The sequence below is a fragment of the Scyliorhinus torazame genome, chromosome 7, assembly GCF_047496885.1.
Source record: "Scyliorhinus torazame isolate Kashiwa2021f chromosome 7, sScyTor2.1, whole genome shotgun sequence".
In the NCBI taxonomy this organism is placed as follows: domain Eukaryota; kingdom Metazoa; phylum Chordata; class Chondrichthyes; order Carcharhiniformes; family Scyliorhinidae; genus Scyliorhinus; species Scyliorhinus torazame.
The window spans coordinates 68667371-68811549 of record NC_092713.1 but is presented as its reverse complement, the minus strand read 5'-3'; the positions used below and the strand labels follow the sequence as shown (position 1 = coordinate 68811549).

The 144179-nt window shown below is 49.6% G+C and overlaps 1 protein-coding gene across 1 annotated transcript; it reads right to left on the bottom strand.

The window, feature by feature from the left end:
- Positions 1 to 39532: 39532 nt before the first annotated feature.
- On the bottom strand, positions 39533 to 84768 carry ebna1bp2 (EBNA1 binding protein 2). The gene is made up of 9 exons (XM_072510852.1): positions 84606 to 84768; positions 71501 to 71584; positions 54644 to 54816; positions 52998 to 53121; positions 51818 to 51907; positions 42884 to 42959; positions 42594 to 42699; positions 41831 to 41999; positions 39533 to 39979 (listed from the first exon to the last, which is right to left on the bottom strand). Exons 1-9 carry the CDS (start codon positions 84663 to 84665, stop codon positions 39929 to 39931), a joined length of 933 nt encoding a protein of 310 aa, XP_072366953.1. The 5' UTR covers positions 84666 to 84768; the 3' UTR covers positions 39533 to 39928.
- Between the last annotated feature and the right edge of the window lie 59411 nt (positions 84769 to 144179).

Sequence of the window (144179 nt, the reverse complement as noted above, 5' to 3'; positions counted from 1 at the left end):
TCCTGAAGCGGAACAAGGATCCCCTGCAGTGTGGGTTTTACAGGCCGATTTCGTTGTTAAATGTAGATGCCAAGGTGCTGGCGAAGGTCTTAGCCTTGAGGATTGGGTGCCGCAGGTCATCCACGAAGACCAGACGGGGGTTGTGAGGGGGAGGCAATTGAACGCAAATGTGCGGAGGCTCCTGAACGTTATTATGATGCCGGCGAGGGAGGGGGAGGCGGAGATAGTGGTGCCAATGGACGCTGAGAAAGCCTTCGATAGGGTAGAGTGGGGGTACTTGTGGGAGGTGCTGAAGAGGTTCGGGTTTGGGGAGGGGTTCGTCAGCTGGGTTAGGCTGTTGTACGAGGTCCCGATGGCGAGTGTGGCCACGAACAAGAGGAGGTCTGAGTACTTTCGGTTGCTTCGAGGGACGAGGCAGGGGTGTCCCCTGTCCCCCCTGCTCTTCGCACTGGCGATTGAACCCCTGGCTATGGCACCGAGGGAGTTGAGGAACTGGAGGGAGCTGGTGTGGGGTGGGGAGGAGCATAGGGTGTCGTTCTATGCGGACGACTTACTACTACATGTGGCGGACCCGGTGGGAGGAATGCCGGAGGTAATGAGGATCCTCAGGGAGTTCAGGGATTTCTCAGGGGAAGCTCAACATGGGGAAGAGCGAGTTGTTTGTGGTTCACCCAGGGGACCAGAAGAGGGGGATTGGCGAGCTCCCACTAAAAAGGGCGGAGAGGAGCTTCAGAGATTTGGGGGTCCAGGTGGCCAGGAGCTGGGGGGCCCTGCATAGACTTAATTTCACAAGGCTGGTGGAGCAAATGGAGGAGAAGTTTAAGAGGTGGGACGCGTTGCCGCTGTCCCTGGCGGATAGGGTGCAGTCAGTCAAGATGACGGTGCTCTCAAGGTTTTTGTTCCTGTTCCAATGCCTCCCCATTCTTATCCCGAAGGCCTTCTTTAGGCGGGTCAAGAGGAGCATAACGGGGTTTGCGTGGACGCGAGGGACTCAGAGGGTGAGAAGGGTGTTCCTGGAGCGGAGTAGGGATAGGGGGGTGCTGGTGCTGCCCAACCTCTGTGGGTACTACTGGGCCGCCAATGCGGCGATGGTGCGCAAGTGGGTGATGGAGGGGGAGAGGGCAGCATGGAAGAGGCTGGAGATGGCGTCTTGTGAGGGTACAAGTCTGGAGGCACTGGCAAGGGCGCCGCTGCTGCTCCCTCCAATGAGGTATACCACGAGCCCGGTGGTGGCGGCTACCCTCAAAATTTGGGGGCAATGGAGGCGGCACAGGGGGGAAGTGGGGGCCTCGGTGTGGACCCCGATACTGGGGAACCACCGGTGTGTCCCAGGGAGAATAGATGGAGGGTTTTCAGGGGATCTGTTTGAGAATGGGAAGTTCACGAGCCTGGGTGAGCTGGAGGAGAAGTACGGGCTCCCCCCGGGAAACACCTTTAGGTATCTACAGGTAAGGGCGTTTGCAGGCGGCAAGTGGTGGAATTCCCGCTGCTGCCGCCACGTACGGTACAGGACAGGGTGCTCTCGGGGGTGTGGGTTGGAGAGGGGAAGGTCTCGGCAACATACCAGGTGATGCAGGAGGAGGAGGAGGCCTCGGTGGAGGAGCTGAATGGTAAGTGGGAGGAGGAGTTTGGGGAGGAGATCGAGGAGGGGTCGTGGGCAGATGCCCTTGGGAGGGTGAACTCTTCCTCTTCGTGCGCGAGGCTCAGCCTCATACAGTTTAACAAATCGTTATTCCTGCAGCTCACTTTGAGATATTAAATGCTAAAATGACTGATTATATATTTTGCAGTTGGTTCAGGCTAGCAACGAATCACATACTTTCTGACTTCTCATAGGAACAGGAGTTGGCCATTCAGGTCCTTCAGCCTGTCACACCATTAAATTAGGTCATGGCCGATTTATCTTAACTCCTTCCCCTACTTTGGCTCCACACCCATTTATACCCTTCTCTGTCGCCTTAGACATTTTCGCCAGGGTACTGTTCAATGTCTAATACTGTCCTCCACTCACCACCCATTCCGATTGTAATAATTCCAGGAGGGTCAGGCTAAAAGGCAAAGCAGGTTTATTCTTCAACATAAATAAAGCTGCAGCCACGGTTACAAAACAAATGACCCAACCCCAGATTATCAGGAATTGCTGGTCCGGGTCTGGGAGTCGATTTTTAGGGATCCGCTGGCAAGCCCCAATTGAGCTGGCCTCTGCCTGCCCAACACGGGAACTCATTCTACAAAGCTCAAGGGGAGATCAATCAGAGATCCCCCATGGTCTTCATGAGGGTTGTAGCCACCTAAAATGGCTGATTCCCTATTAATTTGGCCAAAACCCGATTTAAAATGGCTCACCGAAAAGGCTGATGGGAAAAGCAGCCAACAGGACACAAACGGACAGCTGCAGACAGAATAGCGTATTCGGCTCTGGGGAAGTTGGCCCAGATCGATACTCAAGACTATTAGCAGCACATCAACCCAGACATCTGCAGTTTAATCGGCTATCCCCGGAAACAATTGCAACATATTAGCAATTGAATGCCGGACCAGACCTGTCGGCGCCTGCAGTGGCCGAAACAAAGACAAGTGAACGACCACCCCCTGATCGAGGAATCGCCCCGTTATTGGACATATCGAACCCAGTGATTGGGAACAAGTCCAATCACTTGGGACTCAGGGTCAAGGGCCGCCCCGAGAGGCGGGAAGCCCCTGGGCCCTATAAAGTGAGGGGCCAAGTTCAGATCTCTCTCTCTCTCCCTTCTTCACCTACTCGCAGCCTTCGCAAGAACCTTCAGCAAAGAACCGTAAGTTTGACTCCAGCGATCGCTACTCGATAGAGATTCCGAGCCATCGACCCGTATCAGCCTTTTGAATCCCGCGGGCCAGATCCGATTCAATAAGCCATTCATTTCCCTGACCTGGTGGGCCCTTCCTAAAGTTAAGTATTGGCCAGTAGTGATAGGTTTCTATATAGATAGTAGGATTATTGGGTAAGCATTAATTGTTGTATATAATAAATGACCGTTGATTTCAATCTTACTAAGCAGTGTGCTGACTTATTAATCATAACTCGAGCTTGAACCACGTGGCGGTATCAGAAAGATACCTGGCGACTCGTGAGCAAAGGTGACATAATCAGAGGTAATAAAACTAAGGCTAAAAAGAGCAACATAATTAGCGACTCCGCCGGGACCCGACATAGAAGTGGAAAACAACTCCAGGAGAACCCCAACAATTTGAATTAGAAGTCCAATAGAAAACAAAAACAAAACAAAAACCACAAGTGTTCAAGCGGTTCTGGTTAATAATTCACAATTCGGAAGTGTGTGTATGCATGCGTAACTAACAGAGTTATAAGGTAAAACTGATAGATTTTTGTTGCGTCAAAACTGTCGGAAGTCTGTATTTTCGGAAATTAGCGCAAGCCGTACCCGCATCTACGACACCACCTTAGCTCCCTGTTCCAAATTTGAACGTAGCGAGCAGATAAGAGAGATGGCCATGCAGGCAATGCAACGCGTCATGAACCCCGAAGAATTTGCGGTCGCAGCGATCAGCAGCATTAAAGTGGGACAGTGTCCCATTTGGGAAGTGGAAATTCGCAAATTTCTGCAGGGCAAAGGATGGCCCGTGTGGAGCGGTTTCTGTAATAATGACGACTCAGGTCCCGGAAGTATAGGGCATACTTGGTGGGAGAACATGAGTGAAATCCATAAGAAAAGCTTAGCGAAAGCGCGCAAGCCGATGGCAATCGTGTCCTGCATGGCACAATTGCGAGGCACAGAGGAGGTCGTCAGGACGCTCCGAAAAGAAATAGAAGGCATACATCGTATGAGTAAAATCGATGTACGCGAGGTGGAAAAAGAGAACCTGGAATTGAAAAGGCAGTTAGAAGCCAAGGACGAAGAGGTGGCTGACGCCAAACGGGGTCACCAGTCTTGTCTGGCGCATTTAAGCAGTTTTCAATCCCAGTATGAGAAGGCTTATCAGGACACGCAGCGTGCCGTCCTGGTTAAGAAAGAGACAGAGAAGCAGGTGGAGACGCTACAGAAACAGTGTAGTGATCTCAAGGCAGCCTTGAGAACGCTCCACGCTGCAACCACAGAACAAAGGCAGAGTACCTCAGACCACGCGAAGTGCTGAAAGCAAATTGCAGACCTGCAAGCAATGCTTTCTGTCCAAAAGGGATTCCAAGACACCTTTGGGGAAAGTTTAGAACAGGAAGACGGCCCTGATTGGGAAGAACTGCAAGAGACAGCGCAGAGATATGTTCAGGGAACATTTGCGCAGGGAAAGCCCCAAAAGGAGGAGAGCACCCCCATCCCCCACACAGCAGGTAATACAGGCTCCCATGAACCCTGTAACCACCCACCGCACCGCCAAAGCAGACGAGGCGGAAGTCTTATATTCCACCCCCCTCACAGTGACCCAATTACGGGACGTGTGTGCTAAAATCACACCATTCCTCCCCGCTTCAGACCCACACCATTTCTTTGCCACCGTCAAACACCAGGCGACCATGTACGGCCTGGATGAGAAAGAGCAGGTAAAGCTCACGGTCCTCAGCTTAGACCCATTGGTTGCAGCAGCCCTTCCCGACCCACAGAATGTAGGAGGAGGCACCCTTGCAGAAATGCATACCATGATCCTGGATGCGATCGGGTATAACCGGGGTGACCCCGTAGACGGTCTAAATAAGTGCAGACAGAAAAAGTCTGAACACCCCACAGCGTTCGCAGGACGCTTGTGGATTCACTTTGAAGCCGTTTTCGGAAATGTAGACCATGCCCATTTGTCCGCAGACAATATGGCCAAATGGACCCGCACCCTTATCTCCCATGCCACGGAAGCAGGACAGAATGCCTGTAGTAATTATGACCCCTCGGAGGAGGCTCATAATGAGAAGTGGGTGGTCAAAATATTGTCCCGCGTTTGGGAACAAGCGGCTCACAGTAAACCTGCAGCTAGAACCCCTGAGGAAAAGCAAGCCGCCGCAGACGTGCAGGCAGTAAGAACCACTCTTCACAACCCCGCCTGGGTAAACGAGGGAAAGAGCAGCCCCCCAGCAAAACCGCAAGAATGCTACAATTGCGGACAATTGGGACATTTTGCCAAAGAATGCAATGGCCCCAAAAAGCCACAGAGAGCCCAACAGACAGGCACTCCCAATAAGAAAAAAACAGAACCCATACATAGCGTTAGCGCCCAGTCCGATCAGACAGACTTGACCGGAACGGACTGACGGTGTATAGGCTCCCCCAGCTGGGTCTGCGATACCCTGTGGGATAGGTCAGGACGACCCGTAGTCGCAGCAAAGGTTAGGGGACAGCCGATCGAGCTTCTCTGGGACACAGGACTGTCCCGCACAACCTTAAATTCCTCCACCCTTAGTAAGGACACGTGGCCCACCACAGCCACTATCACCCTCAGCGGTTTCACAGGCCACTCACAACAGGGACATATCACAACCCCTGTACCCATCCAAATCGGCACCATTAATACAAAACACCCCGTAGTGTTAGTCGACCTGCCCCCAACAGCAGAGCACATTTTGGGGATCGACTTCATGAATTCTCACCACCTCTCTTTCGATCCAGTCAACCAGTATGTCTGGAAGATGGCGAAATCTGCTAGAGCCCCCGCAACGCTCAATATAGGGGAGTATATGAACAAAATTAGCGCAGTAGGCGAGTTTTGGTTCAACCCCACCACACTCAGCACGGACCGACAGGTTAGGGCAGTCCTGCAAAAGAACAGGGCAGCATTCGCAACCCACAAACACGACTGTGGACGGATGACCGGTTCCGTACAAATAACAGAACCGGACCCTAGACCCCAAAAGCAGTAAGGATTCCCCCTAGAAGCAGAGGGAGAAATCCTAAAGGTTATAGAAAGTTTATTAGAGCAGGGCGTCCTAAGATTGGTAGCCTCAACTAATACTGCCCCGATTTGGCCAGTAAGGAAGCCCGACGGATCATGGCGCTTGACCATTGATTAACGGGAGCTCAATAAAGTCACCCCCGTCGCAGCCCCCACCATTGCAACAAGTCCCGAGACCATGCTCAAACAGGGACTCCATGCCCGATATTTCACGGTTTTGGACGTCAGTAATGGGTTCTGGTCCATTCCATTGGCAAAGGCGTGCCAGTATAAATTTGCCTTCACTTTCAGAGCGCAGCAGTACATTTTCCACCGACAGCTGGCAAATGGACTAGCAAAATTTCCTCGCCCCGAATGTCTGGTACAGTATGTAGATGATCTACTACTGCAGACAGACACGAAGGAAGAGCACATTGAGCTTCTGTCCGAACTCCTGGAATTACTACATTCCATTGGCTGTAAAGTAAACCCCAAAAAGGCCCAGATATTGGAAGAGAAAGTGGTATATTTGGGTACTATTATCACACACGGCAAATGCGAGATCGGGCACAAAAGAATTGACTCGATCGCTAAATTGCCCCTTCCCCAACACGTTACAGCCCTCCGGTCGTTTTTAGGACTGGTTGGCTACTGCCGAAATCACATTGACGGTTTCGCTAGCAAGGCAGCGCCCCTCTCAGACCTCCTAAAGAAAGGCGCCCCCTGGGAATGGCTTCCGCAGCATACGGATGCTGTGGAATCATTAAAACAGGCACTCCTAGCAGCCCCCGCACTACAAGTTCCAGACCCACTTTCCCCTTACGCAATAGAGGTAGCGACCACAGACCGCACCCTTTCAGCCGTGCTCCTGCAGGAACGGCATGACCAGCTAAGACCCGTAGCTTATGCCTCCCGAATTTTAGATGCTGTGGAGCAGGGATTCTCAGCCTGTGAGAGGCACCTCCTCGCAGTTTTCTGGGCAGTCCAGTACTTTTCATACATTACCGGACTGAACCCCATCACCATTTTGACCGAGCACACCCCCACCCAACTTTTACTAGACGGACGACTTAAAGACGGTACCGTCAGCCAAATCCGCGCTGCTAGGTGGACCCTTCTCTTACAAGGACGGGACATCACAGTCAAATGGACCAAAACACACACATACTTAGCGGACAATCTACAGTACTCCGGAACCCCCCATGAGTGTGAAATCATCTCGCCCCACCATAATACAGGCCTCTTTATAGCCAAAACACCCCCCAGAAAACTAGCCACTCCATCTCAGAACCCCCTTCACCCGGACACGTGTGATCCCATTAGGATCTATGTGGATGGATCTTCCACAGTCCTGGATGGGCAACGCATAACAGGTTGTGGGATTTATGTGGAGGACGCGCAGGGACGCGCCCTCGAGGAAATCGCATTAAAATTACCCGGAGACTTAGGCGCACAGGCAGCAGAGCTTGCGGCCATCGCTTACATTGTAGAGCACCCAGATTCCTTCCCCAGCCCAGCAGACATATATTCAGACAGTCTATACGTGTGCAACAGCCTCACTGAATTTCTGCTCCTCTGGGAAATGAGAAGATTTGTTTCCGCGGATGGGAAACCCCTCCCCTCAGCCCCATTACTCAGCCATATTTTGGAAAAAGCCAATTTGGCATTATAAAAGTCCGCAGCCACCATCGTTCCTCCCCCCTGGAAATGTAAAAGCCGACGCACTGGCTAAGGCAGGATCCAGGCATGGGTACTTTTGGAAGCCCCCCCCAAAGCGCCGCAGTGAGTGCAGTTCAGGTCACGCAGACTAGGATCGAAGATCTAGTAGAGGCCCAGAAGCAGGATAGCACTCTCATTGAAATCGTGAAAGGGAAGTTTCCAGCCTCATACGAGAGGTACAGAAATACAACAACCACACATGACGGTGTGGTGCTAAAGGACACCCTTTATGTAGTTCCTGAGCAGGATAGGAACCAAATAATCTGTTTATTCCATGATGGTCATGGACACCAGGGAATCGAACCCACCGCAGCCCACCTCAAACAGCTTTGTTGGTGGCCTAATCTCAAAGAGGATGTATCCCATTACATTGAGAATTGCCTCATCTGCGCTCAGAACAACTCAGATAGATATGCCAAAAAGGCACATCTCAGCCACACCTGACCCGTTAACGGCCCCTGGACTAACCTCCAGATTGATTTTATAGGTCCATTGCCCCCTTGCAGGAATGGCTATAAATATGTTCTGGTGGTCATAGACACTTTCACAAAGTGGGTGGAAGCATTTCCAGCCCGCACCAACACCGCGAAAACCACAGCTAAAATCCTAACCCACCACATTTTTACAAGATGGGGACTCCCCCGCAGTATTGAATCGGACCAAGGTTCTCACTTTACGGGAGGGGTCATGCAGAACGTCCTCACGATATTTGGCATAACCCAAAAATTTCACATTGCGTACCACCCTGAATCGAGTGGTATAGTGGAGCGCATGAATCGGACCCTAAAAACCACCCTTAGAAAAATGGTTCAGCAGAACAACACCACTTGGGATTCGGTCCTCCCCTTTGCGCTGATGTTTTTGCGTAACACTGTTTCCACCTCCACAGGTTACACCCCACACATGACAGGACGCCCCATGAAAGGGACAGAGTACTTGTTGGGTTTAGACCTGACCAGCCCTGAAGTTACGGCCCTCACCCACGAGAAAGCCGTTGAACAATTACTTATAAATGTAGTGTTGGGTGTTCTGATGTACAGATGAACCAACATGGTTATATTTGGTACAACGCTGTTTTATTTCAGCTTGTTATTTACAGTTCTGTCTTGATACTCTGCACGTGGTGACTCCCTGTGTGTGATGTTAATCAGGTCCTGTCCTTGTCCTGGTCTCCAGATCTACTGGCCACCAGGTGTCGTGTTTCTTCTCTTATACTGTCTCTGTCCTTGTCTATGATTGGTTGTCGTGTTGTGTGTGCTGATTTGTCTGTTGGTGTGTCTATCATGATGTGTGTGTTTGAATATCATGACAATAAATGTAAAAACGGCTCAGTTAGCAGCCGCTGTTAAACTGGGTACTAAAAGAAAACAGCAAGGACTGTTTTGATAAGGCAGTACATGCAACGGAGTATAATATAGGACAACGAGTGATGTTGTCTGTGTATAACCCCAGCACATTTCTGGCTCCGAAATACTCGGGTCCGTACTCCATTACGGATAAAGTAAGCCCATCGGTCTATAAAATCAAATACCAAAATGGTAAGACTGCGTGGTTTCACATAAACCAGCTAAAGACTTATGGAGCACAGTCAAACCATGCCCACCACGTCATGCTTGACGCAGCAGACCAAACCACGCCCACAGCCAACGTGACCACACCAACCCCCTCCACATCCAGCCCAGACACGGACTCGCCCCCGACTCCACCCACAAACTTTACACTCCGCCCCGGAACGCCCACAGACTGCAGCAGCACAGACAGCGACTGTGACTCTGACGACAGCCACAGCACGCCTCCCTACTATCCTGGTCCCACACCCAGCGACTCCGAGTTCGACTCCAGTGACCCCTTCCTCATCACTTTCTTAAACAAACCACACCACCGACCACCGAACCACACGGACGACCCCGACTTTATCCCCACTCAACTTTTTAAAAAATATATATTTTATTCACATTTTTCGGCCAAACAAAACAATACAAAGGTTTTTCCCTTTTTACAACAATAAAACAATATAAATAACAGTGACCGTTTTTAACAAATAAATAAATAATATATAAACTAACCCAGATAATAAAATCAAACAATCCAATATACATAACCAAGTACAAATATCTATACAAAAACACCCCTGAGGACCCCCCCGAGCCCCCCCCCCCCCCCCCCCTCCCCCCTGGGTTGCTGCTGTTACCTTCCCATTTCCTTTATCGTTCCGCGAGGTAGTTAATGAACGGTTGCCACCGCCTGGTGAACCCTTGAGCCGAACCCCTTAGTGCGAACTTTATCCGTTCTAGTTTTATAAACCCTGCCATGTCGTTTATCCAGGTCTCCACGCCCGGGGGTTTGGCTTCCTTCCACATAAGCAATATCCTTCGCCGGGCTACTAGGGACGCAAAGGCCAAAACATCAGCCTCTCTCGACTCCTGCACTCCCGGCTCTTCTGCAACCCCAAATATAGCCAACCCCCAGCTTGGCTCGACCCGGACCCCCACCACCTTCGAAAGCACATTTGCCACCCCCACCCAGAACCCCTGCAGTGCCGGGCATGACCAAAACATGTGGGTGTGGTTTGCTGGGCTTCTCGAGCATCTCCCACACCTATCCTCTACCCCGAAAAATTTACTGAGCCTTGCTCCGGTCATATGCGCCCTGTGCAAAACCTTGAATTGTATCAGGCTAAGCCTGGCGCATGAGGACGAAGAGTTCACCCTAGGTAGGGCATCTGCCCACAGCCCCTCTTCAATCTCTTATCCGAGCTCTTCTTCCCATTTTCCCTTCAGCTCATTCACCATGATCTCCCCCTCATCCCTCATTTCCCTGTATATATCCGACACCCTACCATCCCCCACCCATGTCCCTGAGATCACTCTATCCTGAATCTCCTGCGTCGGGAGCTGCGGGAATTCCCTCACCTGTTGCCTCGCAAAAGCCCTCAGTTGCATGTACCGAAATGCATTCCCTTGGGGCAACCCATATTTTTCCGTCAGCGCTCCCAGACTCGCAAACGTCCCATCTACAAACAGATCTCTCAGTTGCACAATCCCAGCTCTCTGCCATGCTCCAAATCCCCCATCTATTCTCCCCGGGACAAACCTATGATTATTTCTTATCGGGGACCGCACCGAGGCTCCCGTCCTTCCCCTATGCCGTCTCCACTGCCCCCAGATTTTCAGTGTTGCCACCACCACTGGACTTGTGGTGTATTTCTTCGGGGAGAACGGCAACGGCGCCGTCGCCAGTGCTTGTAGGCTGGTTCCTTTGCAGGACGCCATCTCCAATCTCTTCCACGCCGCTCCCTCCCCTTCTCCCATCCACTTACACACCATTGAGATATTGGCGGCCCCGTAGTACTCACTTAAGCTCGGTAGTGCCAGTCCCCCGCCTATCCCTGCTACTCTGCAAAAAACCCCTCCTCACTCTCGGGGTCTTCCCAGCCCACACAAAACTCATGACACTTTTCTCGATTTTCTTGAAAAAAGCCTTCGTGACCATCACCGGGAGGCACTGAAACATAAAAAGGAATCTCGGGAGGACTACCCTTTTGACCGCCTGCACCCTACCCACCAGTGACAGGGGCACCATGTCCCATCTCTTAAAATCCTCCTCCATCTGTTCCACCAATCGTGTTAGATTAAGCCTATGTAAGGTTCCCCAACTCCTGGCTATCTGAATCCCCAAGTACCGGAAATCTCTTGTTACCTTCCTCAGCGGTAAATCATCTATTCCCCTGCTCTGCTCCCCCGGATGCACCACAAACAACTCACTCTTCCCCATATTCAATTTGTACCCCGAGAATTCCCCAAACTCCCTGAGTGTCTGCATTATCTTAGGCATCCCCTCCACTGGGTCCGCAACATACAGCAATAAATCATCTGCATACAATGATACCCGGTGTTCTTCTCCTCCCCTGAGTACTCCCCTCCACTTCCTGGAGCCCCTCAGTGCTATGGCAAGGGGCTCAATTGCCAATGCAAACAGTAACGGAGACAGGGGACACCCCTGCCTCGTCCCTCTATAAAGACGGAAGTAGTCAGACCTCTGCCTGTTCGTGACCACACTTGCCACCGGGGCCCTATATAGCAGCTGTACCCATCCAATAAACCCTTCTCCAAAACCAAATCTCCTCAACACTTCCCACAGATATTCCCACTCCACTCTGTCGAATGCTTTCTCGGCGTCCATCGCCACCATTATCTCCGCCTCCCCCTCTGGTGGGGGCATCATCATCACCCCTAGCAGCCTCCGTATGTTCGTGTTCAGCTGTCTCCCCTTAACAAACCGAGTTTGATCCTCGTGGACCACCCCCGGGACACAGTCCTCTATCCTCGTCGCCATCACCTTGGCCAGGAGCTTAGCATCTACGTTTAAAAGGGAAATGGGCCTGTAGGACCCACACTGCAGCGGGTCTTTTTCCTTCTTCAAAAGTAGCGATATCGTCGCCTCCGACATAGTCGGGGGCAACTTCCCCCTTTCCCTGGCCTCATTAAAGGTTCTCGTCAAAAGCGGGGCCAGTAGGTCCATATATTTCCTTTAAAATTCCACCGGGAATCCGTCCGGTCCCGGGGCCTTCCCCGCCTGCATGCTCCCAATCCCTTTTACCACCTCCTGCATCTCAATCTGTGCTCCCAGTCCCGCCCTCTCCTGCTCCTCCACCTTCGGGAATTCCAGCTGATCCAGGAAACACATCATTCCCTCCTTCCCTTCCGAGGGCTGAGCCTTATATAACCTCTCATAGAATGCCTTGAACACCCCGTTCACTCTCTCCGCTCCCCGTTCCATCTCTCCCTCCTCATCTCTCACCCCACCTATCTCCCTCGCCGCTCCCCTCGTCCTCAATTGGTGGGCCAGTAGCCGACTCGCCTTCTCTCCATACTCATACTGTACACCCTGTGCCCTCCTCCACTGTGCCTCTGCCTTACCCGTGGTCAGCAGGTCAAATTCCACATGTAACCTTTGTCTTTCCCTGTACAGTCCCTCCTCCGGTGCCTCTGCATATTGCCTGTCCACCCTCAGAAGTTCTCTCAACAATCGCTCCCTTTCTTTCCCCTCTTGCTTCCCTTTATGTGCCCTTATGGATATCAGTTCCCCTCTAACCACTGCCTTCAACGCCTCCCAGACCACTCCCACCTGAACCTCTCCATTGTCATTAAGCTCCAAGTACCTTTCGATACACCCCCTCACCCTTAGACATACCCCCTCATCCGCCAATAAGCCCATATCCATTCTCCAGGGTGGGTGCTGTTCTTTTTCCTCTCCTACCTCCAGGTCTACCCAGTGTGGAGCGTGGTCCGAAATGGCTATGGCCGTATACTCCGTCCCTGTCACCTTCGGAATCAGTGCCCTTCCCAAGACAAAAAAGTCTATCCGTGAGTATACTTTGTGAACATGGGAGAAAAATGAGAACTCCTTACTCCTAGGCCTACTAAATCTCCAGGGGTCTACCCCTCCCACCTGCTCCATGAAGTCCTTGAGCACCCTGGCCGCTGCCGGCCTCCTCCCGGTCCTGGACCTCGACCGGTCCAGCCCTGGATCAAGCACCGTATTGAAGTCTCCCCCCATTACCAACTTTCCCGCCTCCAGGTCCGGGATACGCCCCAAAATACGCCTCATAAAATTTGCATCATCCCAGTTCGGGGCGTATACGTTCACCAGAACCACCTTGCAATCTGCCACTCACCATCACATATCTACCCCCACTATCCGCCACTATGGTCTTTGCCTCAAACAGTACCCGTTTCCCCACTAAGATAGCCACCCCCCTGTTCTTCGCATCTAAACCCGAATGAAACACCTGCCCCACCCATCCTTCACGTAGTCTGACCTGGTCTATCAGTTTCAGGTGCGTCTCCTGCAACATAACCACATCTGCCTTTAATTTCTTTAGGTGTGCGAGTACCCGTGCCCTTTTAATCGGCCCGTTCAGCCCTCTCACGTTCCACGTGATCAGCCGGGTTGGGGGGCTCTTTACCCCCCCCCCCCCCGCTTGTCGACTAGCCATCCCCTTTTTTAACCCAGCTCCTCACCCGGTTCCCATGTACCTGTATATCCCACCAATGGTGCCCCCCCCCCCGTCTCGACCACCCCATCCCATAACAGCTCCCCCTTCTCCTTAGCAGCACCAACCCAGTTAACCCCCCCCCCCCCCCTCCGCTAGATCCCCCTCTAGCGTAGTTGCACCCCCCATGTTGCTCCCAGAAGTCAGCGAGCTCTGGCTGACCTCGACTTCCCCCCTTGCCCTCAGCCCCCACTGTGCGAGGCCCCCTCCTTCCTGCGTCCCTGTTCCCGCCACAATTACCATAGCGCGGGAGCAAAGCCCGCGTTTCCCACTCGGCCCCGCCCCTAATGGCGCATTTCCCTTCTCCTTCCCCTTTCCTTCCCACCGGCGCCCACAGTTCCTCATACTTCCCCCCCCCCCCCCAACATGGGGAAGAGAGAAAAGTTACAGGATCACAGAATTAACAAATTGTAAAATCATCCCCCCCCCTTCCCCTTCCTCGCCCCACATAGTCACCCCACCACTTTGTCCCAGAAGCTCTTTCTCTCGCCAGACTATTCCAGCTTCTCGTCCACAATGAATGTCCAAGCCTCTTCTGCCGTCTCAAAGTAGTGGTGCTTCCCTTGGTGTGTGACCCACAGTCTCGCCGGTTGCAACATTCCAAATTGAACCTTCTTTTTGTGAAGCACCGCCTTAGCCCGATTGAAACTTGCCCTCCTTCTCGCCACCTCCGCACTCCAATCCTGGTATACGCGGATCACCGCGTTCTCCCACCTACAGCTCCGAGTTTTCTTCGCCCATCTGAGTACCGTCTCTCTGTCATTGTAGCGGAGAAACCTCACCACTATAGCTCGAGGTATTTCTCCAGCCTTTGGTCTTCGCGCCAGAACTCGATAGGCTCCCTCCACCTCCAAAGGGCCCGTCGGGGCCTCCGATCCCATTAGCGAGTGAAGCATCGTGCTCACATATGTCCTGACGTCCGCCCCTTCTGCGCCTTCGGGAAGACCCAGGACTCTTAAATTCTCCCTCCTCGAATTATTCTCCAGTGCTTCCAACCTCTCCACATACCTTTTGTGCTGTGCCTCGTGAGTCTCTGCCTTCACCACCAGGCTCTGTATTTCATCTTCATTTGCAGCAGTCTTTGCCTTCACGACCCGAAGCTCCAGCTCCTGGGTCGTCTGCTCCTCCTTTAGCCCTTCAATCGCCTGTAATATCGGGGCCAACACTTCTTTCTTCAACTCCTTCTTCAGCTCTTCCACACAGCGCCGCAGGAACTCTTGTTGCTCCGGGCCCCATAACAAACGGCCACCTTCCGACGCCATCTTGCTTCGAGCTTCCCTTCCTTGCCGCTGCTCCAGAGGATCTTCTGCAATCCGGCCGCTATCCTCTCCTTTTTCCATGTGTGTCGGGGGGGATTCCCTTCTGGTTTACCGCACAGTGTTTTTGGCCATTTAAATTGCCGTTGGGGCTCCTATTAAGAGCCCAAAAGTCCGTTCCAACGGGAGGTGCCGAAACGTGCGACTCAGCTGGTCATTGTCGCACCCGGAAGTCATTCCCACTCAACTTGACGAACGCCATTGGCACCGCGACAACTCCTACAGACTCGTCCGTAACGACGAGAGCAACCCCAATTCATACCACGCAGCCCTCTCAACATTAATTCACTCCAGAATTTGGCACCCGGGAGAAGGGGACGACCCCGAGTCAGACCCCCAATCCGCCAACCCCTTTGCGACCCTGTTCGCAACAGAGAACTGAGGTGTCCACATGATGATTTAAAGGAGACACTTGGGGAAAAGTGTTGTCCTTCCTGATGGAACCTACAGGATGTTTTACGTTGTTTGTATGTTTGTTTAAATGTTGTTCGTCCAACGGGAGAATTTTCTCACCGCCACACACCCATTCACCTGAACTTTTTAGCTCTTTCCAACGGACACCCACCGCGGCCAGACGCGTGTTCAGTGGTACCAACTTATCTGCAGATACCTGGTCAACAGACCAGACGCTTGTTCAGAGGAACTAACTTTTCAGCTGAAAGTTGTTCAGGTATCAGACGCCCGATCGTAACTGCTCTTCTGATTTGACGGGAGAATCACAGCAGCAACCCCACCATGATGACTACATTTTTGCCCGTTCTTGTCGGTTGCTCAGGCAGTGGAGAAACGGCGTGAGACCCGCCCTGCCTGGGGACTCTTCCCCCCCCCCCCCGTTGGTCAAAAACGTTCGGGTAGGGGAGATACGGTATTGGTGGCCGTCCTACCCGGGGACTCCATCCAAATCTTACCCGTCGCGGCCCATACGCACCTCATTCGACCTTTTCCTTTCAAAAACAGTTTTATTTATTTAGGCAACCTTTGGGTTGCTGCCACATGCTATTTACATCCTAGAACATTTGGATGATAAATCAGCACTGGTCCACCATTGGGAAGTGTGCCGTGTCCTAACATTTGTTTTGAAAAAAAAAATGAGGGAGTCACATATAGTGACCAATTATAAGGGAATAATTGGCCCCGCAGGACAGACACTCACATACCGGATATTATACCAAGGTAGTTACAGATACTATGCTTGTTTTACAGAACTCCAGAAGCTCCAGGACCGGAGAAAACAGAGAACACAAAGAAAGAAAAAGAAAGAGGACAGCCATGAGGACGTCTTTCATCGTGATCAAGATTTTATACTGGACATTTGGTTGCGCGGGAACGCGGACCCCATTACTCCAAACCCCCCTGCCGTTAATGTTTCACTGCCCTGCAGTACCGAGGGCCCAGTCACCAGCCACGCTGCATTATCCTGGTGTGCCAAGTTCATAACTTGGTACTCCCTGTCGTACGTTATCGAAGCACTATTAGCGTTGGCCATGCTCTGCTGTGCAGTGCAGACTATGCGCCTCCGCAAGTGGAGAAGGAGAGCGTGCCACGCTCGAACCCCGGTATATCGGATCCAATCCCCTATGTTCGGGTATGACCAGACCCCAGACCCCCGCGACCTATAATACAAAAATAAAGAACAAGCACTTGCATTTCCCTGTAAATAAAAAGATGTACAAAACTTTCATGAAAAAAAAAATGTATGATCCTGAGCTTGACTGCCAAGCCAGGAAAGAATATATGGAATGTTATGATTGTTGTATGTTTTAGAGAGATAGGATGATGCAATGCTTGATGAGTGTATTTAGGTAAAATTAGAGGTTCCAAGTTTTTTATTTTGTAGATACATGCCCCTGCCTGACATAGCGCCCTCAAGAATTGTTTAGGTAAATTTTTTGTGCATAGCTAGGGTCAGAGTAGTGGCCATGTAGGAGGTGCCCCCCCCCCCTGGTGTCAGGGAACGGAAAGGACAAAATTTATGTGATCCTTCACGCTTCGCGTTAGGATCACAAGGAAGGACTGTAGCCACCTAAAATGGCTGATTCCCTATTAATTTGGCCAAAACCCGATTTAAAATGGCTAACCGAAAAGGCTCATGGGAAAAGCAGCCAACAGGACACAAACGGACAGCTGCAGACAGAATAGCGTATTCGGCTCTGGGGAAGTCGGCCCAGATCGATACTCAAGACTATTAGCAGCACATCAACCCAGACATCTGCAGTTTAATCGGCTATCCCCGGGAACAATTGCAACATATTAGCAATTGAATGCCGGACCAGACCTGTCGGCGCCTGCAGTGGCCAAAACAAAGACAGGTGAACGACCACCCCCCGATCGAGGAATCGCCCCGTTATTGGACATATCGAACCCAGTGATTGGGAACAAGTCCAATCACTTGGGACTCAGGGTCAAGGGCCGCCCCGAGAGGTGGGAAGCACCTGGGCCCTATAAAGTGAGGGGCCAAGTTCAGATCTCTCTCTCTCTCCCTTCTTTACCTGCTCGCAGCCTTCGCAAGAACCTTCAGCAAAGAACCGTAAGTTTGACTCCAGCGATCGCTACCCGATAGAGATTCCGAGCTATCGACCCGTATCAGCCTTTTGAATCCCGCGGGCCAGATCCGATTCGATAAGCCATTCGTTTCCCTGACCTGGTGGGCCCTTCCTAAAGCTAAGTATTGGCCAGTAGTGATAGGTTTCTATATAGATAGTAGGATTATTGGGTAAGCATTAATTGTTTTATATAATAAATGACCGTTGATTTCAATCTTACTAAGCGGTGTGCTGACTTATTAATCATAACTCGAGCTTGAACCACGTGGCGGTATCAGAAAGATACCTGGCGACTCGTGAGCAAAGGTGACATAATCAGAGGTAATAAAACTAAGGCTAAAAAGAGCAACAGGGTTATCACATCTCTGCCCCCTCGGCTCCATTTCATCCCCTTCACTCCCGCGGCGAAATGGCCTCTTCCACGTTTTGACTTTAGACCTTGGGTTTGTGGCAGGTGGAGCCGGATCGGGAGCCATGAAGCTGACAGGGGACCTCCCCTTCCTTGACGAGCATCTGAGGGCTATGGAAGGGGGCTCGTCCTCAGTGCAGGTCTCTGGAGGGAAACTAGTCTCCTTAGCCTCCACCTCGGAAGTATCCATCTTGGGACAGCACGGTGGCTCACAGCACCAGGTACCCAGGTTCAATTCTGGCTGTGGGTCACTGTGTGTGGAATTTATACCTTCGCCCCGTGTCTGAAGGGGTTTCCTCCGGGTGCTCCAGTTTCCTCCCACGGATCAAAGATGTGCAGGTTAGGCAGATTGGCCATGCTACATTGCCCCTTAGTGTCCAGTGGTGTGCAGGTGAGATTACGGGGTTATGGGGATAGGGCAGGGTAGACATGGGTAGAGTGCATATTCAAAGGGTCAGTGCAGACTCAGAGGACCGAATGGCCTCCTTCTGCACTGTAGGGATTCTATGATCTCGGATCCCAAGTCTTCTGTGTCGGAGGTGGCTGCGACTAGCTTTGGGACATAGTTTTCACTGGAGTGGACTCCCTGCTCCTCAGGTGGTCCAGGTGCTTTTTCATGGCCTTTCCCTGGACTTTATAGGAGACAGGTCCTGTTTCTCCAACACGACTCCAGGGATCCAACTGGAGCTATCTCTGAAGTTTCATGTATACATATCTCCTGTTTTAAGTATTCTCTTGGGCCTCCTAGTGTCATAATTCCCCTTTTGGTTCTCCTACTTGGATTCCACCTTCCCTGTCAAATCGGGAAATAGCGGGTTCAGCAGTTGTCGTCTCATCAATTATTTCGTCACGGCGACTCCCATTGTGGTATGAGGCATGGTTCGGTAGTCAAACAGGAATTGAGCCAACCTTGTGTCCATAGAATGCGCTAGCAGTTTCTTCATTCCATTCTGAACCACCCGGTCTTCCAGGCCGTTGGAGGATGGGTGGTACAGCGGGTCTGGATGTGTTTGATGCTGATCGACTTCAGAATGCCTGGAACTCCCCACTGCTAAAAGCGGTATCATCAGCTACCTCTGGTATCCCATGGGTACAAAAACTTTGCTGGAGTTTTTCTACTGTTGCATGAGAAGTTGTGGAGGCCATGAAATTCACTTCCAGTCATTTGGAATGGGCGTTGACCAGAATAAGGAACATTGATCGTAAGAACAGACTAGTGGAGTCTATGTGCACCCGTACCCATCATCTTCCAGGCCATTTTCTTGGGTGTAAGGAAGCTGAAGGTGGGAGCCTCTGGTTCTCCTGGCCCAAGGAGCATTGCTTCACCAAGTCCTCGATATCTGCATCAAGCCCAGGCCACCAAACGTAGCTCCTCGTGGGCATCTTCATCATAGATACCCCGGGGTGACCGTTAAGTAACTCCATTAGAATTGGGTGCCGACCTGGGTGGGTGATGACTACATAATACCACCAGGATAACACTTAGTTCTTGTATTTTCGTGAGGAAAAATGTCAACTATGGGGCGTCCTCAGATCCCGCCATTGAGGATAATATGGTGTAACTTGGACAATGTTGGGTCCTTCTGAATCCAAGCTCTGATCTGTGTCACAGATACTGGCAAGGTATCTAAAAAGTTTAAAGTCATGATGACTTCTTTCAGCGCTGGCAAAGGTGCTAGATTCGTGGGCAGCGGGAGATGACTCAGGTGGTCCGGTTTGGCAATACATGCTTCAGGGCGGTGCTCAAGGGAGTATTTGTAGGCTGCCAGTATCAAGGCCCAATGTTGGATCTGAGTCCATCTTTGAAAAGGCACAGCAAAGGTCTGTCATGATTACAAAATGTTGGCCCTAGACATACTGGTGGAATGTTTCCACACCAAAAATAACAGCCAACCTTTTCTTTTCAATCTGTGATTGCGCTACGGTCCTGGACATGTATGTAATGGGCTACTCCGTGCCATTATCCCATCGATGTGAGAGGACTGCTACACTCCATATGGAGAGGCATCACATGCCATTATTAGTTCTTTTCTTGGTCCATAATGGGCCAGTATATTCGAGGACAGCAGTTGTGGTTTTACGTACATGAAGGTTTCATCCTTCAGTGCCTGAACAAAGAACAAAGAAAAGTACAGCACAGGAACAGGCCCTTCAAGCCCGTGCCGACCATGCTGCCCGACTAAACTACAATCTGCTACACTTCCTGGGTCCGTATCCTTCTATTCCCATCCTATTCATTCATTTGTCAAGATGCCCCTTAAATGTCACTATCGTCCCTGCTTCCACCACCTCCTCCAGCAGCGAGTTCCAGGCACCCACTACCCTCTGTGTAAAAAACTTGCCTCGTACATCTACTCCAAACCTTGCCCCTCGCACCTTAAACCTATGCTGCAACATGACTTGCCAATTCTTATACTCAGTGCCCCGGCCAATGAAGGCAAGCATGCCGTATGCCTTCTTGACTACCTTCTTCACCTGTGTTGCCCCTTTCAGTGACCTGTGGACCTGTACACCTAGATCTCTCTGACTTTCAATACTCTTGAGGGTTCTATCATTCACTGTATATTCCCCACCTGCATTAGACCTTCCAAAATGCATTACCTCACATTTGTCCAGATTAAACTCCATCTGCCATGTCTCCGCCCAAGTCTCCAAACAATCTAAATCCTGCTGTATCCTCTGACGGTCCTCATCACTATCCGCAATTCCACCAACCTTTGTGTCGTCTGCAAACTTACTAATCAGACCAGTTACATTTTCCTCCAAATCATTTATATATACTACAAACAGCAAAGGTCCCAGCACTGATCCCTGCGGAACACCACTAGTCACAGACCTCCAATTAGAAAAGCATCCTTCCATTGCTACTCTCTGCCTTTTATGACCTAGCCAGTTCTGTATCCACCTTGCCTGCTCACCCCTGATCCCGTGTGACTTCGCCTTTTGTACTAGTCTGCCATGAGGGACCTTGTCAAAGGCCTTACTGAAGTCCATATAGACAACATCCACTGCCTACCTGCATCAATCATCTTTGTGACCTCTTCGAAAAACTCTTAACAAGTTAGTGAGACACGACCTCCCCTTCACAAAACCATGCTGCCTCTCACTAATACGTCCATTTGCTTCCAAATGGGAGTAGATCCTGTCTCGAAGAATTCTCTCCAGTAATTTCCCTACCACTGACGTAAGGCTCACCGGCCTGTAGTTCCCTGGATTATCCTTGCTACCCTTCTTAAACACAGGAACAACATTGGCTATTATCCAGTCCTCCAGGCCATCACCTGAAGACAGTGAGGATCCAAAGATTTCTGTCAAAATCTGCCTACCATGACCATCTTTGATGTTTTTCAGCAATGTGTGCGGGGGTGACAACGTAGTGCCAAATTTGGGATGAATTTTCTATAGTAATTTATCGGACCTAAAAAAGATTTAAACTCTGTTGTGTTTCACAGGATTGGCGTCTCCTTGATGGCATTGACTTTATCCTCTCTGGGGTGTTGGTCTTTCTTACCTACCTGGTTGACCCGAGGTAGATCACTTTGCCTGCCTGGAATACACATTTCTCTTTCTGGAGATATGTGCCTGCATTTGAAAATTGCCTCAAGACCCTCTCGACGTTCGCTTGGTGTTCTTGTTCAGTGGCCCCTGTGATTAATACGTCATCGAGATATACTGCCACATTAGGCAGCCCTTGGAGATTATTTTCCATGACACGCTGAAAGATGGCACATGCTGACAAGACTCCAAAGGGTAGGTATGTATATTCGTACAGACCGTTATGGCTGTTCATTGTGATGTGCTTTCTGGATGTTCCATCTAGTTCGAGCTGGAGTTAGGCAAGGCTTATATCTATTCGTGAAGGTTTGGCCACCTGCAAATTTGGCATACAAATCCTCTGTACGCAGCATGGGGTACCAATCCAGTCATGAGGCTCTGTTGACTGTAAGGTTTTTTTTATAAACGTTTTATTGACGTTTTTCTTTGGCAATTTAACAGCAACAAAATCAACAATATACATAACAAGAAAAATATATACATAGTGCAAATTCCACCACCCTCTCCCGCAGGTCTTGCCATTACTTACCCCTCTAACCTACGCTACCCTAACCCCCCCCTTTTTTTGCTGACGATTAGTTCTCTGCGAGGAAGTCGACGAATGGTTGCCACCTCTGGGCGAACCCCAGCAGAGACCCTCTCATGGCGAACTTAATTTTCTTCAGGCAGAGGAAGCCTGCCATGCCTGAAAGCCAGGTCTCCGATTTTGGGGGCTTTGAGTCCCTCCATGCCAGCAATATACGCCTCCGGGCTACCAGGGAAGCAAAGGCCAGAACATCTGCCTCTCTCTCCTCCTGGATTCCCGGATCCTGCGATACCCCAAAATCACCACCTCTGGACTCATTGCCTCCACCCCAAAGAACCTGCTCATCCGGGCCACTGTCATGTGAGCCCGGTGAACAACCTTAAATTGGATCAGGCTGAGCCTGGCACATGTTGCGGTAGCATTGACCCTTCCTCACGCGTCCGCCCAGAGGCCTCCTCTATCTCTCCCCCCAGCTTCTCGTCCCACTTTCGTTTCAGCTCCTTGGTCTGCGACTCCTCCGAACCCATAAGCTCTCTATATTTGCCCGAGATGCTCCCCTCCCCTATCCATCCTCTAGAGACCACCCTGTCCTGAATCGCGCCGGCGGAAACGGCAGGGGCGCCGTCACCAGTGCCCCTAAACTTGTGCCCTTACACAAAGCCGCCTCCATGTGCGCCCACGCCGGCTCACCCCCCACCAGCCACCTCCTTATCATGGCTATATTAGCCGCCCAGTAGTAATTACTGAAATTCAGCAGCGCCAGCCCACCATCTCACCGATTCCGCTCGAGCATTGCCCTCTTCACCAGCGGGGGCTTACTCCCCAACACGAAGCCCACAATAATCTTATTGATCCGCTTAAAAAAGGACCGCGGGATGAAGATGGGGAAGCACTGGAAAACGAAGGGAAACCTCGGGAGGACCGTCATTTTTACCGACTGCACCCTACCCGCCAGAGTCAACGGGAGCGCATCCCACCTCCGGAAATCCTCCTTCATCTATTCCACCAACCGGGCCAGGTTCAATTTATGTAGCAATCCCTCGCCACCTGAATACCCAAGTACCTAAAACTGTCTCCTACCACTCTGAACAGCAGTTCCCCCAGTCGCCTCTCCTGACCTCTCGCCTGAACCACAAACAACTTGCTCTTCCCCATATTAAGCTTGTTCCCCTGAAAACCGGCCAAATTCCCCCAGGATTCCCATAATTTCCCCCATCCCCTTCATTGGGTCTGAGACATACAGCAGCAAGTCATCCGTATACAACGAGACTCTGTGCTCCACCAGCACCCCCTCACCCCCCTCGAACCAACCCCTTCCAGCCCCTTGAGGCCCTCAGAGCAATTGCCAGCAGCTCTATCGCCAGCGAAAACAGCAGTGGGGAGCGGGGACATCCCTGTCTCGTCCCCCGGTGTAGTCTGAAATATTCCGAAGTCGTCCTATTTGTCCGTACACTAGCTACTGGAGCCCAGTACAGCAACCTAACCCAGTCCACAAAGCCCCTTCCAAACCCGAACGGCGCCAGCACCTCCCATAGGTAATCCCACTCGACCCGGCCGAACGCTTTTTCCGCGTCCATCGCAACCACCACTTCAACTTCCCTACCCTCCGGGGGCATCATGATCACGTTTAGCAGCCTTCTTACATTGGCCCCCAGCTGCCTACCCTTAACAAACCCTGTCTGATCCTCCCCTATAACGTCCGGTGCACAGTCCTCAATCAACAAGGATATTGACCTATAAGAACCACACAGCTCCAGGTCCTTGTCCCTTTTCAAAATGAGTGAGATCATGGCCTGTGACATCGTCTGGGGTAAAACCCCTCTTTCCTTGGCCTCGTTAAAGACCTTCAACAGTACCGGCCCCAATATTCTGGAGAACTTTTTATAGAACTCGACTGGGTACCTGTCCGGTCCCGGGGCCTTACCCGACTGCATGGCCTTCAAACCCTCCACTATCTCCTCCAGCCTGATCGGGGCCCCCCAGCCCTTCTACCAGCTCCCCATCCACCTTCGGGAAAGTCAACCCCTCCAAGAAGTGGCTCATCCCCTCCGGCCCCGCAGAGGGTTCCGACGTGTACAACCTACTATAAAAGTAACGAAAGGTCTTTCTCACCCCCGCCGAGTCCCCGACTAAGTTTCCTTCCCCGTCAACAATTTTCCCTATTTCCCTAGCTGCCTCCCTCTTTCTGAGCTGCTGTGCAAGCATCCTACTGGCCTCCCCGTGCTCGTAAATCACCCCCTTCGCCTTTCTGAGCTGCTCCACTGCCCTTCCTGTAGTTAACAAACCAAATTCCACTTGCAGCCTCCGGCGTTCCCTTATCAGCCCTGCCTCTAGAGCCTCTGCATATCTCCTATCCACTCGTAGAATCTCTTTTACCAGTCGGTCTGTTTCTGCCCTTTCCGTCCTGTCCCTGTGGGCCCGGATCGAGATCAGCTCTCCTCTCACCACTGCCTTCAGTGCTTCCCAGACCACTGCTGCTGAGACCTCCCCCATGTCGTTTACCTGTACGTAGTTCAGCAGGCACTTCCTCAGCCTCTCGCACACCGCTTCGTCCGCCAACAGCCCCACATCCAACCTCCATTGCGAGCGCTGCTTGCTATCCATACTGACCTGCAGGTCCACCCAGTGGGGAGCATGGTCCGAGATCGTAATCGCCGAATAACCCATGTCCACCATCCCCGCCAACAGTCCCTGCCCACAACAAAGAAATCTATCTGGGAATACACCTTGTGAACGTGGGAGAAGAAAGAAAATTCCTTGGCCCTCGGCTGCCGAAATCTCCACGGATCCACCCCCGCCCCCCACCTGCTCTGCTCCATGAACCCTTTCAGCTACTTTGCCATGGCTGGCACCTTGCCCGTTCTCGAGCATGACCGGTCCAGGCCGGGATCAATAACCACATTGAAATCCCCACCCATGATCAGCCTCTGCGAATCCAGGTCCGGAATCTTCCCCCGCACCCTCTTTATAAAATCCCCATCGTCCCAATTTGACGCATATACATTGACCAGCACTACCTTCATCCCCTGCAGCTTGCCACTAACCATGATATATCGACCTTCCACATCCGAGACTATCCTCCCTGCCTCAAACACCATCCGCTTGTTGATCAGAATTGCAGCCCCTCTTGTCTTTGAATCCAGCCCCGAGTGGAAAACCTGACTAATCCAACCTTTCCTTAACCTGACCTGATCCACTACTTTAAGATGTGTCTCCTGCAGCATCACCACGTCCGCCTTCAGTCTCCTCAGGTGCGCAAACTCACGTGCCCTCTTCACCGGCCCATTTAGCCCCCGGACATTCCAGATAACCAGCCTAGTTGGGGGCAAAGCGCCCCCCCCCCCCCATGCAGGTCAGCCATCCCCTTTCTTGGGCCTGCCTCTAGCCCATGCGCCACACCTCCTCCGGCCTGCCCCAGGGCGGCCCCACTCCTGACCCCCTCAGTGACCTTCCATCGAAGTCCCTCCCACGTCAGCAGAACCCCCCCCCTCTCACCCTAGCAACACTACTCTAAATCCCAACCCAACAAATAAACTAAGCATATACCCTCCCCCCCCCCCCCCCCCCCACTGTGCTTCCTTGAGCTAGCTCACCCAGCGAGCTTGGTGACCCCCACCTCTGGCGCCAAGAAGTCTCCCACCCATTGTTCCCTCGCTACCCTCCCCCCGCTCCTGTAAACAAGTTCCCTCATCCAACAATCCCCAAACAAACACCCCGCAGCAATAATAATAATAATAATAATCACTTATTGTCACACATAGGCTTCAATGAAGTTACTGTGAAAAGCCCCTAGTCGCCACATTCCGGCGCCTGTTCGGGGAGGCTGGTACGGGAATTGAACCCACGCTGCTGGCTGTGTTCTGCATTACAAGCCAGCGATTTAGCCCACTGTGCTAAACCAGCCCCAGCAAAAAAACACAAAGAACAAAAGCACCACCCACCAAAGCCCAGACAGGCATGTCTCCATCCCAGCAAAGTGCACAACAAGATAAAACCCAAAAGGAACCTTACCAACATCTACCCCGAAAAAGAACCAAAGACGAAACGGAAAATCGTTTAACTGCATCATTTCATCCTCTGAGGGCTGGTATACTTGCAAGGCCCGGGCCTGAGGTTGTTTTGACTTCCTGCCTGGGCAACACGCACACTGCTCATTCTGGCAGCCTTGCCAGGGTGGTGCCCTTCAACAGCACCTACAGAAGCCCTGAGACTGACACTTGTGGTCCTCCAGAAAGGTTCCCAGGTACCTCTGGGGTTATTTGGTTGTTTTTTGAAATGCCAGGATGCCCTTTTGGAATACTGGGTTGATGGTGGATGAGGCATGTAAATGCCTTCACCGGATATGTTGGCTTCTCTATATGAGGACACTCACGCCAACCTGAGGACACTACTATCCATCATCCCTTGAAGTTCTTACACCCATTTCCCGACATTCTCCAGGGACAAAGCTATTTCTATAGACTTTTTGAGGTCTAGATTGGGCTCCGCCAGTAATTGTTTCTGGATTGTAATATTGTTGCTCCCACACACTAGCCTATCGTATAGCATCTCAATTAGGGACAGGCCAAATTCGCAGTACTCTGCAATCTAGAATGAAATTTAATAATGGGTTCTTTTAAAAAAGATTTAGCGTACCCAATTATTTTTTTCCAATTAAGGGGCAATTTAGAGTGGCCAATCCACCTAACCTGCACATCTTTGGATTGAGATGATGAAACTCATGCAGACATGGGGAAAATGTACAAACTCCACACAGAGTTGTCTTCTGAAGTTTAAAAAGGCTGCTCAGAATCCTGTGCTTCATCCTCGTCGCCAATGTAATAATTCCGGGAGGCATATGCAAAAAGGCAAAGGAGGTTTATTCTCCAATGCAAATAAAGCTGCAACTGAGGCATACAAACCAAATGTCCCAGCCCGAGACTATCAGGAATTTAGCTCAGTGGGCTAGACAGCGGGTTTGTAATGCAGAACAAGGCCAGCAGCGTGGGTTCAATTCCCGTACGAGCTGAGAATTGTGAATTCTCCCTCTGTGTACCCGAACAGGCGCCGGAATGTGGCGACTAGGGGCTTCACACAGTAACTTCATTGCAGTGTTAATGTAAGCCTACTTGTGACAATAAAAAAAAAGATTAAGAAAGAACTGCTGGGCCAGAAGTCTGGGGGTTAATACTTAAGGCCCTGCTGGCGAACCCCTATTGGGCCGGCCACTGCCTGCTCAACACAGGAACTCGTATTCTACGAAGCCCACGGGGAGATCAATCAGCGATTTCCCCATGGTCTTCATGAAGGTGATAACACTGATATTCAGTTTTCCAAAGATTCCTTTCTTTATCACCAACTTCCTTCTGATAACTTGGTCACAAGCAAAAACCTTTATCTTCGCCTCAGGAAAACGGGGCATCTTTCATCTCCACTGAGTTCTGAATACATCTGCTGCAATTGAACAGGTGGCACTGATCTTTTGAAGTTTCTAATCTAATTTGAAGTGGAACGGAACAGAAAGAGCTGTTTTTGTTTTGTCCTGCTGGTAATACATGGACAGCTGCCGGCTCGTTTTAACTTAACAATGTACTTGGTATGTAAAAATGGAAACTCTGCCCCACAAACACTAGAAATCCTGCTCTACACTCAATCCATCACCAGTTCAAGTAGTTGAAAGAAGATAATGCTTACAATGGAGTGTCAGCATGATTCTAACATCCTCTCTCTACATCTGTTATCTTGCATATAGCTTCCTTTAACACACATGCCTGTGACTAGTTAGTGTCATGCTAAAATGTACCATTTGTAGCCTTTAATTCTTCTGTTTATCATTGACCGGCTCATCCTTCCCACATCACTCAACAGCATTTATATGGCTCATTAAATATCAATGTGTTCCACAGAGTTATAACCAAACAAAAGTAGGTGCTGAGACAAAGGAGGAGATATTAGGAGTTACCGAAAGTTTGGTCAAAGAGATGGATATTAATTATAGGAGGAGAGGGAGACGGGGAGATGGATGGAGGGATTTCTAGTGTGTGAGGCCTCAACAACTGAAGGTATGCCCACGACTAACAAAACCACAGAATAGAACCATAGAATTCCTGCATTGCAGACAGAGGCCATTCGGCCCATCAGATCTGCATCAACCCTCTGAAAGAGCATCCTACCTAGGCCCACTCCCCCACCCTATCCCCGTAACCTCACGTAACTTGCCCATCAAGGGGCAATTTATCATGGCCAATCCACCTTTGGACTGTGGGAGGAAACCGGAGAAAGCGGAGGAAACCCACACAGACATGGGGAGAACGTACAGACTCCATAGACAGTCACCCATGGCTGGAATTGAACCCGGGTCCCTGGCACTGTGAGGCAGCAGTGCTAACTGTGCCACCATGTCGCCCTTAATGTTTAGTTATTTCCTCTCGCTCCATCTTCTGTTTTATTCTGCAAATGCTTTCTCCCTGCCTGCTTGCCCACTATTCTCTCTCTCTCTCTGATAGCAATTGGCTAGTGTGCAATATTTGGCTCAACCTTTCCGCCTTCTTCTGTCACCCCATTCCTCCCAGAAAACCAAATAAATCCTTCACTCGCTCACATCCTCCCACTATCTGGCCTCCCAATGGGAGGAGGTGGCATAGTGGTATTGTTACTGGACTAGTAGATCAGGGACAGGAGACCCAGGTTCAAATCCCACAACTGCAGATGGTGAAATTTGAATTCAATAAAAATCTGGAATTAACAGTCATGAAACCATTGTCGATTGTCGTAAAAACTCATCTGGTTCACGAATGTCCTTTAGGGAAGGAAATCTGCCATCCTTACCTGGTCTGGACTACATGTGACTCCAGCCCCACAGCAATGTGGTTGGGCAATATATTCTGGCCCAGCTTGCGACATCCACATGCCATGAATAAAATACCACCACCATTTGAAGGGCAAATAGGGATGGGCAATAAATGCTGGCCCAACCATCGATGCCCACACCCCTTGGTGTGGGCATCACCAAATGTGGAATGTTTAAAAATTAATCAACATCCTGTTATTACCATTGATCAGAAACTGAACTGGACTAGCCACATTAGTACTGTGGCTACCAGGGCAGGTCAAAGACTAGGAATCCTACAGCGAGTAACTCGCCTTCTGACCCCCCCAAAGCCTGTCCACCATCTACTATGCAGAAGTCAGGAGTGTAACGGAATATTCTCCAGTTGCCTGGATGAGTGCAGCTCCAACAACACTCAAAATGTTCGACATCATCCAGGACAAAGCAACCAGCTTGATTGCTCCCCCTTCCACAAACACTCATACCATCTACACTGCTGTAACTACCAAGGTTTCTTAGGCAGCACCTTCCAAACCCATGACTTTAACCATCTGGAAGGACAAGAGCAGCAGATACCTGGGACCCCCACCACTTGGAGGTTCCCCCCCAAGTCACTCACCATCCTGTCTTGGAAAGTTCCTTCACTGTCGCTGGGGCAAAATCCTGAAAATCTCTCCCTAACAGCACTGTAGGTGTACCTACACCTCAGGGACTGCGGCGGTTCAAGAATGCAGCTCACCGCCACCTTCAGAAGGGCAACTAGGGATGGGCAATAAATGCTGGCCTAACCAGCGACACCCACACCCCTTAAATAAATGTTTTAAAGTTTGTGCTTGGAATGTTGTCCTGATGCCTGGAAACCACTCTCCCTGGCAGGTTTTCTTCTTCCAGCTCTCTATTGGCCAACACTCTTAGAGCGGCCAAAGGAAAAGGTATAAGGATACGTTCACGGCCACCCTGAAGTTTGGGACTGGAGGAGAAGGCTGAGGGCTGATTGGCATGGTCCACCTGGTCCATCAAGGCAGAAGCCGCTTCCAGGCTCAGAACAGCAGCAGCTGAGGAAGGAGAGGGAGGCCAACCCGGGGCTGTGAATTCCACCCCCAACAACATGCCCCATCCCCTACTGCAGAAGAACTTGTGGTTCCAGAATTGGGATCCTCAGTCATCTTAAGACTCACTAAGCCTGATGGATATCATCCTCGATTATAATGAACCATCCAGGAAGAGCCGGCAATGCATAATGAAGAAGCGTGGCAAAATTGTGGACATTATTTTCAGTGCCAAGCAGCATTGCCAAGGTGCTACCCTGCCTGGAGGCCAACCACTCGGGGCCTCCAATCGCCTGGGAGAGTCCCCAAGTATCGTTCCACCTGCTCCCAGTTTGTGGGGACCAGTACTGAACGGTGCCCAACTGGGGCCTCCTCAGCGAGACCAGTAGATACCAGGTGGCCATTAGATCTGGCGTGAGCACGGCTAAGTGGCTTCTTAAACTCACTAACATTCTGCTCAGTTGGCTGGACAGCTAGTTTGTGATGCAGAGCAACGCCAACAGTGCGGGTTCAATTCACGTACCTGCTGAGGTTACCCGTCTTCTCAACCTTGCCCCTCACCGGAGGTGTGGTGATCCTTGTCATAATATGCACCCATGCACATCATGAGGCAAAAGCAGGCAGTGACAGACACCCAGGTGAGCCAATCAACATACAGAACAGAACACGACCAATCACCAGTCAGAACACCAGAGGGGGGCTTCCAACTATAAAACACACGAGGCATCAGCACTCTGCCTCTTTCCACTCGTGACAACTGTAGTGAAAGTCAGGGTGTACAAATCATTCAACACCTTCTACATGTGGATCAGAGCTAGCCTGGTCTAGATAGTTAATGTTAGTTTACTTAGAGTAGTAGAGAGTCAACGCACAGGCAGCTGTGTGCTTCGTTACTGAAGTTCAATAAATCTTATTGAACCAATGCCTCCGTTTGGTGTATGCTTCATCATTTAACTGCATCATGTTGCAGTCCGTGTTACCCCAGGGTGAATAACACGACATGATACCAGGAATGGCTACTGCTTCTAAGTAATTTACCTTCGAAAATTCACTGATGACCAGCAATTGCCTTCCAGCGGCATGGAAAAGATCCAGGCACATCCACATCTCCGGATCTCCGGGAACCTTAGCGCCAACTGGCGGGTCTTCAAGCAGAAATTCAGTTTCTACCTTGAGGCCTCGGGCCTCGTAAGTGCATCCGATGCCCGGAAAATCGCACTGCTACTGTCGACTGTGGGGGACCAGGCCATCCAAATCTTCAATTCGCTCACTTTTGCCGACGGTGAGGACAAGACCAAGTTCCAGACCGTCTTAGCCAAATTGGACAGTCACTGTGAGGTTAAGACGAACGAAAGCTTCGAGTGTTATGTCTTCCAGCAGCGCCTTCAGGGTAAGGATGAGCCTTTCCAGTCTTTTCTCACTTACCTTCGCATTCTAGCGCAATCCTGCAACTACGGTGACACCGCTGACTCCCTCATCAGGGATAAGATCGTGTTTGGCGTCCACTCCGACGCCCTGCGGGAGTAGCTCCTAAAAATAAAAAATCTGACCCTGCCAGTGGCCATCAAGATGTGCAAAGTCCACGAACAGGCAAAAAGTCGCTATTCCGTCTTAAGTCGGCAGAGCAGGACCAACTTCCCTCCCACGAGGCTGAGAGTGTACAGGCCATCGCCTGAATGCGGCGCCTGAGCATCGATGAAGGTGGCCATTTCGCGCACTTTTCCAGGGGTCCCACGCATGCGCACCACGGTCGGGAGAATGAAGCGGCTGAAAGATACACTGCGCAGGTGCGAGCGGTGGCTGACCACACTGCACATGTGCGACGACGCACCGAGCGACACGATGTCGACGTGATGACGTGCCCCAACTGCGGCACCGCACATTTAAAGCACCAATGCCCTGCAAGAGGCAGGCGATGTCTCAACTGCAAGAAGTTTGGCCATTATGCGGCTTTGTGCAGGTCTGCACCTCCGATAGGGGGCCAGTGATCCCAGTTCCAATGCAGACGTGTTCGAAGTGTGCAGCAAGGGCTGCTGGATTTGGAACCTGATCCCATCACGGATCCAGAGGACGGCTGTTCCGGCCTTCCAGTGCTGCAAAAGATGCAGCAGATCAAAACACGGCAAAAGCTAACATATGATGCTCATGCTACTGATCTGCCCGTGCTCTCCCCGAAGGACGCTGTTCGCATCAAGTTGCCTGGCGGAGGCTGGTCAGCTCCAGCTGTTATTGTTCGACAGGCTGCTCCCAGGTCGTTTGTGGTTCGCATGGCTGAAGGATCTATTGTCCTGCGCAACAGAAGGGTACTACGCAAAACTGCCTGCCCACCACCGGATCTCACGTTCCCAGATGTCGTTCTGCCTTATCCGGATACCTCGCTCCACGAAGCTACCAATCTGGCTGCATGTCAAGCCATCATCATCCCCGCCTCCACCTCTCAGGCAGTCCACAAGAATCCGACGACAGCCCCAATGACTGGACTTATAAATAGTTCCTTTGTATATATACTGTTATGTTTCTGCATGCTAGACACCTTACATGTACATATCCATTCACTCACCAATTGCTGTATATAGTTACTTTTGTAAATATGTCGTATATGCTCTAAGCAGCCGACAATCTTTTTAAAAAGGGGGCTGTACATCATGAGGTAAAAGCAGGCAGTGACAGACACCCAGGTGAGCCAATCAACATACAGAAAAGAACACGACCAATCACCAGACAGAACACCAGAGGGGGGCTTCCAACTATAAAACACACGAGGCATCAGCACTCTGCCTCGTTCCACTGGTGACAACTGTAGTGACAGTCAGGGTGTACAAATCATTCAACACCTTCTATACGTGGATCGGAGCTAGCTTGGTCTAGATAGTTAATGTTAGTTTACTTAGAGTAGTAGAGAGTCAACCCACAGGCAGCTGTGTGCTTCGTTACTGAAGTTCAATAAATCTTATTGAACCAACGCCTCGTGTATGCTTGATCATTTAACTGCATCGTGTTGCAGTCCGTGTTACCCCAGGGTGAATAACACGACAATCCTCAGGTTAAATATACGAGGTACAGGTACTAACAAGCAATTGCATTTCTACTTCAACAGCAAGAATTTTCAGGCATGGAAGGCATTGCAGAAATCACCACCAGTCTGCTCTCCCCCTCAAAGGGGAAGGCAGCCTATGGTTATCTGGGACTATGGTGACTTAAAGTCACATGTAGGCCAGATCAGGTAAGGATGGCAGATTTCCTTCCCATCAAACCAGCTGGGTTTTTACAACAATCGACAATAGTTTCATGGCCACTATTACGGAGATTAGCTTTTAAATCCAAAGTGTATTAATCGAACTTCAATTCCACCAAGAACGCCAGTGGATTACTCGTCCAGTGATACTACCACAAAGTCACCTCTCACAGCTAAATACCATAAACTAGGAATCAGAATTGATTGCACTTTTCTGCAAGTTCATCCATGCCTGAAAATTCTTGCTGTTGAAGTAGAAATGCAATATGCTTGTTAGTATCTGTACCTTGTATATACTTTGTAGCACCTTCTGGGATTTGTGCTTTAGCCCTTTGATTATATATTTCCTTCCTGTTCCATATTACACTTTTAATGAGCAATCCATTAGTACTCCTGAATCTGTGGCCCTTAGCATACAGCTGCTTAGTTTATATTCATTACTCTTGTCTCATTACCATGCATCTGGCCAGATTAAATGAAATTTGCCATTAATTAGTTCTTCACAAGAATCAAGATCCCTTTTTACTGAGTTTACTTGTTCCCTATTTTTTGACCTCCATCCCAAAATGCTGTTATCTCCTAATACAGGCAGCCCTTCTTCTCGCCTCCCCCCCCCCATCTACAAAACAAGCTTAAACCCAGTGGTTCCGGTGCTGATCCATGTCCCTTTGGTGACCTATTGTGAGGCTGATGAAGTCACGGTTCCCATGAAGAAAAACAATTTGCCTTTAAAAATCCTTGCTGGCAGTCAATGGTTAACTCCTGAACAGAGCCTGACGGGGATATCCCAATGACCAGGATAGATGGAACAAGAGTTTTTCAGTAAATGTAAGGATCATGTGTGAAGGTGTCTGTATGGGTCTGGGAAGCAGTGTAGTCTTGCTTAACAAAATCCGACTGTGAAAAGGGACATGGTAATTGGCAAAAGAACCAGAGATCTTTTCCTTGAGAGTTATGATGATCTGGAATATACTGCCTGAAAGCTTAGTGCATGTAAAATTTATAATAATGTTAACCGATAGTTGGATATATAATAATAATAATTGTCACAAGTACGCTTACATTAACACTGCAATGACGTTAATGTGAAAAGCCCCTAGTCTTCACACTCCAGCACCTATTCGGGTACAGAGGGAGAATTCAGAATGTCCAAATTACCTAACATCACATCTTTCGGGACTTGTGGGAGGAAACCGGAGCACCCGGAGGAAGCCCACACAGGCACGGGGAGAACGTGCAGACTCCGCACAGACAGTGACCCAGCCGGGAATTGAACCTGGAACCCTGGCGCTGTGAAGCCACAATGCTACCCACTGTGCTACCGTATATATTCCCAGTACCCTCAATGTCCGACCAGCCCACACCCCCAATGTCCAACCCCCCTTGATGTCTGACCCCTCCTCCCGATGTCAGACACCCCCCCAATGTCCGTCTCCTCTCCCATGTCCGACATTCCACCTCCAAATCCCATCCTCTTACCTTCTCTCTGGCCTATTATTTTCAATGGGACTTTTAAACACATCTTTTGTACGGCAACTATTGTCATACAAAAATAGGTGTGTCATTCTTCACTCTGCATCTTCTGGACTTTAACGATGGAGATGGGTTGTACCTCACCCGGCCTGAGTCAGGAAGGTCAGGCGATACAGGTACTTAAGAATTTAAACATAGGTAAGTGGTATGGAGTGGCAATCCAAGGCTGATTGCCACTCTGAGGAAGTTATGGCCCGTTAATGAGTTAAAACAGCTGAGAATGGATGCATTGTGTCAATGGGCCGAAGGGAAGGAGATCCTCTCCGATAAAGGAGGTAAAGGACTGTGTGAAATTCATTCAGCTATTTATGATAGACTGGAATGTTAATTGATTATGGTAGTAAAATGATTGGAAACATTTGTGAGGACAACATAATTTTCTTGTTCATGTGTGCTCTGCCCAAAGACAGGTTCTTGCCTCATTATCTGCTAATGCTTCAATCTGAGCTGTTTTCTTGGCTGACTTTGTTAGTGGTGGTTTGCTATTGCCTTCCAATCTCAGGGGCAGGGTGAGGAGGCAGATTGCTAGTCTACCTTGGCTGGAATGTAAATCAAACTTTGAGGAAATCACTGTGTATCATTCTCTCATACTGGAATCATGAAGTATAGTGTCTCAATCAAGATTTAATTCTGTATCACTAAAACTATATGAGTGTGTACTTCAGTGTTTGAAGTAACAAGATGAATCAGGACAAGAAAACGGTCCATCAATTGTCACAATGCAAAGGCCATTTAAAAGTAATAAAAAAAACAGAGTGCTTCTCCGCCCTGTGCCTCAGTGTGGCTGGGGTACCTGATGGAGTTTCTGTATCTTGAGAAGGTGAAGTTCATCTTGGGGAGTGGATTGAGGCGTTCTATAAGAGATGGGGTCTGTTTTTTCTTCAATTTAAAGAGTTGGTCACCATCAGCTGCTTAGGGAAGGGGGTGTTTAGGGGTGGTATTATTCTTTTGAGTCATGTGTGTGTCCGTTGGTAGAGGGGGGGGTACTTCTGTTATTCTTTTTCTTGTGTTGTGTTGTTTTATGTATAAAATGTTAAAGCCCAAATAAAATTTTTTTTTTAAAGTGCTGAAATTATTCAGGCAGCATCTGCGGAGGAATTGTAATTAATGTTTGCGGTGGTTGACCTTTTATCGGATTGTAACCTGCAAACAAGTCAAGCTTCCTCCCTCTAAAGGTATTCTTGTCTTGCAGCCATCCGGCTCTTGAAAAAAAAAAGAAAATTGCTTATTGTCACAAATAGGCTTCCAATGAAGTTACTGTGAAAAGCCCCCAGTTGCCACATTCCAGCACCTGTTCGGGGAGGCTGGTATTAGGAGAATTATTCAAAATTTAAAAGCATCCTTATGTTACAGCAGGTGGAAGTGCATGATAAACATCACTTCAGAGTATGCAAGTACACTTGGGGAGCAAGTGCTTTAATACTGTCAGCTGGCTGCACTTGCACGCTACAAGTTTTCTTTAGTGAACCTCCTGATTATGCAACACAAACCTTTCCTATAAGTAATTTGAAGCTGTTTGTGTTTGATCCTTTGGGTAGCACAGTGATTAGCACTGTTGCTTCACAGCGCCATGGACCCAGGTTTGATTCCCGACTCGGGTCACTTTCTCTGCGGAGTCTGCACGTTCTCCCCATGTGTGTGTGGGTTTCCTCCCACAAATCCTGAAAGACGTGCTGTTAGGTGAATTGAACATTCGGAATTTTCCCTCCGTGTACCCGAACAGGCACAGGAGTGGGGTGACTAAGGGATTTTCACAGTAACTTCATTGCAGTGTTAATGTAAGCCTACTTGTGACACTAATAAAGATTGTTATGGATCTTTTTCTTGTGATTCTAAATTACACCACCTATTCGCAGATCATAGAATTTACAGTGCAGGGGGCCATTCGGCCCATCGAGTCTGCACCGGCCCTTGGAAAGGTCACCCTACTTAAACCCACGCCTCCATTCTATTCCCGTAACCAGCAACCCCAACCTAACCTTTTGGGGCAATTTAGCACGGTCAATCCACCTTACCTGCACATCTTTGGACTGTGGGAGGAAACAGGAGCATGCGGAGGAAACCCACACAGACACAGGGAGAATGTGCTAACTCCACACAGACTATTGTTTGATCAGTGAGATATTTTCCATTGGCCACACGAGAGACGCATTCATGCATTGAGCTTTTGTTTCTATAGTCATGTGTTTAGAGGGAAGACCCAAACTTCCTTTAGGATCTTTTATCAGCAAGAAAGCAATCAATTTCTTCCTGTCTTAGATAACAACAGTAAAAGGACAGTGCAATATCTATGTTGTTGAAGCTTTTCATCTTGCACTCATCAGGACAAGACAAAAAGCTTCAACATGTCTTTTTTCAGCAGTACTCAAGTTGTGTACTACCAAACGACAAAGGGTAATATCCCTCTGCCACCTATAGTTTTAGACTTATTCCAACTTGAATAAGCTCTAAAGTATCCATGCTATAGGAATTCATGCATAAAAATATGGAATTATCAAATTTTATTGTAGTGGTAACTTGACAGTAAAGTGATAACATTGCTTCACATTTAGGTGAAGTTGATTCACAGCCTGGTGACTGTACACAATATTTGTCAGTATAGATTTAAATTTGACACTATCATATTCTGTATAAATATTGATGACCAAAAGTTTAAGGTTCAAACATACCAGAATGTCTTTTGAATTATTTATTCAATTATATGGGGGCGTAGTTGGCTAAGCCATCATATATTACCCATCCCTAATTGCCCTTCGTGAGCTACTTTCTTTACCCATTGAAGTTCATGTGGTGTAGGTACACACAGTGCTTTTTGGAAGGTTCAGAATTCTGGCCCGCAACAATGAAGGAACGGCGGTATAGTTCCAGTATTTTTGTTCCAGAATTGTCCGTGTTTGCGTGTGTCACACCCCCACAACCCAAAGATGTGCCGAGTAGGTGGATTGGCTACACTAAACTGCCCCTTAATTGGAAACAAACAATTGGTTACTTTAAATTAAAAAATAAAAGGGTGGGATTCTCCGTCTCGTCAGCCGGCCAACAGGGTTCCCATTGTGGGCAACCCGCCGTTGGAAAATCCCCGGGCTGCCGGCAAAACGGAGAATCCAGCTCATAGTTTTCATGCCAGAATAAATGGGAGTTGAAATGATATATGTGTAAAGTTTGAGCAGTTTATCAATGTCATCTCGACTACCCTTTTTTTTTTCACCTAACCGGTTCATTATATCATATGTAAAAGTGGAGGCTCTGACACAACTCTTGGTCTGTTCCTCACTTGTGCCTTTTGTATTTCCCCCCTGCTCCATATCCTCCCTTTGCCTTACCATTGATGTCCAAGTCTTTCACTCCCTAGGCCTATGCTCTTGAATTCCCTCCACATCAGTTTCATCCTTTAAAACTCCACCAAAGCCCATCTCACTGAAACATTTTTGGTCACTCCTCCCACTATCTTATTTTTTTCATTGTCCATTTTTGTCTAATTATGACTCTGTGAAGTTGGCTCAGTTGCCTGTTAAATGCACTATATAAATGCAAATCAATGTTATTTTCATGCAGGTTTATTTGTATGATTTTGAAAAATGATCCTTATATAAAAAGGTCTTTGGTAGTCCCCCTAATGACAGTGAAACAAAAAACTCAAGAGCACAGTATATGCATGTATTTGTTTCTTAAATGGAAGACAGAAAGAGTGCAGTATTTTTTGACTTGCGTATGCTTTACTTTCTTGGTTACTGATTGTAACATGGGTGAAAATGCCAGACTTCACCATAAGGAAACACCAAGAATATCGTATGCTATCTTTCTATCAGCTTGGACAATCTGCATTCCTATTCTGGGTGGAGAGTCGGGACAGGTCTGACACATCGCTGTTGAAAATGCTAACTTGCACAATCGCTCTTGAAAAAGTCACAGAATCATTGGACAAAAAAACAAAAAGCTGCACTATGATTTTTGTTTGTGCATCTGTTAAAATCATGCTGGAATTCCAAAGTTTGGTGAAAGAGAGACTGCAAAGTTCCACACTGAACGATGGGAGATGTGTTTCAGTAAATATGCACGTAAAGTATTGCGATGAAGGTGTTTTTCATTAGCATCATGGCTAAAATTGTGTCACAGCAGTAAAATTGGTGTCATTTTATTGAACAAGACTGGCACATAGACAATTAAACACTAGTCAAAATCTTGATGATTAATGCTAATAAGGGTCGAGATATCATTCTAGGAAGGTGTCCTCTGATTTTCTTAGTGGACTCCTGATATTTCCCAAGTATATAGAGTACTGAACACTAGTTTTTCTCCTAATAGTACTCCCAGCAACACATCATTATTGATGAGGAAAAGCATCCAATCTCATCAGAGGCAGTGTCATATTATAGCTGGTAAGAGAGCAGTCACGGCAAATCTTCTCTTTTCTTACTAGCCTTCACATTCACACCTTCCCCAGATTTATTGATCTAACGAGCATGGTACCTCAACTGGAAAAAAACCTCTCGAACAGAAATAAAATATGTTTGAGAAGAACCAAATGAAAACAGCAAAGACATTTTAAGTGTGGACCCTGACAAATTGTTGTTCTTACTTTCACTGGAGTCGAGATGAAAAAAAGGATTGTCCAGAGGGATTCAATTCTGGGAGAATCACTAATGGTACGATTTGGCTAGCTTTTAACTTTTACTCAGTTTCTACTCTTTGTGCTATTCTTGGCCATCCTAATACATTGAAGTGAATTTCCTGTCACCATCATGAAGGTGCTTAGAGAGGATGAATAGATTTAATCAGAATCTCCCTGCCCTAGAGGGGAGCAAATTCACACAATGTTACTCGAGACTAAAACAATTTGAATTGGAAGTTGAATGCTCAAATAGATTATTCTGCACAGCATCCAAAATAAATATGTTATGCTCAGACCAGAAGATGGAAAACGAGATGCTGGATTTTATTTTTGCACTGTTTAATAATCCTGTGGCACTACAAATATACAAGCTTATTCTAGGACCACTAAGTCTGGTCATGCATTGAAAGATAGAGTGATAAATAGCTAAACGGTCTGTGGTTAAAGTTAGGTGATCATAAAAGGGAACCATTTTTAACAGTAATTTCTGAAGTGATTTACAAAAATATTTCAGAAGTCAACCGTTTCCAGAAAATTACAAACTTCAATCAAAAATGTTGTACTTAATAATCAAAAGCATATTTCTTCTTCTTTTGCACGTAACATTCAGTATCCTCATGTAAAATCTGTATACATATTCAAAAGAGCAAAACCAAGTTCATTAAACCCCACACTGTGGGGAAACAAGATAGCAAAATCCTTCTCTATTTCCAGTTCATTATCGTGCTTTGTTTTTCATCTTCTGTCGATTCCTTTTGCCAGGACGTTTCTGCAAATGAAAGATGATACTTTACAAACAAATCCAAGGTTTGAACCATAGTTTGAAAGAACAAGTTTATTCATTCTTCTCTTCCCTCCCCAAAAGAAAAGAAAAACCGTTTAACAATTGGAAGAAATAACATCTATTCCAAAGGGGAGGGGACATGTATAGAGTAAGTGCAGCTTCGCTAAGATTTCTTTCTTCTTCAATTTCTCTGCTAAACCACATTAAGAATAACACTCCAGTTAAAATCTGTTCTAAGTTATACAAATATAGCAGGAATGCACAAAACCTTCAGTTCCCCTTTCCTTGGTTCCCAATTTGACATGCACTGGATGCAATATTCAGAGAAGCATTGATATCAGGGGCGAAATTCTCCCCCAACGGCGCGATGTCCGCCGACTGGCGCCAATCAGACGGGCATCACGCCGGCCCAAAGGTGCGGAATGCTCCGCATCTTTGGGGGCCGAGCCCCAACATTGAGGGGCTAGGCCGGCGGCGGAGGGATTTCCGCCCCGCCAGCTGGCGGAAATGGCGTTTGTTGCCCCGCCAGCTGACGCGGAAATGCGGCGCATGCGTGGGAGCGTCAGCGGCCGCCGACAGTTTCCCGTGCATGCGCAGTGGGGAGAGTCTCTTCCGCCTCCGCCATGGTGGAGGCCGTGGCGGAGGTGGAAGGGAAAGAGTGCCCCCACGGCACAGGCCCGCCCGCGGATCGGTGGGCCCCGATCGCGTGCCAGGCCACCGTGGGGGCCCCCCCCGGGGTCAGATCGCCCCGCGCCCCCCCCCCCCCCCCCCCCCCCAGGACCCCGGAGCCCGCCCACGTCGCCTTGACCCGCCGGTAAATACCAACTTTGATTTACGCCGGCGAGACAGGCAATTTCTGGGCAGGACTTCGGCCCATCCGGGCCGGAGAATTGAGCGGGGGGTCCCGCCAACCGGCGCGGCCCGATTCCAGCCCCCGCCCAATCTCCGGTACCGGAGACTTCGGCGGGGGCGGGATTCACGGCGGCCAACGGCCATTCTCCGACCCGGCGGGGGGTCGGAGAATGACGCCCCTGATAATAACAGGAAGGCCTGAAAATGGAAGACAGTCCCCTTTCCTAAAAGCTAATTTTTCTTTATTTGAGCAATGCTTTTCACATTGAAGGTGAAAAGATGCCCCAACATCCCCATTCTAGAATTCCATTTTCCAGTACAATTAGACAGTCAAATTTTTACAACAGTTTTCTGTATAAAGGAAGGTTTGAACTATGGGGAGAACGTAGGGCACTGGGATTATGCTTTGGATTGCTCTAGTAAAGAGAAAGCATAGTCCAAAAATGTGCAGGTTAGGTGGATTGGCCATGCTAAATTGCCCTTAGGCTAGGTGGAGTTACTGGGCTCTTTCCAAGGGCCAGTGCAGACTCGATGAGCCGAATGGCTTCCTTCTGCACTGTAAATTCTATGATTCTATAAAATGGAAGTTCATTACAGAATGCCAACAACATTCAAGAGCTCTAGTAAAGAGAAAGCATAGACAAAATGGAAGTTAATTACAGAATGCCAACAATATTCATGAGCTGGCTATGAGGGCCGGTTTAGCTCAGTTGGCTGGGCTGCTGATTCATGATGCAGAGCGAGACCAACAGCACAGGTTCAATTCCCGTACTGGCTGAAGTTATTTATGAAGGCCCCGCTTTCTCAACCGTACCCCTTGCCTGAGGTGTGGTGATCCTCAGGTTAAATCACCACCAGTCAGCTCTCCCCCTCAAAGTAACCTATGGTCATCAGGGGCTATAGCAACTTTACTTTGCTAATAATTGGATTTTTAAAAAATAACAATTAGCATCTCATTGTAAGAACTGTAATATTAATACTTACATTTGCATTCTTTCTTCCTCCTTTTCCAAAACCACTCTTTTTGGAATGTGCAATTTTTGATCTGAAGCTGGAGACATCATTGTGACTGTCTTTGGTGTTCCACTTCAGGCCACTTTTCTTCCCTCCAAACCCGAACTTCTCATTTTTGAATTTCCTCTTTGTATTTAGTCTGGATTTAAAAAAATAAATCACAGTTTGCTGTCAATAACCAATTTAATAGATCCTACAGTTATATGCAGTTATCAGGAGTAATTCACAAAGATGCTTAAAGCAACCGTTCTGATATTAACTGGAGTACAATCTATGGGTTATTTGAACTTTGTTCGTCCTCTATTTAAATCCATCTTGTAGCAACACAATCCCTAAAGGACAAGTACGTAACCTGCTCCGATGAAAGGCAATCTTTAACTGGCTACTAATTGATTCATACGAATACTTTATACATACTGTATCAGTCCAATCCAGGAATCATACATAATAAGCTTAAGGTCTACCATACCAAGTCATACAGAGTTTCATATGTTGCACCCCAGTGACAAACCTTTTCCCTCTAGATGGTAGGATCTGACATTACTGACTTTGATTTCCAATCTTCAGTCTCAAGTTGCAAACTATTTTTAAAATTGTTTTTAGCAATCCGTGAACTGACTCCAGATGTGTATAGTGAATAGTTAGCTGTCAGCCTTTCTGCTCGATTGCTCCTGGTAACAAAGAAACACATCAGAATGGAGGGTGAACTTTTCTCTGCACCATAATCTCTTACCCTTTCTTCTGTGGTGCAATTCTAGCCGCTGATCCCTCTCCACCTTCATTCTTTGCTTTTGAAGAAACCTTATCACCCTCAAGGAAATCCAGTTTGTCGGAGAGTCCTGAAGATCAAAGAAGACAGAATTCAAATCTTATTCATCAGTATTTTTGAGTAAGCAGCAAAACAAAAATGTCTCCAAATATATCTGGTTTTCTCCAACCTCTTGGATTCTGGTGAAACAGGGTTAAAATGCCGACAACAATCTCCAAATCCTCTAATGTGTAGGGACAAAACACAGAACAAACCTTTCTGGTACTTTTTCACTGCTGTCATCATGGCTTTCTTTTCTTTTTGCCGTTGCTGTATAACTTCTATTTGAACCTATGAAAAAAAGAATATTGATTGATAAGTTACAAATCACCTTACTGGATTAAAAAAGTTACAATCCTTTTGCATCAAGGACCTGTTCCATTTTCATATGTATTAAATTTATTTCAGCAGAGCACCAATTCGGAATCTGAATATTTATCTACCAATGCCAAATTCTTAAGTTGCAAAACCAAATCAAGAATGAACAAGCTCCTGTTGGTGGTTAGAATTTTAATGCTGCATTTATATCCCTTGATTTCAGAAAACACCAAAAGATCTGTCCATCAAAGCCTTAAATATACTCGATGAGAGAGCATTCATAATTCTGATGTAGAGAATTCCAAAAATTCGCAACACCAAGTTATGAAATTTCTCCTCATTTCGATCCTAAGTAATCGACCCTTTATCCAGATGCTGTGCTTCCAAGTCCTCGATTCCCCATCCAGGGAAAAGTACCTCAGTGCTCAACCTGCCAAGCTCTTCAGCAGGATCTTTGATGTTTCAATGAGATCAGTTCTCGTTCATCTAAACTCCAGACAACATATGCCTAATTTATTCAGTCTCTCAACCCAGGAACCAATCTAGTAAAACTTTGTTGTCAAGTATATCTTCCTTAGATACAGAATCCATAATTATGCACAGTACTCCAGGTGTGATCTTACCAAATCCCTATGCTGGCAATCCCGGACTTTAGGACATCTGATTTATGACAAATGGCATTTATGATATTTAAAAATTGAGTTTCAGCTAAGCTATGCTGGTTTCAACATTACAATATTCCGTGCTGCCCTTTTATATTTTTGGATCGTCCCCTCTGAATGAGCCCGTGAAAGCAGAGAAAGCCCCCTCTGATTTTACGGTAAAAATGTGGCCTTACAACATAGAGGTTATGGGGACAGAGGCAGGCAGGATGATAGATGGACAGGGGGCAATGGAGTGGGAAAAGCAGTACCATCTGACTTGCTTTTGTGTGTCTAGTTTAGGCAGACACTTATACTGCAAGGATGAGGGCACAGTAAATATGCCAGGCCGTGCTAGGCTCATTTTGTTACATATCCATGTGGTTTACTGTGACTTGTTGGCTGACATCAGGGTTTAGAAGTTTCATGCTGGTTTAAAAAAAAAAGTTCTTCTTATTCTTACTCCCAAAGTGAATAACCTCACAATACACTCCATTTCTCACCTTCTGCTCAATCGCTTAATTATTAATCTCTTTGCAGCCTCTTTTATTCCTCCTCACAATCCACTTAGCTTTGTATTATCAGTAAGACAGGATACATTACTATCTGTCTCTTTGACAAGTCATTGGACCAAATCTTCATAGATCAGACTGGATGTATGACTGAAGTTGCAGCACGGTAGCATTGTGGATAGCACAATTGCTTCACAGCTCCAGGGTCCCAGGTTCGATTCCAGCTTGGGTCACTGTCTGTGCAGAGTCTGCACATCCTCCCCATGTGTGCGTGGGTTTCCTCCGGGTGCTCCGGTTTCCTCCCACAGGCCAAAGATGTGCAGGTTAGGTGGATTGGCCTTGCTAAATTGCCCTTAGGTGTCCAAAATTGCCCTTAGTGTTGGGTGGGGTTACGGCGATAGGGTGGAGGTGTTGACCTTGGGTAGGGTGCTCTTTCCAAGAGCCGGTGCAGACTTGATGGGCCGAATGGCCTCCTTCTGCACTGTAAATTCTATGATAATCTATGCACAACAAGACCCTGTGGAAGTCCTGATGTGCAGATCTACATGAGAAATGTCCAGGAAGTTTTAAACCTCCGATGGACAATTCACCGGCTCCTGGTACCCTGCACGAATGTCTCCAACTCTGTGTTATAGTCAGAGACTTGGGACTAGTGCTTACCAGTAGTTACCCAGGAAATGTTACACAGATTTAATCATGTGTAATGCCTGGACAATTCCATAACTGACACCCCAAACATCCCCCCTGGCCCTTGACCACCTCTCTCCGCATCCTGACTACAACCTCCTCCGACTACTCCCAACAACCCAACCCGACTCACCTCCCTCACCCACCCCCTCAAACTCCTTCCTGCCCATTCATTCATACATCCATTCACCCGGTCATGAATATTCAAAGACTGGAGATTTAAAAAATGATATCGCAGCTAGTGTCACAAAAAGGCTGCCTTCCCCCGGCTCTATCTGCTCCGACACAGTTCCCGAGGGATGCTGCACTGCCTATTTCTTTAAAAGCCAGGACCGGAAGAAATGTGCATCAGCATGGTTCGGAGGAACCTTTTGAGTGCAGTGGTAATCCACTGATCATTACTGCTCCTTGGAAGATCTGGGTCATTAATATGGATTGTAAACAACTAAGCTCCCAGTATTGATCTTTCGAGCACTCTAATAGTTACAGCTTGCCACCTTGAAAATACACTGGTTATCCCTACTCTCTGTTTCCTGTCCATTTCCCAATCCTCCATCCATATTGTTCCCTAACTGCATGAACTATTATCTTGCTTATTAACTTTTTGTGTTAAATCTTATTAAATGCTTCAATGCTGGTAGCAGCTCCTAATTAAAACTAAATAGAAATTAAGTTTCTATCAGGAGGTGGTTTCCACAGCAGCATCAATATCTTGTACACAGGTAATTGTTTCAAGATTTCAGTTTACGACATCTTGCTGGTTCTATTACCATTTCTGTTTTTTTTGTTTAGATATCAAAATATATAGCTTACTTCTTCTCTCTCTATTTTCCTGCACTATGACATTGTCTACTACAATTAGAGATGCTTTAAAAAAAATCCTTTTTCTCAGCTGAGTAAAACATTGATACCTAAAGAAGTTAATGTAAATATGAAGGTATCTGGGGGTGCAGGTAGCCCGGGATTGGGCAGGTCTTCAGATGTTCAGTTTCTCTAGCTCGTGGGGAGGGTGAAGGCTGATTTGTTGAGGTGGGATAATCTTCCCCTGTCGTTGGTGGGTACAGGCAGTGAAGATAAATATTTTACCATTTTTGTTTGTTTCAGTGCCTGCAGTCTTTTTGCCGAAGGGATTTTCAAGGGAGTGGATAGGCTGATTTCTTTGTTTAACTAGGCGGGGAAGGTGGCTAGGATAAGCAAGGTGATATTGCAGAGGAAATGGCAGTTGAGGGGTTTGGCCTCCCGAATTTGATGTATTATTACTGGGCAGCGAATGCAGAGAAGGTTCAGGGATGGAGAGTGGCTCATGTAGGGGGTCGGGGTTGCGTGCGCTGGCAAAGGCACCGCTCCCAAGGGGCCCAGGGAAGTATTCGGTGAGTCCAGTGGTGGTGGTCAAGCGGAAGATTTGGAGGCAATTTCAGCAGCATTTTAGGTTGGGAGTCAGGGGGGTTGCCAATCGAGGAAATCAGGGCTTTGAGTCAGGGAGGATGGATGTGAGCTTTGGGGAATGGGAAGAGAAGGGGATTAGGGTGATTGATAGTAATCGACTATTTCCCGATAGATCTGACAGGTAAAAAGGACTATTTAGTGTAAATATTAAGACCCAGTTTTAATACCCATTTTAAAATGAGGATTTCAGCACTCATAACCTCAGGTCCATGATAAAACATATAGCTTCAACAGAGCCACAAAAAGCCTGACACATGCATAAACTAATTGGGAGATAAAAACAACATTTTCACTGAGCAAGATGAAATCCTATACTTTGATCTAACTATTCGCTATCTCTATTTCTCATTTTCACTTTTCCACTCTAACTCTTGAAGTAAATGCAAGCTGTTTTGCCGTAAGCAAGAAACCATTTCGGTATTATTTTGAAAGTTAAATTGTGTACAAGTTACTTCTCTTTAAGTCCTTTTGCGAGCTGGACTTTATTGAGAATAGATTTAAGTTTCTCCTAATTGTAATCAAATAGAGGCAATAAAGATTTTGTTTGCATCCGAGAAGTTTAACTCAAACTTCTACCGAGTTTTAGTGTCGCAAGACTTCACTAATTCCGCATGGTAGATTTCTTCAGTGATGAAGGATCTGTTTCTAGGAGGGCAAGCTTGGAGGAATTGAATGAGAACTTTTGGTTGGGGGGGGGGGGGGGGGGGGGGCAGAGAGAGAGAGAGGGAGAGAGAGAGATACGACGACATAGCTTCCGGTACAGGCAGGTGTGGGACTTTGCGAGGAAGGTCTTCGACTTTCCCGATAGCGTCTGCCTCCTCGTTGTTAGAGGTGGTGCTGTCAGCAGAGGGTTTGGGTTGGCGAGGGGAGTCATCTCAATGATGTATGGGAGGATTCGGTGTCTATGGGGGGTTAAGCTGGAATGGGAGGAAGAGCTGGGAGTGGCAGTGGAGGAGGGATTGTGGTGTGAGGCGCTGCGGAGGGTGAATGCTTTGGCTTTGTGTGCGAGGCTGGGGCTGATACAGCTGAAGGTAGTGTACAGGGCGCACTTGACAAAGTCAAGGATGAGCCGGTTGTTTGAGGCGGTGGAAGATGTCTGTGAACCATGTCCATATATTTTAGTCTTGCTCGAAGCTGGAAACATTTTGGAGGACCGTGTTCAGCACCATTTTGGGGGTTCTGCATGGCGATGTTTAGGGGAGCTGTGCAGGGAAATGTTTTCACGCAGGGTGCGATGGGTGCCTGGAGGCAGGCATGATAGCAACGTTTAAAATGTAATCTTGATAGTCACAAGTACGGACGGAGAATGGGGGAAATATAGATCGTTTGAGCAATAAGTGGCAGGTCTAAATAAGGAAACTGGATCGGCACAGGCTTGGTGGGCCAGAGGGTCTGTTCCTGTGCTGTAATGTTGTTTGGAGAATTGGTTGCCATTGACTGAAGAGGGGGGGGGAGATGGAGGATTTAATGTGTTGGGTGGGTTTTGTTACTGCTGTAAATTGTAAAAATTTTGAAAATTTGAATAAATATCCCCGTAACAGCCTCCCCGAACAGGCGACTAGGGGCTTTTCACAGTAACTTCATTTGAAGCCTACTTGTGACAATAAGCGATTTTCATTTCATTTATACTTTAAAAAAAAAATGTAAATATGACAAGAGCTTCTAAAACATTAAATCTGAATAGGCTGCTTAGCATTCCTGTGCCAGGGAGGAAAGGAAATGAAGCACATCAAGAATTCGGCTCCTGATTGTCAGACAATGACTCCTTTTGGAAGGTACGTTTGTGTGGATGTTGGGTGGACAGGATGAGATTCTACTCCGATACTCTGTAGTTGAACGATGGGCCAGCATTCACTGCTGCATCACACATGAAGAACTGCCACTTGGACCAGCGACTGGAATGCTGATGGCCGCTGTACCATGTTACCCCAAAGGTATCAATTACGAGATTAGGTAAAATTGTGTATATTTTATTTTTATATATCCACACATGAAAAAATACCCGGTTTAGAAGTGAGAAAATTGGGATATCTATGTTCATAGAAAACCAACTCAAATGTCCTCTTAACAAATACATTCCTTGATATGTGCTTTTTGTACCGTTCCATGAAACAAATTGTAAAGTACAGGTGCAAACCTACAAGGTAGAAGTGTAATGTCTTATTGTGCCTTCTAGCTGTAAGAAACAACTGAGTAGTTATGACAATAGAAAGAACTTTTGATGAAACAAACAGGTAGATCTTCATCTAACAGATTGTTTTATTTTTAAATTTAGAGTATCCAATTCATTTTTTTCAATTAAGGGGCAATTTAGTGTGGCCAATCCACCTACCCTGCACATCTTTGGTTGTGGGGGTGAAACCTACGCAAACACGGGGAGAATGTGCAAACTCCACACGGACAGTGACCCAGAGCCGGGATCGAACCTGGGACCTTGGTGCCGTGATGTAGCTATGCTAGCCACTGCACCATCGTGCTGCCCTCTAACAGATTCTTAAACCATAGAGGAAGTCTGAAGGTTACGGTGAATGTGGGAAAGTGCAGTTAAAGCCAATGTCAGATCCGCAATGATCTTATTGAATGATGGAGCAAGCTCGAGGGGTCATATGGCTTCCTCCCTGTCCTATTTCTCATCTTTCACTGTTAACCACAAAAATTGCTGTAGTTCAATAAATTACTAATAGATGTTTTCATAGTACAAACAATATATTACAGAAAGAGATATTTTGCAATCTAGTGCATTTTCTTACTCTTATCAAATAACTGCATTAAGCTTTATTAGTTAGATTGTAGTCAGATACATTGCATCTTTGGCCAAGCTGTTACTCATATGAAACATTAAGGTGCATTGCCCATTATGAACTGACATACCCAGGATGTTCCATTGTCTTAATAGTGAAAGGCAAGGCAAATTAGCTTTCTCTAATTTATCGATTTGTGAGCAGAGGGGCTAACTCAGTGCTTCCAAAAAGTCAACTGCATCTTAATTAGTATGGTCAGAATCAAATAGTTATAACACGTCCCTATTTTCTCTCCTTTGGTCACCTGATGTCTTAGACGTCCTAGCCACTGCCAAATAGAATGGCCATGTAGTTTCCAAGCTTTAACCAATGTTGTTGGAAGACCAGTTGCTGAATAGTTGACAAGGGTCTCTCTTTAATTTTCCCCATCTTCAGCATTTATTTTCTGCTCAGCATCAAGGGGGGTTGGTTTAGAACAGTGGGCTAAATAGCTGGCTTGCAATGCAGAACAATGCCAGCAGCGCGGGTTCAATTCCCGTACCGGCCTCCCCGAACAGGCGCCGGAATGTGGCGACTAGGGGCTTTTCACAGTAACTTCACTGAAGCCTACTTGTGACAATAAGCTATTATTATTATCTACAACGCAGTTAAGATCATAAACTTACTGAGAGCGCAAAACTGTGTTTTAACAATATTAGTGACATAGAACAAGAGTTAGGCCATTCAGCCCATTGAGTCTGTTTTGCCATCCAGTAGGATTTGGCGGATCTGTGTCTCAAATCCATTACCCCACCTTGGCTCCAAATCACCTAATACCCATGGCAACAAAAATCTATCAATGTCATAATTTAAATTATTAATTGAACTAACATTTAACCACTTTTTATGTAGAGAATTCCACACTTCTACCATTCTTGGTGTGACAAATTGTTTCTTAACTTTGCACTGATTTAAGGTTGGGTCAGTTTATCTTTGAAAGGAATTCAGAGAAGGAGGAGAGATGCTTACCATGGTGGATGAGTCAAAGTCCTGAAAACGTTAATCAAACCATTCCTTAGCTTTCTATATGCGGTTAGCATAACATCCCTATTATTGGAGCTTTTGCATGACCACAGCTTCATTGCCAAGAAGGGGAGTAGAGACAACCCCGGTAACTACAGACCAGTGAGCCTTACTTCTGTTGTGGGCAAAATCTTGGAAAGGCTTATAAGAGATAGGGTGTATAATCATCTGGAAAGGAATAATTTGATTAGAGATAGTCTATTTGTGAGGCACGACCTACCCAGTTTTGTGAAGGGTAGGTCGTGCCTCACAAACCTTATTGAGTTCTTTGAGAAGGTGACCAAACAGGTGGAGGAGGGTAAAGCAGTTGATGTGGTGTATATGGATTTCAGTAAAGCGTTTGATAAGGTTCCCCACGGTAGGCTACTGCAGAAAATACGGAGGCATGGGACTCAGGGTGATTTAGTTTGTATCAGAAATTGGCTAGCTGGAAGAAGACAAAGGGTGGTGGTTGATGGGAAGTGTTCAGACTGGAGTCCAGTTACGAGTGGTGTACCACAAGGATCTGTTTTGGGGCCACTGCTGCTTGTCATTTTTATAAATGACCTGGAGGAGGGCGTAGAAGGATGGGTGAGTAAATTTGCAGATGACACTAAAGTCGGTGGGGTTGTGGACAGTGCGGAAGGATGTTACAAGTTACAGAGGGACATAGATAAGCTGCAGCGCTGGGCTGAGAGGTGGCAAATGGAGTTTAATGCAGAAAAGTGTGAGCTGATTCATTTTGGAAGGAATGACAGGAAGACAGAGTACTGGGCTAATGGTAAAATTCTTGGCAGTGTGGATGAGCAGAGATCTCGGTGTCCATGTACATAGATCCCTGAAAGTTGCCACCCAGGTTGAGAGGGTTGTTAAGAAGGCGTACGGCGTGTTAGCTTTTATTGGTAGAGGGACTGAGTTTCGGAGCCATGAGGTCATGTTGCAGCTGTACAAAACTCTGGTGCGGCCGCATTTGGAGTATTGCGTGCAATTCTGGTCGCCGCATTATAGGAAGGACGTGGAAGCATTGGAAAGGGTGCAGAGGAGATTTACCAGAATGTTGCCTGGTATGGAGGGAAGATCTTATGAGGAAAGGCTGAGGGACTTGAAGCTGTTTTCGTTAGAGAGAAGGTTAAGAGGTGACTTAATTGAGGCATACAAGATGATCAGAGGATTGGATAGGGTGGACAGTGAGAGCCTTTTTCCTCGGATGGTGATGTCTAGCACGAGGGGACATAGCTTTAAATTGAGGGGAGATAGATATAGGACAGATGTCAGAGGTAGGTTCTTTACTCCAAGACTAGTAAGGGCGTGGAATGCCCTGCCTGCAACAGTAGTGGACTCGCCAACACTGAAGGCATTCAAATGGTCATTGGATAGACATATGGACGATAAGGGAATAGTGTAGATGGGCTTTAGAGTGGTTTCACAGGTCAGCGCAACATCGAGGGCCGAAGGGCCTGTACTGCGCTGTAATGTTTTATGTTCTAAGAAATTGCCAATTATTGTATTTAAAAACTTCTGGCTTCAACTTGCACTCCATCATCTACTCTGGCAAGACCTCAAAATAGTTTGCAGAGATAGCTGAATTTTATCAACTGCAGAATACAAATAACTTTCATTTGTAATATTCCTGGAGCAAATCAAGTACTAAGCCCAAAACTAAGACCACTAGCTTTCTCAGTCAGATGGCACAAATTAACATATTTTCAACTGGGAAGAGTCAAATTCTGGACATTCACATGGGCAAAAAAAAAAGCAATTACCTTTTTGCCATATTTTCGCAATGCTCGGAGCTGTTTAGCCTTTTCAGACTTTTCCATGGAGATCTTCTTCGATAACATTTTTTCTCGAATCTAATAAAAGCAATTAAAAAAATTATATTTGCATAATCTTAATACATCAATCAGAAATATCCCAAATTTCTTCATGTGCAATGAACAGCTTGAAAGTGTCCTTAGTGTTATGAGGCAAATGTGATCCAAATAATAGTAAGCTGAACAACCAGTTAATTTGTTTTCAGTAGTGTTGTTTTAGGGAAGAATGTTAGCTAAGACACCAGAAAAGCTCCATAATTTTTTTTCAAATAGCTTAAAAATCTTTTTTTAGAGTACCCAATTATTTTTTTCCCCAATTAAGGGGCAGTTTAGCCTGGCCAATCTATCGACCCTGCGCATCTTTGTGTTGTGGGGGTGAGACCCACGCAGACATAGGGAATAATGTGCAAACGCCACGCGACAGTGACCTGGGCCGGGATTGAATCCGGGTTCTCAGCGTCATGAGGCAGCAGTGCTAACCACTGCGCCACCATGCCACCCCTGCTTCAAATAGCTAATGTTCATGGAATCTAAACTTCCACTTGAACCACTGAGCAGACAGATAGGATCTCTGCTTATTACCGTGGAGGGAAAACACATCTGGCAACTCACTATTGCACTGAAGCACCAACCTACATTATGTACTTAAGATGTGGAGAGGAGCTTGAAGCTCCAACTTCCTGATTCAGTGTGAGACTGCTACCAACAGAGCAAAGAACACAACACTGTGGATGCATTATACTGTGGCTCACAATAAAAATCATCCAACCAATCAGAATTTATACAAGTCTTTATTTCTTATAGAATACAAAACAAAATACGCCCACCTCACCCTCAAGCAGCTATTGGCACCCATATAACTTTCTTATGCTTGGAATGGTAAGCTGACCTGCTGGATGGACTTCAAATATTATCGTATGGTTGAAATTGCCACAAAGCACATCTTAGGACCAATCATTAAATATTTTAATTTCCTCTTCCTGGTCCAAAATTTTAGGTCTAGGCGGTTGCTTTGAAACAGTATCTTAGATTTGCATCAAGTACTCAGTTAGAAATTGGGCAATAGTTACCGATGTTAACTCCTGATATTCCAGTTAAAGCTAAATCACTCCAATATGTAGCTACCCACCTTCTGCATTTGCTGGTCTGACTTGGCCATCTCAGCAAAGTAGTCATCTGGTCTCTTTGTTGCAATTTTCAGTCGCTGTAGGCGAGGCAATGCATCTAACACAGTTGCCTGTGCTTGGCGATAACTGAATTAAAAAGTGAAAATATTAAAAGAAAATCGAAGGACATTGAAATATCAGATTGGTGAAAGTTACACTGAATTTGTGAGAATATTTACTTTGAAATGGGTTCAAAAGAATCAATTCATCTCAAAGTCATATGGAAAACGACCCAATTCTTGGTGTTTAATTTTGACTTCATTTTAAAATTAACTGGGTCTTGAAGGGAAGCCGACATGAAAACCCATTTATACCAGTCCTCTTTATATAAAACTCGCCTTAGTTTGAAACTGTTTTTCTTTTGGTTACAATGAAGTCTTAATTTATCTCCATTTCATTGCTGCTTCATTTTTTAAACCCAGAATATATTTGAACATTTTAGGCACCAAACCTATCTTTTGCCTTCCACACCACAATGTAGTGCTGTGCAACTCCTCCGAAATAATCTGGATAAAGGGCAATTGTGGCATACTCATTGAAAAGGAGTAATCACCTCAGGAGAACCTCGAGCTATTCAAAAATTCTGTTTCATCACCGAATTAACAGTGCAGAAGGAGGCCATTCGGCCCATCGTGTCTGCACCAGCCCTTGGAAAGAGCACCCCACTTAAACCCACACATCCACCCTATTCTCGTAACCCAGCAACCCCACCCAACCTTTTTTGGACACTAAGGGTAATTTAGCATGGCCAATACACCTAACCTGCACATCTTTGGACTGTGGGAGGAAACCGGAGCACCCGGAGGAAACCCACGCAGACACGGGGAGGGCATGCGGAATCTGCACAGACAGTGCTAACCACTGTGCTACCATGCCACTCATTTCCTTCAACCTAGATAAATGGAACACAGAGGATCAAGGCTAAGTCCAAACAAATAGTTTCAACTTAAAAGTGCATTTCTCTCAATGAAGGCTACAGTAATGCAAAAAAACAAAACAATATATCAATAGGTTCTTTTACTCCTAAAAGCATTGTGCATTGTACATACAGAAGATAGGAAATATACACACACAATGAATCAGGGCACAGTTGTACTTGTCAGAAATTCAACACAGTACAATGCAAATGAAAGAAAAACTACTCATTTATATAGCACCTCTTACATTAAAATGTCCCAAAGTGCTTTACAGCCAACTGAGATATAGTTAATATAGGAATCACAGCAAGAAGCGTGCACACAGCAAGCTTCCACAAACAGCAATGTGATGATGACCAGATCATTTTGAAGTGAATTTGACGAAGGGCTGAATGGTTGTAAGGACTTTGGGGATAACTCCCCGCTCGTCTTAGAAATATTGTCTGGGCTCCTTTACGGCCGCCTGAATGTGGATCAGGCCTCAGTTTAATGGCGCAGCAGAAAGACAGCACACCCTTCAGCATTACACTGGAGTGTCAGATTTGTGTGTTCAAGTCTCTGAAGAGGGATGTGAACCTATGACCTCCTGACTCAGAGATGAGGGCATGACCAACTGAGTTAGTGCTGTTGCAATACAATTCCATTACACCATTCTTCAGCAGCTTGGAGTTAACTGTTAACTTTGTACCTACAAGTACATCTCACGTTGGAAGTCATCATCTGGGTCAATATCTGAACGTTCCTGTGTTACTGATTTCCCTTCAGCAATTGCTATGATGTCAGCAGCTGGGCCATTCGTCATGTCAAGCCTCTCCACCCACTCTATGTCTTGCTTGAAGTCTTCCAGGCATTGTTTCAACCCCACCTGAAGATGTAAAAAAAGGGTATGTAACCAAAACCATATTAACCACTTTCACACAGAAAGCAAAGGCTCAAAGGTAGTTTTAAGGGATGTATATTTTTCTTAGCAAACATTATAAATATGGGATAGTTTTAAGTGTGTTAATTTAATGTTTCCAGAAGTCTGGAGTTACCGCAACAGAGGAACCTGGGTACCAGAACCGATACTGTTCAGTAAAGTCACAGAGTTACAAAGGCATTGGAGCACGAGTGGCCAAAACAATGCCTGCAGCAGTGCTAAGGCTTTTCAAAGTGCGGGTCAGGATCTGCGGGGGCGGTCACAGGAGGTGTCAGAAGGGCCACGGAGCTATGGGCCGCGATGCTCCCACCATGGTCTGAAACAGCTTTGTAACGGGTGGATTTTGTGTTCTTCTATTAGGATATCTTACCCTCCTAAACTTCATTTCTGATAGAGCAAGCATAACTTCCGCCAGCATTTGCGGGGCAGAAAACAAAGTAATTCCGGCTTTCACACCATTTTAAAACAAAATGTTGGAACTGTACTTTTCTCCTGAAAGCACCATGGAAGTTTCCCCCGAGACAATGCTGGGGTATTACGATGCAAGGTTGTTACAACAATGGATACTACACCCCCACAGCTACTCTGGCGTTTATAAACATTCCTATATAAAGCACATTATGATTTTTAAGCTATTTGTAATGTTATGCATTGGCTATATTTAGGGAAATGGGCCAGAAATCTGTTCAAGTCACTGAATTTTCGGCAACTTTAATTGACTATTCCTCCACCAGGAACGTAAAGAACAATCCCAGCCATTTGCTCCCCACCTTACTAATCTTCCACATCCCTGGTAATTAGGCAACGCAGAAGAGCGCACTAAGTTTTATAAAATATTGCCATTTGGGGCGGGTAAAATGGTAACTGAACAACACAGAAAACAGAGTGTCCAGCTTTATGAATCTTGAGAAGAGCTTTGGCAATGGAACCAAAGGAGAGTGAAGTGTGAACAGCTGACTGGCCAGAGACAGTCAAGGCATATTTCCCATCTTTCAGACTCTGAAAGATTTATTCTGAACTGACTGGAGAAATCGACTGAAGTTAATAACCAATCGGACTTTAGTTACTGTACATAGAAAATAAAGTGTAATATTGGCTTCAGGACAATCGGAATATCTGGAAATAGAAACGCCAACAAACGGCTGGAATGTCAAAAGATGGTGGATAGTTATTCACAGTGATATGGATGTTTGTGGAATGGAGGAGACCAGACTGTTCCAATGTACCCACCATCAATTTCCCATGCCGTACTCTGGTTTTAGTAACGATTGCCATCTCTGCAGTGCAATCAGATAGCACATTCAGCTGTTAGCACGGTGCTTTGGTCACCCCCAAGAAGGGCACAATTTTACTATTTCCCCACTTTAATGCTTTGCCCCAAGCGATTTGGTTTGTATCCTTCAGTTGAATTCCAATAAATGTTGAATATTGTCACCTCTGTTGTTAACTAGTGAGTTCTCATCATGTAGCTTGATAGTGTTAATGACAAGAGACAAGTAAAGTATATCTACATCGACCCAATTAGAAATAGTAAGAAGTCTTACAACACCAGGTTAAAGTCCAACAGGTTTGTTTCAATGTCACTAGCTTTCGGAGCGCTGCTCCTTCCTCAGGTGAGGAACCTGGTGTTACAGCCCGTTTAAAAACCCAACAGAATTAAGCATGAAAGTATTGCATGAAGTTGCAGAGCAAATCAGGACATCTGTGATCACAGATAAATAAATCATTTCTTAGAAATGTGAGGAATACCGGATGGACGATGAGCAATCACATTATTTTATCGCTTCTCAGCTGTCATGATAACTATTGTAACAAGTTCCAAATGCTTTCTGCTAGCTGTACCTCTCTCTGGCCAAGCCCCAATACATGTTCCATATCATTATGCTTCCAAATAAAAATGGCAATTAAAAGCAGTAGTGGAATAAATACAAGACAGAAAAATGGCAAGGTGATTTGGCAGGAGTTAGCTCAATGGCAGCAGCAGATACTGGTGGAGGTAGGTGGCAGGAAATGAAACAAAGCTGGGTAGGCAGGTTACAAGACATGAAACCTGATTGGAGAGAGAGACGAGAACCAAGCAGGCTCACCTATCACATTAAAGGTAAGCAAACGTTGCATATGTCCCAAAGGTCGGCCAGTTGACAAAGGTGGGTCCCGGGAAAAATAGTTTGAAAAACGCTGTGTGAAGGTGTGAGAGAAATTACTATAGTTTGGGAGAAATTATTTGAAATAACAGTGGAAATCAGTGGACCTTGTGCAAAAGCCTTAAGGCAAAGGAAATCCTAGAGGGTGGTGTAAATCTTGGACTGGATTCATAGAATTTACAGTGCAGGAGGCCGCCATTTGGCCCATCGAGTCTGCACCGGCCCCTGGAAAGAGCACCCTACCTAAGCCCACACCTCCACCCTATCCCCGTAACCCCACCTGACCTTTTCGGACACGAAGAGCAATTTAGCATGGCCAATCCACCTAACCTGTACATCTTTCGACTGAGGGAGGAAACTGGAGCACCCGGAGGAAACCCACGCAGACACGGGGAGAACATGCAGACTCCACACAGTGATCCAAGCCGGGAGTCGAACCTGGGACTCTGGAGCTACGAAGCCACTGTGCTACCGTACTGTCCACTGGAAACTCACATGTGAAAATCTGGGGAATTCGGAAGAGAAATCCACAGGCACTAACTTGGGTTCAGAGTGGAGTGCGTGTATGTGTGTGCTTAAAATTGGCTGTTACTGAAATCATTGTAGCTGATGATGTACTTTGTAATGTAAACCTTAAAATTGGTGTGTATTTGTTAAGCTGGGGGTGGGGGGGGGAGAAAGAAGGCGTATTGTATAATAATTCAACTCTTCATATTTAGTTAAAGTTTTTTTCTTGCTGTTAAAACTCATTGCGGTCCTGTGACTCAGCTCCTCCACGTTTTACAAAAAAGTAAAAAAGTTATGGTCTTTTGAGCCAGGGTTCCATTCCGAGATCTTCCCCACCAGTTATAACATCAACTGGGGTCGTAACAAAGGTGTATTCACGAGAGTCAGTGCGACCGTATTCTCCAGCTTTAATAATAATAATTGCTTATTGTCATAAGTAGACTTCAATGAAGTTCCTGTGAAAAGCCCATGGTCGCCACATTCCAGCGCTTGTTCGGGGATGCCAGTACGGGAATTGAACCCGCGCTGCTGGCCTTGTTCTGCATTACAAGCCAGCTGTTTAGCCCACTGTGCTAAACCAGCCCCATATGTGGCAGCATCAAAATCAGTTTTATTAGAACTACAACAAATAAGTGGTGACTGTGTGAACTTCTTAAAATGCAGTAATTGTAAGCCAAGCAAATCACTTATTTCTAGGAATTGGTCTTTACATCAGTAGATTCCTGCGTATCACCATATAAGCATCTTCACAACAGAGGAGAAAGCACACATCGGTAGCCATTTGTTTTTGGTCCTGAAGGTAGGTAAGCAGGTGGAGGAAGGAGAGATTGAGATAACTGCTTACAGAAGTTTCACTTTTTTGAAGAGGCTGGAATGATCCCCAGTGCTAGCTTTCCGGTTATTTATTCTGCAAAATAGTTACAATGGTTGTGCAAAACACACTGCTGCAAAATCAATCCAGTTCAGTAGGATAATGAGTGAAATCCACACCAACTTGAACAATACTTGGTTAGTTTGATGCTCCTGCAACAGATTTATTAGTCAATATCCCAAAACCTAGTTACAATGATAATTAAAACATTCCAGTTCCTTGGACTTCCTCAACTAAACTTGTACAGCAAGAAAAAAAAAAATCAACAAAATGTACATTTGAGCAAATATTTCAAATTACAGAATTTACAGTGCAGGAGGCCATTCGGCCCTTCGAGTCTGCACCGGCCTTGGGAAAGGGCACCCTACTTAAGCCCACACCTCCACCCTATCACCGTAACCTCACCTAACCTTTTTAGGCACCAAGGGCAATTTAGCATAGCCAATCCACCTAACCTGCACATCTTTGAACGGTGGAGGAAACCGTAGCACCCGGAGGAAACCCATGCAGGCACGGGGAGAACGTGCAGGCAGTGACCCAAGCCGGGAATCGAACCTGGAGCTATGAAGAAACAATGCTAACCACTGTGCTACCGTGCCGCCCTAACGTTTTGCGCCCCAACTGCTTGCTGCACCTGCATGCTAAATTTCTTGTACAAGGAGACCCAAGTCTCTGTGAACATCGACATTTACAAGTTGTTCAACTTTTAAAAAATATTTTGCTTTTTAAAATCGTACAACCGAAGTGCCTAACTTCACATTTCCCCAAGTTATATCTCACCGCCCACCTTGTGCCCACTCACCTAACCTGTCTTTGCAGCCTTTGTCTTCCCTGCAGCTTACCTTTCCATCTAGCTTGGTATCATCAGCAAACTTGGATACATTACTCGTTGTCTCTTCATCCAAGTTATTAATATAGATTGTAGATAGCCGAGGCCCCAGCATTGATCCTGGGAACATGACTGCCTGCCAACTTGAAAAAGGTGCCCTTAATGCCTACTCTCTTATTTTTTTTAATAAACATTTTATTGAGGTATTGTATCAACAACAAAATAAACAATGTACATGAAACTATAAATATAGTGCAAAAGCCATCTCCCTTCCTTACAGGTCCCACCTTTACTCTAAGTTAAACTAACCCCCCCACCGCCCCCCCCCCCCCCCCCCCCCCCCAACCCCGCTGACGATTAATTTTCCATGAAGAAGTCGACGAATGGTTACGACCTTCGGGCGAACCCTAACAGTGACCCTCTCAAGGCGAACTTGATTTTCTCCAGAGAAAGCTAGCCATGTCCGAGAGCCAGGTCTCCGACTTCGGGGGCTTTGAGTCCCTCCAAGCTACTAGTATCAGCATGCGGGCTACCAGGGAAGCAAAGGCTAGAACGTCTGCCTCTTTCTCCTCCTGGATTCCCGGGTCTTCCGACACCCCGAAAATCGCCACCTCTGGACTCAGTGCCAGCCTTGTTTTTAACACCGTGGACATGACATCCCCTAAGCTTCGGACGTGTCCAGAACATGTGGACATGGTTCGCTGGTCCTCCCGCACATTTTGCACACCTGTCTTCCACCCCAAAGAATCTGCTCATCCGGCCACTGTCATGTGAGCCTGATGAACGACCTTGAATTGTATCAGGCTGAGCCTCGCACATTTTGCGGATGCGTTGACTCTACTCAACACGCCCGCCCATAGACCATCCTCTATCTCTCCTCCCAGCTCCTCCTCCCACTTGCGCTTCAGCTCCTCAGTCTGTGTCTCCTCTGACCCCATAAGTTTCTTGTAAATGTCAGAGACGCTCCCTTCTCCTACCCACCCTCTGGAAACTACCCTGTCCTGAATCCCCCTTAGCGATAGGAGCGGGAAGGTTGAAACCTGTTTACGAAGGAAGTCCTGCACCTGCAGATGCTTGAATTTGTTTCCCCTTGCCAACCCAAACTTCTCCTCCAGCGCCCTCCTACTCGGAAAGCTCCCCTCTATAAACATATCCCCCATCCTCTCAATCCCTGCTCTCCGCCATGTCCGGAACCCCCCAGCCATACTTCTCGGGGCAAACCGGTGATTATTACAGATTGGGGACCAAACCGATGCTCCCTCTGCTCCCACGTCTTCTCCATTGCCCACAGTCTCTCAGGGCCGCACCACCACGGGGCTGGTGGAGTACCGTGCTGGCGGGAACGGCAGAGGCACAGTTACCAACGCCCCCAGACTGGTGCCCTTGCATGAAGCCGCCTCCATTTGCTCCCATGCCGACCTCTCCCCCACCACCCACTTCCTGATCATGGCTATATTCGCCGCCCAGTAATAGTTACTAAAATTTGCAGCTCCGGCCCGCCCTCTCCCAGACTCCACTCAAGCATTACCTTCCTTACTCGCGGGGTCTTTCCCGCCCAAACAAAGCCAGAGATCACTTTGTTGACCCGTTTAAAAAAGGACCGCGGAATAAAGATGGGGGGGCACTGAAACACGAACAGGAATCTCGGGAGGTCCGTCATCTTCACCATCTGCACCCTCCCAGCCAGTGACAACGGAAGAGCGTTTCATCTCTGAAAATAGTCTTTCATTTGGTCTACTAGTCGGGCCAGATTTAATTTATGCAGCCGGTCCCTTTCCTGCGCCACTTGAATGCCTAGTTACCTAAAGCTTCCCCCTACTAATCTGAACGGCAGCTCCCCCAATCGCCTCTCCTGTCCCCTCGCATGGACCGCAAACATCTCACTTTTCCCCATATTTAGCTTATACCCCGAAAACTGGTCAAATTCCCCTAGAATCCTCATGATTTCTTCCATCCCCTCTATTGGGTCCGATACATAAGAAGCAGGTCGTCTGCATAGAACGAGACTCTGTGCTCCACCCACCCCTGGACCAGCCCCATGAGGGTCTCAGAGCAATTGCCAACGGCTCTATAGCTAGCACGAACAGTGGGGAGAGGGGGCATCATGTCTCGTCCCCCGGTGCAGTCTAAAATAGTCCGATGTTGTCCTATTCATCCGTACGCTTGCCACAGGAGCCTGATACAGCAACCTGACCCAGTCAATAAAGCCCCACCCGAATCCGAACCGCCCCAGTACCTCCCACAGATAATCCCATTCTACCCGATCAAAAGCCTTTCCTGCATCCATTGCGATCACTACCTCCACCTCCCTACCTTCCGGGGGCATCATGATCATGTTTAACAACCTTCTTACATTGGCCACCAACTGCCTACCCTTATCAAATCCCATCTGGTCCTCCACAATAACATCCGGAACACAATCCTCAATCCTGGAGGACAGAATTTTGGCCAGCAGTTTGGCATCCACATTCAACAGGGATATCGGCCTGTAGGACCAACACAGCTCCGGGTTCTTATCCCGCTTCAGAATCAGCGAAATCGTGGCCTGTGACATCGCCGGGGGCGGCAACCCTCTTTCCCTTGCCTCATTGAACATCCTCATCAACACCGGCCCCAATATCCCAGAGAACATTTTATAAAACTCCACTGGGTACCCGTCCGGCCCCGGGGCTTTACCCGACTGCATGGCCTTCAGACCCTCCACTATCTCTTCCAACCCGATCGGGGCTCGGCCCCAATATCCCAGAGAACATTTTATAAAACTCCACTGGGTACCCATCCGGCCCCGGGGCTTTACCCGACTGCATGACTTTCAGACGCTCCACTATCTCTTCCAACCCGATCGGGGCCCCCAGCCCTTCTCCCAGTCCACCTTCGGGAAATTCAGCCCCTCCAAGAGCCTCATCCCCTCCGACCCCGTAGGGGTTTCCGACCTGTACAGCCTACTGTAGAAATCCATAAACGCCTTATTCACCCCTGCTGAATCTCTAACCAGGTTCCCATCTCCGTCATTTACTTTCCCTATCTCCATGGCTGCCTCCCTTTTTCTAAGCTGCTGTGCAGCATTCTGCTGGCCTTCTCTCCATGCTCATAGATCGACACCCTCACTTTCTCAGCTGCTCCACCGCCCTCCCTGTGGTTAACAAGCCGAAGTCCGCCTGTAGCCTCCGCCGTTCCCTTAAAAGCCCTGCTTCTGGGGTGTCCGCATACCTCCTATCGATCTGTAGTATCTCCTTTACCAGTCGGCCTGTCTCTGCCCTGTCCACCTTCTCCCTATGGGCCAGTATCGAGATCAGCTCCCCTCTGACCACCGCCTTCAGTGCTTTCCAGACCACCGCTGCTGAAATTTCCCCCGTGTCGTTGACGTGCAGGTAGTTCGGAATACATTTCCTCAGCCGCTCGCACACCCCTTCATCAGCCAAAAGTCCCACATCTAACCTCCGTTGCGGGCGCTGGTTACGGTCTTTACTAGCCTGCAGGTCAACCCAGTGCGGAGCATGGTCTGAGATTGTGATCGCCGAGTACCCCATGTCCACCACCCCTGCCAGTAAGGCCCTGCTCAAAATAAAGAAATCAATCCGGGAGTACACTTTATGCACGTGCGAGTAGGAGAATTCCTTCACCCTCGGCTGCCCAAATCTCCATGGATCCCCTCCCTCCCATCTGCTCCATGAACCCTTTTAGTTCCTTTGCCATTGCTGGCACCCTGCCTGTTTGCGAGCTTGACCCGTCCAAGCCAGGGTCAATAACTGTTGATGTCCCCTCCCATGACCAATCTGTGTGAGTCCAGGTCCGGTATCTTCCCCAGCATCCTCTTTATAAACTCCACATCATCCCAATTTGGAGCATAGACATTTATTTATACCACCTGCACCCCCTCCAGTTTCCCACTGACCATACTGTACCAACCTCCCACATCCGAGACTATTCTACCCGCCTCAAACACCACCCGCTTATTGATCAGGATCGCGACCCCTCTAGTCTTTGAGTCTAGTCCCGAGTGAAAGACCTGACTGACCCGGCCTTTGCTCAATCTAATCAGGTCAGTTACTCGAAGGTACGTCTCCTGCAACATTACCACATCTGCCTTCAGTCCCCGAAGATGCGCGAGCACACGTGCCCTCTTGACCGGCCCATTTAACCCTCGAACATTCCAGGTGATCAGCCTAGCTGGGCGGCTCATTGCCATCCCCTTTTGTGGACCCGCCTCCAGCCCATGCTCCGCACCTCCACCGGTCCACTCCCAGGCAGCCTCCGCCCCCAACCTCCTCTCTGTCCCTTAGTCCAAGTCTCTCATCAGCAGAACATTTACCCCCTTCTCCCCCAGTAACTTAAAAAAAAATATATATATTTATTAAAGTTTTTTAACACAATTTTTCTCCCTTACAAACAATAACCCCCCCCCCCCAATAACAAAAAAAATGAGAAATCGCGCAGAGCAAGATATATACATGGCAAAATGATATATTTATACAGCTTTGTACACTGGCCCTCACCCGTACGTGCCAGTTTCCCCAACCCTTCATGTTATCTCTTGCTCATCCACCCTCCCAGGCAGTCCCCCCTCCCCCACCTCCCAGGACGTCCCCTCCCCCCCAAGGTTGCTGCTGCTGCTGACTGACCTTCCTCTAACGCTCCGCGAGATAGTCTAGGAACGGTTGCCACCGCCTGTAAAACCCCTGCGCAGACCCTCTCAAGGCGAACTTATTCCTCTCCAACTTTATGAACCCAGCCATATCATTTATCCAGGCCTCCAGGCTGGGGGGCTTCGCCTCCTTCCACATTAGCAAGATCCTTCGCCGGGCTACTAGGGACGCAAAGGCCAGAATGCCGGCCTCTTTCGCCTCTTGCACTCCCGGTTCGTCCACGACTCCAAATATTGCTAGCCCCCAGCTCGGCTTGACCCGGACTTTCACCACCTGAGATATTGCTACCGCCACTCCTCTCCAGAACCCCTCCAGTGCCGGGCATGACCAAAACATATGGACATGGTTCGCCGGGCTCCCTGAGCACCTTCCACATCTGTCCTCTACCCCAAAGAACCTACTCAACCTCACCCCCGTCAAGTGCGCTCTGTGGACCACCTTAAATTGTATCAGGCTGAGCCTGGCACACGAGGAGGAGGAATTAACCCTACCTAGGGCATCAGCCCACAGACATTCCTCGATCTCCTCCCCCAGCTCCTCCTCCCATTTACCCTTCAACTCTTCTACCAGCGCTTCCCCCTCTTCTTTCAACTCCTGGTGTATTGCCGACACCTTGCCCTCCCCGACATCACCCTATCTTGAACTTCTTGTGCCGGGAGCAACGGGAATTCCCTCACCTGTCACCTCACAAAAGCCCTCACCTGCATATATTTAAAGGCATTTCCCGGGGGTAACTCGAACTTCTCCTCCAGTGCCCCTAGGCTCGCAAACGTCCCGTCGATGAACAGGTCCCCCATTCTTCCAATCCCCGCTCGATGCCAGCTCTGGAACCCCCCGTCCATCTTCCCCGGGACAAACCGGTGTTTACCCCTGATCGGGGACCACACCGATGCTCCCACTGCACCCCGGTGCCATCTCCACTGGCCCCAGATTCTTAGCGTTGCAGCCACCATCGGGCTCGTGGTATACTTTGTCGGCGAGAGCAGCAGCGGTGCCGTCACCAACGCCCCCAGGCTCGTTCCTTTGCAGGACGCCATCTCCATCCTCTTCCACCATAACCCACTTGCGGATCATCGCCACATTTGCTGCCCAGTAGTAGCTCCCCAGGTTTGGCAGCGCCAACCCTCCTCGGTCCCTACTGCGTTCCAGGAACCCTCTCCTTACTCTCGGGGTCTTATTCGCCCACACAAACCCCATAATACTCCTGCCTACTCTCTTTAAAAAGGCCTTAGTGATCACGATGGGAAGGCACTGAAACACAAACAGAAACCTCGGAAGGACCACCTTTTTGACCGACTGCACTCTACCCGCCAGCGAGAGCGGTAACATGTCCCATCTTTTGAAATCCTCCTCCATTTGCTCCACCAACCTCGTCAGATTCAGTTTATGTAGGGTCCCCCAACTCCTGGCTATCTGGATCCCCAGATACCGAAAGCTCCCCTCCGCCCTCCTCAGCGGTAGGTCCCCTATCCCTCTTTCTTGGTCCCCCGCCTGTAATACAAAGAGCTCACTCTTCCCTACATTGAGCTTATAGCCCGAAAACTCCCCAAACTCCCTTAGAGACTGCATGACCTCCACCATCCCCTCCATTGGATCCGCCACGTACAGCAACAGGTCATCCGCATATAGCGACACCCGATGCTCTTCTCCCACTCGGACCACCCCCTTCCATTTATTAGACTCCCTCAATGACATGGCCAATGGTTTGATCGCCAATGCGAACAACAGGGGGCACCCCTGCCTCGTCCCTCGGTAGTCGAAAGTACTCCGACCTCCGCCGGTTCGTCACTACACTTGCCATCGGGGCTCTGTAAAGGAGCTTAACCCAATTGATAAACCCTACCCCGAACCCAAACCTGCGCAGCACCTCCCAGAGGTACTCCCACTCTACTCTGTCAAAGGCCTTCTCCGCGTCCATAGCTGCCACTATCTCCGCCTCTCCCTCCTCCGATGGCATCATTATCACGTTTAAGAGCCGTCGCACATTGGTGTTTAGTTGCCTGCCCTTTACAAATCCCGTCTGGTCCTCGTGGATTACCCCCGGGACACAGTCCTCGATCCTCGTGGCCAGCACTTTTGCCAGCAACTTTGCATCCACATTGAGGAGCGAGATCGGCCTGTACGATCCACATTGCAGTGGGTCCTTGTCCCGCTTTAGGATCAAAGAAATTGTCGCTTCTGACATTGTCGGGGGCAGGGTCCCCTCCTCTCTTGCCTCATTAAAGGTCCTCACCAGTAGCGGGGCCAACAGGTCTGCGTACTTCCTGTAGAACTCCACCGGGAATCCGTCCGATCCCAAGGCCTTCCCTGCCTGCATGCTCCCCAAACCCTTGCTCAGCTCCTCCAACCCAATTGGTGCCCCCAAACCAGCCACCTCTTGCTCCTCCACCCTCGGGAATCTCAGCTGATCTAGGAATCGTCTCACCCCCACTTCCCCCGCTGGGGGCTGGGATCTGTACAGCTCTTCATAAAAGGCCTTGAATACCTCGTTTATTTTCGTCGCACTCCGAACCGTGGCTCCCCTTCCATCTTTGACTCCCCCTATTTCCCTCGCTGCCATCCTCTTACGGAGCTGGTGTGCCAGCATCCGACTAGCCTTTTCCCCATACTCTTAGGTCGCCCCCTGCGCTTTCCTCCACTGTGCCTCCGCCTTCCCTGTGGTCAACAGGTCAAACTCCGTCTGGAGCCGTCGTCTTTCCCCAAGTAATCGTTCCTCCGGGGCCTCTGCGTATCTCCTGTCCACTCTCAAAATCTCCCCCACTAACCTCTCCCTTTCCATACCCTCTGTCTTCTCCTCATGAGCCCTAATGGAAATTAGCTCTCTCCTGATCACCGCCTTCCTTACCACCCCCACCCGCACCTCCCCGTTGTCGTTGGCCTCCAAGTACCTTTTGATACACCCCCTCACCTTCCCACACACCACCTCGTCCGCCAGCAGTCCCACATCCAGCCGCCACAACGGGCGTTGGTCCCTCTCTCCCAGCTCCAGTTCCACCCAGTGTGGGGCATGGTCCGAAACGGCTATAGCCGAATACTCCGTCCCCTCCACCCTCGGGATGAGCGCCCTACCCAGAACAAAGAAATCTATCCGGGAGTAGGCTTTGTGTACATGGGAGAAGAAAGAAAATTCCCTGGCCTAGGGCCTTGCAAACCGCCATGGGTCCACTCCCCCCATCTGATCCATAAACCCCCTAAGTACCTTGGCTGCCGCCGGCCTCTTTCCAGTCTTTGATTTGGAGCGGTCTAGTGCTGGATCCAACACTGTATTGAAGTCCCCTCCCATTATCAGGCCTCCTATCTCCAGGTCCGGAATGCACCCCAACATGCGCTTCATGAATCCTGCATCATCCCAGTTCGGGGCGTATACGTTTACCAACACCACCCACATCCCTTGCAGCCTACCGCTCACCATTACATATCGCCCTCCATTGTCCGCTACAATAGTCTTGGCCTCAAATGACACCCGCTTTCCCACCAATATTGCCACCCCGCTATTCTTCGCGTCCAGTCCCGAATGGAATACCTGTCCTACCCATCCTTTTCTTAGCCTGACCTGGTCCGCCACCTTCAGGTGTGTCTCTTGGAGCATGGCCACGTCTGCCTTCATCCCTTTAAGTGCGCGAACACTCGAGCCCTCTTCACCGGCCCATTCAGGCCCCTCACATTCCACGTTATCAGCCGGATTGGAGGGGCTCTCTCTCTCTCCCCCCCCCCCCCCCACCCCACCGACTAGCCATCGCCTTTTCTGGGCCAGTCCCGTGTCCACGCCTCCCTCACCCTCCAGAGGGGGATCCCCGTCCCGACCACCTCTTCTGTGTCCCATTCCCTTTCGGCCAGTACAGCAGCAACCCTTTTCCCCCCCGCTAGACCCCTGTCTAGCTTTTTTGCTCCCCCCCATGTCACTCCCGTAAGTCAGCTGACGCCTGTTGACCCCGGCTTCCCCCGCTGTCCCATTGACCTCCCCGCGTGGAGTTTCCCAATCCATACGCATTCCTTCGTTCCCCTTCCCGCGCCCGGGAAAACACCCCGCGCTTTCCAAAGCCCGCTCCGCCCCCTCTGGCGCAGCTCCTGTCGCGACCTTGTCTCTCTCCCCCAGCCCAGGTAACATTTCCTGCGCGTGATTGACCCCCTATATACAACAACCATCACACATCAAACCTCAAACATCCCCCCGACCCTCACAAACCCTCAGTTAGAGTCCAACTTTTCGGCTTGTACAAAAGGTCCACGCCTTTTCTTTCCCTCGCTTCTCCCGTTGCTCCAGTGCCGCTCCTTTGGCCGTTACACTTCTGGTCCGTTTAAAAAGTCTATGGAAACTCCAGAAAAAGGTCTGAGAGTCAGTTCCAGACAGGAGCTGCCGAATGCGCGACCTACTCTTCCATGGCCGCCACCGGAAGCCTCGTCCCTGCTTCTTCAATGGCCCTGGTAGATCCTTTCACATTTGTTCCCTCTGCTGCTAGAATTCACCTTTGATAAGAGTCAAGTCAGATTGCAGCTTTAAGCTTGCCCTTCCCCCGCCTGCATGCTGGAAGAGGCTCTTGTCTAAACCTGCAGCCAAAGCCAAATCCTTTACTGTTTCTGCCGGGTCTGGCAGCCAAAAGACATAACATTCCTGGGGGACACTGTCAGGGGAATGCTGCAATCTTCTTGCCACACCGGGAAATGTCGAACAAATGCCGTGGGGGCCCTGTAAAAGAGCCCAAAAGTCCGTTCCAAGCGGGAGCTACCGAATATGCGACCTAGCTCTGCATAGCCGCACCCGGAAGTCCTCTCCCCCAGTAACAACACTCTGTAACACAACCCCTTTAATAAACCGAACATGCACACCCCCCATTGCGCTTCCGTGAGCTAGCCCGCTCAGCTAGCTTGGTGACCCCCATCCCTGGTGCCAGATAGTCTCCAACCTATTGTTCCCTCCCCACCGCTCATACAAACACACTCCCCACACAATTGCCTGACAGAAAAACACAAAATCTAAACAAGCACACCTCCATCCCCCAACAGTGCAAATGAAAACCTTAACTCACTCAGCTCTACCGTTGGTCCCAAATCAATGCAAAAGGCATTACAAACAGCTTTCACAAAACGAAAAACGAGAAACTTTTTCTCTCTCCAAAAGAACAGAAAAACAAAAAACAACAACAAAAAAAAACAAGAACGTTGCAGCAAAGTTCAAAAGTTCTCAGTTTACCATCAGTCCTTTCCTTTTTGCGAAGTCCAGCGTGTCCTCAGTTGACTTGAAATAAAAGTGCTGTTCCTCGTGCGTGACCCAGAGACGGGCCGGATACCACAGTCCGAACTTCACCTTTTTCTTAAAAAGGATCAACCTAATTTGGTTGAAGCTTGCTCTTCTCCTGGCCACCTCCACCCTCCGGTCTTGGTGAACCCGCAGGATACTGCTGTCCCACTAACAGCTCAGTGTCTGCTTGGCCCACTGTAGAATGTGCTTCTTATCCAAGTACCTGTGGCATCTCACCACCATTGCCCTCGGGGGGGGGGGGGGGGGGGGGGGGGGGGGGGTGTCTCCCGTTTGCAGCTTCCTCGCGAATGCTCTGTGAGCCCTGACCACCTCCGAGGGTCGGGAGAATGCCCCATCCCCCAGCAGAAAATCGGGGGAAAAGGTCCAAAAGTCCGACCAGAGCAGGAGCCACCAAACGTGCGACTTACTCCTTCATAGCCGCCACCGGAAGTCCTACTCTCTTATTTTCTATCCATGAACCAATTGTCTATCCATGTTAATATGTTACCCCGACTCCAATGAGCCCTTATCTTACCTATTGTGCGATACCTTATTGAATGCCCAGGTATACCACATCTACTGTTCCCCTCTATCTACCCTACTAGGTACATCTTCAAAATACTCTGATAAATTTGTAAAACAGGATTTCCTTTCACTGAAGGTGACTGTCACTGGAGGCAGAGGGCAAAATCCTCTCCAAACCAAGAATTACCCTCCCAGTTTGAGATTTTAAAAAATCTCCCTGGTGCACAAAACAACTAAAGTAAATTTGGGCCTGTACTACATAGGTTCATAGAATTTACAGTGCAGGAGGCCATTCAGCACATTGAGTCTGCCCTTTGAAAGAGCACCACAACTACACCCTATCCCTGTAACCCAACCTAATCTTTTGGACATTAAGGGGCAATTTAGCATGGCCAATCCACCTAACCTGCACATCTTTGGACTGTGGGAGGAAACCGGATCACTCGGAGGAAACCCACACAGACACAGAGAGAAAGTGCAGACTCCACACAGTCATCCGAAATTGAACCCGGGACTCTGAAGCTATGAGGCAGCAGAGCTAACCACTGTGCCGCCCATAGAAAACAGACAGCTGATTGGTTGAAAGGAGGGAGAGAGAATCTATTTCACAATGACAGTAATCTCCTAGTTTTCAATAATTACATTTCACGTTACACAACAGTGCATCCTAAGCTCAGATTTGTAATGAAGGAGTTGCTAGAGATGAATGTCAAGGGTAGTGGGAGCTAGGTTAGATGAACATGGGATATATAATGGGCCACACAATTAGTAGGTATCGAAAGGGGAAACTGATAGAAAACCATGGTCAGAGAACAAGAGTCTGGTTTTAGGTTCTAATTGGAAGCCTTGGTGTTCTCAAAAAAATATTACAACCCAAAGTTAACTGTTAACCTGAATAACAATTGTACATGTACAGGACGTCCGACCAAAATTGAGGACGGTAAAAGCAAGGTGAAATTGGATCAGAAATTCAATTCAACTAAATTGAACTCCCAAGATGCCAGCAACTCATCCAGCTCTAATGCAAACTCAAAGGAGATATGACATGGGTTTTCATTTTCTGTGGAAAGCAGTCGGATTACAATCTCTAAAATTGGGTAAAAGTCCCAAAATCAGTATTTGATTTATTCAAGTCACTATAAACCAGTGGCCCCCAATTAAATGATGTGGAGATGCCAGCGTTGGACTGGGGTGAGCACAGTAAGAAGTCTTAAAACACCAGGTTAAAGTCCAACAGGTTTGTTTCGATATCACTAGCTTTCGGAGCGCTGCTCCTTCCTCAGGTGAATCTTTTTTAGCTTTCGGAGCGCTGCTTCTTCCTCAGGTGAAAGAAGAGGTATGTTCCAGAAACACATATATAGACAAATTCAAAGATGCCAGACAATGCTTGGAATGCGAGCATTAGCAGGTGATTAAATCTTTACAGATCCAGAGATGGGGTAACCCCCATGATATCGAAACAAACCTGTTGGACTTTAACCTGGTGTTGTAAGACTTCTTACTGTCCCCAATTAAATGGGAGGGCAGTCCCACTCTATGGTAGGGCTGATCCGTGGAAACTCACTGGCCCTGGTTCAAAGATCAACTAACCCCGTATTAGGAGAGACAACCCAAAGGTCAGAAATTATAATTGCTTCAAAACTAGGATAGGATGACTGTTTCAGAAGCTTCCATGTTAAAACTCTAATACAATTGGACTTTTAAGGCTTGTTGGCTATAGTTGACAAACAGTTTTACACCATGAATTGTGCAAATTCTCTGCCATTCAGAAAACTCTGGACATGCTGCTGATTGACTGATATTCAGTTCTACTCAACATACTGAGAACATAAGAAAATATAAAGGAAAAAAGAAAATAAGAAATCTTACCACGTTGTTGGCATATTGTTTCTCTGACTCTTCCACTACGTTCAAACCAGGTTTGAGTAAGCCCTTTGCAAATGCATCTTGAAGCTGTAATAAATGAACATTTAAATGGAACAAGTTAAGGAAAATACTGAGTGCTTTACAGCAGATACCCAGAAACCGGAAAGGTATCTTCTACATTTAGGCAAAATGTTTATGATTTGAAATTAGGGTAATGCCATATTTGGGTATCACTCTAAAGAATAAAGCTAAAACCTATTATTTGAGGTTAGGATAGTGTTCACTTACTTTGATGCCATGTGCATTGTCACCAAATCCCACCAGCTTGGACCAGGTTCTGCAATGCCTATCTGAATAAGGCCACCCAATGGAAACTTAAACAATTCCCAAGTTCTATCAATGAAGTATAAATGTCCATTGGTTGTCAAATATTTAAGCCCCAGGTGTTGGGATAAAACATTTTTTATTTTTTATAAATATAATCGATCCACTGTAGGAGTCGGGATGGAATTATTTTGAACAAGGTTTTGTAGTGCTTTTTTTTAAAATAAATATTTTATTGAAAATTTTTGGTCAACCAACACAGTACATTGTGCATCCTTTACACAATATTATAACAAGACAAATAACAATGACCTATTTTATAAACAAAAAATGAATAAATAATAAATAACAAAAATGAAAACTAACCCTAATTGGCAACTGCCTTATCACAAGTAACACTCTCCAAAAATATAATTTAACAGTCCAATATATAATTATCTGTCGCAACGACCTATACATATTATACAGTATATATTAACAACCCTGAGAGTCCTTCTGGTTCCCCCCCCCCCACCACCCCGATCCTGGGCTGCTGCTAGTGCCTTCTTTTTTCCATTCCATCTATCTTTCTGCGAGGTATTCGACGAACGGTTGCCACCGCCTGGTGAACCCTTGAGCCGACCCCCTTAGAACGAACTTAATCCGCTCTAGCTTTATAAACCCTGCCATGTCATTTATCCAGGTCTCCACCCCCGGGGGCTTGGCTTCTTTCCACATTAACAATATCCTGCGCCGGGCTACTAGGGACGCAAAGGCCAAAACATCGGCCTCTCTCGCCTCCTGCACTCCCGGCTCTTGTGCAACCCCAAATATAGCCAACCCCCAGCTTGGTTCGACCCGGACCCCCACTACTTTTGAAAGCACCTTTGTCACCCCCATCCAAAACCCCTGTAGTGCCGGGCATGACCAAAACATATGGGTATGATTCGCTGGGCTTCTCAAGCACCTCGCACACCTATCCTCCACCCCAAAAAATTTACTGAGCCGTGCTCCAGTCATATGCGCCCTGTGTAATACCTTAAACTGAATCAGGCTTAGCCTGGCACACGAGGACGACGAGTTTACCCTGCTTAGGGCATCTGCCCACAGCCCCTCCTCGATCTCCTCCCCCAGCTCTTCTTCCCATTTCCCTTTTAGTTCATCTACCATAGTCCCCCCTTCGTCCCTCATTTCCCTATATATATATATATATATATATATATATATATATATATATATGACACCTTACCATCCCCCACCCATGTCTTTGAGATCACTCTGTCCTGCACCTCGTGTGTCGGGAGCTGCGGGAATTCCCTCACCTGTTGCCTCGCAAAAGCCCTCAGTTGCATATACCTGAATGCATTCCCTTGGGGCAACCCATATTTCTCGGCCAGCGCTCCCAGACTCGCGAACTTCCCATCCACAAACAGATCTTTCAGTTGCGTTATTCCTGCTCTTTGCCACATTCCATGTCCCCCATCCATTCTCCCCGGGGCAAACCTATGGTTGTTTCTTATCGGGGACCCCCCCCAAGGCTCCAGTCTTTCCCCTATGCCGTCTCCACTGTCCCCAAATCTTCAGTGTAGCCACCACCACCGGGCTTGTGGTGTAGTTCCTCGGTGAGAACGGCAATGGGGCTGTCACCATAGCCTGTAGGCTAGTCCCCCTACAGGACGCCCTCTCTAATCTCTTCCACGCCGCTCCCTCCTCCTCTCCCATCCACTTACTCACCATTGAAATATTAGCGGCCCAATAATACTCACTTAGGCTCGGTAGTGCCAGCCCCCCCCTATCCCTGCTACGCTGTAAGAATCCCTTCCTCACTCTCGGGGTCTTCCCGGCCCACACAAAACCCATGATGCTCTTTTCAATCCTTTTAAAAAAAGCCTTCGTGATCACCACCGGGAGGCACTGAAACACAAAGAGGAATCTCGGGAGGACCACCATCTTAACCGCCTGCACCCTCCCTGCCAGTGACAGGGATACCATATCCCATCTCTTGAAATCCTCCTCCATTTGTTCCACCAACCGCGTTAAATTTAACCTATGCAATGTGCCCCAATTCTTGGCTATCTGGATCCCCAGGTAACGAAAGTCCCTTGTTACCTTCCTCAACGGTGGGTCCTCTATTTCTCTACTCTGCTCCCCTGGATGCACCACAAACAACTCACTTTTCCCCATGTTCAATTTATACCCTGAAAAATCCCCAAACTCCCCAAGTATCCGCATTATTTCTGGCATCCCCTCCGCCGGGTCTGCCAAGTATAGTAGCAAATCGTCCGCATACAAAGATACCCGGTGTTCTTCTCCTCCTCTAAGTACTCCCCTCCACTTCTTGGAACCCCTCAACGCTATCGCCAGGGGCTCAATCGCCAGTGCAAACAATAATGGGGACAGAGGGCATCCCTGCCTTGTCCCTCTATAGAGCCGAAAATATGCAGATCCCCGTCCATTCGTGACCACGCTCGCCATCGGGGCCCTATACAACAGCTGCACCCATCTAACATACCCCTCTCCAAAACCAAATCTCCTCAACACCTCCCACAAATAATCCCACTCCACTCTATCAAATGCTTTCTCGGCATCCATCGCCACTACTATCTCCGTTTCCCCCTCTGGTGGGGCCATCATCATTACCCCTAACAGCCTCCGTATATTAGCGTTCAGCTGTCTCCCCTTCACAAACCCAGTTTGGTCCTCGTGGACCACCCCCGGGACACATTCCTCTATTCTCATTGCCATTACCTTGGCCAGGATCTTGGCATCTACATTTAGGAGGGAAATAGGTCTCTCGGACCCGCATTGTAGCGGGTCCTTTTCCTTCTTTAAGAGAAGCGATATCGTTGCTTCAGACATAGTCGGGGGCAGTTGTCCCCTTTCCTTTGCCTCATTAAAGGTCCTCGTCAATACCGGGGCGAGCAAGTCCACATATTTTCTATAGAATTCGACTGGGAATCCATCCGGTCCCGGGGCCTTTCCCGCCTGCATGCTCCTAATTCCTTTCACCACTTCTTCTACCTCGATCTGTGCTCCCAGTCCCACCCTTTCCTGCTCTTCCACCGTGGGAAATTCCAGCCGATCCAAGAAGCCCATCATTCTCTCCCTCCCATCTGGGGGTTGAGCTTCATATAATTTTTTATAAAATGTCTTGAACACTCCATTCACTCTCTCCGCTCCCCGCTCTATCTCTCCTTCCTCATCCCTCACTCCCCCTATTTCCCTCGCTGCTCCCCTTTTCCTCAATTGGTGTGCCAGCAACCTGCTCGCCTTCTCCCCATATTCGTACTGTACACCCTGTGCCTGCCTCCATTGTGCCTCTGCAGTGCCCGTAGTCAGCAAGTCAAATTCTACATGTAGCCTTTGCCTTTCCCTGTACAGTCCCTCCTCCGGTGCTTCCGCATATTGTCTGTCCATCCTCAAAAGTTCTTGCAGCAACCGCTCCCGTTCCTTACTCTCCTGCTTCCCTTTATGTGCCCTTATTGATATCGGCTCCCCTCTAACCACCGCCTTCAGCGCCTCTCAGACCACTCCCACCTGGACCTCCCCATTATCATTGAGTTCCAAGTACTTTTCAATGCACCCCCCTCACCCTTAGACACACCCCCCTCATCTGCCATTAGTCCCATGTCCATTCTCCAGGGTGGGCGCCCTCCTGTTTCCTCCCCTATCTCCAAGTCTACCCAGTGTGGAGACTGATCCGAAATGGCTATAGCCGTATACTCCGTTCCCCTCACCTTCGGGATCAACGCCCTTCCCAGCACAAAAAAGTCTATTCGCGAGTAGACTTTATGGACATAGGAGAAAAACGAGAACTCCTTACTCCTAGGTCTGCTAAATCTCCACGGGTCTACACCTCCCATCTGCTCCATAAAATCTTTAAGTACCTTGGCTGCTGCCGGCCTCCTTCCAGTCCTGGACTTCGACCTATCCAGCCTGGTTCCAACACCATATTAAAATCTCCCCCCATTATCAGCTTTCCCATCTCTAGGTCCGGAATGCGTCCTAGCATCCGCCTCATAAAATTGGCATCATCCCAGTTCGGGGCATATACGTTTACCAAAACCACCGTCTCCCCCTGTAGTTTGCCACTCACCATCACGTATCTGCCCCCGTTATCCGCCACTATAGTCTTTGCCTCGAACATTTCCCGCTTCCCCACTAATATAGCCACCCCCCTGTTTTTCGCATCTAGCCCCGAATGGAACACCTGCCCCACCCATCCTTTGCATAGCCTAACCTGGTCTATCAGTTTCAGGTGCGTTTCCTGTAACATAACCACATCTGCCTTAAGTTTCTTAAGGTGTGCGAGTACCCGTGCCCTCTTTATCGGCCCATTCAGCCCTCTCACGTTCCACGTGATCAGCCGGGTTGGGGGGCTTCCTACCCCCCCCCCCCCCCCCCCCCCCTTGTCGATTAGCCATCCCCTTTTTCCAGCTCCTCACCCGGTTCCCACGCAGCTGTATCTCCCCCAGGCGGTGCCCCCCCGCCCATCCCCTCCCATACCAGCTCCCCCCTCTCCCCAGCAGCAGCAACCCAGTAATTCCCCCCTCCCACCCCTCCCCGCTAGCGTAATTACTCCCCCCATGTTGCTCCCAGAAGTCAGCAAACTCTGGCCGACCTCGGCTTCCCCGTGACCTCGGCTCGCACCGTGCGACGCCCCCTCCTTCCTGCTTCTCTATTCCCGCCATGATTATCATAGCGCGGGAACCAAGCCCGCACTTCTCCCTTGGCCCCGCCCCCAATGGCCAACGCCCCATCTCCTCCTCCCCCCATCACCACCTATGGAAGAGAGAAAAGTTACCACATCGCAGGATTAGTACATAAAACTCCTCTTCCCCCCTTTTTAACCCCCCTCTTCGCCCCCCCACTTTGTTCAAACGTTCTTTTTAATAACCCGCTCATTCCAGTTTTTCTTCCACAATAAAAGTCCACGCTCATCCGCCGTCTCAAAGTAGTGGTGCCTCCATCGATGTGACCCACAGCCTTGCCGGTTGCAGCATTTCAAATTTTATCTTGTTTTTATGAAGCACCGCCTTGGCCCGATTAAAGCTCGCCCTCCTTCTCGCCACCTCCGCACTCCAGTCTTGATAAACGCGGATCACCGCGTTTTCCATTTACTGCTCCGAGTTTTCTTTGCCCATCTAAGGACCATTTCTCTATCCTTAAAACGGAGGAATCTCACCACTATGGCTCTGGGTCCTCGCGCCATCACTCGGTATGCTCACTCCACCTCCAACGGACCCGCCGGGGCCTCCGCTCCCATTAACGAGTGCAGCATCGTGCTCACATATGCCCCGACGTCCGCTCCCTCCGCACCTTCAGGAAGACCAAGAATCCTCAGGTTGTTCCTCCTTGCGTTGTTCTCCAGTGCCTCCAACCTTTCCACACATCGTTTCTGATGTGCCTCATGCGTCTCCGTCTTCACCACCAGGCCCTGTATGTCATCCTCATTCTCGGCTGCCTTTGCCTTCACGACCCGAAGCTCCCGCTCCTGGGTCTTTTGTTCCTCCTTTAGCCCTTCGATCGCCTGTAGTATCGGGGCCAACAGCTCTTTCTTCATTTCCTTTTTGAGCTCTTCCACACAGCATTTCAAGAACTCTTGTTGTTCAGGGCCCCATGTTAAACTGCCACCTTCCAACGCCATCTTGGTTTTTGCTTGCCTTCCTTGCCGCTGTTCTAAAGGATCCACTGCAATCCGGCCACTTTCTCCTCCTTTTTTTCATCCGTATCCAGGGGGGATTCCCTTCTGGTTTACCGCACAGTGTTTTTAGCCGTCAAAATTGCCGTTGGGGCTCCTATCAAGAGCCCAAAAGTCCGTTTCACCGGGAGCTGCCGAAACGTGAGATTCAGCTGGTCATCGCCACACCCGGAAGCGTTTTGTAGTGCTTTATGATGAGTATCTAAGTTTTATCTATTAAGGCTCTTTAAGTTCTTTTTAACAACAAACGTTCACAGAATATAGCATAAAGAGACTAGAATATTTAAAATAGCCTTTTTCAGATTTATGAGTTTAGGTTTCAAACATCTTTTCACAGAATACCCTGTGGGACACGATGTGTTATTGTAGCTATGAAGATTATAATATTTTTGCAATGCCACATTAGAATTTAATATGCTGTTTGAAGTTACTGATGCAGCCAATTTGGCACAGTAAATGCCAATACTCATGGAATCATAGAATTTACAGTGCAGAAGGAGGCCATTCGGCCCATAGAGTCTACACCGGCCTCTGAAAGAGCACCCTACGTATGACCACGTCTCCACCCTAGCCCCTTAACCCAGCAATCCACCCAACATTTGGACACTACGGGGCAATTTATTATTTTTTTTTAAATATAGAATACCTAATTTATTTTTTTCCCCAATTAAGGGGCAATTTAGCATGGCCAATCCACCTACCTTGCACATCTTTGGGTTGGGGGGGGGGGGGGTGAAACCATGCAGACATGGGGATAATGTACAAACTCCACACAGACAGTGACCCAAGCCGGGAATCGAACCCAGGTCTCTGCCGCTGTGAAGCAACTGTGCTAATCACTGTGCTACCGTGCCATCAACTCGGATGTTTATTTTTGCTGTTATTCCCTGCTCAAATACTGCTTTGGAAATTGCAAAATACGGCAGATGCGGAAAATCAGAAATACTCAGCAGGTCTATTAGCATTGTAAAGAGAGAAACAGTTACTGTTGTCAGGTCAATTGACTTCCAGTTCAAACTGTTAACTATAATTATCTGTTTTTATATTTTGAAAAAGATCAATAACAATTTAGTCAAGAAAATAAAGCAGGCATACAATATAAACTCAAATTAAATACTAGATTTTAGCAATATTGACAATGCATCAACTCAGTCTTATTAACATTTGCAAGTTTGCTACAACTTTCATCATCCCCCTCTATGGGTTGAGATGCAATTCTCATCTAAACTAATTCTGAAAACTATTAGCAGCAGCTTCCCTTCCCAATTTGTTTACTCCTGAAAATCCACAGATCCATCCTCAAGCCCCTATTTCTCACCTACATGCTGCCCCTTGGCAAAATTATTTGAAAGCACAGTGTTAGTTTTTATTTGTGTGTTGACAACATCCAACTCTACCTCATCATCACCTGTGGGCCCCTCAACTATGTCAATTCACAGAATGCTTGTCCAGCATCAGTAATGGAGGAGCAGAAATTCCCTCCAATTTAATACTGAGAAGATCAAAACCATTGTCTTTGGTCCACAACAAACTCTGCTGCCTCCACTCTTTCCCTGAAACTTTTCGAAGGCTGAACCAAACTTTCTTGTTATACTTGATCCTGAGATAAGCTTCTGACCACATATAGAACCATAGAATTTCTACAATGCAGGAGGTATTGGTCCTTCGGGTCTGCACCGACCCTCTGAAAGAGCATCCTACCTAGGGTCACTCCCCTGCCCTATCACTGTAACCCCACCTAACGTGCACACCGTTGGACACTAAGGGGGGCAATTTAGCATGGCCATTCCACCTAACCTGCACATCTTTGCACTGTAGGAGGAAACCCACGCAGACATGGGGGAGAAAGTGCAAACTCCATGTAGACAGTCACCCAAGGTTGGAATTGAACCTGGGTCCCTGACGCAATGAGAAATATCTATTTGTAGCACAGCCTCACTCCACCCTGTCACAGCTCATCCCTCAGCCATGCCTATCTTTCCACTAGACTCACCTATTCTCATACTCCTGACTAGTCTCACATTCTATCCTCTGTAAACTGGCGGTCATCAAAAACTCTACTGGTAACTTACACCTTGTCCTGCTCACCTATCGCCAATGTGTTCACTGTTCTAGGATGGCTCATGGTTAAACAACATTCCAATTTTAAAATTCTCATACTTGTTTTCAAACCAAATCGTTTGGGGCGGCACAGTGGTTAGCACTGTTCCCTCACATTGCTAGGGACCCGGGTTCGATTCCATCCTCAGGTGACTGTCGACATGGAGTTTGCATGTTCTCCTCCTGTCTTCACGGGATTACTCCGGGTGCTCCAGTTTCCTTTCACAGTCTAAAGGTGTGCAGGTTAGGTGGATTGGCCATGCTAAATTGCCCCTAGATGGGGTTACAGGGATACGGTAGGGATTTGGCGTAGGTAGAGTGGTCTTTCAGAGGGCTGGTGTGGAATCAATGGACCGAAAGCCATCCTGCTGCACTCAAGGGATTCTGTTCATCCCTCCCTATCTCTGTACTCAAACCCCATAGACCTCTGCTATTTGCACTCCTTTAATTCTGATTCCTTGGGCTTCCCTGATTTTAAATGGCCCATCATTAGTGGTTGTGCTTTAGCTGCCCAAGAGTTTAGCTCTGGAATTTCTGCCCCAACCCTGCCCACCCCTCTATCTTTCCTTCATTAAGTTGCTCCTTAAAATCTCTTTGACCAAGGTTCTGATCATGATCCCCAACACCTCCTCATGAGACTTGGGAGTCACATTTTGCTTTATAACCCTGCTGTGAAATGTCTTCGGGGGTTTACGTTGAAGCAGCTACATAAATGCATGTTGTTATTGATTGGGTGCTTCTGATGAGCTATGCAACATTACAATAAGGCAAGCAACCCTATACCAATGTCATTGGGTCTGCTAACTCTTAGGGATGAAGTAACCGCTACAGGTTTTATTCATTTGCAGGTCTTCCCCCGACCCCTCCCTTCCCACCCCCACTCTGCCGCCTGCCCCTCGCTTCCCACCCCCACTCTGCCCCCGGCACCTCGTTTCCCAGCATCACTCTGTCCCCGGCCCCTCTCTCCCCACCACTACATTGCCCCCGGCCCCTCCCTCCCACTACTCTGCCCACTCTACCCCCGGGCCCCCCTCGCCCACCCTACCCCCGGCCCCCCTCGCCCACCCTACCCCCGGCCCCCCCTCTCTACCCCCCCTCCACTCCCGGTCTCCCCTCCCCCACTCTACCCCCGGTCTCCCCACCCACTCTACCCCTGGCCCCCTCCTTCCCCATTCTACCCCGGGCCCCCCCTCTCCTGACCCCCCTCTCCCACTCTACCCCCCCCTCTCCCATCCGCCCCCTCTCAGCTCCCCCACTGTACCCCCGGCCCCCACTCTACACCAGCCGCCTTCTCCCACTCTACCCTTGGGCTCCCACTCTACCCCCAGGCCCCCCTCTCCCACCGGGACCCCCACTCTACCCCCAACGCCCTCTCAGCTCCCCCACTGTACCCCCGGCCCCCACTCTCCCATCCGCCCCCCCCCTCTCAGCTCCCCCACTGTACCCCCGGCCCCCACTCTACACCAGCCGCCTTCTCCCACTCTACCCCCAGGCCCCCCTCTCCCACTGGGCCCCCCACTCTACCCCCAACGCCCTCTCAGCTCCCCCACTGTACCCCCGGCCCCCACTCTCCCATCCGCCCCCCCCTCTCAGCTCCCCCACTGTACCCCCGGCCCCCACTCTACACCAGCCGCCTTCTCCCACTCTACCCCCAGGCCCCCCTCTCCCACTGGGCCCCCCACTCTACCGCCAACCCCCTCTCAGCTCCCCCACTGTACCCCCGGCCCCCACTCTACCCCCAGGCCCCCCCTCTCCCACTCTACCCCCCTCTCAGCCCCCCCCACTGTATCCCCGACCCCCATTCTACCCCGATCGCCCACTCCCACTCTATCCCCCGGACCCCCCCCTCTCCCACTCTATCCCCTGGACCCCCCTCTCCCACTCTATCCCCCGGACCCACCCCCCACTATCCCCAGGACCCCCCCTCTATCCCCGGGATGCCCACCCCCTCTCCCACTCTAACCCCGGGACCCCCCTCCCTCCCTCTCCCATTCTATCGGTGGGAGCCCCCCCCTCTCCCAATCTATCCCCCGGACCCCCCCCACTCTATCCCCCGGACCCCCCACCCCCTCTCTCACACTATCCCCCGGACCCGCCCCCCTCTCACACTCTATCCCCGGACCCCCCCTCCCCCACTCTGTCCCCGGGACCCCCCCCCCCATATCCCCCGGAACCCCCCTCTCCCACTCTATCCCCGGGATCCCCACCCCACTCTATCCCCGGGATCCCCCCCTCTATCCCCGGGATGCCCACCCCCTCTCCCACTCTAACCCCGGGACCCCCCCTCCCTCCCTCTCCCATTCTATCGGTGGGAGCCCCCCCCTCTCCCAATCTATCCCCCGGACCCCCCCCACTCTATCCCCCGGACCCCCCACCCCCTCTCTCACACTATCCCCCGGACCCGCCCCCCTCTCACACTCTATCCCCGGACCCCCCCTCCCCCACTCTGTCCCCGGGACCCCCCCCCCCATATCCCCCGGAACCCCCCTCTCCCACTCTATCCCCGGGATCCCCACCCCACTCTATCCCCGGGATCCCCCCCCACTCTATCCCCGGGATCCCCCCCCACTCTATCCCCGGGATCCCCCCCCCCCCACTCTATCCCCGGGATCCCCCCCCCACTCTATCCCCGGGATCCCCCCCCACTCTATCCCCGGGATCCCCCCCCCACTCTATCCCCGGGACCCCCCCCCCCCACTCTATCCCCGGGATCCCCCCCCCCACTCTATCCCCGGGATCCCCCCCCCCCACTCTATCCCCGGGATCCCCCCCCCCACTCTATCCCCGGGATCCCCCCCCCCACTCTATCCCCGGGATCCCCCCCCACTCTATCCCCGGGATCCCCCCCCCACTCTATCCCCGGGATCCCCCCCCCACTCTATCCCCGGGATCCCCCCCCCACTCTATCCCCGGGATCCCCCCCCCACTCTATCCCTGGGATCCCCCCCCACTCTATCCCTGGGATCCCCCCCCCACTCTATCCCCGGGATCCCCCCCACTCTATCCCCGGGATCCCCCCCCACTCTATTCCCGGGATCCCCCCCCACTCTATTCCCGGGATCCCCCCCACTCTATCCCCGGGATCCCCCCCACTCTATCCCCGGGATCCCCCCCCCTCTAGCCCCCGGACCCCCCCTCTCCCACTCTATCCCCCGGGACCCCCCCTCTCCCACTCTATCCCCCGGGACCCCCCCCCCACTCTATCCCCCGGGACCCCCCCCCAATCTATCCCCCGGGACCCCCCCCCAATCTATCCCCCGGGACCCCCACCCCCCACTCTATCCCCCGGGACCCCCCCCCCTATCCCCCGGGACCACCCCCCCCACTCTATCCCCCGGGACCCCCCCCCCCACTCTATCCCCCGGGACCCCCCCCCCCACTCCACCTCCCGGGGACTCCACCTCCCGGGGACCCCCCCACCCACCCTCCTCCACTCTACCCCCCCTCCTCCTCCTCCACTCTATCCCCCCTCCACTCTACCCCCTCTCCTCCTCCTCCTCCACTCTATCCCCCCTCCACTCTACCCACCCCCTCCTCCTCCACTCTACCCCCCCTCCTCCACCACTCTACCCCCCCTCCTCCACCACTCTACCCCCCCTCCTCTTCCACTCTACCCCCCCCCTCCTCCTCCACTCTACCCCCCCCCTCCTCCTCCACTCTACCCCCCCCCCTCCTCCACTCTACCCCCCCCCTCCTCCACTCTACCCCCCCCCTCCTCCACTCTACCCCCCCCCTCCTCCTCCACTCTACCCCCCCTCCTCCTCCACTCTACCCCCCCCCCCTCCTCCTCCACTCTACCCCCCCCCCTCCTCCTCCACTCTACCCCCCCCTCCTCCTCCACTCTACCCCCCCTCCTCCTCCTCCTCCCACTCTACCCCCCCCCTCCTCCTCCACTCTACCCCCCCTCCTCCTCCACTCTACCCCCCCTCCTCCTCCACTCTACCCCCCCTCCTCCTCCACTCTACCCCCCCTCCTCCTCCACTCTACCCCCCCCTCCTCCTCCACTCTACCCCCCCTCCTCCTCCACTCTACCCCCCCCCTCCTCCTCCTCCACTCTACCCCCCCCTCCTCCTCCTCCACTCTACCCCCCCCTCCTCCTCCTCCACTCTACCCCCCCCTCCTCCTCCACTCTACCCCCCCCTCCTCCTCCTCCACTCTACCCCCCCCTCCTCCTCCACTCTACCCCCCCCTCCTCCTCCACTCTACCCCCCCCTCTCCTCCACTCTACCCCCCCCCTCCTCCTCCACTCTACCCCCCCCTCCTCCTCCACTCTACCCTCTCCTCCTCCACTCTACCCTCTCCTCCTCCACTCTACCCCCCCTCCTCCACTCTACCCCCCCCCTCCTCCACTCTACCCCCCCCTCCTCCTCCACTCTACCCCCCTCCTCCTCCACTCTACCCCCCCCCCTCCACTCTACCCCCCCCCTCCTCCTCCACTCTACCCCCCCCCTCCTCCTCCACTCTACCCCCCCTCCTCCTCCTCCTCCACTCTACCCCCCCCCTCCTCCTCCACTCTACCCCCCCCTCCTCCTCCACTCTACCCCCCTCTCCTCCTCCACTCTACCCCCCCTCCTCCTCCACTCTACCCCCCCCTCCTCCTCCACTCTACCCCCCCCTCCTCCTCCTCCACTCTACCCCCCCCCTCCTCCTCCACTCTACCCCCCCCTCCTCCTCCACTCTACCCCCCCCTCCTCCTCCTCCACTCTACCCCCCCCTCCTCCTCCACTCTACCCCCCCCTCCTCCTCCACTCTACCCTCTCCTCCTCCACTCTACCCTCTCCTCCTCCACTCTACCCCCCCTCCTCCACTCTACCCCCCCTCCTCATCCTCCACTCTACCCCCCCCCCACCACTCTTCCCCGGCCGGCCCCTCTCCCCTCCCCTACTCAACCCCTTCCCCCCCGGCTCCTCACTCTTTCTTCCCGAGCAGGAAGTCAAGGCCCCAATCAAACAATCTCTCGCCGTCTCCGCCACTGGGGAAAGGCAACTTCTGAGATCCACTCGCCTCCGAGTCGGACAGCTCGGATCCTTCGCTGTCAGAGTCTGATTGCCGATCCTGGGCCATGCTGCCTCCTCCGGCCTCACACAACTGAACGGAAGCCGTTCCCCGGCGCCGCGAGACCCCGGTCCGGGCTGAACCAGGAGCCGCGCTCCGGGTTCCGGGGGGAGCGTTCACTCGGGCACACTCACTGGAGATTGTTTTGAAGAGAAAATACTGTGGATTTGGAAATCTGAAATAAAGTTTTAAATATCACATTTTCTCAGCAGGTCAGACGTCATTGCGGAGTGAGAATTAACAATTCATTTAATCAGAACTGGGGGAATAGCTCGGAATGTAATAAGTTTTAAATAGTGGAAGCAGTTCAAGATGATTGACATGACTGATTCCTGAAGTGATGGGGTTGTGTCTGATGGGCAAAAGGACGAACAGGTTGAACCAGTATTCATTGGAGTTTAGAAGATCTTATTGGAACCTATAAGATTCTGAGGGTGACAGGGTGGATGCTGAGAGGAGGTATCCCTTTGTAAAAGAGGCTAGAACTAGGGAATACAGTTTAAAATTAAAGGGAGATTAGGAGATTTTTTGTCTTTTGGAGGTGATGTACCGTCAGTTACCACGAGATGAGAATGGTGAAACAATCGAGGCTTTATTGCACAAGATGTTGTGCCTCCCGCAGCTGGAACCAGAATGGAATCAGCGCAGGAGAGCAGACACTTTTATACGCCGCATGCTGGGCAGAGCTAGCAGGCAGGGATTTACCGTTGTACTTGTAATATACGGGCTGTGCCGTAATACGTACAATATATCACTAGTGGTGTTTACCACATTCATCCCCGTTAAAAAAAAGTCCGGCGGGGGTGACGAAAACATTACAAATTAAGTCTGTCGGGGGTTTTGACCCTCCGCCACGATCGCCTCAGTCCTGGTGGTGATGTGGGCGCTGGCGTGGTCACCTGCGACTCTGGGAGCGTGTTGTCCTCGTCTTTGTCACCCCTGAGTGGATCCAGTGTGTTGTGTTGGGCGCTCTGATCCGTGGAACACATACAGGCCACCAACACTTGAAATAGTGCAACACTATTTTATTGAGTCATTAACAGTTTAACATACTCTCACTGTGGGTTAACACGATACTAGCTTTAACTAAAGACCTTTGCCTTGTCCTAACCCGTCGATGCATTCAGCACATGGTGAATGTCTGTGCTGCAGGCTGTGAGCTCTGTCCTACTAGGAAGCTGCAGCTCGAATGAGCAGGAACTCTGATGCCCCCTGTCTTTATAGTGCGTGTGCTCTCACTGGTGATTGGCTGCGGTGTTGTGTATGTCGATTGGTCCCACTGTGTGTCCATCAGTGTATGTGTCTGCACCATGATATACTGGTGTATATTATGACACAGTGGGAGGACAGATCCCGCTGGGGTGGGGGCTGCGGTGAGGTTCGCTGGAGGGAGGGTGAGTGGCGCATGAGGCAATTGGTGGGGGGGGGGGGGGGTGCGGATGGAGTGGAGCGCGTCAGGGAGGGTCTCCTGCCAGCGGGAGACCGGGAGATTTTTAGACCACAGGGCCAGCAGGAAGGCCTTCCAGACCGTCCCGTTCTCCCTCTCCACCTGCCCATTTCCCCGGGGGTTGTAGCTGGTCGACCTGCTCGAGGCGATGCCCTTGCTGAGCAGGAACTGACGCAGCTCATCGCTCATGAAAGAGGATCCCCGATCGCTGTGGATATAGGTGGGGAAACCGAACAGAGTGAAGATGCTGTGCAGGGCTTTGATTACCATGGCAGAAGTCATGTCGGGGCACGGGATGGCAAAAGGGAACCGGGAGCACTCGTCAATTACGTTGAGGAAGTACATGTTGCGGTCGGTGGAGGGGAGGGGCCCTTTGAAGTTCACGCTGAGGCATTCAAAGGGGCAGGACGCCTTCACCAGGTCCGCTCTATCTGGCCGGTAGAAGTGCGGCTTGCACTCTGCGCAGACTTGGCAGTCACTGGTTACGGTCCTGACCTCCTCAATGGAGTAGGGCAGGTTGCGGGCTTTGACAAAATGGAAGAACCGGGTGACCCCCGGGTGGCAGAGGTCATAGTGGAGAGCCCGGAGTCAGTCCACTTGTGCGCTGGCACATGTACCGCAGGATAGGGCATCAGGGGGCTCGTTGAGCTTTCCGGGGCTATACAAGATCTCATAATTATAGGTGGAGAGCTCGATCCTCCACCTCAAGATCTTGTCATTTTTGATCTTGCCCCGCTGTGTATTATTAAACATGAAGGCAATCGACTGTTGGTCAGTGAGGAGAGTGATTCTCCTGCCGGCCAGGTAAAGCCTCCAATGTTGCACAGCTTCCACAATGGCTTGGGCCTCCTTTTCGACAGAGGAGTGCCGAATTTCGGAGGCATGGAGGTGCGGGAAAAGAAGGCCAGGGGTCTGCCCGCCTGGTTGAGGGTGGCGGCCAGAGCTACGTCTGATGCATCGCTCTCCACCTGAAAGGGGAGGGTCTTGTCGACCGCGTGCATCGTGGCCTTGCCAATGTCCGCCTTGATGTGGTTGAAGGCCTGGCGGGCCTCAGCCGTCAGGGGAAAAACTGTGGACTTGATGAGTGGGCGGGCCTTGTCTGCATAATTAGGGACCCACTGGGCGTAATATGAGAAAAACCCCAGGCATCGTTTCAGGGCCTTGCGGCAGTGGGGGAGAGGGAGTTCCAGGAGGGGGCGCATGCGGTCAAGATCGGGCCCTGGGACTCCATTTTCCACAACGTAGCCAAGGATGGCTAAGCGGTTGGTGCGGAACACGCATTTCTCCTCATTGTATGTGGGGTTAAGGAGTTTGGCGGTATGGAGGAATTTTTGGAGGTTTGCGTCGTTGTCCTGCTGATCGTGGCCGCAGATGGTGACGTTATCTAGGTACGGGAAGGTGGCCCGCAGTCCGTACCGGTCAAGCATTCGGTCCATCTTGTCATGATATACACCAGTATATCATGGTGCAGATACACACACACTGATGGACACACAGCAAGACCAATCAACACACACAACACCGCAGCCAATCACCAGTTAGAGCACACTCACTATAAAGACAGGGGGCATCAGAGTTCCCGTTCATTCGGGATGCAGCCTCCTACAGGGACAGAGCTTACAGCTTACAGCACAGGTCCTCACCATGTGCTGAGTGCATAGACTGGTTCGGACAGGCATAGGTCCTTAGTTTAATCTAACATCGTGTTAACCCACAGTGAAAGTATGTTCAACAGTTTCTAACTGAATAAAATAGTGTTGCACTATTTTAAGTGTTGGTGGCCTGTATGTGTTCCACGGATTCAGAGCACCCAACACATCAGGGAAGGTGGCCCGCAGCCCGTATTGGTCAACCATTCGGTCCATCTCTCGCTGGAAGACCGAGACCCCATTGGTGACGCCGAAGGGAACTCTGAGGAAGTGATAGAGGCAGCCATCTGCTTCGATCGCAGTGTACTGGCCGTCCTCCGGGCAGATGGGGAGCTGGTGGTAGGTGGACTTCAAGTCAACTGTGGAGAAGACTCGATACTGCGCAATCTGATTGACCATGTCAGATATGCATGGGAGGGGGTACGAATCGAGCTGCGTGTACCGGTTGATGGTCTGGCGGTAGTCAATGACCATCCTGAGCTTCTCCCCAGTCTTCACTACCACTATTTGAGCTCTCCAGGGCTGTCGCTGGCCTCAATGATCCCCGACCGCAGAAGCCGTTGGACCTCCGACCTGATGAAGGTCCTGTCCTGGGCACTGTACCGTCTGCTCCTAGTGGCGACAGGCTTGCAGTCCAGGGTGAGGTTCGCAAACAGTGAAGGTGGATCGACCTTAAGGGTCAACCTTAAGGGTCGTGAGGCCGCAGACAGTGAGGGGGACGGGTCCGCCGAATTTCAAAGTAAGACTTTGGTGATGGCATTGAAAATCCAGGCCGAGCAACAGGGCAGCGCAGAGGTGGGGGAGGACGTAGAGCCTGAAGTTGCTGAACTCTACGCCCTGGACGGTGAAGGTCGCGATACAGTACCCCCGGATTTCAACGGAATGGGATCCGGAGGCCAGGGAGATTTTCTGGATGATGGGGTGTACCGGGAGGGAGCAGTGCCTTACCGTAGTGGGGTGGATGAACCTCTCTGTGCTCCCGGAGTCGAAGAGGCAGGTCGTCTCGTGCCCGTTGATCTTCACCGTCTTCGTAGCGGTCGCGAGGTTGCGAGGCCGAGACTGATCCAGGGTGATGGAGACGAGCTGTGGAAGATGCTGGGAGGTCCCGGGCTGGTCAGCGGTGGCGGAGGTAGCAGTAGGTGGCGAACGGCCAGACGAGCACACGTTATTGTCCACAAAAATAACACTTGGGGCCCTCCAGAGTTGGCTGGCTGCCGCCATGCGCAGGCTTGCAGTGAGCTGGAATCGGCAGCTGGTGGAGCCCATGATGCCCACGAGGGTGCCGCGCTGTCGGGGGTGTAGGACTCCAGGTTACGGGAGGCCACTTTTAGTGAATTAGCAAGCTGCCTAGTCTCCATACGTAGACTTCATGCCCGTGATATAAGCGTCTCTAATTAATAGTTTGGTGTGTTGGACTGCCGAAACTGCCTGGCAGTCACAATTCCTACCGAGGATCTGTAGGGCCCGCAAGAAATCATCCAGAGTCTCCCCGGGGAGTTGCCGTCTCGTGGCCAGGAGGTGCCTGGCGTACACTTGATTCACCGGTTTAACGTAATGTCCCTTTAGGAGCGTCATTGCTTCTGAGTAGGTGGGCGCATCCCGGATGAGGGGGAAAATTTCAGGGCTCACCCGTGAGTAGAGGACTTGGAGCTTCTGTGGGTTCTTCAGTCGTTGCTCTGAGGTAGCCTTCGAAGCAGGCTAGCCAGTGGTCGAAGGTGCACGTGGCGTTGGCTGCGTGAGGGCTCAGCTGCAGGCGATCAGGCGTGATTAGGAGATCCATCTTTTAAAATCTTGTGCAATAAATTGATGTACCGTCAATTACCACGAGACGAGAATGGTGAAACAATCGAGGCTTTATTGCACAAGATGTTGTGCCTCCCGCAGCTGGAACCAGAATGGAAGCAGCGCAGGGGAGCATACACTTTTATCCGCCGCCTGCTGGGCAGAGCCAGCAGGCAGGGATTTACCGTCCTACCTGTAATATACGGGCAGGGCCCTAATACATACAATATACCACTAGTGGTGTTTACCACAGGAGGGTCATGAGTCTGTGAAATTCTCTTGTCCCAGACAGCTGTGGAGAAAGGTTCATTGGATATTAAGGCAAAGTTAGACAGATTCTTGACTAACAAGGGAGTTAAGGGGCATGTGGGGTAGGCAGGAACTGGAAATTGGAAGTGAGGCTGTTTTGAACGGTCACCATGCTTCAACAAGACTTTGTTTATCTTAGGAATGAAATGAGATAGTCGATATTTAGATTTTCTTGAAACTATTTCTTGAAAACTATTTACAAAGACCTCAGGGTAAGGACATGGCTTAGAACAAAAGAACATAAGTACTAGGTGCAGGAGTAGGCCATCTGGCCCCTCGAGCCTGCTCCGCCATTCAATGAGATCATGGACGATCTTTTGTGGACTCAGCTCCACTTTCCGGCCCGAACACCATAACCCTTAATCCCCTTATTCTTCAAAAAACTATCTATCTTTATCTTAAAAACATTTCATGAAGGAGCCTCAAATGCTTCACTGGGCAAGGAATTCCATAGATTCACAACCCTTTGGGTGAAGAAGTTCCTCCTAAGCTCAGTCCTAAATCTACTTCCCCTTATTTTGAGGCTATGCCCCCTAGTTCTGCTTTCACCCGCCAGTGGAAACAACCTGCCCGCATCTATCCTATCTATACCCTTCATAATTTTATATGTTTCTAGAAGATCCCCCCCCCCCCCCCCCCCCCCCCCCCCCCCGCATCCTTCTAAATTCCAATGAGTACAGTCCCAGTCTGCTCAACCTCTCCTTGTAATCCAACCCCTTCAGCTCTGAGATTAACCTAGTGAATCTCCTCTGCACACCCTCCAGCGCCAGTGCGTGGCTGTGGCTTGCTGGACACAGACTTTCTGGGCGCGATTCTCCACTCCCACGCCGGTTGGGAGAATCGCCTGGGCTGCCGAAATTTCCGGGCACGCCGGTCCGACGTCCTCCCGCGATTCTCCCAAGCGGCGGGAACGGGCCGGTCGGGTTTCGCGGACCGCAGGCCGGAGAATCGCCGGAGATACCCAAAATGGCGATTCTCCGGCACCCCCGCTATTCTGAGGCCCAGATGGGCCGAGCGGCCAGGCCAAAACGGCGGGTTCCCCCCGGTGCCGTCCACACCTGGTCGCTACAGTCGTGGGCGGTGCGTGAACGCTGGGGGGGCGAGGGGGGATTCTGCACCGGGCTTCACCTTGAATCTGGGGTGGCCCGCGATCGGTGCCCACCGATCGTTGGGCCGTCCTCTCTGACGGAGGACCTCCTTCCTTCCGCGGCCCCGCAAGATCCCCCATCTTCTTGCGGGGCGGATTTGGACAGGACGGCAACCACGCATGCGCGGATGACGTCCGTTATGCGGCGCCGGCCGCGTCATCTATTCGGCGCCGCTTTTACGCGGGTGACAAGGCCTGGCGCGGGTAGATGACGCGACCCCGATACTGGCCCATTGTCAGGGCCTGAATCGGTAGGGACCGGGGCAGTTCCGCGCCGTCGTGAACCTCAACGGCGTTCACGACGGCGCGGCCACTTCGGCGTGGGAGTGGAGAATCGCGCCCTCTGTGTCTCATTCTCTTGGAGTTTCTTGATGTCATGCTTACATCATCATTAACATTGTCTCATTAACCCATTAGTCTATATTTTCGACCCCCCCAGTACAATCTCAAAACTGTTACTTTCACTTTCTGTAGGTAGTGGTATCATTTCCTTTGCTTCAGCATGAGGCTTCTCTGTTGCAGACAATGGGGTCATAGTGTCAGTGTGACAAAGTAGGATAGCACAATCATTTAACAATGGAATAATCCTCCAAGCCTGGATCTATATGAAATGTCTTCACATGTAGAAGCACTGTAGTTTGGGCCTCTGCTTCTTTACTGAAAGATGATTTTGAGTGTGTCCATAATCTGCTGCATAGTGTGAGCCGCAGTTTACTTATGTACGAATTAATAATCTCTGAATTTCTGCTGTTGGATTGATTCAACTTGGAGTTAAGAATCTCATTCTGCCTGGGTAATTTTCTGCTGGCTGCATGCAATTGGGCTTAGCGGAATAAGTAGATAAATTCCTCTCTTCACCTTCGTCACCAAAAGGATGATTCTCCTCAAAAGGGATCAACAGAGATTCCAGAGGCATTTGAAGTGGAGCCAAAGAGTTTAGCAGGATCCAAGACATCATCTTCCAACAGATCATCTCTTCTGCACTGACTTCATCCTTCTTCTGTCCTGAAAGAGCCAACCGTGCTCTAGAAGCCTCATTAGCGGATGGTCACCATCTTGTTTAGTGCCTCCTGTTTCTACCTCTTCTAGCTGGTCTCCAAAGAGAAGTGAGGGATCTGCAATTACCTCCTGTGCTCCAGTAGATGGTGTTTCTGCAATAAAGCTTACTGAGTAATGAGCGGACTTCGATTTCTGCCGCAACGTTTGGTTTTTCCAGTCCTTGAAACACCTTTGGAAATTCATCCCTGAAGGTTCCATTGCCCTCTGTTGTTACCTCATTGACCTTCTACAGAAGACCAAGTCCTAAACACGCTGATCTGCTGAGCAGAGAAACGTATGGGTTCTGTAAGATGTAAAGAGTTTTGTTAATTTCTTTATTTTCATTGTCTAAGGGTGGTGGTGAACTGACCCGAGGTCTGTGCTTCATGGCCCATGTAACTTTAGTTCAGATGTTGGACTTCTACTTCCAGATCTGAAGCCAGCCCAATTGTTCCAGTAAGACTTGGACCCTGCTCTGGTGTCCATTTTAAATTCTGTTCTATATCTTTGGACTTCCAACTCTGCAGACCAGAACTGCTTATTAGAATCTTTGATCTCTCTGAGGAAATTATCACGTTGGAATGCTGTGTTTCCAGTTTCCTGAACTTGAGCTGTTACCATGTCTTACTGAATAAGCAAGAGGATGTAGTCGGTCTATAGTTTTTCTTAAAACTATTTATTAAGAATTATTTACAAAGGCCTCATGGTAAGATACAAAACCCTGAGGGGTCTTGACAAGGTGGATATGGAGAGGATGTGGGAGAATCTAGAACTAGGGGTCAATGTTTTATAAAATAAAGGGTTGCCCATTTAAAACGGAGATGAGGTGAAATTTCTCTCAGAGGGTTGTGAGTCTTTGGAACTCTCTTCCTGAAAATGTGGTGGAAGCAGAATCTTTGAATATCTTAAGGCAGAGGTGGAAAGATTATTTGTAAGCAAGGGGATGCTAGGTTATCGGGGATAGGCAGGATGCAGATTTGACATTGTTACTATCAAATCAGCAAAGATTTTATTAAATGGTGGAGCTGGCTTGAGGGGCTGAACTACTGATGTTCCTTGCTTCTATGTTAGTAAAACATGGTTTTCTGGGCCTCAAAGTGTTTGGAAGCTTGTTCCAGCATTCTTACCTTATTGTGTTTTACATCTGGAGAATTGTTTAAAATCATAGAATTGTTTCCACGCAGAAGCAGGCCCATCACCGACTCTCCAAATGAGCATCATGGCTTAATGCCATTCGCCTGCCTTATCCCCTGCACATTGTTACTATTCCAGATGCTCGGGCTTTGGTTCACCCTGTTGGGCAGTCTTCATGGCTATTTCCCTGGTGCATGTTAATTACCCATTAATGAGGAAGAGAACAAGCTGCTCATTCAATCAAGAAATTGTCCCATCCCCCTGGGGGCAACAGAATATCAATCAAAACACAGACTCAGCTCAACCCCAGGCCCTGGTGCACCAACAAAGTAATATCTAGCCTCTCAGAATGTCCCTGAAAGACACTTTCAAGATGGGGACATCCCAGCTCCCAGGGGCAACAGGATACCAGTCACAGCACCTACTGACACACGGGAATTAATACCCCAGGACCTCCAGTACACCCCAGCACCCCCACCCCAGCCGGACCTGCACCTCTCCAAGCACATCCAGGGCAATCCACCACCCCCATTTATACTGAAAAAAAAAGGATGATAACGCCAGCCCCAGCCGGGTAGACACCATCACCAAAGAGAAGAAGAATCGTCAAGACGCCCAACAATTGGGTGCTCTTGGGGTCCCTCCTCCGGTACAACCAGGGGAACCTCCCCTAAACCATCGGACCAGACCAGGATTAGTTTTTAAAATTTCCAAACCCAATTATTATTTTTTTTCCAATTAAGGGGCAATTTAGCATAGCCAATTCCCCTAACCTGCACATCTTTGGGTTGTGGGGGTGAAACCCAAGCAGACACAGGGAGAATGTGCAAACTCCACATGGACAGTGACCCAGGGCAGGGATTCGACCTTGGTGCCGTGAGACAGCAGTGCTAACTACTTTGCCACTGTGCTGCCCTCACACCAGGATTAGTAACAGCACCCTGCTCACCCGGATGAAGAGTGGATAGGAAAGAAAACCCGAAGGGAAGAATGCCTCAACAAATCTAAAAATATAACCCATCACCCAGCACTGTCCCACCATCACAAGAAGGATACCAAGAACAATTTATTTCTTCAACAGACCAGCCAACGATAAACCAAATCCACCTCAGCATGCACCGGCACTTATATCCTCCCGTTCTGTTAGCTCTTAAAAAAAGACCCAGAGGAAAAACTCCAACCTCAAGGAAGAGTCAGAAGGAACCCAGTCCTCCCCAGGATACATAATCTGCCCAGGCCATCGAAGTAGAAAGGCACGGACTCTTTGAGTTCAAAATAATAATTTTTAAAAAACTAAAAACCTGATACGGTTAGCTCTAACTGGGGAGGGGGGCTATCCTCCATCTCAGTGAGGATTTAACTAACCCCATCATCCAACTCCACCATCACAATCCACCCATCACCCCAGCCTGGCACCACTCTTCTCCATTACGAGATAAGGAGTGTCAAAAAGGCACTCCCCCTCCATAACCACAAGGATTATAATACATAATGGAGTAAAACTGCACGGACTACATTTCACATAATTGATACATAGAACATACAGTGCAGAAGTAGGCCATTCGGCCCATCAAGTCTGCACCAACGCACTTAAGCCCTCACTTCCACCCTATTCCCCTACCCAATCATCCCTCCTAACCTTTTTGGACACTTCGGGCAATTTAGCATGGCCAATCCACCTAACCTGCACGTCCTTGGACTGTGGGAGGAAACCAGAGTGCCCGGAGGAAACCCACGCAGACACGAGGAGAACAGACAGTGTCCCAGCAGGGAATCGAACCTGCGACCCTGGCAGGCCTGTGACGCCACAGTGCTAACCACTATGCTACCGTGCTGCAATATGATTTTTGCTAGAACAGGATAACAGTTGACACTCGCCTCATGCTCTTATCTCGCATGCCCTTGCAGGAGAAAAGACAACAATAAATAATCAACAAATAATCACAAGGGCATAACGTCCAGGATTATAGACGAATTTCAGGATAAGGACACCATCTATATTGCTCGAGAATGCCGATACCAAGACAGGTTCAATGAACAGTTCTCAGGATCTCTCAAGGATACCAAAGAACAAAGCACCTTCGCTTCCATCATACAGCCGCTCTGGCACCCAAGCAACCCACAGCTTAAGCCCCCAGCTGGGGATGATGACTCGACCTGCTTGGCCACCCCCAATTCCTTGCAACCAGAATAGAGGATAGGATAATATAGGTTCAGTGTTCAGGGGGACCCAACTGACCACAGTCCTTGAAATTGGATACTCAGTGCTCTTCTGATGCGTCCCAACCTTCAAATCAGGATTGCTAAAGCATAGTAGCCAATCCTCGAACTCAATCGGGAACTCACCTCCCACATCTCGCCAGTTGCCCAGACCCCGATCTCCTGAACGTGGTCCAGGATAAATGACACACAATGCAGCAGGATCTTAATGTCACCAAAGACCAGCCCTTACCAGCGAAAGTGCTCTTCTGAATGCAAGAACTCTCTCTTGCACTTTCTCTCCAGGATATCTCGCAAATCTTCAGTGTAAGCTCTAAAGATCTGCCCACAAAGGAGATCATCATCTAGAACAACATTCTCAATGGCAGCCATCATCCGGATGCACTCAGCATCGCCAAAGTGAAAACCTGTTCAGCAGCGACAACGTCACTGCCAGCTGGGCCCCGCCCAGCCCCACTCAGAATGCCACGGTCAAACAAAGATTTCGACAATTTATATTGGCTTCTCTTTGCAACGCACCAATAAGGATCCTTCAGGACATAGTACAAGACATATATCCCAAGAAAAGACAAATATGAAATGTGCACCAGGATTATAATAAAGGATTACAAGATGAGAAGAGCCAGAGCTCACAGAAATGCTGCCATTCCTGCACTCACATCACCTGACCCCCCCCCCCCCCCCCCCCCCTCCTCTGGAACATTTTAACATCGATGAAAAGGTTCTCCCTGCACCTTTGGCGATTTTGGTGGGTTTTTGGAGGGCTTTTCAGTGGGTTGGGCTCCTGATTTCGAGCCTACCTACTGAATCGACCCCTCCATAACCTCAATATCTCCCTGAAGCATGTCCCAATTCTACTATCACAGCTTGGCCGGTCTTGTTAATGTTCAGCCTTCTCTAAGCCTCCATCGATCCATCGAGCAGCGTGTTGTTGAGCACACCGACTTAAATGCGATCGCAAATTAACTTATGCTTTCAGGCTCCGTAGCCACCACTATTAGCCATTTGACACTCATTGTTAATAAATTAATCAATGGATTCACCTGGCCTTTGGCTCCTCTGGTTAAGACTTGCCCGTTGAATGACTAGAGTCTTCTTATGGCTGCAGTAAGTATTGAAGACCTTCATAATTTCCCAATTGCATACAAAAGTGTACAGATCTGGTGTTTTTGTGATTTTTCTTTTCAAACCAAAGCTGTTTGGGTACCTTTCAAACTGTCTCCTCCAGAGCTCGCAATGATAGTTGTGAATCACGCCCTGTGGGTGTATATTGGATAGACAGGGGTTAATGTCATCCAAAATGATTGTAATGCAGCACTATCTGGAGTTACCGGCAACACCAGGAGCACCTGCATCCATTCCTGTTAACAGTGGGGCCTCCAGGCTACTCAGTATCCCAACGAGAATGCATTGTCTGCTGACTTGAGGGAAGTGTATCTAGAGTGTCTTCTAAGATCCTTGGGGTGCTATTGCTCAGGTCACCAGAATCTGATTGTAATTGTTAGGGAGAGGTTGTGGCGTAGTGGTATTATCACTGAACTTGTAATCCAGAGGCTCAGGGTAATGTTCTGGGGACCCAGGTTCAAATCCCACCACGGATGATGAAATTTGAAAGTCTAATGAACTGCAAAACGACTGTCGTAAAAACCCATCAAGGTCACTCATGTCCTTTAGGGAAGGAAATCTGCCATCCTTACTCTCCTGGCCTATGTGTGACTCCAGACCCACAACAATGTGGTTGATACTTAAAGGCCCTCTAAAATGGCCCAGCATGCTCTTCAGTTCAAGGGAAATTAGGGATGGGTAATAAAATGCTGGCCCAGCCATTGACAGCCACATCTGTAAATGAATTAAAAAAAGTCCTCCCACTGACCTGCCAGCGTTCTAGCTCCCCAACAGCAGTGGAAGTGACATCGAGGATATTCAGATAGCTGGAAACTAATAACCTAGAGGATGGCCATGTCTTAGATCAAAAAATGTATTTGTTGCACAAAATAATGGAGATGAAGATTTGGGAATAGTAAATAGATTAATGTTGTATAACAAAAGTGACACGGCTTGTTGTCATTTCTATCCTCAGAGCTGCTGGTACTGTCAAGTTTGTTTAGGCAAGGCAATAATTAGAATGCCAGTAATTATCTGCCTTGATCTCACCGTTAGTCAGGGTAATGTGACCGTGTAATCATTTTGGCATTTACGTATCTTTAATGTGAGAGTTGCAGTAAGCTATGATTATGTATGAGATACCTTTTGTTTCTCACTGTGCTGCACACCAGCTGAGCTTCTCTTCAGAGAGTTAGCATGGATATGATGCCAAAGGGCCTGCTTCTGTGCTGTACCCATTCTATATTCTGTGATAGGATTGCCAACCTCCAGGAGTGGCCTGGAGTCGACAGGAATTGAAGATCAATCTACCAGACACTGCTGTGTGCAATCTTGGAGAAAAATCATTGGGATATTAAAAAATGTTGTTTTTTTTTGTCATTTGCTTTGAGCTTTTCTCTTTACCAGAAGCTCTGCCAGTGGCAGGACTTGTTGGCCACAGAAGGAGTGTTCAAAGTGGTTCATTAAGTGATAACCAGCTTGGAAATTCTTCCACCACTTCCCTATTATTCCCCAAAGAGTAAAAAAACAGCAGATGGGTGTGAAGACAGGCTCACAACAACTATCATCCTGCTCTCTGGCACGATGTGTAAATTGTGTATAGTGTGACCCCTTTCTTTCTACCCATCAACCGTCCCTTCCTGATTTTCTGCTTTTAGGTTTCTAAGAGCTGCCATCTGCCTGACCACAGCAGCTGCAGGAAGAAGTGAATGAGAGAGAGAAAAAGCACCACAGAATTGTTAAAGAGGCACTGCCTCTTGATCAGTCACTTGCAGCAACCAGTTGAGTCATTGGCACAGTGCGTATCTTAGAGGCTGGTATAGAGTTGGGATCTGCGCGTGATGGGCAGGCACAAGGGCTGCAGCCAGACTAGGGGAAAGGATAGTTTGTATGCCAGCTCACTGGAGGATGAAGTTACAGATGCATTCTGCTACAGTGGAGGTGGAATCACATCAGCAGTGAGGATGGGAGGTAGCATTTAAAAAGCCAAGCAGCGTGCCTTAATGACTATCATCCAGCGGCTCTGACATCCAATATCAGGAAGTGCTTCGAAAGGTTAGTCATGGCACGCATCAACTCCAGCCTCCCGGATTGCCTTGATCCACTACAGTTCGCCTCCCGCTGCAACAGGTCCACAGCAGACGCCATCTCCATGGCCCTGCACTCTACCCTGGAACACCTAGATAACAAAGACAACTATGTCAGACTCCTATTTATCGACTACAGCTCAGCCTTCAACACCATTATTCCTACGAAACTCATCTCCAAACTACGTGGCCTTGGCCTCGGCTGCTCCCTCTGCGACTGGATCCTGAACTTTCTAACCCACAGGCCACAATCAGCAAAGATAGGCAACAACACCTCCTCCACGATCATCCTCAACACCGGTGCCCCACAAGGCTGTGTCCTCAGCCCCCTACTATGCTCCTTATACACCTATGACTGTGTGGCCAAATTCCCCCCCAACTCGATTTTCAAATTTGCTGATGACACCATCGTAGTGGGTCGGGTTTCAAACAATGACGAGACAGAGTACAGGAATGAGATAGAGAATCTGGTGAACTGGTGCGACGACAATAATCTCTCCCTCAATGTCAACAAAACTAAGGAGATTGTCATCGACTTCAGGAAATATAGTGGAGAACATGCCCCTGTCTACATCAATGGGAACGAAGTAGAAAGTGTCGAGAGCTTCAAGTTTTTAGGTGCCCAGATCACCAACAACCTGTCCTGGTCCCCCATGCTGACACTATAGTTAAGAAAGCCCACTAACGACTCTACTTTCTCAGAAGACTAAGGAAATTTGGCATCCCAGCTACGACCCTCACCAACTTCTACAGATGCACCATAGAAAGCATTCTCTCTGGTTGTATCACAGCTTGGTATGGATCCTGCTCTGCCCAAGACCACAGGAAATTACAAAAGATTGTGAATGTAGCCCAGTCCATCACGCAAACCAGCCTCCCATCCATTGACTCTATCTATAATTCCCGCTGCCTCAGAAAGGCAGCCAGCATAATTAAGGACCCCACGCACCCTGGACATACTCTCTTCCACCTTCTTCCGTCAGGAAAAAGATACCAAAGTTTGAGGTCACGCACCAACCGACTCAAGAACAGTTTCTCCCCTACTGCCATCAGACGTTTGAATGGACCTACCTCGTATTAAGTTGATCTTTTCTCTACACCTTGCTATAACTGTAACATTATATTCTGCAGTCTCTCCTTCCTTCCCTTTGTACGGTATGCATTGTTTGTACAGCATGCAAGAAACAATACTTTTCACTGTATACTAATACATGTGACAATAATAAATCAAATCAAATCAAATACCTCCCCCCCTCCGGCTACGAGGACTCCTGATCAGGCAATACAATAGCTTATGGCCGTCAAATAAAATCAACTCCTTCCTCTATTTTTCACTGTTTTGGGAGTTTTGAAATCTCAATGTCGACTGAGTGGAAAGGTCAAAATGAAAATTTATGCAGGGACTTGAAGCCTGGTGTTCCTTGTTTGCTCCTGTTTTGCTGATTCTGCTAGGTCAGTCTTTGTAGTGCTGGTGCATTCAAGTGGATGATTTTCCAGGTGCACAGTGGCAGTAAGAAACCTCCCATTTGTAAAACCAGCCATATTGGGAAACTCCAGGGTCACACACCCTTGTTTTCTGATATATCCTGAAGACCAGCAAATATCCTCATTGTCCTCATGTCCTTGGAACCTTAGGCTTGTACTCTAACACTGATCTTGAACACAATGACCAGAAAGTTGTTCAAATGTCAGGTTGCTGACCTGTTTCTTAGAAAATGCATATTTCTATTTCCTGTCTCCCATTTATCAATGGCTGATAATTAGAAGTATTGATATTCAGGTCTCTGATTTCTGAATTTCAGGCAGAAGCTTTGCCCAGTGTTAATTCTGCTCAAATTGAGTATTAGAGGTTATTAACACTTTTCTTTGTGTGGACTGGAACTGCTGAAGGACACAGGCAAAACAATGATTCCACATGAAATGTGGGGGTTGCTTTCATGGTGCCCCCCCCGGTAGTTCATCTGTTTGATGAAGAGGTGTAAACATTACATGCGTAGCAAATAAGCTGATGCCCTAGCCAGGCTTCCCAATTACCTACAATATTTTTAGCCCAGGGTCAGCTACCTGAGGGGAATAGCTGCTACAGGTTTTGGGTCAACATAGAGACAAATTTCCTTTGACTGTGCCTCATTCCGGGCTTAGCTAGTGAATTGCCACATCAGCCAATTTGCTACCCACAGATGTGTTGTTCAACAGGGCCAGTTCTTTACCCATTCAATCTTCTTTTTCTTCTTCTTCAGGTTTCTTCCTCTTACTGAGGGTTGGATGCAGTGCTGTGCTAGTCACTTCTACTGTAGGTTACAGCATTTTTACGACTAGGTTTCATTGCTAATAATGGGATAATACTCGGCAAAGTCCCAATCTTTTCCAAGGGCATGCACCTGGGGGACAAGTCTGCTTTGTCAGGAGAGTACGCTGGATGTGTCACACATTTCAGCCTTCAGAGCCAGTGTCCTCTTGCAAAGATCATCTGCCTATTCCATCATTCCGGACTTCGTGGCCTTAAGAGAGGTGGTGTCCCCTATCTATACCAGACAAAGCTGATGACACCCTCACTTAGTTTAGCTCACTAGCCGAGGCAAGGTACTGGGTTATTCTCACTGGTGTGTATCACCAGCTGCTTGGAGGTGTAAGTGAGAGTGGAGAACGCAGTGGAGCAACAATGAGCCGTCCCCTTATTCCAAACTGGAGTTTGTGGCTGGCAATGACTCAGGAATCCCACCTATTGCCCACTCAGCAGCAATGGTAAAGTGACATGCTGCCCTATTTAATTGAATTTCTGGATTTCAGGGATCACCATTTAATTAGGAACTGTCTGTGTGCACTGCATTCGGCATATGCTTTATTCCCCACCACCCCTGACTTGTGTGCACACATCAGATCCACCCATAAATGGGAAGAAAATGGTATGACTTTCCTGACACATACATTTATCAATTAATACAAGACGAGTAGTGAACAAAACTGTAGCTTTAATAGGCTAAACAGAAAGCCTCCTGGCCACTGATCCCGAACTGGGGAAAGGCCGGAGATCAGCCACCTTTATACCGAGCCCAAGGGGAGGAGCCACAGGCCGTGGTTTACCACAATACATGTAGTACAGTAACAGTTTACCACAATACATATAATACACTAACATGGTTTACCACATTCACCCCCTGTTAAAAGAAAGCAGGGGTGAAGTGGACATAAATGTCAAGTCTGTCGGGGACTTTGACCTTCCGCCGTGATCGCCTCAATCCCGGCTGTGGTGTGTGCACTGGTGTCGAGACCTGTGGTTCCGGGAGCATGTTGTCTTCTTCTTCACCCAGTAGTTGAGTCGGTGAAGGGGGAGGGGGGGGGGGGGGGGGGAGGGGCGCGGTGTAGGGGTGGGGGTGGTGGTGATGGTTGCCGGTGGGCCTACGGGTGCCAAATCTCAAAGTAGCCGGGTAGTGGTGGAGGGAGATGGTGTAGGGTCGGGGGTGGTGGTGATGGTCGCTGGGGAACCTGCAGCATGTCATGATGTGCCACGTAGGCATATTGTGGGTTTGCATGGAGGAGCAGGACCTTCTCGACGAGTGGATCCGATTTATGACTCCTCGCATGCTTCCGGAGGAGGATGGGCCCTGGGACTGTCAGCCAGGACGGGAGCGAGACCTCTGAGGTGGATTTCTTGGGGTAGCCAAACAAATGTTTGTGAGGGGTCTCATTGGTGGCAGAGCACAGGAGCGACCGGATGGAGTGGAGCACATCAGGAAGGACCTCCTGCCAGCGGGAGACTGGGAGATTTCTAGACCGTAGGGCCAGAAGGACGACCTTCCAGACCGTCGCGTTCTCCCTCTCCACCTGTCCGTTTCCCCGGGGGTTGGAGCTGGTCGTCCTGCTTGAGGCGATACCCTTGATAAGCAGGAACTGACGCAACTTGTCGCTCATGAAGGAGAAACCCCGATCACTATGGATGTAGGTGGGGAACCCGAACAAGGTGAAGAGGCTGTGCAGGGCCTTGATGACGGTGGCAGAGGTCATGTCAGGGCATGGGATGGCAAAGGGGAATTGTGAGTACTCGTCAACAATGTTGAGGGAGTACATGTTACGGTCAGTCGATGCTGAGGCGCTCAAAGGGGCGGGAGGCCTTTACCAGGTGCGCTCTGTCTGACCGATAGAAGTGAAATGTGCACTCCGCGCAGACCTGGCAGTCCCTGGTCATGGTCCTGACCTCCTCAATGGAGTAAGGCAGGTTGCGAGCCTTGATAAAATGAAAAAAACGGGTGACCCCCGGGTGACGGAGGTCATTGTGGAGGGCCCGAAGTCGGTCTACTTGTGCGCTGGCACATGTACTGCGGGATAAGGCATCTGGGGTCTCATTGAGCTTCCCAGATCGGTACAAGGTATCATAGTTGTAGGTGGAGAGTTCGATCCTCCACCTCAGAATCTTGTCGTTCTTGATCTTGCCCCGCTGTGTATTATAAAACATGAAGGCAACTGATCGTTGGTCAGTGAGGAGAGTGAATCGCCTGACGGTCAGGTAATGCCTCCAATGTCACACAGCTTCTACAATGGCTTGGGCTTCCTTTTCGACGGAGGAGTTTCGAATTTCAGAGGCATGGAGGGTACGGGAGAAGAAAGCCACGGGCCTGCCCACTTGGTTGAGGGTAGCGGCCAGGGCAAGGTCCGACGCATCGCTCTCCACCTGGAATGGAATGGACTCGTCCACAGCGTGCATCACGGCTTTGGCAATATCTGCCTTGATGCGGTTGAAGGCCAGACGGGCTTCAGCCGTCAGGGGAAAAATAGTGAATTTAATGAGTGTACGGGCCTTGTCCGCATAATTGGGGACACACTGGGCATAATAAGAGAAGAACCCCAGGCATCTCTTCAGAGACTTGGGGCAGTGGGGGAGGGGAATTTCCAGGAGGGGGCACATGTGGTCGGGGTCAGGGCCCTAGGACTCCGTTTCCCACAACGTAGCCAAGGATGGCGAGGTGGGTTGTGCAGAAAGCGCATTTCTCCTTATTGTATGTGAGGTTAAGGAGCTTAGCGGTGTGAATGTTGTTTTCAGCCTGCATTGTTTTCTTTAACCTTACTTGAATTTTGGTAGTTCAATTGGGTCATGTTTGTTTGAGATTTATTAAAACACTGTAAAAGTCATTGTTCAGGTAGAAATGTGAAGCCAAACTGCCACACAAACTTGGTGTGAAAGCTAAGTGCGTTGTACTCGGATTTTGACATTGATTTCCTGTACTTTGATGTGGGATGTGATTTACTGATTAACTAACATTATTAACATACCAGGAATTGTTGAAAGTGGGAACTGGCTCATTGTGTAGGTCATGTTTGACAGATGGAATTAATAAAGTGCAACAAGGTCTTGCGAGGCAGGTGTTCCATTTTGTCTCTGTAAAAAGTTTTAATTCATTTTCATAATTGCAGAAACAAATACATGATTCATTTAATCAAAGGGCCTTTTTTAAGCTCTTGATGTCTATAATCATTTCCTGAGCCGACAGAAATGCGTGATGTCACACACTGAGCAAATCCAGCCTGTGTAAATGTAAGATGAACATAACCTTTGGAAGATGTATAACTGGAAAGATGAGCTAAAGTTTGACACTGAAAAATAGTTTTCTCAAGAGTCCTTTCTGAAAATGTGAATAAATTTTGATGACCTGCAAAGATAGGTTAAATCTGAAAATGTCAAAATGACTTCTGCTTGGAAGGCTGACTGTTAGGCATGTTTTGTAAGGGCCACGAAGAATCCAGCACGAGTTTTAAGGATACAAAGTAATAACGTTTATTTACTATAATAATATATACACAACAGTAGCAGTAACTTCCCTTGCTACCTTCTCCTTCCTGCTGGTTCCTGAACTGGCCAGCTTATTTATACTAGGAGTTTCTCCGCCCCCCTCATTGGGGAAGTTCATACTCCCATAGGATTGTGGGATAGTCATTAGTCCCCAGCCAATCGTAAGTAGGCAGGTTATAACATCCCTCCCCCCCAAAGTCCAAGGAATCCACCGAAGACCCTGGCGAAGGAAGGCGTCAAACTATTTTGGCCGCAGGCCGGACGCCATTTGCACGCGGCGCTGTATCAGGCGGCGTGTAACGAGACGGAGACCGGCGCTTCCGTGATGAACGGCGCGGTTGTACATCCACGGCCTGTGGACCCGAGGATTCCCCCTCTGATGCATCCTGTGTCTCCATCTCGGAGTCAGAGTCTGCTGTCTCCGTCATGTCAGCGTCTCTATCTCCATTCGGTCCCGTAACGACTTGCGCAGGCTTCGAGTGAGGCACCAGTGGAAGATTTTGAGGACTACCTTCCCTTGTCTCTGGTCTTTGCGGCTGTTGAAATGAGCTCCGGGGACGGGGAATCTTTTGAGGGGATGATCTTCTGGACCAGACGTGGTCTACGTGTTTTCGCTGGAGACGACCCTGGGCTTGCACTTGGTAAGATATAGGGCCCGTTTGGCGAAAGATTACACCAGGAACCCATTGGGCACCACCAGCAAAATTCCGCACGAATACTGGGTCACCGGGCGCAAACTGCCGAATCGGACGATGCCGAGACAATCCCTGTCCCTGCCGTTCTTGTGTGCGGCGTACTTTTGCACCAATGTCCGGGAAGACCATACTAAGGCGGGTGCGAAGTCTTCGGCCCATTAGGAGTTCTGCGGGAGCTACCCCAGTCACTGCATGGGGGGTGGTCCTGTACGTAAACAAAAAGCGAGCCAGTCTCGTGTCCATTGATCCGGAAGACTGCTTCTTTAGGCCTCTTTTGAATGTCTGCACTGCGCGCTCTGCCAACCCATTTGAAGCCGGGTGGTAAGGGGCAGTGCGGATATGGCGGATGCCGTTCATCTTTGTAAACCTAGCAAACTCCTCACTCGTGAATGGAGTGCCATTATCCGTGACCAGCACCTCGGGGAGGCCATGCGTACTAAATGATAAACGCATCTTTTCAATTGTTGCGCAGGACGTTGTCCCCTGCATCTTATGCACCTCCAGCCACTTGGACTGGGCGTCAATTAGTAGAAGGAACATGGATCCCTGAAAAGGGCCTGCGAAATCTGCATGTAAGCGTGCCCAAGGCTGCCCTGGCCATTCCCAGTGATGTAGGGGCACGGCCGGCGGATGCTTCTGATGCTCCTGGCAAATGGAGCAGTTTTGGGCCACCTTCTCAATGTCGGTGTCGAGGCCTGGCCACCAGACATAACTCCGGGCCAACATTTTCATCTTGGTCATGCCCGGATGCCCATTGATAATATCAGCTCCTGGCCTTTTTCCGGGACAATCACACGCGTCCCCACAAGAGGATGCCGTCTTCCACGCTGAACTCTGACAGCTTGGAGGAAAATGCCCGCAACTCGCCTGGGAGCTGTCTATGCTTCCCACCATACAGGACTATGTGCCGAACCTTTGACAAGACTGGCTCCGTCTGGGTCCACTCACGGATCTGTGATGCCGTGACAGGCAAGGTGTCCATAAAATTTAGGGTTGCAACCACCTCACCGGTCGTGGGGGTCGACATGGGGCCGGTCGATAAAGGCAATCGGCTCAGTGCGTCGGCATTTGCTATCTGCGTACTTGGTTTGTGCTCCAGAGAATACTCATATGCAGCAAGCAACAAAGCCCAGCGCTGGATCCGTGCAGAAGCAATGGGCGGTATTGGCTTATCCTCTCTGAAGAGTCCCAGCAGGGGCTTATGATCAGTCACGATAGTGAAATGGCGGCCATACACATACTGGTGGAAGCGTTTCACCGCGAAAACCACTGCCAGGCCCTCCTTCTCGATCTGCGCGTACTTTTTCTCCGCTGCAGTCAATGTGCGGGAGGCGAAAGCTATCGGTCGCTCGGCCCCGTTCTCCATCTTGTGGGACAGGACGGCCCCAATACCATACGGGGATGCATCACATGTGACGAGCAAAGGCTTTCCTGGATCATAGTGGGTTAGTAACCCAGACGACGACAATTGTTGCTTTACCCGCCGGAAAGCGGTTTCTTGACTTCCCGTAATAGTTTACGAGACCGAGAAAAGAACGAAGATGCGAAGTGTCAGTCGGGGTGGGGGCATGTTGAATTGCACGCACCTTCTCTGCGACGGGGTGCAGACCCTCGCGGTCCACCCGATAACCTAGGTAGACTACTTCTTTTGCCTGAAATACGCACTTTGTGTGACGTAAACGGACTCCAGCCTCCGAAAGGCGTCTAAGGAGAGCCTCCAGATTTTCCAAATGCTCTTGCTCCGACGTCCCTGTAATCAACATGTCATCTAGGTAGACAGCCACACGTGGTAAACCTCTCAAAATGCCCTCCATAACACATTGAAAAATTGCGCAGGCAGAGGATACTCCAAAGGGCAACCGTGTATATTCATACAGGCCCCGGTGTGTGTTAATTGTTACATATGGTCGGGAGGCAGGGTCCAGCTCCAACTGCAGGTAGGCGTGACTCATATCTAATTTTGTGAATGAGAGTCCACCTGCAAGTTTCGCGTAGAGATCCTCTATGCGAGGCATTGGGTATCGGTCAAGTCGGGAAACTGTATTCACTGTAAGTTTATAGTCGCCACACAAGCGAACTGTGGCATCTGGCTTCATTACTGGTACAATTGGTACTGCCCAGTTAGCAAAACGGACGGGCCTGATAATACCCAAACTCTCCAAATGAGTGAGCTCCCCTTCTACCTTCTCGAGCAAAGCGTAAGGCACTGGGCGTGCCCGGAAATAGCGCGGCGTGTTTCCTGGTTCAACTTGGATACGGGCTACGGCCCCTTTTATTTTCCCCAAACCAGGCTGGAATACCACTGGGTATCGTCCTAGCACCTCAGTCAACCCTCCAGAAACTGTTTGGAGGATGTGCTGCCATTGCAACCGCAAATGGCGCAACCAGTCCCGACCCAACAGGCTGGGCCCATGGCCACGCACTACGATAAGTGGGAAATGCCCCTCCTGGCGTCCATAGACAACAGGGGTCATTGTAGTTCCTGCAATGTCCAGTGGTTCCCCCGTGTAGGTGGCCAACCTGGCTTGTGAGTCAGTTAATGTAAAGGTCTGTATACCCTGCTTGATGCGGTCGAATGTCCTCTGGGCGATCACGGAGACCGCTGCGCCAGTATCCAACTCCATCTCCAGCGGGTGGCCATTGACCCCTACTGTCACCTTAATGGGGGCCACACGGGGAACTGCCACACAATGCAGCTGCAGGCAGTCGTCCTCCGTCTCCACGTCCTCAGGAGTGGTCGCCACAGGTTCATCCACATGGAAGGTATGGCCTCTGGGCTGGTCCCAGTTACGGCCCCTGGGCTGGTCCCAGTTTCGGTCGGAACGACGGCGCCTCTGGCGTCCCCAGGACCGCCGTCCGCGACGGGGTCGGCGCCTACAAGTCTGACACGGACATGGCTCCTCATCCATTGGCTCTGGAGAAGGCTCCCTTCGGGGAGGAATGTCCGATGGCCACTGGCGTCGGTCCGGTCGTTGCCTCGCCCAAGGTACCGCAGGAGTGCGGGGGGACGTTTTTGGGCGGAAAGGGTTGCGCCCCAAGGCACGCACTTCCATTCCCTGTAGCTCCTGTACTCCTCGCTCTGCGCTCTCTCGGGACAAGACTATTTGTATTGCCTGTTGAAAAGTCAATGTTGGCTCCGCTAACAACTTTCTCTGGGTTGCTGCATTGTTAATACCGCAAACCAAACGGTCGCGTAACATTTCTGACAAGGTCTCACCATAGTCACAGTATTCCGCAATCCCGCGTAGCCTGGATAAAAGATCGGCAAGGGATTCTCCAGGGGTCCTCTCAGCGGTATTAAACCGGCAACGCTGGACTATTGTGGACGGGGTTGGGTTAAAATGTTGCCCCACTATATTCACAAGTTCATCAAACGTTTTGGTGTCCGGCGCAGCTGGGTACGTAAGGCTCCTAATCACCCCAAACGTATGCGGCCCGCAGGCGGTGAGCAATATGACCACCTGGCGCTCGTTTTCAGTGATATTGTTTGCCCGGAAATAGTAACGCATCCGTTGTGTGTACTGGTTCCAGCTTTCCAGCGCAGCATCAAAAACATCCAAACGTCCGTACAGAGGCATGGTATAATAGAAAACAACTTTCAACCTGTATCCAACAAAAATCCAGGGAGGTGGCTTCAGCAGTGTAGACAGCTATTCACTTTTACCTTCGTCGCCAGTTTTGTAAGGGCCACGAAGAATCCAGCACGAGTTTTAAGGATACAAAGTAATAACGTTTATTTACTATAATAATATATACACAACAGTAGCAGTAACTTCCCTTGCTACCTTCTCCTTCCTGCTGGTTCCTGAACTGGCCAGCTTATTTATACTAGGAGTTTCTCCGCCCCCCTCATTGGGGAAGTTCATACTCCCATAGGATTGTGGGATAGTCATTAGTCCCCAGCCAATCGTAAGTAGGCAGGTTATAGCAGAATGGAAAGCAAATTTCATTTGCTACTGGCTATTCTTGAACACACTTCCATCATCATAGGCACTGCTGTTTTCCCCTCACCTCTTCTGGGAGGTGAGTAGTGACTTTAAAACCACTTACCTTTACAGGAGCAGCCCTTTGGATTTCGGCGGCAGCGGTGCGCAGGGGCCTTCTGGGAAGTGAGTAGTGAGTTTAAAAGCTCTTACCTTTACAGGAGCAGCCCTTTGGATTTCGGCGGCAGCGGTGCGCAAGGGCCTTCTTGGAGGTGAGTAGCGACTTTAAAACCACTTACCTTTACAGGAGCAGCCCTTTGGATTTCGGCGGCAGCGGTGCGCAGGGGCCTTCTGGGAGGTGAGTAGTGACTTTAAAACCACTTACCTTTACAGGAGCAGCCCTTTGGATTTCGGCGGCAGCGGTGCGCAGGGGCCTTCTGGGAGGTGAGTAGTGAGTTTAAAAGCTCTTACCTTTACAGGAGCAGCCCTTTGGATTTCGGCGGCAGCGGTGCGCAGGGGCCTTCTTGGAGGTGAGTAGCGACTTTAAAACCACTTACCTTTACAGGAGCAGCCCTTTGGATTTCGGCGGCAGCGGTGCGCAGAGGCCTTCTGGGAGGTGAGTAGTGTATTTAAAAAGCCTTACCTGGTCCCGTGTCTGTTCTTCTTTTCTGTTTTATTTGTTTTTATATAAGGCGGGAACCGGAAGTTCGACCTCTGGCAAGTCCCCCCCCCCCCCCCCCCCCCCCCCCCCCCAACCAATAAATTCTGGTGGAGAGGAAACCCGAGACACTACACGTGTAGTGTCTCCCACCCGCCCTCCTCCTCTAACCTAATAATAAGACCCATTGGTGTCAGGTAAGTGCCATATTATATTATTATCATTGTGCAGGTCAAGGATCGGAGGTGGAGGAGCAGTCTCTGTCAGCGAGAGAACCTGAGAACATCTCAGACACTCAGAAGGTAAGAAGGTAAGTAAGTGATTTTTACTTTTATACCTTTTTTTCAAATTGTGTGTGTCGGGGGGAAACTGAAGTGACATCACAGAAAAGCTGTGACCTGAGTGGCTGGTTGGGATTCTAACCTAAATTTAAAAAAAAAATTTGAGTATTTGGGAACTAATTAAACATCATAACTTAATTATAATTTAGAGGATATCTAAGCCAGAGATCGGAGAATATTATAGTTAGCTATCGCATTTCTATTAGAAATCTAGTGCTAGGAAACAGATAGTTGACAGTAACTTTGCAATTTAAAAAAAAAGTATTTAAAAAAAAAAGACAAATTTTAATTTTAATTAATTGACGCAATGTCAGTTAGAGGGGTGCTGTGCTCTGACTGTGAGATGTGGCAGGTCCGGGAGGCTTCCAGCGTCCCGGATGGCTTCATCTGCAGAAAGTGCACCCAACTGCAGCTCCTCACAGACCGCATGGTTCGGTTGGAGCAGCAATTGGATGCACTTAGGAGCATGCAGGTGGTGGAAAGCGTCATAGATCGCAGTTATGTAAATGTGGTCACACCCAAGGTGCAGGCAGAGAAATGGGTGACCACCAGAAAGGGCAGGCAGTCAGTGCAGGAATCCCCTGTGGTTGTCCCCCTCTCGAACAGATATACCCCTTTGGATACTGCCGGGGGGGATAGCCTATCAGGGGAAAACAGCAGCAGCCAGAGCAGTGGCACCACGGCTGGCTCTGATGTTCAGAAGGGAGGGTCAAAGCGCAGAAGAGTAATAGTAATAGGGGACTCTATAGTCAGGGGCACAGATAGGCGCTTCTGTGGACGTGAAAGAGACTCCAGGATGGTATGTTGCCTCCCTGGTGCCAGGGTCCAGGATGTCTCCGAACGGGTAGAGGGAATCCTGAAGGGGGAGGGCAAACAGGCAGAGGTCGTTGTACATATTGGTACTAACGACATAGGCAGGAAGGGGCATGAGGTCCTGCAGCAGGAGTTCAGGGAGCTAGGCAGAAAGTTAAAAGACAGGACCTCGAGGGTTGTAATCTCGGGATTACTCCCTGTGCCACGTGCCAGTGAGGCTAGAAATAGGAAGATAGAGCAGACAAACACGTGGCTAAACAGCTGGTGTAGGAGGGAGGGTTTCCGTTATCTGGACCACTGGGAGCTCTTCCGGGGCAGGTGTGACCTGTATAAGATGGACGGGTTGCATCTAAACCGGAGAGGCATAAATATCCTGGCCGCGAGGTTTGCTAGTGTCACTCGGGAGGGTTTAAACTAGTATGGCAGGGGGGTGGGCACGGGAGCAATAGGTCAGAAGGTGAGAGCATTGAGGGAGAACTAGGGAATAGGGACAGTGTGGTTCTGAGGCAGAGCAGACGGGGAGAAGTTGCTGAACACAGCGGGTCTGGTGGCCTGAAGTGCATATGTTTTAATGCAAGGAGCATTACGGGTAAGGCAGATGAACTTAGAGCTTGGATTACTACTTGGAACTATGATGTTGTTGCCATTACAGAGACCTGGTTGAGGGAAGGGCAGGATTGGCAGCTAAACGTTCCAGGATTTAGATGTTTCAGGCGGGATAGAGGGGGATGTAAAAGGGGAGGCGGAGTTGCGCTACTTGTTCGGGAGAATATCACAGCTATACTGCGAGAGGACACCTCCGAGGGCAGTGAGGCTATATGGGTAGAAATCAGGAATAAGAAGGGTGCAGTCACAATGTTGGGGGTATACTACAGGCCTCCCAACAGCCAGCGGGAGATGGAGGAGCAGATAGGTAGACAGATTTTGGAAAAGAGTAAAAACAACAGGGTTGTGGTGATGGGAGACTTCAACTTCCCCAATATTGACTGGGACTCACTTAGTGCCAGGGGCTTAGACGGGGCGGAGTTTGTAAGGAGCATCCAGGAGGGCTTCTTAAAACAATATGTAAACAGTCCAACTAGGGAAGGGGCGGTACTGGACCTGGTATTGGGGAATGAGCCCGGCCAGGTGGTAGATGTTTCAGTAGGGGAGCATTTCGGTAACAGTGACCACAATTCAGTAAGTTTTAAAGTACTGGTGGACAAGGATAAGAGTGGTCCGAGGATGAATGTGCTAAATTGGGGGAAGGCTAATTATAACAATATTAGGCGGGAACTGAAGAACATAGATTGGGGGCGGATGTTTGAGGGCAAATCAACATCTGACATGTGGGAGGCTTTCAAGTGTCAGTTGAAAGGAATACAGGACAGGCATGTTCCTGTGAGGAAGAAAGATAAATACGGCAATTTTCGGGAACCTTGGATGACGAGTGATATTGTAGGCCTCGTCAAAAAGAAAAAGGAGGCATTTGTCAGGGCTAAAAGGCTGGGAACAGACGAAGCCTGTGTGGCATATAAGGAAAGTAGGAAGGAACTTAAGCAAGGAGTCAGGAGGGCTAGAAGGGGTCATGAAAAGTCATTGGCAAATAGGGTTAAGGAAAATCCCAAGGCTTTTTACACGTACATAAAAAGCAAGAGAGTAGCCAGGGAAAGGGTTGGCCCACTGAAGGATAGGCAAGGGAATCTATGTGTGGAGCCAGAGGAAATGGGCGAGGTACTAAATGAATACTTTGCATCAGTATTCACCAAAGAGAAGGAATTGGTAGATGTTGAGTCTGGAGAAGGGGGTGTAGATAGCCTGGGTCACATTGTGATCCAAAAAGACGAGGTGTTGGGTGTCTTAAAAAATATTAAGGTAGATAAGTCCCCAGGGCCGGATGGGATCTACCCCAGAATACTGAAGGAGGCTGGAGAGGAAATTGCTGAGGCCTTGACAGAAATCTTTGGATCCTCGCTGTCTTCAGGGGATGTCCCGGAGGACTGGAGAATAGCCAATGTTGTTCCTCTGTTTAAGAAGGGTAGCAAGGATAATCCCGGGAACTACAGGCCGGTGAGCCTTACTTCAGTGGTAGGGAAATTACTGGAGAGAATTCTTCGAGACAGGATCTACTCCCATTTGGAAGCAAATGGACGCATTAGTGAGAGGCAGCATGGTTTTGTGAAGGGAAGGTCGTGTCTCACTAACTTGATAGAGTTTTTCAAGGAGGTCACTAAGATGATTGATGCAGGTAGGGCAGTAGATGTTGTCTATATGGACTTCAGTAAGGCCTTTGACAAGGTCCCTCATGGTAGACTAGTACAAAAGGTGAAGTCACACGGGATCAGGGGTGAACTGGCAAGGTGGATACAGAACTGGCTAGGCCATAGAAGGCAGAGGGTAGCAATGGAGGGTTGCTTTTCTCATTGGAGGGCTGTGACCAGTGGTGTCCCACAGGGATCAGTGCTGGGACCTTTGCTCTTTGTAATATATATAAATGATTTGGAGGAAAATGTAACTGGTCTGATTAGTAAGTTTGCAGACGACACAAAGGTTGATGGAATTGCGGATAGCGATGAGGACTGTCTGAGGATACAGCAGGATTTAGATTGTCTGGAGACTTGGGCGGAGAGATGGCAGATGGAGTTTAATCCGGACAAATGTGAGGTAATGCATTTTGGAAGGGCTAATGCAGGTAGGGAATATACAGTGAATGGTAGAACCCTCAAGAGTATTGAAAGTCAAAGAGATCTAGGAGTACAGGTCCACAGGTCATTGAAAGGGGCAACACAGGTGGAGAAGGTAGTCAAGAAGGCGTACGGCATGCTTGCCTTCATTGGCCGGGGCATTGAGTATAAGAATTGGCAAGTCATGTTGCAGCTGTATAGAACCTTAGTTAGGCCACACTTGGAGTATAGTGTTCAATTCTGGTCGCCACACTACCAGAAGGATGTGGAGGCTTTAGAGAGGGTGCAGAAGAGATTTACCAGAATGTTGCCTGGTATGGAGGGCATAAGCTATGAGGAGCGATTGAATAAACTCGGTTTGTTCTCACTGGAACGAAGGAGGTTGAGGGGCGACCTGATAGAGGTATACAAAATTATGAGGGGCATAGACAGAGTGGATAGTCAGAGGCTTTTCCCCAGGGTAGAGGGGTCAATTACTAGGGGGCATAGGTTTAAGGTGAGAGGGGCAAAGTTTAGAGTAGATGTACGAGGCAAGTTTTTTACGCAGAGGGTAGTGGGTGCCTGGAACTCACTACCGGAGGAGGTAGTGGAAGCAGGGACGATAGGGACATTTAAGGGGCATCTTGACAAATATATGAATAGGATGGGAATAGAAGGATACGGACCCAGGAAGTGTAGAAGATTGTAGTTTAGTCGGGCAGTATGGTAGGCACGGGCTTGGAGGGCCGAAGGGCCTGTTCCTGTGCTGTACATTTCTTTGTTCTTTGTTCTTTGTTTGAAGCAATGTATTTCTGAAAGAATTAAGGTGATCTTAAATTAGAATGTATTGTCACTCCTGAAACCTTTGTTTCACCGGAAGTTGATTCAGACTTCAGTCATAAATTGTTCAGTTAAGCAGGCTCATATTTAATTCATCCTATCCAGCTCATGAAAGCTTTAAAAAGACAATGCGACCTTTCATTGGCTGATATATGATATAATGACTAAAATGTCAAAACTGCAATCTCAGTATGGATTTATTTTGAAAGATCTTTCTGTCAAAGTTTATGCAGAGTCGATTAATTCTAAAGACAATCGCATCTCAAAAGTGTGAAACTAGAAATCACAACACTTTGTTGAAAGCAATCTAGAGGGGAGTTAACATCTAAAATACAGACCCATGGCAACATTTTCAGCATCTGCAAGAAACTCCTATTCACATCTGCTTTGCTAAGGACTAGATCCACTGCAATTAGTATACTGCCGCAACCGGTCCACAGCAGACGCCATTTCCCTGGCCCTACACTCATCCCAAGAACATCTCGACAACAAGGACTCCTACATTAAACTCCTATATATTGACTACAGCTCCGCCAAGCTCATATCAAAGCTCCAAAACCTAGGACTTGGCTCCTCACTCTGCAACTGGATCCTCGACCTTCTGAACCACAGACCACAGTCAGTAAAAATAAACAACACCTCCTCCACAATAGTCCTCAATATCGGTGCCCCGCAAGGCTGCGTACTTCACCCCCTACTATGCTCCCTGTACACGCACGTGGCAAAAATTGGTTCTAATTCCATCTACAAGTTTGCTGACGATACGACCATAGTGGGCTGGATCTCGAATAACGATGAGTCCGAATACAGGAGGGAGATAGCGAACCTAATGGATTGGTGCAGCGTCAGCAATCTCTCCCTCAATGCCAGCAAAACTAAAGAGCTGGTCAATGACTTCAGGAAGCAAAGTTCTGTACACACCCCTGTCAGCATCAACGGGGCCGAGGGGAGATGGTTAGCAGTTTCAAATTCCTAGGGGTGCACATCTCCAAAAATCTGTCCTGGTCCACCCACGTCGACGCTACCACCAAGAAAGCACAACAGAGCCTACACTTCCTCAGGAAACTAAGGAAATTCAGCATGTCCACATTAACTCTAACAAAGTGACGCTTAAAAACAAGCCATAATTATTACCTGTGACCAATTTTGAAATGATAAGATTAGGATATAAAAGTAGGAAATTAGGAACGGGGTAGGCCATGCAGCTCCTCGACCCTATCTGCCATTCAATTGGATCATGGCTGCTCTGTGACCTGACTCCATATACCTGCTTTTGGCCCATATCCCTTAATATCTTTGTTTAACAAAAATCTATCTATCTCAGATTTAATATTAACAAACGTTAACTGCTTTAGCTGCTGTTTGTAGGAGAGAGTTCCAATCCTCTACCACCCTTTGAGTGATGATGTGGAGATGCCGGCGGTGGACTGGGGTGAGCACAGTAAGAAGTCTTACAACACCAGGTTAAAGTCCAAAAGGTTTATATGGAATCACTAGCTTTCGAACCGCAGCTCCTTCACTCATCTGATGAAGGAGCTGCGCTCCGAAAGCTAGTGATTTCAAATAAACCTGTTGGACTTTAACCTGGTGTTGTAAGACTTCTTACTATACCCTTTGAGTGAAGAATTTCTTCCTAACATCTCTCCTGAACGGTCTAACCCTAATTTTTATAATATGCCCCCTAGTTTTAGAATCTCCAACCAGTGGAAATAGTTTATCTTTATCCTTGGCCTGCTGCAATGTTCCAGTGAAGCTCAACGCAAACTGGAGCAACAGCATCTCATCTTCCAGTTAGGCACGTTACAGCCTAAGGGAGAATTCAGAATGTCCAATTCACCCAACAAGCATGTCTTTTGGGACTTGTGGGAGGAAACCGGAGCACCTACTTGTGACACTAATAAAAATGATTATTATTAAATTCCATCCGCCACAATTTAGCCCATTCATCTCGTCTGTTAATATCTCATTGCTGTCCTCAATTCTCTTAACTTTGTTTCATCTGGAAATTTGCATACATGACTTTCTAGCCATCATCCAAGTCATTAATGAATAGTGTGAACAATTGACACCCCAAAACAGGTTCCTGTGGTACACCACGAGTCACCTCCTGTGGCGATATGGTGGCACAGTGGTTAGCACTGTCGCCTCACTGCGCCAGGGACCCAGGTTTGATTCTTTTTTTTAATATAAATATTTTATTGAAAATTTTTGGTCAACCAACACAGTACATTGTGCATCCTTTACACAATATTATAACAACACAAATAACGATGACCAATTTTATAAACAAAAAATGAATAAATAATAAATAACAAAAATGAAAACTAACCCTAATTGGCAACTGCCTTATCACAAGTAACACTCTCCAAAAATATAATTTAACAGTCCAATATATAATTATCTGTCGCAACGACCTATACATATTATACAGTATATATTAACAACCCTGAGAGTCCTTCTGGTTCCTCCTCCCCCCCTCCCCCCTCCCCCCCCCCCCCCCCCCCCCCCCGATCCTGGGCTGCTGCTGCTGCCTTCTTTTTTCCATTCCATCTATCTTTCTGCGAACCCAGGTTTGATTCTGACCTCGGGTGACTGTCTGTGTAGAATTTGCACATTCTCTCCATGTCTGCGTGGGTTTTCTCTGGGCGATCCGGTTTCACAGTCAAAAGATGTGCAGGTTAGGTGGATTTGCCATGCTAAATTACCCCTTAGTGTCCAAAAGGTTTGATGGGGTTACAGGGATAGCTTAAGAGCATATGCCCAGGTATAGGGGTTCATTCGAACGGTCAGTGCAGACACGATGGGCTGAATGGCCTCCTTCTGCACTGTAGCGATTCTATTTTATTCTAATTAGAGTAATTACATATCATCCCCACTCTCTGTCACCTGTCACTCAACCAATTTACTCACCATGTCAACAATTTGCCCTCAACCGCATGGGCTTCCACCGTGGGGATTTTCACAGTAACTTCATTGCAGTGTTAATGTAAGCCTACTTGTGACAATAATAAAGATTATTATTATACTTGACAGTCTCTTGCATGGGATTTCATTAAATGCCTTATGGAAGTCCATATAAATGACATCCATAAACATTCCACTGTCCACTACATAGACTCCTCCTCAAAGAATTCAATAAGATTAGTCAGGCATGACCTTCTCTTCACAAATCCATGCTTGCTCTCCCTGATCGACCAACATTTTTCAAAGTGTTCAGCTACCCCATCCCTGATTATAGACTCCAGTTTCCCCACCACAGATGTTAGGCTAACTGGTCTGTAATTCACTGATTTCCCCCTTTCATCCTTCTTAAAAAGTGGAGTGGCATTTGCAATTTTCCAATCCAGAGAGACCACTCCTGAATCTGGGGAACTCTGGAAGATTAAAGTTAGGCCATCCAAATGTGCTCCCCTACTTCCTTTAATACCCTTGGATGGAAACCATCAGGTTCTGGGGATTCGTCACTCGAGTTCCACTCATTTGCTAGTTACTGATGCTGTACTTACATTAATTGCATGAAGCCCCTGTCCTTTATCGACTATTAATTTTTTCAGCAAGTTATCCTCCTTTTCTACTGTAAATACTGAGACAAACTAATTGTTCAACATGTCTGCCATTTCCCCATTATCACTGACAATGGATGGATTTAACTAAAAAGTTCTAAGTATGGTAGCGAGCGGAAACTGCAGCGGGCTTCCCGATGCTCGGACTGGCGAGGCCATCACCGCTATAAAACGTTAATTGGTCCACTTAATGACGTCCCATGGGCTTCACACCGTAAATGTTGGCCCCACCGCTGATTCGCCAGGACTGTGCTCGGCAGTCCCCCTGCTAACATAGGAGAGCAGCACTTAAATCACCCCTGCACAGCCAATCCCACTCGGCTTGCAGCCAGGTCACCGAGGAGACCAGTTCCACGATTCGAGGATGTCGAGCTGGGCAGATTGCTGGGTGCGGTAGAGGCTCCACATGACCAAAAAAAACAGTCATGGACAACTAAAGAGGTTAGAGACAGCATTGGTTATTATATTTAAAAATTCCCTGGATTCTGGAAAGATCCTGGTGGATTAGAAACACACAAATATAACTCCCTTATTCAAAAAGGGAGAGAGCAAAAAGTAGGAAACTATAGACCGGTTAACTTGACTTCTGTGGTGGGGAAGTTGCTGGAATCAATCATTAAGGAGGAGATGACTGAATATTTGGAAAGACAAAGCTCAATCCACCATTGTCAGCATGGTTTTATCAAGGGCAAGTCAAGCTTGACAAACTTGCTTGGGTTCTTTGAGGACATAACCAGCAAGGTGGATAATGGGGAACCTGTGGATGTGGCATATCTAGTCTTCCAGAAGGCATTTGACAAGGCGTCGCATAAAAGACTGATCCAGAAAGTGAGATTGAAGGGGATTGGGGCTAGAGTACTAGATTGGATTGAGGATTGGCTGACTGACAGAAAGCAGAGGGGTGGGATAAATGGGTCCTTCTCTGGCTGGTGAACTGTAACTAGTGGGGTGCTGTGGGGTTCAGTCCTTGGACCTCAACTGTTTAAATTCTATATGAATGATCTGCAAGCAGGGACAGAGTGTAACATAGCAAACTTTGCAGATGATACTAAAATAGGTGGGAAAGCAGGTAGTGAAGAGAATGTACAGATTTCACAGACAGATATAGATAGGCTAGGTGATTTGGCCAAAATTTGGCAGATGGAGTTGAATGTGGATAGGTGTGAGGTTATCTGTTATGTTATGCTGTTTGATTAACATAAGTTGCTACTGACCATAGACAATGTTGAAAGACACTCCAGTCCTTGAAGTAAGTTGAAAGGATTTATTCAGTAACAACAACTAGATAAATGAGTTTGACACTCTGCTGACCTAACTCTAGAAACTCAGTGATAATGACTAACTGTACAACTGGGATCCATGCCACATGTGGTGACCCAGCCTGAGATCTAAACTATTCTGGTGCTAATCCCACAGTCTCTGCCAGGAATGAGAGGGAGGATCTATTGTGTATCTGGTTTTATAATGAGTTGTGTAGTGCCCTCTAGTGGCCGTGCAACAGCCGGGTGTTCTGATTAACTCCTTAGTTTCCTGTCCGTCTACATTCATTACAGTTATCCATTTTGGCCGAAAAAATAGTCAGGCAAATTATTATCTAAATGGAGAGCAGATTCAAAATACATCTGGGCAGAGGGATCTGGGTGTCTTTGTTCATGTATCACAAAAAGTCTGTATGCAGGTACAAAATGTAATGAGAAAGGCAAATTGATGTTTGCATTTATTGCAAAAGGACTGGAGTATAATAGTAGACAAGTGTTGTTGCAATTATATAGGATGTTGGTGAGATCACATCTGTAGTATTGTGTCCAGTTTTGGTCTTCTTATTTGAGGAAGGATGTGATGGCATTGGAGGCCATTCAGAGGAGGTTCACCAGATTGATTGCGGCGATGAAGGGGTTGACGTATGAGGAGGGATTAAACAGTTTGGTCTTATACTCACTGGAGTTTAGAAGGATGAGGGAGATCTGATCGAGGTATATAACATATTAAAAGGGATTGATAAAGTAAATTTAAACCAAATATTCCCCTTTGCAGGGCAATCTAGAAGGAGAGGTCACAGATATAGGTTGAGAGGCGGTAGATTTAAAACTGAGATGAGGAGGAACTACTTCTCGTAGAGGGTGGTGAATTTGTGGAACTTGCTGGCCCATAGTGTGGTGCAAACTGAATCATTAAATAGTTTCAAGAAGGAAATAGATACATTTCTGATAAAAAAAAACAGGTTAAAGGGATATGGGGAACAGGTAGGGAGATGGCTTTGAGGTCAGGAAGAGGTCAGTCATGATCTGATTGAATGGCGGAGCAGGCTCGAAGGGCTGAATTGCCAACTTCTGCTCCTAATTCCTATGCTCTAAAACTAAAATAAAGGGCTTACAAAAATGCAAGACATAACACAGATCCGAGTGAATGGAATAGGTACAAGGACCAGCAAAGAGTCACAAAGCAGTTTTAAGAGCTACTTAAAGGGATTATGAAAGGAAATTTGCAAGGGACATCAAAATCAATAAGAGGGAATTTTATGGTTATATAAAGGGAAAGCGGGTGGTGAAGAGCTATGCAGGCCACTAAAAGTTGAAAATGGAGATCTTGGGCGTGATCTGTTTACGATCTAACCGGCCGCCCCTCTTGGCGAAGTGTGGCGAGAAACCAATAATCACCACTTAAGCCCAATCTCCACACAATTAACGAGAGCGGCCCCTATCTCATGGCCTCCCATGATCTAACGGCCTCCCCAGCAAGTGGTCACGCAGGCACCAATTAATACTCCTTTTTAAAAACGTGAAACTAGCAGAAGGGCTGCTGCAGGGACCCAAGGAGGTGAGTCGCCATCTTCGCTCCCAGGCAAAGAGCACGGTGGGGGTGGGGGGGGGGGGGGGGGGGGGGGGGGGGGGGGGGGGGGTGGGGGGGGGGGGGGTTTGCGGAGCATGGGGGTGGCTACCCATGGCCTCGGATGGTGGGGTGGAGGGAGTTGGGTGTCTCAGCGCAACTCGCCGCCAGCATGCCACCCCCTGGATCGTGCGTTCCCGTTCCTTGTGCAACCCCAGCCCCTGCAATCCTTCCCCACCGGCAACACATAACTCCCACCGACCGTGGAGGCCTCTGGCCGCATGGCTGAAGGCATGTTTCTCATTGGGAAATGGCAATCGCAGTTAAGTGAGCCTTTCATAGCTCCCAAGTGGATCCCCGTGGGTGGGCGGGCCATGTAGCAAGGGGGAGTTATTGCCTAGCATCCCAATCAGAATGTGATGCCTGAACACTGCGGGAGGCAGCACTATGGATGCAGCAGCCGACAATCAAACACCCAAGGGCTCCCGCAAACCCCGCTTCCCTCCCCTCTCCCTCCATCACTCAACTGTTGTCCACCGATCTGTGTGTCTCTGCGCTGGTGGAGGTTCGGCACCCTGCAGCCCGTCTGGACCCTCTCCCTTTGTGGGCCAACTTCTGCGGGGACACAGAGGCGGCACCGTTAGCCGTATGCATCGTTCATGATGGGGGTGCGGAGGATGGTATGTTTGGGGGGGGTCGGGGCAGGAGTGCCATGGATAGTACTGCTGGACATAGGGGCAACATGGTAGCACAGTAGATAGCACTGTTGCTTCACAGCTCCAGGGTCCCAGGTTCGATTCCCGGCTTGTTTCCTCAGAGACATGGCTGCGAGCTGAGTGGGGTTGGCTGTGCAGGAGCCATTTCAGTGCTGCTCTCCCTTGTTAGCAGGGGACTGGCGAGTGTGGTCGCAGCGAATCTACTGGCAGGACCATCATTAGCGATGTGATGCCCGTGGGGCCTCGTTAAGTGGACCAATTACTGTTTTATAGCAGTGAGGGCCTCGCCGGGCCAAGTGTTGGGGAGCTTGCGGCAGTTTCCGCTCGCTACCACTCTTTCCATTAAATCATGGCCTTAGAAACCTTTCTGTTGGATCGCATCCTAGAACTCAGGGACACAGTTTAAGATTAAAGTGTCTCTTTTAAGATGGAGATGAGATGAATTTTATTCACTTCCAGGTTTGTTAGTCTGTGGAATTCTCTTCTGCAGAATAAGCAATGGAAGCTGGGTCATTGAATTTATTCAAGGCAGTATTAGGTAGATTTTTGGGAGACAAGGGAGTCCGTGGTTATGGGGGACAGGCTGGAGTCTGTGGAATTGGAACCACAGCCAGATTAGCTGTAATCTTATTGAATAGTGGATGCAGGCTCAAAGGGCCGAATGATTCCAGCCATTAAATCCTATGTTCCTATAATGCAAAACTGTACACTGGACAGAATGATTAATTCGTCAACCTATCGAACAGCCTCTGTAGCTTCTCTCTCCGCAAACCCCTCCTTGGCTGGGGCACTCGAATACTTCCTCTCCACCTCGACTTTCTCATCCAACAACCATCCATACTCTCCTTCCTTCTCATATCTTTGTGCGCCTTGAATGAGATAACCTCCCCCCCGAACCATCGCTTTCAATGCCCCCCAAAATGTGGCTGCCGATATCTCCCCATTCTGATTCAATTCCACATAGTCTCTCATCACCGACCGCACCTTCTCACAGAACCCCTTGTCTGCGAGTCTAGACTCTATCCCGGCCTCTGCTCCTGTCTCAGGCTACGTCTAACCTCCAGCCAGTGCGGTAGATGGCCTGAGATCATGATTCCCGCATACTCCGCCCCACCACCCCCACCAACACCGCTCGGCTCACTACGAGAAAGTTAATTCTGGAGTATATCTTGTACACGTGCGAGAAGAAAGAGTACGCCCTCTCCCGTAGGTTCCCAAACCTCCCCGGACTCACCATTTCCATCCTTTCCATAAACCCTCCCAGCTCCTTCGCCATCCTCAACCGTCCCATTGACTTAGGGCTCAACCTGTCCATGCTCGGCTCCAGTACGCAATTGAAATCACCCCCCATAATCAACTGATGCGTGTCCAGGTCTAGAATTGCTCACAATAACCCCTTCACAAACCCCACATCTTCCCAATTCAGCGCAAAAATGTTCACTAGCACTACCGATGTCCCCTCCAACACCCCGCTCACTATCACATACCTCTCACCTGGGTCCCTTGGCACCTCGAAATCCTGTCCCTTGGCTCAGCAGGATGGCCACTGCCTCCCACTACTTTGAATCAAACCCCGAGTGAAATACCCAACCCACTATTCCTTTCTCAACCTAACCTTCACCCAGAGATGGGTCTTTTTCAGAAAGACCAGCCCTGCCTTCAAGCTCCTCAAGTGCGCGAAGACCCGAGACCTCTTCACCGGCCTGTTCAGTCCCCGAACATTACATGTTATAAACCTTACCGGAGGCTTGCGCCTCTATTCCCTTCTACTGTCCGCCATCCTCCCCTTCCAATTCTGCGCCCTTTCATTTCACCCTAATCCGGGCCCATCCAAGATGACCCCCTTCTCCGTTCATGATCCCGCTCCTACTCCAGTACTGCTCTGTCACCCTCCCCCTCTGCCACCTTTCCAATTGCTACTGCGCCACAGACCTCCTCCAGTTCCTTGATCAGGTCTTTAACCTTCTTCTTCTGGGCCTGATAACCAGCATAGATGCCACTCCGGGGGGGAGGGGAACGTTTCCTCCACACGTTCAGCAATACAAGCATGTCGAAACCCCCCGCTTTCGGGTAGAAAGGCCTTAGATCAATGCCTTCAAGCAGGAGCTTCCCTGTGTATGTCCACTCACTCCATGGCCGCCACCCAACATCCCTTCAGCCCTGTTGGGTTAGATGGGCCTCTTTCTATGCTGTAATAAATGGGATCCCAATTTCTAAACTGGAGAGAGTCATCTATACTTAAGGCAATAAGTCTATTTTGAGTATTTTAGAGCAGCCATTAAAATATTGTGTTGTGCAGTGGCAGCAACAACAATAGTGACAACTTTTTATGGTGCTTGACATAAGTTTAATGGAAAATGGATACTGAGCTAAAAATAGAAAATTCTCTACCTCAGGAGGTTATGAAGGGTTATCATTGAACACATTTAAGGCTGGAACAGACAGATGTTTGGTCTGTCAGCGAATTAAAGGATATGGGGAATGGATGGTATAATATCCCGACAGATGGGCAACCACCAGATGGATTAACAAATGAACAATTTATTAAAGTAAGAAGTTATATACAGAGAGTGAGATAAATGCTACCACATTCCAATACTCCAAAATCCCTAACTAACTGGGAACCTACGCTCCAACCCAGGGTTCGCACGCTCTGGTCCCATTGGCCGATTGGATCACATGACCCTCTGGGGACTCGCCCTCCCCTTAAAGGGGCATGCTACCAAATCCCTCCAGCTTTCAGTCCCTGACGAACATTCTCAAATAACATTGGAACTATTTACAAAAAACGTCCAACAAATGCCGCTCAAAACAGTCTTTTATACGGTCAGTTGGTCAGGGGACCTCTCAATTCTAGGAGAGCGATGCAATTCACTGGCGTATGCTTCAGTAATAGAGGTGACTGGTGTTTGACCCTCAGCAGCTGACTCCCAATAGGTGAAGGTGCATCCATACAGGTAGTTTCCTCAGTTCCCCTTGAAACAACACTGGGTTTCCAGCCGAGGTTGGAAACAGGTGCGGAGGCAGATGTTGTAGCCTTCGCCTCATTGATCGCTCAAAGGCGGATCCTGTTGGGATGGAGATCAACCTCTCCACCCTGTGCCCTGGCGTGACGGGGTACCTGTTGGAATTCTTGACTTTTGAGAAGGTCAAATTTGAACTGAGGGGAAGGATGGGGGGATTCTACAAATCATGGGTGTTTTTCATTATGCATTTTCGAGAATTGGATTACATCGAACATTGGGGGGGGGGGCACCGTTGGGAGGGTTGGGGGTAGGGGGACTGTATGTGTTAATGGTGACTATGGGTGATTCCTGATTCCTTTTTCTTATTTGTTTATGTTAACATGCGGGTAGTTGTTTGGGAGTTGGTGGGAGGATGGGATTGTTGTTGTTGCTATGGGGATTGACATTGTATTCGTTACTGTTTATTGTTTATTGTTGTTGGGTGTGCATTTGGGAGAAAATGTGAAAAAGGAGGAGAATAAAGTATTAAAAAAACAAAAAACAATACTGGGTTCATCCTCTGGGCAGCTTACTGCAGCATTACTTTCATCTGCCTCCGTCTAGCTGACAAGTCTACTAGGGCCAGGTTGTCCCACTAGTTTGCCGTGAAGTTCTCTTTTCCTTAAGTGGTCCAAGTATTTTTTTAACCTTCTCCCTTGTACTTCTATCTTGTATGATACTGGAACTGTTCTGGTCACGGCCATTCCAGGGACCCAATTCAGGACAGCACCGAAATCTTCACATAAATTAAATCACGCACCAGTTGAAAGTTCTTTTAACTTTCCTTGAATTGTGGTGTCTCTTCTATTCCTTTTTTTTAGCCTCCACCCTACCCGCCAAATTTGGAAATATGACGTCCAGCCGCAATCTGATGCATCTGGATTGGCATCTGTTGTGGCGTGAGACGCAGTACGATAGATATTGTGCCAGTCTGTATGGCAAAGAGGCTGAAGACTGCTTTTTTATGGCGGCCTTGAATATTTGGCTGGCTTTCTCCAAGCCAGTCCAATTGAACCACGAAGTAGGGAGCAGTTCGAATATGTTGAGTGCCACTGGTCCTCATAAAATATTGGAATTCTTCACTTGTGAAAGCAGTCCCATTATCTGAGAACCTCAAGCAGCCCATGGGTGGCAAATGTCTGTCGCAGTTTCTCTACCGTCATTGATGAGGTCATGGACATTATTTTGTGTATTTCCAACCACTTGGAAGTCCCTGGCTGGGATTCTCCGACCCGATCCTTGGGGGGAAGCCCGAATCCCACCCCGCCGCCCCGACGCCGGCTGCCCTATTCTCCGACACCGTTTATCGGGCGGGGGCGGGAATCCCGCCACGCCGGTCGGGGGCCATTGACAGCGGCCCCTTGGCGATTCTCCGGGCCCCGATGGGCCGAGCAGCTGTCCAATTTTGGCCAGTCCCGCCGGCGTGAAATACTCACCTAACGCACGGTGGGACCTGGCAGGTAACTGTGCGGGGGCAGTCCTCGGGGGGTGGGGGTTGGGGGGGGGGGGGGGTGGCGCAGGGGGATCCGACCCCGGGCAGGCCCCCACGGTGGCCTGGTCCACGATCGGGGCCCACCAATCTACTGGCGGGTTGGGTCCGTGGGAAGACTTCTTTCCTCCGAGCCGGGCCCCTGTCGGGCTCCGCCATATTGCGGAGAAGAGAACCCCTGCGCATGCCTGGAAATACGCCGGCCGTTCCGCGCATGCGCGAGATCACGCCAGCCGTTCCGTGCATACGCGAACTCGCGCCGACCCTTCGCCGCCGGCTGGAGCAGCGGGGACGACTCCGGCGGCAACCTAGCCCCTTAGAAAGGTGAGAATTCCTCATCTTGGGGGGCCGTTGATGCCGGAACCATTGGCACCGGTTTTCCCGCCGGCGTGGGGACATAGCCCCGTCCCATGTGTCATCTTACCCAGAGGTTACCTGGCCACTCCTAAGGGTTTATTAGGGCCGTTCTCAATATTGCTGCATTTGACACTGATATCACTGTTTGACCAGATTCTCTAAGTCAATCTCCATCCCAGGCCACCACATGTAACCGTGTGCGAACATCTTCATTTTTGGCAACCCGGGATGGGCGCAATGTAGCTCCTATAGCAATAGCTTCCTCGCGGGGGTGGGAATGATCACCCTAACTCCCCACAATAATATTCCATCTTCACAACTTAGCTCATCTTTTCTTATCTGAAAGTATCAATTCAGACCTGTTATCATAATGCCAGCCGTGAAGGACCATGTGCTTGACTAGAGATAATAAGGGATCCTTTTGGATCCAAAGCCTGACTTCCCTCGCCAACACTGGCAACATATCAAAGAAGTGCAAAGCAATAACAATCTCCTGTAGTAACAGTGGAGGCGGTATACTCTGAGGTAGAGGAAGACAGCTCAAAGCATCCGCATTCAAAACGTGGGTGCCTGGCCTATCTTGAAACATATACTCATACACTGGGCAGCACGGTAGCACAAGTGGGCAGCACAGTAGCACAAGTGGATAGCACTGTGGCTTCACAGCGCCGGGGTCCCAGGTTCGATTCCCCGCTGGCTCACTGTCTGTGCGGAGTCTACATATTCTCCCCGTGTCTGCGTGGGTTTCCTCTGGGTGCTCCGGTTTCCTCCCATAGTCCAAAGACGTGCAGGTTAGGTGGATTGGCCATGATAAATTGCCCTTAGTGACCAAAACCCGTGGGTTACGGGGATAGGATGGAAGTGAAGGCTTAAGTGGGTCGATGCAGGCTCAATGGGCCGAATTGCCTCCTTCTGCACTGTATGTTCTATGTTCTATGTTCACTGCTAACATATATATATATGAACGGGCGGGGAACAGAGGGAAGTAGATCCTTGGAAAATAGGTGACAGGTTTAGATAAAGGATCTGGATCGGTGCAGGCTGGGAGGGCCCTAGCTGAAGCTATGGGGGGAATGGTCTTACCCTCCCTAAATAACCCCAACAAGGGTTTGTGGTTCGTAATGACTGTGAAATGTCATCCATAGATGCATTGGTGGAACTTTCTGACTCCAAATATCATGGCCAGCCCCTCCTTTTCAATTTGGGAATAAACTTGTTCAGCACAAGTCCAAGTCCTCGAGGCATAGGTGATAGGCCTTTCAGTCTTAAGAAGACGCACCGCAGGTAAGGATGATCCCTTTTGATGGGTCAAAATGGGCAAGAGACTGGACGATTGTAAGGCTAATTTAACCTGTTCAAAGGTTTCTTTCTGATTCTCGTTCCAATGCCATTTCTGGTGCTTCTTGAGTAGGGTGTGTAAGGAGGCCAACAATATGGAAAGATTGGGAATAGATCTACCGTAATAGTTTACCAATCCGAAAAAGGATTTCAATTCCAACATATTTTTGGGACTGGTGCTTCTTTAATCACTTTGATCTTCTTTTCCATAAGGTGCAGCTCTTTGGCGCCTACATGAGGTCTGCTCTCCCAATTTTCATAATAGCAGGAAGGCACTCCAGTTGATCCTTGTCGCCAATGTAATATCCTGACAGACGGGCAACCACCAGACGGATTAACAAATGAACAATTTCTTAAAGTGAGAAACTATGTACAGAGAGTGAAATAAAAGCTGCCATTTTCCAAAACTCCAAACTCCTAATTAACTGGGAACCCGCACTCTGCCCCCAGAGTTCGTGCACTCCGGCCCCATTGGTTGATTGGGTCACATGCCCCTCCAGGGACATGATGGGCAGATTGTGTTGAAGGCCAAGATCAGCCATGACCATATTGAATGACAAAGCTAGCTTGACGGGTTATATGGTCTGCTCCTCTTATTTCCTCTGTTCCTGTAATTACGAGGGGTGACTAAATGTTTCGTCAAAGAAGTGGGTTTTGAGGATGGTCTTAAGGGTGGAGAGAAAGGCAGATGGAGGGAATTGCAAAACTTAGATCAGACACTGAAAGCATGCTTTCCAGTGATGGGGCAATCAGAGGGGAATGCAGAGGACCTGAAACAGACGACTGGTCTCAAGGTGTTGGGGATGCAATGGCTATAGGGAGGAACAAGGCCAGCAGTCTACTCATTCTATTGCAAACCATCACTAACGGTGTTATGCATTGAAATTGTGTGTTGATTTAATCTCACTTTGTGAAAACTATTCACGCACATCTCTTAAACTGTGTACAGGTAATCCCTGAATAATTATTGTTGTCTACTGTCAAAAATGTCTTCACTTAATGTATAATTTATGAACCAAGCTGATTTAATGTTACAGATTAGTTTTGTTGCTTTGTGGATAGCTTGGCAGCAACTGTCTAGGTTTTGCCAATGGCAGGAATGGACAGCACATTACAGCTCGTCTTCTGGGCCTATTACAAACTTGTGAATTGTGGGAGGCCAGTTTAGTTGACTTGGCTAGACAGCTGGTTTGTGATGCAGAGCAAGGCCAGCAGCGTGGGCTCAATTCCCGTACCGACTGAGCGCCACTTTGACAAAGAGTCATTCAGACTCAAAACGGTAGCTCCCTTCTCGCTCCACAGATGCTGTCAGGCCTGCTGAGATCGTCCAGTATTTTCTGTCTTTGTTTCAGATTCCAGCATCTGCAGTAATTCGCTTTTATACACGATCTACCTTTATTGATTTTATTAGGTTTTATTAGCATGTCCATCATTCTGTTATCAACAGCCTCTCTTTTCGGTCCCTCAAGATTAACAACCTGATTATTCTGCAGGGAAATGCTTGTTGGTAATTGAGTTGTCTATGAGACGGCTAAAAGTGCCTTGCCTCATTCTTACATTTCTTAGAGGTTCCGAACACCTATAGCATAAATCCCTGGACAAAAGAGACAATTGGTCATTATTAATTAGTATACGTATAAGACCAAATACCCAAAATAGCTACAACTGCTTTGTAATTTTCTGACAACCCGTTGTCTTTGATGTGGTTCCAGGTTTTGATTTATTTCTGCCAGCAGAGGGAGTTGTATGTCAGCTCGACAGTACTGCAGAATTGCTGAATTGTGATATATTCTTTTCTACCAACGTTCTTCCCTTAAAATGCAACATCTTGTGTTGTTCCTCCATTGCTTAACTGACACATTTAATCTAACATCAATAGAGATCATTATTTTATTCCTCTTTATCCACCCTGCTTGTTACACCTCAAAGAATTCTAATAAATTTGTCAAACAGGATTTCCCTTCATAAAACCATGTTGACTCTGCTAATTGCATTATGATTTTCTAAATGTCCTGCTATTATTTCCTTAATATTGGATTCCAGCATTTTTCGAATGACAGATGTAAGGCTAACTGGTCTATGGTTTTAGGTTTTCACTCCCTCTTTTCATTTCATATTTTCCATTCGGATGGGACATTTACACAAAATGTATCCATTATCGCTGCAGCCACATCTTTTAATATCCGAGGATGTAGGCCATCAGGTCAAGGTAATAGTCAGCCCTCAGTCCCATTATATTACCTCATACTTTTTCTCTAGTGATCATGATTGTCTAGCTCTTCCCATGTTCTGTCAATGAGTGTCGTATCTTCTGCACACTTAAGATTCCATATGCTATGACTCCTATGATGTAGATACATCTCTCTCGTAACTCTTGTTGCTCCATCCACATTATCTTCTTTGATAGCATCATTGAACAGAAGACACCTCTGCCAGACTCCCTTCTCAAACTGAAATTGGTTTGTGCCCATCACTAATTCTGACGAGCCCTGAAGCCTAGTCAAAAGACACAATCATTTTTTGGACTGGACTGAGGCAAAGACCAAGGTTATGGCTCTAAATAGGAATGGAAAAGGCAAGATTGGAAGCAGTGAGATAGAGTCCTGGGCGAATTCAAGTACCTTGCTGCTCCTGCTTGCAGTTATTCCTTCCAGGAGATCTGCATTTGTGGTATGTTACGCTTGCCTGTCTTGTGCCATCATCACACATCCACTGTAGCTCGCCTGTAACCCGCTGTGATGACCATCATCCAACAATGTCTAGGCCAACCCCTCTTTCTTTTAAAAAAAAAATATTTATTAAAGTTTTTTAACACAATTTTTCTCCCTTACAAACAATAACCCCCCCCCTCGTAACAAAAAAAAACGAGAAATCGCGCAGAGCAAGATATATACATGGCAAAATAATATATTTACACAGCTTTGTACACTGGCCCTCACCCGTACGTGCCAGTTTCCCCAACCCTTCATGTTATCTCTTGCTCATCCACCCTCCAGGCAGCCCCCCCCTTTCCCCCCCCCTCCCAGGACGTCCCCTCCACCCCCCCCCCCCCGCACCCCCCCCCCCGCCCCCCCCCCCGCCCCCCGCCCCCCAAGGTTGCTGCTGATGCTGACCGACCTTCCTCTAACGCTCCGCGAGATAGTCTAGGAACGGTTGCCACCGCCTGTAGAACCCCTGCGCAGACCCTCTCAAGGCGAAGTTAATCCTCTCCAACTTTATGAACCCAGCCATATCATTTATCCAGGCCTCCAGGCTGGGGGGCTTCGCCTCCGTCCACATTAGCAAGATCCTTCGCCGGGCTACTAGGGACCAAAGGCCAGAATGCCGGCCGCTTTCGCCTCCTGCACTCCCGGTTCGGTCCACTACTCCGAATATTGCTAGCCCCCAGCTTGGCTTGACCCGGATGTTCACCACCTGAGATACTGCTCCCGCCACTCCTCTCCAGAACCCCTCCAGTGCCGGGCATGACCAAAACCGGGCATTACCGGCGAACCATATGGCCATGGTTCGCCGGGCTCCCTGAGCACCTTCCACATCTGTCCTCTACCCCAAAGAACCTACTCAACCTCACCCCCGTCAAGTGCGCTCTGTGGACCACCTTAAATTGTATCAGGCTGAGCCTGGCACACGAGGAGGAGGAATTAACCCTACCTAGGGCATCAGCCCACAGACCTTCCTCGATCTCCTCCCCCAGCTCCTCCTCCCATTTACCCTTCAACTCTTCTACCAGCGCTTCCCCCTCTTCTTTCAACTCCTGGTGTATTTCCGACACCTTGCCCTCCCCGACCCATACACCGAGATCACCCTATCTTGAACTTCTTGTGCCGGGAGCAACGGGAATTCCCTCACCTGTCGCCTCACCAACCCCTCTTTCTGTTGTTCTCCTGCTGCTCTGTCTCCTCTAGCAGGTAACTCTGTAGTTTTTCAGCTCTCATCATATTGGCATTTCTTTTTCTGGGCGTCACTTTTTAGAGTTAATTTGACTCTTGCAATTTCAAGTACCTTGGCTCAATGATAAACACCGATGTTACATCCAGGAATAAAATCCAGGTTGGCTTAGCTAGACCAAGAGACGTGACTAGTGATTTAATTTGTGTCTGGAAGTCCAAAACCATCAGTATAAGCTGAAAAAACAGCCAGTACGGTCACTAGTTAGAGCCTTGCATTCTATAGATGCTTGAGTTCCACTTTGAAGAAGAGGATGAGCAGTTCTGCCAATCACACAAGTGAATAATATGGTGTAATAATTTCTGTGCCAATGTGATGCTAGTAGGCTGTGCATCCCAAAGACTGGTGGATCATATCAAACATCATGTTCCTTCCACTATTCGCAACAGGTAAGGTACAGACTTCACCCAACCAGCCTGTGCTTGCAAAATTCAAACACAGGGCGAAATTCTCCGTTATCGGCGGAAAGCCCGCCGATCGGCGCAAAAAACGGCGCAAATCCCACTTGCGTCACGTCATAAAAATGGGCCGATAGTCTGCGGCCCGAAATGGGCTAGCAGCGACGTGACGGGATCCGCGCTTGTGCAGTGGTTCACGCCGTGCAGCGTCATACGCGCTGCACGGCGTGACGGCTCATAAGGCCGCGCAGCTCCCCCCACCCGACCGAACACCCGACCGCAACACCCGACTGATGGCTGGCCGTCGCTCAGCCCCGAGGTTCGAGTCACGCGATGTGGAGGCGCTCCTGGACGCGGTGGAGCAGAGGAGGGACGCCCTGTATCCCGGGCACGGCCGCAGAGTTGCCCCACGCCACAGCCGGCGTCTGTGGAGGGAAGTGGCAGAGGCCGTCACCGCTGTGGCCCTAACACCACGGACAGGCACCCAGTGCCACAAGAAGGTGAACAACCTCGTCAGAGCAGGCAGGGTGAGCCTCCCCCATATCCCCCATATCTCCCCCTCCCCATATCCCCCCTCCCCCATATCCCCCCTCCCCCATATCCCCCCCTCCCCCATATCCCATATCTCCCCTCCCCCATATCCCCCCTCCCCCATATCCCCCTCCCCCATATCCCCCATATCCCCCCTCCCCCATATCCCCCTCCCCCATATCCCCCCTCCCCCATACCCCCCCTCCCCATATCCCCCTCCCCCATATCCCCCATATCCCCCCTCCCCCATATCCCCCTCCCCCATATCCCCCCTCCCCCATACCCCCCCATATCCCCCCCTCCCCCCATATCCCCCCTCCCCCATATCCCCCCTCCCCCATATCCCCCCTCCCCATATCCCCCATATCCCCCCTCCCCCATATCCACCCTCCCCATATCCCCCATATCCCCCCTCCCCCATATCCCCCCTCCCCCATATCCCCCCTCCCCCATACCCCCTCCCCCATATCCCCCCTCCCCCATATCCCCCCTCACCCATATCCCCCTCCCCCATATCCCTCCCTCCCCATATCCCCCCTCCCCCATACGCCCCTCCCCCATATCCCCCCTCCCCCATATCCCCCCCTCCCCATATCCCCCCTCCCCCATATCCCCCTCCCCCATACCCCCTCCCCCATATCCCCCCTCCCCCATATCCCCCCTCCCCCATATCCCCCCTCCCCCATATCCCCCTCCCCATATCCCCCCTCCCCCATATCCCCCATATCCCCCCCTCCCCATATCCCCCTCCCCATATCCCCCCTCCCCCATATCCCCCTCCCCCATATCCCCCATATCCCCCCTCCCCCATATCCCCCCCCCCCTCCCCCATATCCCCCATATCCCCAAGTGAATCCAGCCCTAACCTTAACCTCTGCAATGCACGCGCAACCGATGGCGTGCATTCATATACCTGCCTAACACTGTTGCCTTTTACCCCCTGCCACCACCCCCCCCCCCACAGGAGAAGCGCGCACACAACAATAGGGAGCATGTGAGGACTGGAGGAGGGCCCGCTGATGAGAGGCCACTGACCGTACACGAGGAAAGGGCCCTGGAACTGGCTGGCGGACCTGAGGACCGGAGGTTGCTGATGCAGAGGTCGGGGCCCCACGAGCAAGTGAGCCACCAACAGCCCGTCCCCATATCCCCCCCCCTATATCCCCCTCCCCCGTATCACCTGATCACTGCCTGATGTCTAACCATGCATGCTTCATTGTGTATCGCAGGATCAAACGTCCAGGCACCCATCCCCGCAGATGCACACCGCCCGCAGGATGCCCCTCGGAGACCACGGGAGACGGAGAGACCCGGACCCTCCAGCATGCGACGCCCGCAGGATGCCCCCTCGCACACCACGGGAGACGGAGAGACCTGGAGCAACAGGGAGACGACACCCCCGTCACGTGCGGGAGCGACCACCCAGCGATGAGGGGGGCAGCCACAGGCCCCCGTCACATCCGAGCCAGGACACCACTACCCAGGGACACCACTATCCAGGACACCCCTACCCGGGACACCACTACCAGGACACCCCTACCCGGGACACCACTACCCAGGACACCCCTACCCGGGACACCACTACCCGGGACAGCACTACCGGGACAGCACTACCCGGGACAGCACTACCCGGGACAGCACTACCCAGGACACCCCTACCCGGGAAGACGAAATACCGGACAGTGACTCAGAGTGGATGGGTGGAGACGAACCCCCACCCCAAAGTGCCATGGACTCAGAGTGGGACGAAGAGCACGACACAACGCCACTGCTGTCACCAACACCTCCACCATCGCAGAAACACTCACCACGGTTGGCACTTTAGTGATGAGGCGTCTGGTACACTCACTGGTGCGCACAACACAGCCGTCCCGGTACAGCAGGTGGAGGTAGGAGCAGCAGAGGGACCGGGCGGTCGGAGGGCAGCCCAGGCCAAGCGAACATCTGCCGCCCAGATGGATCCCGGGTTCCTGCAGTTACCACACCCACACATAGATCCGATGCAACCACCAACACGGAGACGAGCGAATAGGGCGACGGGTGGCTTGCGGCGGCTGCGGTCGCAGGTGGAGGAGTCCACCCGCGTCCAGGAGCTGGGTGTGGTCCCGGTCATGCGTGCCACCCAGGCTGACACCGCACGGGTGGCGTCCGCGGTGGAGGCAATGGGTGCGACGGTGTCAGACATGGGGAACGGTTTGCGAGGCCTGGGGCCTTCCGTGCAGGCGGCGTCTGTGGCCCAGGAAATGGCTGCCCTCTCACAGGAGGCCATGAGCCAGTGCCAGCGCCAGATGGCAGAGGCGCTCAACGCCATAGCCCAGTCTCAGCAGGCCATGGCCCAGTCTCAGCAGGCCATGGCCCAGTCTCAGCAGGCCATAGCCCAGTCTCAGCAGGCCATAGCCCAGTCTCTGCAGGCCATGGCCCAGTCTCTGCAGGCCATGGCCCAGTCTCTGCAGGCCATGGCCCAGTCTCAGCAGGCCATCGCTGAGGGCATCGGCGCCAGTGGCCATGTGCGAGCCGGCGTCGCACTGTCACAGACAGGGTTTGACAACCCCCTGGGCTCCATGGCTGCAAACCTGCAGACCCCTGTCGATACCAGCACGGGCCTCCAGGACTGGCAGCGCCAGATGTCGGGGGCGCGTCGGATGGCCAGTCCGTTCGCATCCCCCACCCATGTAGAGGCCTGGGGGCCATCGGGCACCCCGAGGGAGGAGGAGGTGGTGTGGTCCGTCCCGGCTCCCTCTGTAGGGGAGGTCCCGGTACACCGCGACACCTCGGACTCCCCCCCTTCCGTCCCAGGTGCATCGGGTGGGCAACGGGCAGGACAGGCTGGCAGCTCGCCATCCCAGTCGCCCGGGCCGCAGCCTGGCCCATCTAGGCCAGGACGCCCCAGGAAACGGCCGCCAAAGGGATCCACTGTCAGAGGCCAGGAATCACAGGAGTCCACCTCCAGTTCTGCTGTACCGTCTGGGGAACCACGTAGACGTAGTCAAAGGGCCCGTAAGGCCAAACAATTAGACATTGAGTAAGTTGGCACGGGTGCAGGGCACAGATGAGTTTTAGGGGCTAGGGCACGTGCATGAACTCCTTTGGTTATTAAAGTCAATGTTACACCTACCGAAGCTGCCTTTGTGCTCTGTCCAAAGTGTGCGGGCGTGTCATGTACGTTGAGCGCAAGTGTGTGTGTGATGGGTGGTCTTACCTCAGCCCCAGGTGAGTCTGCCCCCTTCCCCCTGGGCCGCCATCAACATCCCCCGGGCAGAGGACGGGACCGTGCGCTGCAGTGTCACAGCCGCATGCAGGGATGGTCCGGGTGGATGGTGGTACTGTGGCCATGGGTCAGACATAGTCCAACGATGTAGAGCCAGGAGCTCATCGGAGGTGGGTTGTCATCATCCTCCATGGCCTGCGATAGACACGCGTCCACCCGCAACTGGGTGAGCCCGGCCCGTTGTGCCGCCGGTGGATCGGCAATTGGGGGGGGGGTGGTGTGCATGCGGGTGGGGTGTGTGGGGTTGGGGAGGGGGGTGAGGGTGCTGGGTGGGTGGATGGGTGGGGGGTGTGGGTGGTCGGCTGTTGTCATGGTGTGCGGTCTGTGGCCATACTACCCGATTCCCACGCCCATCTAGTCAGTGAAGCGGGCGTCTATCAGTCTGTCCCGTGCCCGCTGGGCCAGCCGGTAACGGTGGACAGCCACCGGCCTGTGTCTACCCCGTCTGCCCTGACCATTGCCCCCATCCCCCTCATCTGGGGAGGACTGGGCCTCTTCCTGCTGCTCCTCCACTCTGACCTCCTCTGCCTGCAGCACATCGCCCCTCTGCTGGGCTATGTTGTGCAGGACGCAGCACACCACAATGATGCGGCCGACCCTATCTGACCGATACTGGAGGGCGCCCCCAGAGAGGTCCAGGCACCTGAAACGCATCTTCAGCACGCCAAAGCACCTCTCGATCACTCCCCTTGTCGCTACATGGGCATCATTGTAGCGGTTCTCCGCCTCATTGCGTGGCCTCCGTATAGGCGTCATCAGCCACGATCGCAATGGGTAGCCCCTGTCGCCCAGCAACCAGCCCCTCAGCCGGGGATGGCGTCCCTTGTACATGCCGGGGATGGATGACCGCGACAACACGAATGAGTCGTGTACACTGCCTGGGTGACGGGCGCAGACGTGCAGGATCATCATGCGGTGGTCGCAGACCACCTGTACGTTCATTGAATAGATCCCCTTCCTATTAGTGAACACGGCCCTGTTCTCTGCAGGTGCATCCCATCGATCGCGCCCTGAAGCATGGGGAACCCGGCAACGGCAGAGAAGCCCACGGCCCGGGCATCTTGGCTGGCCCGGTCCACGGGGAAGCGGATGTAGCGGTGCGCCATGGCATAAAGGGCATCTGTCACTGCCCGGATGCACCGATGCACCGATGTCTGCGATATGCCGGACAGGTCCCCACTCGGTGCCTGGAATGACCCCGTTGCATAAAAGTTCAGGGCCACCGTAACCTTGACGGACACGGGGAGAGGGTGTCCCCCGCCAGTGCCACGCGGTGACAGGTGTGCCAGCAGGTGGCAGATGTGTGCCACGGTTTCCCGGCTCATCCGGAGTCTCCTCCTGCATTCCCGGTCCGTGAGGTCCTGGTAAGACTGCCGGGGCCGGTACACACGGGGCGCCCTCGGGTGCCTCCGTTGCCGTGGGGCCGCGACGTCCTCCTCCCCCTCCTCGTCCTGTCGGTCAGGTGTCCCTCCAGCCTAGGCGGCTGCCGCCTGCCCCTCTGCGGCAGCCTGCGCCGCCTCTCTGGCATGCTCCTCCTCCTCCTCCTCCTCCTCATCCAGGGCAACATAGACATGAGCGGCTGCCACCACGGCGGCCAACATCGCTGGATGGTCTGAAAACATGACGACCTGGTGGGGGGGAGGGGAACGACGACATGTCATCATTGCCCATATCCCCTCCTCCCCCCAGCCAGGTGGCATGGACCGCATGGGTCCAACTGTTGGAGGCTGGCACCTGGCCAGGTGGACCAACTCATTTGCCCTCCCATCACCCACCCCGGCACGGACCTCCTCCCCAACCTCCACCCCAGCACGGACCCCCCCCAACCCCCAACCTCCACCCCAGCACGGACCCCCCCCCCCAACCTCCACCCCGGCACGGACCCCCTCCCCAACCCCCAACCTCCACCCCAGCACGGACCCCCAGCCCAACCTCCACCCCGGCACGGACCCCCTCCCCAACCCCCAACCTCCACCCCAGCACGGACCCCCCCCCAACCCCCAACCTCCACCCCGGCACGGACCCCCCCCAACCTCCACCCCAGCACGGACCCCCTCCCCAACCTCCACCCCAGCACGGACCCCCCCCCAACCCCCAACCGCCACCCCGGCACGGACCCCCCCCCCAACCTCCACCCCAGCACGGACCCCCTCCCCAACCTCCACCCCAGCATGGACCCCCCGAACCCCCAACCTCCACCCCAGCACGGACCCCCCCCAACCCCCAACCTCCACCCCGGCACGGACCCCCCCCAACCTCCACCCCAGCACGGACCCCCTCCCCAACCTCCACCCCAGCACGGACCCCCCCCAACCCCCAACCTCCACCCCGGCACGGACCCCCCCCCAACCTCCACCCCAGCACGGACCCCCTCCCCAACCTCCACCCCAGCACGGACCCCCCCCAACCTCCACCCCAGCACGGACCCCCCCCCCCCCACCCCCAACCTCCACCCCAGCACGGACCCCCCCCAACCTCCACCCCAGCACGGACTCCCTCCCCAACCTCCACCCCAGCACGGACCCCCCCAACCCCCAACCTCCACCCCAGCACGGACCCCCCCCCAACCTCCACCCCGGCACGGACCCCCTCCCCAACCCCCAACCTCCACCCCAGCACGGACCCCCCCCCCAACCTCCACCCCGGCACGGACCCCCCCCAACCTCCACCCCAGCACGGACCCCCTCCCCAACCTCCACCCCAGCACGGACCCCCCCCCAACCCCCAACCTCCACCCCGGCACGGACCCCCCCCAACCTCCACCCCAGCACGGACCCCCTCCCCAACCTCCACCCCAGCACGGACCCCCCCCCCAACCCCCAACCTCCACCCCGGCACGGACCCCCCCCAACCTCCACCCCAGCACGGACCCCCTCCCGGCACTCCCCCGGAGCCCAGCCTACTCTAACCACCCCCCCCCCCCCCCCGCCGCACACACACACACACAAGCCGAGACACACCTCTCCTCACGCAATCAGTCTGCGGCCACGCCATTTCCTGCCCAGAGCCAACCCCCCAGGCCGTCACTCACCTCCTCGCTGGTCGGCGTGAGCCTGGAGCACCGGGTCACGCCGATGAAAAGGAGGTTTGATTCACGTCGACGTGAACGGTCATCACATCGACGGGACTTCGGCCCATCCGGAAGGGAGAATATCGGCAGGCCGAAAATCGGCTGCCTTGCGCAGACCCGTGACATTCTCCGCGGCAGCGGCGCCATTAACGCCCCGCCGACTTTTCTCCCTTTGGAGACTTCGGCGGGGGCGGGGGCGGGATTCACGGCGGCCAACGGCCATTCTCCGACCTGGCGGGGGGTCGGAGAATGACGCCCACAATGTCCAACTTTAGATGTGATTCAACGATTGGATAATGTATGGGCAGCACAGTGGTTGGCACTGTTGCCTCATAGCGGCAGTGGCCTGGGTTCAATTCCGATCTTGGGTGACTGTCTAATAGGAGTTTGAAAATTCTTTCCATCTCTGCGTGGGTTTCTTCTGGGTGCTCCGGTTTCCTCCTGCAGTCCAAAGATGTGCAGGTTGGGTAGATTGGGCACACTAAATTGCCCCTTAATGTCCAAATGTTAGGTGGGGTTACAGGTTTGTGGGGGAGTGGGCCTAGGAAGGGTGCTGTTTCCGAGGGTTGGTGCAGACTCTATGGGCCGAATGGTCTCCTTCTGCACTGTAAGGATTCTATAATTCTGTTTGCTAAGTAATCCACAGTGTGCTAAGAATTACACAGACAACCAATTTAAATTTATCATTCGAATTCGCAATGTGGCGCATTGTGTGTACTGGAAGCTACACATATTAATACACCTAGCCCTGTTCTTTGCAGACAGAAATAATATATGCACACATTGTGCCTGTTTCAGCTAAACAAAATAGGTAACAGCCATTCACTGGCTCATTCTGCAGGGGAAAGCCTTGACTAATCATAGTCCAGCTGCCTGGTTTAAATTTTCAACCATGCTTGGCAGTTAACTATCAGTTACCATTAACTGGTGCATTCTCCATAGCAATGCCGCTACCAATCAAAGTCCATTTGCCAACCATTCAGCGCACTCGTCTCATACAGTATAAAGTAGTTGTATCCCTCAACATTGGTATTCTTGTGATTGTTCTATTGAGTGCAAGACAAAAAGCTTTGATAAAGTGTCTTTCCGCAACAATACTAATTAAAAAGCAAGTCACAACATAGGCACATTAAAATGTTATGTGACTATATGAGCTATCACTTTCTTCTGGAGCTTGAGGTTTATAGTTGGTGAAAGGGAGCTCTTGGTTGAATATTCCTTTTAAGCTGACCATGTTTGTTTTTCATTTCTTTAATTTTCTGCAATTTCACCTTTCATACATAAACCTACTTTTCTGCATGACTTGACTGTCTGATACAAAGGCCAGGATTCTAAGTTGACAATTAGTTAAAAATTAGTAAAATTCCGTCCAGAGAATTAACCCCCTTACATTCCCCGTACAGTTTCCAGGACTTTAATGGTTTTATTCTGCCATGTGACCAGACCTGAATTCAGCATTTAAGGTGCAGTGTAATGGAAGCACTATACAGATTCAGTTTGCTGGCCGAAGATTTATAGAAGATTGATTTACCACCCCATCAAAGTCAACTTACAGAAAACCTCTTTCTCAGAGCGAATCCAGCTCTACATCTGTCGGAAAGCTTACAGCTTGATATTTGCACATTTGATGTTTCTTTCCCATCACAATAGTGATAACATGTTACTTCTTGTAAACGTTCCCTGGGAATGAATGTGGAGCTGTTACGCTCTGCTGTCATAACCTTGATGGAATTACGGTACAAATCCTCATTATGTGCATAAACTTGCTTACAAAGTTACAGCCATGGGACAGAAGTAGCACCAAGGAAATTTCCAGCCAAAGAGCTTGTGTGCACTGCAGACTGTCCAATGTGACTGATTTCCCTCGTGGCACTTAGAAGGATTTGTTGGCATGAAAGATTCATGCTGTGGTAACCTTCACTTGTATGGACAGAGCAGTTTCTGTTCCAGGTATTGTCTCCAGTGTTATGAATGTGAGACTCGGGGCAGCACATGGCACAGTGGTTAGCACTAGGACTACAGTGCTGAGGACCCAGGGTCGAACCCCGGCCCTGGGTCACTGTCCGTGTGGAATTTGCACATTCTCCCCGTGTCTGCGTGGGTTTCACCCCCCCACAACCCAAAGATGTGCTGGTTAGGTGGATTGGCAACGCTAAATTGCCCCTTAATTGGAAAACAAAAAATAATTGGGTACTCTAAATTTATTTAAAAAAATGAATGTTAGACTTGACAAGACAGGTCATGTTTTAAAATGTTTCCTTTTATTTTAAAGTGAAATAGAATGTTCTGAATGGATGATGGTGTGACCATACGAATTCTGCCCAGGGACAGTCGCATGTGATTTGCTTCTCATGGGGAGTAAGGTCCAGGCTGAAACCTATGGAAAATCAAGTGATCAATTTCACACCTTGCTATAAGAGAGTCTTTCTGGACTCAGCCTCAGAGACCTGAAGAGGAATCGAAACAGCTGCTGCTATGAGAAGCAGAGGAAAAAGGCACCAAGCAGGATTCGATTGGGAAAGGGTTCTCTGTTTGAAGAAGTGGGACGTATGTAGTTTAAGAACCAAGGAACCACTGGAGTGGGTCTTGCTGCTGGAAGTCAGTTTGGGGATATTGAAAAGACGAGTGAAGCAATTTTCAAAAGAACATTGGAAGACTCTCCCTGGAGTGGCAGAGAGAAGGGAGCATGCTGAACATTCCAGGGGGGTTTGGGTTTGAACCTACACAGCTATGTTTCTGCAAAAGGCCAGGTATAACGTACAAATGGGTCCTCAAGTATTTTTGGTTGTTTTAATTAGTTGCCAGGCAAGTACCTTTTCAGTATATTAGTTTAATGTTTATTCTATGCCAAATTTAGCTTGTTTATTAAAATGCAAGTCTTAAAACATGAAATATTGTCATGGATTCTCTCTGCTTGTCTCTATGATATTCATATCTCTCTTTTTATAAGTTATCAGTCCCCGCGGAGATTGTAACAATTGACTTTTATGCAGCCTATGAAAGGTATCTATAACAGCATATCTTGTGAAGCACAGGCAGGTAGCAAGGAAGCTTCTGATATGTTGAGTAATATGCGGAGACAGTTATAAATGGATATCCTGGGATAGTGATGGGTGCAGAGAATATATATTGAGTGTCTTTGCACCTGCATGCCTCTTGTCCTATTGTCCTCATATGAACTAACATTCCTGATTCGAATGTTCCAATGCTTTGGAGACCCCTCAAATAATTCGGACTTGCCACATTGAGTGATTCTTAATTGTCTGGGATATTTGCTCTGGATTTGTCACAAGCTGATGGTCTCTGGTTTAATATGTTGAGCTGAGCAGGCAGTGAGGATACCCAACCATAGCCGGCAGGGTCCTTGTTACCGTGTGCAGGTCCTCCAAGTACCCAAAACTGCCATTTTAACTTGATGGCCTGAATGGAATATCACAATTAAAAAATATTACTGTGTAGAACTATTTATTTGATTTTGTGGCTCCTCTTTGTCCAGACAAAGTACCTTCAAGGTCTGCACTTGGCAGCTGCGTACAGTGACGTGGCTGAAATCAGGTTATCAACATGCAATGAACCACAGATTTATTTTCCATCTCTTCACAGTTAGCATGTTATAACTGTCTTGGGTATAACCCTCGAGTAAGACATTTATTGCAACTACAACACTTCATGAGAAAGTGAATGAGTATTTAATAATAATGATAATCTTTATTATTGTCACAAGTAGGCTTACACTAACACTGCAATGAAGTTACTGTGAAAAGCAGCTAGTCACCACATTCCGGCGCCTGTTCGGGTACACAGAGGGAGAATTCAGAATGTCCAAATAACCTAACAGCAAGTCTTTCGAGATTTGTGGGAAGAAATCGGAGCACCCGGTGGAAACCCACGCAGACACGGGAAAAATGTGCAGACTCCACACAGACAGTGACCCAGGCCGGATATGGAACCTGGGACCCTGGAACTGTGAAGCAACAGTGCTGCCCAAATGAAAGATTACACACTGTTGTAATTCTCCCATTTTAGAAATGACTGTCCAGGTTTAATCAATGTGTTCTGTTCTTTAGTCCCACCTCAGTTACACTTTTGTAATATTATTGATTCTGGAATGTCTTGGAAATTGATTATATGATCAGTTTCAATTGCATCACAAATAAACTCCATGGAATGCACAAATAAACTCCTTGATAAAATGTATGAGTAAAACAATAAATAATGTAGAGTAACTATTTTTGAGAATCTGTTTTTTTTTTGTTAGTTTGAATGGCAGCTTTAATGGTTTAGGATGTAATCTGAAGGGCAGTCTCGAATCGTTCCAGCTATTAGTAGCAAAACCAGAAAACACTGGACAATCGCGGCATGTCTGACAGCATCTGTGGAGAGAGAAGGGAGCTAATGTTTTGAGTCTGGATCCAGACTTGAAACGTTAGCTCCCTTCTCTCTCCACAGATGCTGTCAGACCTGCTGAGATTATCCAATATTTTCTGGTTTTGTTTCGGATGCCAACATCCGCAATAATTTGCTTTTACCAGCTATTAATATTCTTCTTACAAACAAGTTTTCTATCCTCATCCATGCTATGCTCCAAAAGGTCAAATATGTCGGCATCAGATATTATCCAAATTAAGATATCCAAAGCTGATGCAAACCATTTAGTAAAAATAGGCCTCAACCAACTATTTCCATCTATGTGACATATTGGAAATATCCCCAGGAGTTCACAGATGCTTCAACTGTCCCTCTGTACAGGGGCTATCATTTTATTTGAGTTAAATCACCAGAGAATCTCTTTACTTTTCTGTAATGTGGGATTTAAGCACATGGACTGCACAAAAGTTTAAAGAAAGGTTCCTTTTTGCATAAAAACTGTATTAAGTTTCCAGGGAATGCATAGTTCCAAAAAACAGACTATTTACAGAGAATATTCACCCCGATGCTCCAGCTGTCTGTCGTACTTGGGGCCTTGACTCGTCACTGCAGTGACTCGCCAGGCTTGTACTGCTGCCCCAGTTTCTGGCTGTAGCCCTGCTCTCTCTCTCCCTCTCCACAGTACCTCTGGTGCTTCCTTTTCTTCCAAACCAAGCTCCCCCATGAGGCCCCAGCTTTCTTTGACCCGCACTCCAGGCTTAGGTTCCTCCTCCAGCTTTCTTCGGGACTTCATGTCCTGTTCCAAGGGGAGACCCAGACTGACTGAATCCACCTGCCCAGCATCCTCCTGGGCCCATGACCTTTTCTGGTGGTGACCTTGTGAATGCTTTGCAGTGGGTGGGGCCTGGCATCAGGTCCCACTCGGAAGACAGCTTTCTGTGGCTTACTCACCTCTCCCACTACATATCATAGTAAGAAGTCTTACAACACCAGGTTAAAGTCCAACATGTTTATTTCAAACACTAGCTTTCG

Bases quoted from the DNA above. Each gene is read 5' to 3' on its own strand.
- ebna1bp2 (XM_072510852.1), bottom strand. From the start codon at position 84,665: ATGGCCCAGGATCGGCAATCAGACTCTGACAGCGAAGGATCCGAGCTG. The intron at 42,700-42,883 runs GTTTGTTCTGTG...TTTGATCTTCAG, and splicing joins AGTGAAAAAGTACCAGAAAG to GACTCTCCGACAAACTGGAT. The intron at 42,000-42,593 runs GTAAGAGATTAT...TTTTAAATCCAG, and splicing joins ATTGCACCACAGAAGAAAGG to ACTAAATACAAAGAGGAAAT.